The sequence below is a fragment of the Sorex fumeus genome, unplaced genomic scaffold, assembly GCF_029834395.1.
Source record: "Sorex fumeus unplaced genomic scaffold, SorFum_2.1 ptg000169l, whole genome shotgun sequence".
Lineage (NCBI taxonomy): Eukaryota > Metazoa > Chordata > Mammalia > Eulipotyphla > Soricidae > Sorex > Sorex fumeus.
In genome coordinates, this window is record NW_026606226.1 from 6,224,040 (window position 1) to 6,368,218 (window position 144,179).

The 144,179-nt window shown below is 42.0% G+C and overlaps 4 protein-coding genes, 1 non-coding gene and 1 pseudogene across 8 annotated transcripts; 1 reads left to right on the top strand and 5 right to left on the bottom strand.

Moving 5' to 3' along the window:
- Window positions 1-26,002: 26,002 nt before the first annotated feature.
- On the bottom strand, window positions 26,003-37,373 carry PTS (6-pyruvoyltetrahydropterin synthase). The gene is made up of 6 exons (XM_056107511.1): window positions 37,223-37,373; window positions 34,374-34,453; window positions 32,805-32,827; window positions 32,374-32,430; window positions 26,558-26,628; window positions 26,003-26,372 (listed from the first exon to the last, which is right to left on the bottom strand). Exons 1-6 carry the CDS (start codon window positions 37,303-37,305, stop codon window positions 26,249-26,251), a joined length of 438 nt encoding a protein of 145 aa, XP_055963486.1. The 5' UTR covers window positions 37,306-37,373; the 3' UTR covers window positions 26,003-26,248.
- A 2,708-nt stretch (window positions 37,374-40,081) lies between these two features.
- Window positions 40,082-66,676, bottom strand: BCO2 (beta-carotene oxygenase 2). 4 transcript variants are annotated; one of them, XM_056107502.1, is made up of 14 exons: window positions 66,524-66,676; window positions 63,167-63,371; window positions 60,059-60,130; window positions 59,737-59,948; window positions 59,431-59,546; window positions 55,755-55,857; window positions 50,455-50,583; window positions 49,847-50,007; window positions 48,492-48,659; window positions 45,416-45,553; window positions 44,650-44,832; window positions 44,056-44,166; window positions 43,068-43,204; window positions 40,082-40,314 (listed from the first exon to the last, which is right to left on the bottom strand). In XM_056107502.1, exons 1-13 carry the CDS (start codon window positions 66,609-66,611, stop codon window positions 43,091-43,093), a joined length of 1,800 nt encoding a protein of 599 aa, XP_055963477.1. In that variant the 5' UTR covers window positions 66,612-66,676; the 3' UTR covers window positions 40,082-40,314; window positions 43,068-43,090. The 4 variants fall into 4 exon arrangements, with proteins under 4 accessions (XP_055963477.1, XP_055963476.1, XP_055963478.1 ...); XM_056107501.1 differs by lacking the exon at window positions 40,082-40,314 and having other exon boundaries at window positions 42,942-43,204; XM_056107504.1 differs by lacking the exon at window positions 40,082-40,314 and having other exon boundaries at window positions 43,122-43,222.
- A 4,842-nt stretch (window positions 66,677-71,518) lies between these two features.
- Window positions 71,519-75,321, bottom strand: TEX12 (testis expressed 12). The gene is made up of 4 exons (XM_056107546.1): window positions 75,259-75,321; window positions 74,182-74,293; window positions 74,035-74,086; window positions 71,519-71,675 (listed from the first exon to the last, which is right to left on the bottom strand). Exons 1-4 carry the CDS (start codon window positions 75,319-75,321, stop codon window positions 71,519-71,521), a joined length of 384 nt encoding a protein of 127 aa, XP_055963521.1.
- Window positions 75,322-79,982: 4,661 nt separating this feature from the next.
- On the top strand, window positions 79,983-105,693 carry IL18 (interleukin 18). The gene is made up of 6 exons (XM_056107547.1): window positions 79,983-80,017; window positions 92,377-92,466; window positions 93,553-93,564; window positions 97,935-98,069; window positions 99,967-100,100; window positions 105,445-105,693. The coding sequence occupies exons 2-6, from the start codon at window positions 92,388-92,390 to the stop codon at window positions 105,691-105,693; spliced, it is 609 nt and encodes a 202-aa protein (XP_055963522.1). The 5' UTR covers window positions 79,983-80,017; window positions 92,377-92,387.
- On the bottom strand, window positions 84,201-84,408 carry LOC130016986 (small nucleolar RNA U3). Its single transcript, XR_008791303.1, has one exon. It is a non-coding gene; the product is annotated as a small nucleolar RNA U3 (small nucleolar RNA).
- A 1,764-nt stretch (window positions 105,694-107,457) lies between the features above and the next one.
- Window positions 107,458-107,872, bottom strand: LOC130016811 (mitochondrial import inner membrane translocase subunit TIM14-like; annotated as a pseudogene).
- Between the last annotated feature and the right edge of the window lie 36,307 nt (window positions 107,873-144,179).

The following is a 144,179-nucleotide window of genomic DNA, read 5'->3' on the forward strand; positions in this document are numbered from 1 at the left end:
TGACAACTGCTCTGTCTTCAAGGAGGTCCTCTCCTCGCCTGGTCCAGATTTCCGGGTCGATCACAATATCTACGAGAGCAACGAGACCTACAGAGGTAAGCAGAAGTCACCTCCACCTTTGCCTTCCATCACCCGAGGGAAAGCAACCAGAATTTCCGGCACATCCCTCCGTCCCTGCTCTCAATACCAGGATAGGTGTGTGTCAAGCAAGTGGGAAGGTGGGGGGGCAGAAAGAGGAAGAATAAGGATGTGGGGGTGTCGGGTAGAACTTTCTGCCTGTTCCCTGGGTAAGCCTGAGCCACACAAGTCGCCTTGTCCCAGCACCCAGGCAAACTGAGCTCCTGCCAGAGCTTGCCCACAACAGGTTCTGAACTCACGTAAAATGGGCAGGGTTTTTTTTTTTTTTACCTCAAGGGATCATCACGGTGCCGCCATTTGTTGTCTGTTTTGCATCCAACAAAATGCCACTGTGGGTGGTAGAATCCTGAGGCACCGTCTGCATTGAGTCTGTAGGACAAGATCTGGGGAGCCAGACAGCGGAAGGACCGCGACCCTACTGTGTGCTGTTGGGAGTCAGGGGAAGTTAAATGGCTCATTCCGGTCTCATGGGCATTACCTGGGAGATGGAAGCTTGGGTCTTGGTCTCTTTATACTTTATACAAAATGTTCCCTCAGAGGTGCCTTGTGATGTTTTCTAAAGCTCCCTCTGGGGATTTGCCAATCCAGCAAGTCAAGGCAAGGGCTCCTTAATTATTTTCCTAACAACACCTCAAGTGGTGATTCACGCAGATGAATGCTTTCAGCCCTCCTAGCTTCTAGCAGGTAGGTACCACTGTCATTCCGTTTTGTAGAGAACAGCCAGAGTGATGGGAGGGTCACAGGGTTGACTTGCTCATGTCCCAGAGTCACCTAAGGGGTGACTTCAGACCTTCAAGCCACTAAGACTCCGCCCTTCACCACTCTTACTATAAGAATCGAGAGACGGACAGATGGATGGATGGATATGAGCTGCACATATTGCTGACTCCTGTGCTGAGGGTGAATGCATTCAGTGTTTCCGTTTTACTGTCGAGAAAAGAAGCATGGGGAAATTCAAGTTTAACCCAAGACTACTGGTGAAATGATATGGCTGTAGCTGAACAGAATAACAGCCCACATTGATATAGTTTTGTCCTGCCAGGCTGGCAGCTTAGAGCCGTGTTATCCTGCTCGGTCAGAAGTCCAGTCACACTTTGCAGAGACTCTAGGACAATGCCATGGTAGGACAGGACAGCAGGATGGCCTGCCCTCACACAGTCCTTCTTGGCTTATCTTACTTGACCCTCTCCTCCCCTGTTGGCCATGGTGGAAACAGTCCGTAAATCAATGCCTCCCATGTGACAGGGTTTCGGGTGGTGAGGAGAGCATATGTGTGACCTTGTATATGGAGAAGGCTGGTGGGGGTGGAGGGGGAAGGGAAAGGGGGATATGCTGGAGCGATCACAGACCTCTGACTTCAGGTAACGACTCTCAGGAGGGGCAGGATTTGGCCGTTGCAATGCAAGAGAGGTGCAGATGTTGTATTGGGATGCTGGGGTACGAGTTGGGAATCTTCTAAAAACAAAATGACAGGGACCATCTGAAGTCGGTCCCTAAGACGACTAGATGGGGAGCATGCTGCTTGGCAGGAGATCATGGCAGTGGCCAAGGGCTCAGGAGGAGTGGACAGAGAAAAGGAAGAAGGGCTGCAGGTGCCCACACAGCTCCTGATTGCCTCTCAGGACAGAAATGTGCAGAGGCTCTATGATGAGCTGGCAGGAATGAGGCTGCTGATAGTGAAGATCTTTCGCCCACTGGCGGGTGTCAGGTGCTGAATGTGGATTGCACAAGACAGGGCTCCCGAGCCGGTGTCACCCAAGGACTCTTAGAACTAACTTGGGACTTTGGGACAGACAGTAAATGGTCACACAAGCCAGTAGCTTCTCATTTTACCTTTGACTTTTTTTTTTTTAAGTTTGAGGGCTTGTGTGAACATCAGGCAGTTTTATGTACATGGCTTGACAGATTCCAAGACACAACTGTTGCTCAGGCAATAACTCCGCAGATTCTCTGTGTCTGTCTTGGTCTCAGTGAGAAGAACCCATAACACAGTCACCTGATATCCAAGCTATGCTGAATGAGCTTCTGCCCTCATTATTTTGGGGAGGGAGAGAAGGGGTGGTGGGGGTGCTGTGGGGCTATTCGTCACTCTGTGCACACTAGTGAGCCGTGACCAGTGCTTGGAGGACCATATGTGGTGCAGGGGATTTGCACCAGGATCCCTGTACCATCTCTCTGCTCCTCTGCTTCCATTTTTTAACTTCGGTGGGCAAGAAGGATGTAGCCAGTCTGCTTTATTTCCTGAAATAGTGGCACATTACAACATTGGATACACCATTTTTTAATCAGTGACTTCATGCCTGTCAGCGGTCCAGCAGTAAGCTGGTCAAAAACTGACAGAGATAAAACCACACAGTAGAGTACAAGCTGGAAAATAACTGAATACACACACGCGCGCGCGCGCGCACACACACACACACACACACACACACACACACACACACAGGTGAGGCTCCAGAACCCAGGGGAAACGCAACTCCCCTTGAAAGGAAAGGCAAGGGGCTGGAGCGATAGTACAGTGGGGAGGGCGTTTGCCTTGCACACTGCCGACTTGGGTTCAATTCTCAGCATCCCAGATGTTCCCCTAGCACTGCCAGGAGTAATTCCTGAGTGCAAAGCCAGGAGTAGCCCTTGTGCATCGCCGAGTGTGACCCTAAAAAAGCAAAAAAAAAAAAAAAAAAGGAAGGAAGGAAAGGCAAGTAGCAGAGGGAGGCCAGATTCTCAGGTCACCCAATCCGTGCTCCGGGTGCATTCAGTGATGGAACACAGGCTGAGATACACAGGCAGAAATGCCTCAGGGCTCTAGAAAGGCCACTCTGGAGGTTGGACAGTGGCATGTGTCAGCGGCAGTATTGCGTGTGGAATTCTGACCTGGGACAGCCTGGAGGGAGGGGAAGATGGGGAAAGCAGAAGAAAGGACAGAGGCAGGAGCATGCGCACGGGGAAGCAGATGGTCCTGATGACACCATCTCTCATCGCCCACCACTATCCGCAGAATCAACACGCCTGTAACTAGGACAAACGCCAGGTTCTTGCTGAACAGGTCAGGGTATGCGGGCTCTGGCTGAGTCCACCGAAATTATCAGAAATAAACAAGACAGAAATGTTTTGTATTAGGAATAATAACAACCAGTCATCTGCTCAACACCCCCATGTCTAAATGTTTACATTCTTCTCCCCATAGCACAGTGGTAGGGCGTTTGCCTTGCATGCAGGCCAGCCCGGCTGAGTCGGGTTCAATTCCTCCGCCCCTCTCGGAGAGCCCGATAAGTTACCGAGATGCTTCAAAGCCTGGCAAGCTACTCGCGACGTATTCAATATGCCAAACACAATAACAACAAGTCTCAAAAAAAAAAAAGTAGACGTTACTGGGCCCGATCGAGCAAATCGATGAACAACGGGAGGACAGTGTTTGGTTGTTTGTCCCTTGTCCTCCCAAAGATCTCCCAAAGTACCCTGATCTCCATACACTAGAACCAGTGCCTGATAGAAAGTGGGAGTTCCATCAGTATTTGCAGAGTGAACGGTGAACTATAAGGAAGCTTAGTTTCAGAGGAAACGTGACTAGAATTTAGATTCTATAATTTGATCTGATTTTGATACTGTCTTATATTACTGAGCTAAGGTTGATTTTTATTTTTTTTAAACTTTGTGGAAGAAACACCTGTGAAGGAATTTTGGGTGGCTGATGACATCTTAGCACTGAGTAAGAAAGAAATCATTCAGAAGGCACTTTTGAGGAGAGAAAATGGATAAACTGAAATATTTTCCTGAAGCTCTCCCCAATATACTCAGAAGGCTGAAACTCACATGTATTGGAGCAAGGGAGAAGTGTACTGAGGCTGAGTCAGGGGAGAAGTATTTTTCATCCAGAAAAAAAAAACCCAGAAAACTTTAAGGGGTGATTTAAACAGTACCTGGATTAAGGTTCATGAACTTGGAGACTCCCTTACCTCACAGTCAGTGGCAGAGACCAAAGGCATCAGTTTTTCCAGGACGACGGAAAGCACTTGCTTTGCTTTGGTTTGACAATAAAATTCCCTTACTTAAGAAAACACTTCCCAGGGGTTCGCTTGACCCTCTCATGTGTGTCAGACCCTTTCCCCACACATTCCTCAACCCTGAGATTAGCCTCTCCCCCTCATCTGGAAGATGGGAACCAGGCTCTAGAAGTTAAGAGCCAGCAGCCTCTCACCTTTGATAGGGTCTAGTTTTTACTGTAGGTCGTTGGAAACACATGCATACCTCTTTCTGACCAGCTTGACTGAGTATAATGCACTCCAGTTCCATCTACCTAGCAGAAAATTGCAAGATTGTTGTGTTTTCTTATAGTTAAGTAGTATTCCATTGTGTGTATGTACCACAGTTTCTTTCTCCAGTCATCTGTTCTTGGATGCTTGATTTGTTTCCAGCCTTTGACTATTGTGAACAGTGCTGCAATGAACATAAGGGTACAAATATCTTTTCACAAAGAAAAGTTTTGGAACTCTTCAAAATATTAAATCCTATGGTTTAACCTAAAAAAAAGAACATTTGAAACAAAAAATAAATCAAGAAAACAAAAGTCAAAGAAATAACAGTGAATTCTTCATTCATGGGGTCACGGATGACTTTTACTTCAACAGAGAGACACTCACCAAGAGTCCCCAGGCACTGCACAGTCTTCCTGAGCCCAGTACAGTTCCTGAGCTACCTGTGGCCCAAAACTTAAAATTCAAAGAGAAAATTTAAAAAAATAACCATAGCTTATATTTTGATGCTTTTTGCTCCAGACGTATCTCAACTTCTCTTATAAAAACAGATCCAAAATGATATGCATATACTATTTGTATCCTTTTATTTATTTATTTATTTTTGCACACTTAATCTTTATTTAATGACCCTCGTCCCTTGGTATTATTGTATAGATGGCTAATTATTTCCTTATTCCTTCCTTCTAGTAACTCTTCCTGTGAATAAAAATATCAGCTTTGTAGTCCTAAAAGCACTGGACAAGAATAACCACCCAGTGGGCAGCTGGCAGAATGCAGACAAGCTTTGCAGAGACAGCGCCCTGTATGAAGTAAACACCACAAACGACGTGCTCTTCTGGGCTTACTGGCTTTCACCTATGTACAGGAATGTAACTACAGTCAAGCTACAGTAAGAACCTATCTATGATTTGTTTTGGGCTTTTACAGTTTCGTATTCAGTTTTCATTGTTCTTTATTTTGGAGGCCTCACAATATAATCCAGATATGATGCACAGAATTCTGTTGCCGCATTAAGGAATACAGATTTATGTCTCACCAATCTTCATCCTTCCTTTTAGAGATAGAATTGCTTACACACATACACACACACACACACACGTATGCGCAACATAAGAAACTGGTTTCAAGAAAACCAGAGTGAGGCAAGAGAGATAGTAAAGGGGTTAAGGCATTTGCCTAACATGTGGCTTAGACTATTTTGATCCCAGACACACCCTGGTCCCCAGAGCATCGCCAGATGCAACCTTGGAGACCTCAGAGCACCACCAGGTTAGGCCAGGTAATCCCAGGCCTATATACAACACAGGCAAGTGGGAACTTACAGCCAAAGAGTGGGATGGAGGGTATCAATGTGTCAGTGGATAGAAAATAACGAAACAAAAATATCAAGATGGGGAGGTGATTGTAGAGGATGGTGGGGAATGAGGAACTCAGAATAAGGGCAATCAGATAGCAAGGGTGGACATTTCTCGCTAAACTTACTAAGCAGGATTCTTGCTAAAACTGGATTTTACAAGGAAGTGTAAAGGTCTGGTCACTAGGACACACACGACCAAGTCTCTAGGGACAAGGTGGCATGAGGCTGGCCAGCATCCTGTCCTCTCCTGCATGCCCAGGGCCGAAGCAGATCTAGCTGGCACTGGAAGTATCAGAGCAGAATCCAAAGAAAGAACCTACGGTCCAGCCTCGCAATGACATTGGACTCTCAGGAGCCAGCCAGAGCAAATCAGGGCAACAACAGTGCCGCATCTTACCTCATTAAAGCTTCACCACCCCCGTCACAATAAACGAGAACAGTAACAATCTGCCAGAGAAAATGCTCTTCCCAGCTGACAGTGTACTGTGTTATCTTAGACCTCCACCTAATTTACACCCCTTTGTGGTGCTCTGGCTGTTGTGCTCACTTGCACACATACCCAAAGACAAGCCATGGAATGGGGAGGAGGCAGGGTGACACACCACATAGAGAACAGAGAAAGCAGCAACTAAGAGATCCCTTCCACGGGACTCTGCACGAGGTTGGGAGGCAATGCCTTCCCAGAAGTCACTCAGCTTCAGCATTGCTGACTTCTGAAAGCGCCCCCGAATGGGCAAACCGAGTCAGAAGGAAAAAGGACCTAGAACTACAGAACTGACCTTAGACAGGGTGGAGAGGTCCACATTGTGGAAAGTGTTGGAGCACTGTATGCATTAAACCTGATCATCAATAGTATTGTAAATCACAGTGCATAAAATGTTTTGGGATTTTGTTTGTTTTTTTGTTTTGGCTTTTTAGCCAAAAGAAAGAAAATAACAGCAATGCTCAGGGCATACTCCTGGCTCTGCACTCAGGAATTACTCCTGGCAGTGCTCAGGGAACCACATGGGATGCCGGGAATCATACCTGGGTCTGCCGCTTGTAAAACAAATACCCTCCCCACTGTACTATCACTCTGGCCCCAACGTGTCTAAATTTTAAAGTCAAAATGAAAACAAAAGCACCCCCTAAACTCCCAAACGCAGTTAGAGCCCCGGTATCTACCCTCAGGATCTCTACTTCATCAAAGCTGGTCTCACACCTGTGCTCAGCTGCTGGTCAGTCACTTCTTCCTTTAACACCTGTCCCGCCTTCACCAGAAGCACAACCTTAATGACACTGCACAATATCTGACCAAAGGTAAATAAAACCATAGCTGCCTCTCTGAGGAGAGTGTGAATGCAACAAGGATCAGGACTGCACTGTTGCTCACCAGGGTCCTCCCGCCCCATGCCAAAGAGTGACCAGCAAGTCATGCCCCCTCATTAACTGCCAAATATCTGAATGAGAGTGTGATACGAGTGAACCCAGGGACAGAAGAATATATCGAGCTATAAAGGTCATTTAATGCTAGCTTTCAGGTGTGTTGACATCAACTCCTGACATCAGCTTAAGGAGCCAACTGGGTAGGAGGGAAAGAGGCTCCTGCAAGGCAATGCAATAGAGCGGAAGGTTCTCTGCCTGAGTTCACGACAAAAGGGAGAAACAAGTTCATCAAGATTACTGCTGAATCTTTGGGTCGCTGTGACCCACACAGGACTTGGAAAAGGCTGGAAGCACAGGCCAGTCCTCAAGGAGTTTGTGACAGCAGCTGGTTGGGGGTGGGGACGGGCATGATCTAGTCTGTGGCAAAACTGTGGAATATTTCAGTCGAGAGAGATAGTACAGGGATTCAGATGTTTGCCTTGCACGCAGCTATCTACAGTTCAGTCCCCAGCACCTGATCTGGTCTGTGAGCACAACCAGGAGGGATCCTTGTGTATCTGATCATGGAGCCAGGAGAAAGCCCTGAACATTGCTGGTGTGGCCCAAAAATGGGGGGGGGGGGGAGGGGTTAGAATAGACCAGCATTGAATGATGTGCCAATTCTAAGAGAGGGCAGGAAGGAATGAAGTTGGAAGCTTTGGGAAGGCAGAAACATGTGCTGAGCTGACGTCCTCACCATTCACTATTCTTTCTTTCTTTTTTTTTTCTTTGTGGGTCATACCCAGTGATGCTCAGAGTTTACTCCTGGCTCTGCACTCAGGAATTACTCCTGGCAGTGCTTGGGGGACCACATGGGATGCCGGGGATTGAACACAGGTCAGCTGTGTGCAAGGCAAATGCCCTACCCAATGTACTATCGTGCTGGCCCACCTTTTACTAATCTTGCCTTGATTTGTCCTTCACAGAGTCTTTGCCGTCAACTTAAACAGAAAAGCTACCATTTCTTCTCTGGAACTAAAAGAAGGTAAGTTCCTCTGCTAACTGTGTACATATCTGCCAGTGAACTCAGTCAGCCTGGGAAATTTTACTGTGGGCACCCTAGAAAATGCGTAGTCTTCAAAGCCTGTCTGATTATATCACGTGTCTCCGGAGACACCGGGCAATTTTTAGGACCTCATTCTCATGTCACCTGCAGCTCAAGGCACCTGCTTCCAAAGGAGCAGTATCTACTCAACACCATGTACATACCCGAGAGAGGGAAGCGACTCCTTCATTTGCACAAAGAATTCCCATTCACACAAGGCCTTGGAGGGTGGAACAGAGTTTAGACCAAAGGTTTGGGGGCAGGAAAAGATTTACACAAAGGGTCGAGAACACAGACATGTGGACACTTGCCTCTTCCTCGGTGTGGCCTTTGTCCACTATCATGACCAGCTGCAGTATCTAGTGACCCCTCACGAGGTCTCCATCACCCATCCCACCCTGGGATTCCTATTTCGCCCCCTCTCTTTTCTGTTGCTTCCCTTCTTGGGTGCTAAAACAAATTCAAAAAGCTGAGGTTCAGAAGGAACAGGTAACTGGCCTAAGCCCTTGGCGACATCTCTATAGCCACCTTCTTTCCACTTTTCTTGAGCAGCTATAAGGATAGAATTTTTAATGACTTTTAAAAAATACAATTAATTGAGAATAAGAAATATTAATCTTTCTCAGTGCCCAGAAAAGCAGTCTACTTGGGGAGCCCCAAACACTGGATGGTATGTGCTTCACACTGCAGATGTGACCTGACCCGAGGGGGAAGGTCATTCTGCCTAAGCAGTCTGCGCAAGGCTTGTGTCACAGCTCCCCCGCCAGGAAAACACGAGGCTATTTACTTCCTTGAGACACTTCTGTGTAAACAATCGTGGAAATTCTAAGAAAGAAAATAAAATGTTCAAAGTCAGGGCTCCTTAGCTTCATGCTAATAAAATTCGGTTAAAAATAGAAAAAGAAAGTGGGGCTGGAGAGACAGGACAGCGAGAAGGGTGCTTGTCTTGCAAGCGACTGATCCAGGTTCAATCCCCAGGTGTGGGGTCCTCCCCATAAAAAAAATGGAAGGAAGGAAGGAGGGAAGAAGGAAGGAAGGAAGGAAGGAAGGAAGGAAGGAAGGAAGGAAGGAAGGAAGGAAGGAAGGAAGAAAGGAAGGAAAGAGTGGGCCAGAGGTATGGTTCAATAAGCAGAGTATTTAGCATGCACGGGTGAGGCTCTGGGTTCAATCTCCATTCCTCAAAACAAACAAAAAAGATAAAGTGGTTGTGTTCCAACTTTCTGATGAATGAGATGCAGGGCAAGTTACCCTGGAGAAGTGCTAAACAGCTAAGACAGTATCATGGAACTGGAAGGCACCCAAGGCAGGCTGAAGAAGGCAGGGACCCAAATCACTGGGCATTTCCCTACGAATTTTTCCTTATTACCTCCTTTGTGATCCATGCAGACCCATAAAGGTTTCACTGCCAAGGTCTAGTTTTACCAGAAGAATAGAAAGAGGAGGGGAAGGGAGATGGGAAAGAGAGGAAAGGAGCATGGAACGGGACAAAAGAGACACGCAACCACAAAAACAAAATACGGCCCATCTGGACCATCTTTACCCTGCTTGATTTAATACAATATTAATAACATGAGGGCAGCTACCCAACTAATAACAAACTCTATTTGTGTAGAAAAAAAAATTAGTACAAATTCCTTCCCCCATAGGACAATGTAGACCTTAAGAGCAGAGGGTAGGGGAGGAAGTGATAGGACAGCAGGGAGGGCATTTGCCTGGCAAGCAGCCGACCCAGGTTCAATCCCTGGCACCCTATCTGGTCCTCTGAGCGCTGCCAGGAGTGATTCCTGAGTGCAGAACCAGGAGTAGACCCTGAGCATCGCTAGGTGTGACCCAAAAAGAAAAAAAAAAGAGTAGAGGGTATTTCTTCATTTTTGTTCCTTTACATTGTGTTACCTTCCAACCATCCCCTACACCCCAGGTTTCCTCATTATAACACTCAGCCCTTGGGAAATACCAATTGAGTTACCTCAGCTCCCTATCAGATGAGGCCCCCATCTTGATTGCCCACCCACCACCCACCAGAGCTTTTGATGTCATTGTTTTTTTTCCCCAGCAACAACTTCAACAGTCTCGCCCTCCACGACCAGGCCACCCAACACCCCAGCCCCAACCAGGTCACCCAACACACCGGCCCCGACGTCGGCCACAGTCCGAGTCCTATCCACAACCCTGTCCACCCCCACCACCAGCTCGGCCAGCAGAACCTTCCTCGGTCCCATCACTGATGCCATGCAGATCCTCCTCCTCTTTCTGACCAGCAAACTCCTCTTCTAGAAGGAAGCTCGGGGAACGACAGCTCCTGGCCCCCGGTGTCCTCCTATGTTCAGTTTCAAGCCAGCGCTCTGCACTGTGTGAAAATGACTTTGTATTCCAATGTACAATCCTTCAGCCACTGCTTCCAAATGCATGGACACCCCAGGGTCACTCTAAAGAGGACAGCCAATCACTAGTGGACTTGGGGCACATGTTGGTTCAACTGGATCTATAAGGACACAAATTAGGCCTTTTGTAATTATTAAACCTGGTCTGGGCGTAACCTGGAGCTCTGACTCGGTTTAACAGGTTGATGGCTGATTCCCAGCCAAGCTAAACTTTCGTTGATTGCCAAATGATTCCTTTGGCGCCCCTGAGTCTCTCTGTGGGATGAAGCTTTCCTCACCACCCCCTCCCCCAGATGATCTCAGACCTCTGACCAAACCCACTCAGGCACAGAGCTTCTCTGAATAATGTGACTCAAAAAGGAAGGAGAAAGGAGTCACTGCTCTGAGCCTGCCGGCCACACCAGTAGCAAGAAACCAGGCCTGCACCAAACCTGAGCGGCAATCAAGGAACAGATTATGGTATAAAGGCACCATTCTCTATTCCACCAAAGAAACCACACTTCAAACATGAAAAATGAATTGCTATATTCCAATACAAATCTTTGAGTGATTGCTTTAACTTAAAATGCTTACAATGTTATCTATTTTATTCACTTAAAAAACATAATTTTATTCACATTAAAAATTAATAGAATGGTAAGTGCGTTTCAGTTTTCAAGGGCAGATCTAAGGGGAACATTTCCTCCCAATTTAATTTTCCTCAAGTGAAGGCTGGGCTGGAGCAATAGCACAGCGGGTAGGGCATTTGCCTTGCATGCAGCAAACACGGCCCACTGGAGTTCAATTCCTCTGCCCCTCTCAGAGAGCCCAGCAAGCTACCGGGAGTATCTCACCTGCATGGCAGAGCCTCGCAAGCTACCCATAACGTATTCGATATGCCAAATACAGTTACAAGTCTCACAATGTTACTGGGCCCGCTCGAGCAAATTGACGAACAACGGGAGGACAGTGACAAGTGCAGGCTGGTTTTGCTTCCACTGGTGTTACCTTCCAGTATGAGAAATAGGCAAAGCCCGGGGCTGAGGAAACACCACAGAGGTCAGGGGGCTGAGGACATAACACAGGGGTCAAGGACCTGAGATCTGCATGCATGGGAGCCTGATGTAAGGCTGGGACTTCAGAGTTCCCCAGTCCTTCTGGGGGTAGTCGGAGACCCCCCCTCCCAAGCTGGCCCCAGGATTGGGGAGTTGCAGCAAACTTGCATCCTTGGGTTCAAGCATTACCTTATCTGCACCCTTGGCAGAGTGGCCCCTACTCACTCAAAGTACAGCTTAGGACGTTCCTCACTGCTGCCACAACACGACGTCAAAGCAGAAAAAAGTGGTGTTTCCAGCAATAAGGTTATATAAGCAGCCTATTTGACCTTCCTCCGGGATGATTTTCTGTCAATTTCTTCTTTTTTTCCTCAAGACTAGGGCTCCCTTCCCTCTATTTTGTGATCCTTTCATTTTGTGTTGAAACTAATCCTGAATGTTAAAATGTGGATCATTCTGGAAACCAGATCTCCATTCTCCCAGTGTCTGCTGCTGTTGCTTGCTGAAAGCTGTAGTTATCCATTTTTGTAGTGACTTTTCCAAACTATGTTCACAAAACATCACTGTTGTGAGTGGGCTCTAGTCACCTGTCTCCAAGCACAGTTGTCAGTAACCTGACAGATTTTTTTGTTTTTTGGGGGGGAGTTCCATCCGGTGATGCTCAGGGGTTACTGCCCTCAGGAATCACTCCTGGCTGTGCCCAGGGGACCATATGGGATACTAGGGATGGAATCCAGGTCAGCTGTGTGCAAAGCAAGTACCCTACCCACTGAACTATCTCTCTAGCCCTCGAATTACTTTTGTTCATTCAGCAGCCTTTTCCCCAAATTAAGTATTCCCCTAATAATCTAAGGTCTTTATTAGATTCTAGACTTCTAGCAAAGTAGACTCTTGGCCAGTCTATTCAGCTATGTGTTTTCCTCATTGGAGGAGCCCATTCTTGGGCCTTTATACATCTGCCAAATGATGTCACCCCACTGCCGCAGTTAGTATCTCCCAGGAGATGTGTTGAGCCCTCTACCAGCTTCTCATTTAATCCTCACAGGAGGACATTCAGGCAAAGAATTTTCTCAGTCACTCAGAATTAAGAGACATCGAGTTCTGAAGCAAGATTTGTAACACCTCAGCACCTGCCTCTGAGAGTTCCATTAAATGGTCACTGCATACACGTGGGGCTCATCTAACCCAGGGAGGATCCGCGAGTCCCCTGTTGCTGTGGCAAGTGACTGTGGCTCCAAGAGCCTTCCCTAGTCCCTGCCTTTATGCAGTGGGCCCAGAGCAACAGTCCAGGAATGAGTTTTGCATTTATTTTTCACAGCCTAACCTGGTCCCCGTTTCAGGTTCCGTGTGGATGATGGTGTGAGCAGTATCAGAGTCCTGGCAAAGATAGGCTCTGAAACTGGAAAAAACATATAAACTCAAATCTGGGCATCTGAACTCTGACCAGAAATCCACTCTGAAGGAGAAATGAACACATTGTTTTCCTTTACCTTCTTCCGCCTCCATATTTTGGAGGGTTGGGGGTTAGTCCAGGCTCTTGGTCCACTTCCAGGTCTCAGGTTTGAGTTCTCTGCCACACCCAAGCCAACTTTCAGGGGTGTTCAGGCAGGGTTCCTTATGCCATATCTGACAGCTGCTGCCAAGAATCTGAGCTAATACTGCTGAGCAGTACGAAGCAAAACCCAGGTGCAGAAATCGTCACATGCTCAACCTGGGGCAGTGTCCGTGGGCTCCGGAAGAAGGAATGGAAACAGCACTGGCGCCAGGTACCTGCCTTCTCGGGTCACTCCCTTTGTGACTCCAGTAGGTGGCAAGCAGGGTGGGGAGAAGAAGTAAAAGTCAAGGGCCAATGAAGCAAGTTCGTTCATTGTCTCCACACTAGCTAATGTGGCTGGGGATAGAGCTCAGTGGTACCGCACCTGCTAAGTTTGAGGTTCTGAGTTTGAGTCCCAACATCTCCCCCCACCCCCCAAAAAATACATACACACATCATACATAGATAAGTAAGGATCACTAATCCTGGGCTGTACAGTTGATCCCACTGAGAATGTGATATGCCAGAAGTTAAAAACAGACACAGGCAAATGTGAGATGTGAGGAAGCCTGGGGGTGCACCTTAGGCCGGAGAGGCATAAGGAAGAGGTGGGCTGATGGTCCACTGATACACTCAATCCCTCAACCTTGGTTTTCCACTTTTTGTGTTTTCTAGTTGGCAGCTGTGCATATTGTGAACTTGTGCTTTCTGACTCTGTGTTGAAATAACTGGCTGTTAACCATCATATGACTTTTTAAAGCAAATATAAAAATACTAAGAAAATTACTGCTCATTACATTATTCAGAGGTATTTTGGTTACTCGCTTCAAGTATCAATTCGTGCTCTGCATGTAGGAGGCCCTGGGTTCAGGACCCGGCACCGTATGGTTCCCTGAGCACCACCAGGATCAACACCCTTCTCCCCTGGCACAGAGTCAGGAATTGCCCCTGAAAATCACCAGGATGGCCAAAAAACAAGCAAACAAAACATTCATGTATATTGGGGCTGAAGCAATAGCATAATGCTTTTAGGGCATTTGCCTTGCATGCGGCCGACCCAAGTTCGAAGCCCAGCATCCCATATGGTCCCCTGAGCACCGCCAGGAGTAATTCCTGAGTGCATGAGCCAGGAGTAACCCCTGTGCATCAGCAGGTGTGACCCAAAAAAGAAAAAAAAATCATGTATATCAATTCTGAAGTCAAGGTGCTTGGGTTCAAACCCCTTATTAGCTGTGGGACCTATTTGCTGATTTCTATGTGCATATTGTGAACTTGGTGCTTAGTTTCTTCATCTATAAAACAGGAAGAAAAATAACACCTACCTGACAAGCAACCTAATTTTCAGTTGTCTCTCTTGAAGATGGCTGACAGAGAACCAGTCTACAACCACGAGTGGTACCTGGAAAATCCCTCAGTCTCTCCTATCAGTACCTTCTGTCTATCTCAGCCACCACACTACTCAACCCTAAATGTTACTGCGTCTTTCCCTCACCCTCTTTCCCAATGCAACTCTTCACTGTGCAAATAACTTAAACCCTTTGCCCATTATAATGGGCAGGACTTCTTTAATGTGACTCAGCCATGAAACTAGGACATATAGAAATATACCTCCTGGCTATTATGTACATTAATTCCATGTAAATAGGATATAGCGAAATACAGATACCAGATATGAGAAAGTAATTTTACATATGCAAAAAACCTACTTATTTATACATGCATACACATATCATCTATACATAAACTTAGATGCAGAGGCTTAAGTCCAACAAACTCAAAACTTTTTTGGTTAAAATAGTAAAAGACATCAGTGAGGCCACTTAAAGAGCTTGAAAATTTTTTTGCAATAGTTACTTGGTATTTTAGTTGTCATTGTTTTGAAATCGCGTGGCTGACCCGACCGACCCAGGTTCGATTCCTCTGCCCCTCTCGGAGAGTCTGGCAAGCTACTGAGAGTTTCGCACAGCAAAGCCTGGCAAGCTCCCCGTGATGTATTCAATATGCCAAACACAGTAACAACAAAGTCTCACAATGGAGACGTTACTGGTCCCGCTCAAGCAAATCGAAGAACAACGGGAGGACAGCGACAGTTTTGAAATCAAACAGAACTAGGTTCAATCCCAGTTCTTCCACTTAGGAGTGACTTTAAACAAAATCTGACTCTCCTTAAACTCCAGTCTTCTTAATGTATGGAGCTAATTCCTATCTGTAAAAGTGCCAGTGGCTGACTAGAATTATGGGATAAATTGTGGCTGGCATTATGCTAATTCATAAGCAAAAGGAAGCCGAAAATATGAAGTTTGCTAATTAAAGACACTGATACAATTTCAGACAATGATGAATACATTATACCCTATCTTATCTCCTTTGTTACTATATACACTGTTTTCTCCTCCAGAAATGGAGCCCTGACTTTTCCCCAAATACCTTAATGATTACTGAAGGTTATTATGACAACAAATCAGGTACTTGTTTGCTGAAAAACACAGACTGTCTCAGTGTTGCCATGGGTCTATCCAGTCCCAGTCCACAAGAAACCCTGTTCTCAGGGGCCAAACAGATGATATGATAAAAAGCATTTTCTGCACTGTTAGGAGTAGCCCTCACTTCTAGGAGCAAACCTTTCCTCCAGGTACTGGTGTAATAACTACCCACTAATTTTTTTTTTTGATAGGAGTACTGCTATTCATTCAGGCAAGGGCAGGGACCTGCTGATTAAATTGGGCATGAACTCCACTTTATTTTTTTTATTTATTTGTTTTTCTTTTTATATTTATTGAATCACTGTGGGAAAAGTTACTAAGCCCTCAGGTTTAAGTCTCGGTCGTACAATGATCCAACACCTTTCCCTTCAACAGTACTCATTTTTCACCACCAAGAACCCCAGTATACCTCCCCCACCCCTCCAAATGCCTGTGAGGCAGATGATTTCTACTTAACTCTTCTCTACATTGATTACATTTATTATTTCGACAAAAGATGCACCATTATTGTTTAGAATTTCTCCCCAATCAGAATTGCTGAAAAGGCATTGTGAAATATTTTGTTTTCTATAGCTGGTTATGAGAATCATATAATGTCACACGGCCACAATTTGGGATTTCTGCAAAGAGCCAGATAATTACGAGATTGGTTTCTGTGTGTCCGGTGTTATGGCCATGCCAGAGAGCCGCTCGTGGGGGGAAACTCATGACCTCAGTAGGGCATGAAGGGCGTGAAGGACGTGCCAGTACTGCCCCTCTTCCCATAAGATTGCAGTTGCCACGTTACCATCAGCTCGTACCTGGGTTCCCTATAAGCTCTGAGGCAGCGGCCACCTTGCTGCCAGGGGGGAAAAAGGCAGAAGGGAGCAACACCCTTTCCCTCCTGGGGAGGCATGGCGCTGTAGTTTAACGCATGGTCCATTCACTTTTCTTCTGCAAGCTGCCGGGTTCTGGATTAAGTCCTTTTGCCTCTGGAGCCATGGCCATGCCAGAGAGCCGCTTGTGGGGAGCAACTTGTGACTTCAGTAGAGCATGAAAGACGAGCTAGTACTGCCCGCCCTCCTTCCCCTGAGACTGCAGTTGCCCTGTCACCGCCAGCTCATACCTGGCTTTCCAATACACTCTGAGGTGGCGGCCACCTTGTTGCCAGGGGGGAAAAAGGCAGAAGGGAGCAACACCCTCTCCCTCCTGGGGAGGCATGGCGCTGTAGTTTAACGCATGGTTCATTCACTTTTCTGCCGCAAGCTTCCAGGCTCTGGATTAAGTACTTTTGCCTCTGGAGCCATGGCCGTGCCAGAGAGCCGCTTGTGGGGGGCAACTCGTGACCTCGGTAGGGCATGAAGGACGAGCCGGTACCGCCCCCCTTCCCATGAGACTGCAGTTGCCCCATCACCGCTGGCTCATACCTAGCTTTCCAATAAGCTCTGAGTCGGCAGCCACCTTGTATGCAGTCCAGATGCATTTCTGCCAAAAGCCGCTGGGTTTCAAGATTTGTTTCTGAGTCTCCAGTATCATGGCTATTAATCAGCTTGATCAGAAGCCTGAGAGGCCGTTTGTAGGGGGCGACTCGGGGTCTCGTTGGGATGGGGAGAGTCAGCTCCACCCCCATGTGGTGAGGCCCCTTGTGTCTTGTCACTTCAGGCCCAAACCTGACTGTCCAGTGGCCTCTGGAGGATGGTGTTCACCAGGCCGCCAGGGGGAACAGGCCAAGGCACGAAACCTATTCCCACCTGAAGTGGCCCAACGCCAGTAACCTACTGCAGGAACAGGATGCATTTCTGCCAAAAGCCTTTGGGTTCCGAGATTCGTTTCTGAGACTCTGGGATCGTGGCCATTAAACAGTTCGATCAGGAACCAGAGAGGCCATGCCTCCAATTACATAGCTGAGCTGAAGGTGGTTTGTGGGTGTGTCTCCCATATACCTAAATTTTGGCCGTTTACTTTCTTGGTAAACTTTGCCCCAAGTTTTTGGGGTCTGGACAAAGGCACAGCAGCAATTTTGGGGTATCTGAAAGTCTGATATTGCCATCAGGCTGCTGGTGCAGTCGCCTCACAGGTACAGATTGACCTGCTGGCAGCACCATACCCCCAACTACCCACTAATTTTAACAATGTATCCTGGGTCTCAGAGAGTCCAGCTACATTAGTCTTAGTAAGTAACTAAAAATGGTACTGTGATCCTAAGGTCAGCAATCTACTGAGACCTCTGATCTAGCTTATCTTAAAGTAATAAGGGCAAATAAAAACAATTTCACCCCTGAATGGACATGGAAAGTTAAAGGAAGGTAAAGTCAAACAGATAAATGAGGTAGGGGAATACTTTGGGGATTTACTGCATATCAGTGGTGGGGGGATGGGGGTGAAATAGGCCAAGCTGCAGTCTTCATGCAACTGACATGCATGTGGTTGGGGAAGACAATTCCCTGGAAAAAAGGGAATAAATCAACAAAAACAAACAGCAAAGAGAAAACAAAGGGTAAAGGTAAAAGGTAAAGGCCCTCCCGTTGTTCATCAATTTGCTCGAGCGGGCCCAGTGACGTCTCCATTGGAGACTTTGTTGTTACTGTGTCTGGCATATCGAATACGTCACGGGGAGCTTACCAGGCTCTGCCGTGCGGGCGAGATACTCTCGGTAGCTTGCTGGGCTCTCCGAGAGGGGCGGAGGAATCGAACTCGGGTCGGCCATGTTGGCCGCGTGTAAGGCAAATGCCCTACCGCTGTGCTATCGCTCTAGCCCTGGAAAACAAAGGGTGGCCAAGGAAAACAACAGGAAGAGTAGTTAGGTTAGATCTAAAGAATGGCAAGATTTTATAAAAGGGACCAGGGCAGGGCGGCAGGGCAGCATTGCAAGCAGATTGGGAGAAAATGCTAAAAGACAGGAATGTAACTGGCACGCTCTGGAACTGGAGAAAAGGCCAGTGCGAAGAGAGCAGAGCGAAAAGACTGGACAGGTAAGCAGGAAGTGGGCAGATCTTACAAGGTTGATAGGCCAGCATTGTTTCTGAAGCCAGAGGCAGCATTCAAGAATAACATGGGGGAGGGGGCGGCAAACCGAAGGAAGAAGAGCGACAGGAGTATATAAGAAAATCAGAGAGGACAAGGAAACCAGTTAAGAGGCTGCATCAGTTCCCTACTGGTGACACTTTGGACTAGGCAGCAGCATGAGAAATGTAGATACCAAAACTCAGTATATATTTTAAAGGTAGAACCAACAAAACTTTGAGAGACTAAAAGAGGTAGAAAAAAAGAGGCTAGGAATCAAGGACAACTCCCAGATACCTGGCTTGGGAAAAAAAGTAGGTTTTATAAAGGGGGCAAGGGCAGGGAGCAGGGTGGTGGCATTTTCAGGGAAGACTGGTGAAAGTATACATGATGAAGGAGAAATCAGAAACTCTGTCTTGGATATGTTAAGTTTGAGATACTTCTGATATACCCGCTCACCCACCCATATGGGTCTATGGGCAAACAAAACTTTTACAAGTGTCAAACTAACCCTTCTACTTCTTTAGGCTGTCTCCAGACACACTGCTCATATTTAAGATATTTGGGGAAAAGCAAAAAAAAAAAAAAAAAAAACTTTTAGAAGCTTAGTTTACTAATTCTTATCATATTAAAATGAGTATTTGTGAGGGGGCCAGAGAAATAGTACGGGAGGTAAGGCATGCACCCTGCATGCAGTTTCACTGGCCACGAACCTGGTTCGGTTCTCAGGCACCACCTCTGGTCCCCTGAGCACCACCAGGGGCAACTTCCAGTGCACATAGCCAGCTGCTGAGTATCACTGGGCATGGCCATGATCCCCTCCAACAAAATAAAATAGGATGAGTATTTGTGATAAGCAACAACAGGTTGGGTAAGGGTGATTTAGGGCTAAGTGCCATGGACTTGTTTCATGGGCGTCTCTAAGAACACAAGCCCTTATCCAATGCCAGGGAAAATGGGCCAGGAGGACTGGTCAATGGGGGGTCAGTGGTGTGGGAGATGGATGTTAGTTAAGATGGAGGAGAGTCCATTGTGACAATACTAGTTGGAAACAATCACTCTGGACAAGAACCAAGTGTTGAAAGCAGGTAAGGGGGTATAGACAATAACCTTTCAGCATCTATATTGCAAACCATAATGCCTTTTAAAATGAGAGAGACTTGGGGCTGGAGCAATAGCAGAGTGGGTAGGGCGTTTGCCTTGCATGCAGCCAAAACCCGGGTTCGATTCCCAGCATCCCATATGGTCCCCCCCAAGCACCGCCAGGAGTGATTCCTGAGTGTAGAGCCAGGAGTAACCCCTGAGCATCAGCTGGGTGTGACCCAAAAAGCAAAAAAAAAAAAAAAAAAAAAGTTAAGTAAAAAATGAGACAGAAACAGAGAGAGAGAGACAGAGAGAGAAAGAGAGAGACAGAGAGACAAAGAGAGAGAAAGAGAGAGAGAGAGAGAGAGAGAGAGAGAGAGAGAGAGAGAGAGAGAGGTGCCTGCCATAGTGGCGGACTGGAGAGGAGGGTGGTTTGAAGGGGTGGGAGGGAACCTGGGGACACTGGTGCTGGAAAATTACACTGGTGGAAAGATGGGTGTTGGAACAATGTATGACTGAAATGCAATCATGAACAATTTTGTAATGCTCTATATCACAGTGATTTAAAAAATTTTTAAAGTTAAAAAAACTTAAAAATAAAAAACACAAGCTTTGGGTCAGAGAGATATACATGGGTTTTAGGAACTTGCCTTGCATGCAGCAGACTCTGATTCAATTCCCAGCACCCAATAAGGCCCCCAGAAGAATGCCAGGAGTGATTCCTGAGCAAAGAGTCAGGAGCAGTCCCTGAACACCACCAGTTGTTTCTCTGCAACAAAAGAAGTGTTCTAGTGATTAATGTTTCTCTCTTTTATTGGGGGGGAGGGGGGTAAAGAGTCACACCTGCAATGCTCAGGGGTTACTCCTGGCTCTGCACTCAGGAATCACTCCTGGCAGTGCTCGGGGACCATATGGGATGCCAGAGATTGAACCTGGGTTGGCCACGTGCAAGGCAAATGCCCTTCCCACTGGACTATCGCTCCAGTTCCTGATTTGTATTTCTCTTGAGGGTGACAGATACCAGTGGGAGACGATGGGTAGGTTCTGAAGAACCGAGTCAACCCAGCAGTTCCAGGGAAGCAGAACGGCTGCTTCGGAAAACCTCCAGCAGAAAAACCACCTCCGGCTCCTTTTCTTTGGTGGGGCTAGCAGATTCTCTCTGCAGCTATGTGGAGACACTGCTTACCTGGGACACTTTCCAAAATGTCTTGCCATTGAATCTTGCTATAATGTTCAACTGTGTGAAACGTACAAGGATTTTTCTATGTGAAGGAGACCTGGGATATCGCAAATATAATAGAAGCAAAATGAGCACAATTTATAAGACAACTCCATGGGTGGGAAGGGCACAGAAAAGATGGTTACAAAAACAAAACAGACACTTAGTCACAGATGTAGTCTATTGGTGGCCATATGTACACAGTGAGTCATATAATTCTGGCCATCTTTATGTTCAGTTGGCATAAAATTTGAGGCATCAATTTCATGCCCACAATGATTGAGGCCAACACAAATGATAGCTGAGGCTCTGCACACAGGTCACGGAGATATGTTCAATATAATTTTCCTGAAGTTCTCACCTTACAGTTGGTTTAAATTTCAAGGATCATGCTTCAAGGACCTTTATATTTACCCCAAAATACTACTGTGTCCACTGGAAACCACCATTACTGCTCTTGACATTTCACGCTTGCAAAATTAAATGCACTTTACTCCCACGGGGTCAAAAGGGGCAGCACAGATATTCCCAGTCTCCCTTTCTGGCTTCATCCCCTGCTATTCCCTCTCCACGACATGCTAACACAACACAACATATGTGTAAGGTCTCCCCCCTCAAAGGGTGGGATGGATCTAGTGACTTGCTTTTAAGGAAGAAAATACAGCTAAGGTGACAGGTTGCAGGGCTGTGGCTTCTGCCTGCTGGTCCATGGGCCCCCTCCCCATATCTCCTACTCTGCTTTTTTTTCTCGCTCTCTCCTTTGTCCTCTTACTTGCTTATTCTGATCAAACGGGCTGTCATGTTGTGAGATGCCCTGTAAAGAGAACCACAGGGCATGGAAGGAGGGTGGAACTGAAGGACTGATACCTGCCACAGCCTGTGTGAGCAGGAAGCTGAGCCCACGTCCTCTAGCCCAGAGGTGACCACTAAGGCCACACAGGTAACTGCATCAGAGCTCTCAGCTCCCCCTCACCTGACTTCCAGCACATATAAATTATGTGATAATAAATGTCCCTGGTTTTGTGCCACTATGGTTTGGGGTAATTTGTCCTATGGCAGTAGAACTAATACCACATTCACCCTTCATGGTGGTGAAAGGGATGAAAGAAGGCCATGTAAAACTCCTTACCAAAATGCCTGGTACCACGGCATGTTGACTCCATCACCTCACTTTCTATGATCCATTACTGAGCTGCAAGGATTCAACAGCCCATGTCTAGAACTCTACCAGAGTTTTGCAAACCAATTTCCTGGCTTCCCTATGCCCACAAGCCACCTGCCTTAAAGGGGGCTGGAGAGATACTACAGTAGATAAAGCACTTGCCTCACATATGGCTGACCTAGGTTCAATCTCAGCACCCCATACAGTCTTCTGATTACCACAAGAAGCAATCCCTGAGCACAAAGCCATGAGTAAGCCCTGAGCACTGGACAAGTGTGGCCCAAACCCACTCAACGTCCAAGAACAGATAGACAAATGAAACACCAATGATGTCCTACAGCATCCTAAATGGTAAAACTCAATTGATATTCAAGGTCCTCCACTCTGACCTCATTCGGCATTTCCAAGCCACCTTCCCATTGCATTATAACACCTCATCATCACTTGATTAAGCTCAGTCTATTTATTCACCCCAAGTAGACTCTGTTCATTCTCACCCCAGCACCGTCATAAATGAAATGTTTCCTTTTTAGTAGTTATTCCCTCTTTTCTCCTAAATTCCAAACCAGTAACCTTCCCCTCCCCATCACTATGAATGCCAGTCAGGCAGGATCGACCTCTTCCATGAAGGTTTTCTAAACCCCACGCTTCCTCCCCGCCATATTAATCTTTTTCTTCATCTTTTTCCTTCTCTAAATTATTGTTTATTAAAACTTGGTATTTAAAATAATTGAGATTTCAAGCAGAAGCAACTTCAAAGAGCAGGAGTCCCAGTACTAAGGGTAAAGGCACAGGTGTCTGAGAAGAAAGAGACACAACTGAAGAGTAACCTCAGTGTGAGTAGAATTCAAATGCCAAAACTTACACATTATTTAACTCTAGAAAGTCTTCCCAAATACCCATTCTGTACTGTAGCAATGTCTTCCCATTGTTCATCGATTTGCTCGAGCGGGCCCAGTAACATCTCCATTGTGCGACTTGTTACTGTGTTTGGCATATCCAATACATCACGACGGGAATTGCCAGGCTTTGTTTTGTGGGCAAGATACTCTTGATAGCTTGCCGTGCTCTTCGAGAGGGTCGGAGGAATCGAACCCAGGTCAGCCAGGTCAGCCGCACACAAGGCAAACGCCTTACCAGCTGTGCTATCACTCCAGCCCACCCATTATGTACAAAGCACTATAAATATTGAATTTTCTATCAAAATGCTAGTCATTGAATTATTAAAGAAATTAATGCGGGCCATAAAGATAGCTCAAGGAGCTGAGCTCGTGCCTTGCATGCAGGTGGTTCAGCTCCAGCCTGCAGCACCATGTGGTCTACTGAGCACTGAGAGAAGCGACCCCCCAACAGAGAAGTCCTGAGCACTACCAGGTAAAACAAGAAAGAACAAAAATGATTTAGTACTGTTTTCCAGATACTCTGGGGTGGGAGAAAGAGTACAGGCAGGGGTTCAGACATTTGCTGTATGTGTGGCCAGCTCAGGATCATTCCTGAATACCATGTGGTTCCCTAAGCACCACCAGGAATGACAACCCACTCCCCCCCCCCACACACACACACACATACCACACGCGCATGCGCGCACAGACACTCCCAGCACCACTGGATGGGTCTAAAAACAAAAAAAAATAGAATAAAGACTGCCCATAAGAAATTAAAGAAAATGAAAAATAAACTAACAGGTAAAGTTACACTTAAAGTATAGCTTAATATGGTGTTAAACTGCAGTTTCTATAAGACTCAAGAGAAAAACCACCTATTCACCATCTTGGCTCTTTGCCACCATTCATTCATCTACTCATTCATCCACTGTGATAGACTAAAAGAAGAAATTTCCACTTTCCTAAGGAAATCATATACTAATTTTTTTTCTTGAGGTAACATAAACAAATACCTGGAGTGTCCTGGAATATACATGTTACCATTCATTCATTCATCATCCTGTTATTCGTCGATTGCCTCGAGCAGGCCCCAGTAACGTCTCTTTCATCCTAGCCCTGAGATTATATTCAAGGCTCTTTAGGAGAATGAGACCCATCATTGTTACTGGTATTTGGCATATTTGGTACGCCATGGGGAGTTTGCCAGACTCTGCCCTGTGGGCAGGCTACATTCGATAGCCTGCAAGTTTGTCCAAAGTAGGAATGAGATCCTGGAGGTCTTCTGCCCATATGGTGGTGGCTGGTCCTGGAGGTCTTCGGCTGCCGGAGCCCTGGTCGGGGTGGGGAGGAAAGCTCAACCCGCTCCCCTCCAAGGGACCCCGGCGTTACCATTAAGAAGAGAAAAAATGCTTTTCTAATATGTTTTTCTAATAACAAATCTGAAAATTTGTCACTTAGAAAAAAAATTTGAAATAGACATATGTTACCCAATTTAAGATTGAGCTCAGGAGTCAGGCAGACCGTGACACTCAAGCTATTTGTTGAATTACCTGAATGATCTTGCATTAGTTTAAACTGACTCCACTTAAATTTTCTCATCTGCTACAAAGGAATAGTGCCCACTTTTTTTTGTGAACTAAAATATGAAGTAACCAATAACAAATTATAGCCATCTTGCCTTATAATCAACACTGAATATGCCTAAATAAGCACCATAAAATTAGTCATGTTTTCTATTAAATTTTATTTTTAAAAAATAATGTAGTTACCAACTCTCTAAGATAAAAGTGCACCCCTTCCTTTGAAAGTATAGCAATTACTGTGCAATTTATTTTAATATACTGCACAATTTATTTTAATATTTTGAAGTAATAACATCTGAGCATCTACTGTATCCTAATTACTACGTAGAGAAAAAAACCCCTATTATTTTAAGAAATTTAAGAAATTTAGAGTGGAAATGAGAATACAAGAGAGAGCAATTATTTGTACAAAGACATTTCTTGTGCATTTAGTCACGAGGAAATGCCAAGATGAATGCCAAGAATAGTTGGCTTAGGCAGGTAAATTTAATGATCAGAACAAAATGGCACCACTAGGAAATATACATGAGACAGTTCAGAGTAATAGAGCCTTCCATGTTGACAGTTTTAACAGGGTTTAACATCTATGGTTATTCTTCAGTCTTCTGAGTCAAAATTGTTCAGGTAGCTCTAAGATCTTAAAACACAGGCAAACATACATGAGTTCACTGATATTCCATGACTGTTCAATATATTGTTCCTCAAGAGTAATTCTCATGGCTCAACTGCAACTTGAAAAATTGCAATCAACAATGCTTATTCAAGAAACATCTTTTTTGGGGGGTGGTGGGTGTTTGAAGCCACACCCAGTGATGCTCAGGGGTTACTACTGGCAGTTTTTAGGGTACCATACAGGGTGCTGGGGATCAAACCCAGGTAGGCTGTGTACAAGTCAAGCACCTTAACTTGCTCTACTATCTCTCCAGTCCCTAATGTCCCTTCTATTTGTCTTTGTATATCAGTTTATAATGCATTACCTCAGATTATTTGGTTGTCTAATTTTCAGTAATTTTCATAAGTTTGTACCTTTAGCATTCCTGAGAATTAAGGGAGCTCAATAATTAAACGATAAATGTGTATTTTTCCAGATTTTGTAGCCACGTATATTTTATTTTTCATAAGATTCACCTACTGTAAAGACTTAGAGACATTTTTGCCATTTTTGTTTTGCTTTGCTTTTGCTTTTTGGGTCAAACCCGGCAATGCACAGGGGTTACTCCTGGCTCTGCACTCAGAAATTACTCCTGGTGGTGCTGGGGGACCATATGGGATGCTGGGAATCGAACCTGAGTCAGCCACGTGCAAGGCAAATGCCCTCCCTGCTGTGCTACTGCTGCAGCCCCCCATTTTTGCTATTTATATCACTCCAAGGGGGAAAAAAATGAAGACTGAAAATAGTAATGAGAAAACCAACAAAAAAACAGACTTCTTTTACTTCCAAATAATTCCATACCAAATCATTTCGATGAAAATAAAGTGATTTTAATCAATAGACAAAAGGTTCTCTAAATGTTACTCAGGATACATTGCAAATGTGGTTTTAAAAAGACTCGTCTTACATTGATTTCAATAAATTGGGCTCTCCAGAACTCAGTGTGGAGGTGCAGCAATTAAGGAATTACTTCTTAGTAGTTCAAGGGAATAAAGATCTCTTTTAAATTTTGAAAAGAAATTAAGTCTTTTTTATGATTATCAACTCCAAGGAGCTATTCTCCTTTATAGACTACAATATTATTGTCAGTTTCATAGACTTTTACTTTATAAAGAACTCCCACAGGAAGAAATTTCTGGAGGCTTTCCCAGATATATACAGCTACATTTTCTGTCGTGCTGCAGAAGGAAAGAAGATAAAAAGGCAAATAAGAAACAAAATTTCATGTATAATAGTTACAGATACAGAAATTCAAATTAGAAAAGATCTCAAACTGAAACTTTAGAAACCATATGAGTAATCAGATAAAATGTTCAAATCAATCTTCCTTCTTACTATCTATATAAGCAAAATAACACCTCACCTTACAATATTTGCAAAGTATGGCACATCCAGATCCAGATTCTTATGATCCAGGGGCTTCATAATTGCCTCCTATAAAAAAAAATCACGAAACAAAACAGCAATTCCAGTGTCAATTCATATTCTAAAGTGCTCTACCTTTATCTCTAAGCATGATTTTACCATCTCCTTTTTCTTTAGCAACTAACCCAGCATTTGGTGTTTTACATTTTTGTCTAACAAAGCAATCTCAAAGTTTAAAGTTTTAAATATAAGGCCCCAATCTCTACAATAATTGGTTATCCACATCACTGAATGCAAAGCATGAAGAACTCACACTGGAGCTTTCTTACAATAAGCCGCAGACTTCAGTTTAAAGCTTAATTCTGCCTCCGAAGTTACTAGAAATCTTTCTTCCTAACAATTTTGCCTTCAGCAAATGCCACAGTATCATTAGGACAAAGATTCAGTGAGTACTACATTTTAGAAAGCAGATAAAACTAAAATTGTGAAGCAGTTATAAATTTCCATTGGGGGGGCGGAATTTGCGCATAAATATATAAAAATTGTTTCTTCTTTTTTGTGGGGAGAAGGGCTCCCCAGCCTTGCTAAGGAGCATGGGAACCATTCCCAGTAACACATAGCCCAGCTGAGAGGTTCTGGTACTCTGGCCCCACAGTGACACTAGGGCCACACCTGAAGGTGTTGGGTGGGGGACATTTGATGACAGAGAGTGAATGCAGGGTTGTGGACAAGCAGAGCATGTACTCCAGCCCTCTGAGCTACCTCTCAAGCCATTATGACTTCCTCATGCTTTTCACATTAATTTAATGCATTTCCTTGTCATTGATAAAACTGTACTTTCCTTATTTTATTTTTATCTCTTAAGCATTTGTGAAGAGATCTAATTTTTCATAGAGTATGGTTCGAGCTGGCAAAACAGTGCAGAGAAGCGATCAAGGATGACCTCAAAGACAGAAGAGCAGCAGTGCTGGTAGATGCGGCAGAAGCCAGGAAAAGCATCCGTAATGCCCGCCTGTCCTTCACGAACTACAAGACCAGGATGACTGCCCTCCGAAATCCTGATGGATCTATCACATCTTCCAGAAGGGCAATGGAGAAGATTATTCATGACTTCTACTCAGATCTCTTTAATAGCCACGTCCACTTGCCCACATACCAAATTCCGCAGGATGGATATGTTGTTCCCAATGTTCTCCCTTCCGAAATCCAACACGCCATCTCATCAGTAAAGAAACAAAGAGCACCTGGCCCAGACAAGGTCAGACATGAACACCTAAAGAACTTACCATCAGTACTCATCAATACACTGGCTCGGCTCTTCACACGCTACCTGTCTTAAAGCAAGTTTCCATCCCAATGGAAAACCAGCAGGACTGTACTACTATACAAGAAGGGAGGCATCCTCACACCTCAGAGACTGGCCCACATTCAAAAGAACAAAAGCAACCGATGCTGGCGTGGATGTGGCGAGAAAGGGACACTCCTTCACTGTTGGTGGGAATGTCCACTGGTTCAGCCCTTCTGGAAAACAGTATGGACGATTCTCAAAAAATTAGAAATTGAGCTCCCATTTGACCCAGCAATACCACTCCTGGGAATATATCCCAGAGAGGCAAAAATGTATAGTCGAAGTGACATCTGCACTTGTTTGTTCATTGCAGCACTCTTTACAATAGCCAGAAACTGGAAGAAACCTGAATGCCCAAGAACAGATGACTGGTTAAAGAAACTTTGGTACATCTACACAATGGAGTACTATGTAGCTCTTAGAAAAGATGAAGTCATGAAATTTACATACAAGTGGTACAATATGGAAAGTATCATGCTAAGCGAAATGAGTCAGAAAGAGAGGGATAGACATAGAAAGATTGCATTCATCTGGGGGATATAAAGTAACAAAGTATGAGATTAATACCCAAGAATAGCTGAGATCAGCACCAGGAGGATTACTCCATAACTTAGAGGCCAGCCGGGTATCCTAGAGGAAAGGGCAGTTCAGATAGAGAAGGGAGCACCAAATAAAGGATGTTTGAAGGATCCTCCCAGGAGGGGAGATGCATGTCGAAAGTAGACTATGGACTGAACATGTTTGCCACTCAATGCCTCTTTTGCAGACCACAACACCCAAAAGGAGAGAGAGAACACAGGGGATTGCCCTGCCACAGAGACAGGGGGGATGGGGGGATGGGGGTGGGAAATGGGCACTGGTGGAGGGATGGGTATCTGATCATTGTATAATTGAAACCAAAGCACAAAAAATTGTAAATCTACAACTTAAAAAAAAAAAATAAAATAAAGGGAAAAAAAAAAAAAAAAAAAAAGAAGGGAGGCATCCACGACATTGGCAACAACCACCCAATCTGCCTATTGTCTGTCATCTACAAGCTGTTCACTCGAGTCATCCTGAATAGGATTGGCAGAACACTAGATGAAGGACAACCATTCGACCAAGCCAGGTTCCGAAAAGGATTCAGCACCATCGACCATATCCACATGATAACCAAGCTCATTGAGGTTTCTCAGGAGTTCAAGATGCCGCTCTGTCTAACGTTCATTGATTTAAAGAAGGCCTTTGATTCTGTTGAGATGGAAGCGGTAATTGAAGCCCTAGCCAATCAGGGCGTACAAACTCAATACATCAGGATCCTCCGTAAGTTCTATTATGGATTCACTACCAAGATCTCATCATTCTACAAAGAAGTAATCATCCATGTCAAGAGAGGGGTTCGGCAGGGTGATACCATTTCACCAAAACTCTTCAGTACCACCCTCAAGAACATCACGCGACAGCTGGAATGGGAAGGAATGGAGTGAAGATAGATGGACGGCAACTACCCCACCTCTGCTTTGCTGATGACATCGTTCTAATAACACCAAACATCAGCCAAGCAGCACAAATGTTAACCGACTTCGACCTTGAGTGTGGAAAGGTCGGATTCAGATTACAACTGAATCTCAAAAAGACAATGTTCATGAGAAACAGTCTTGTTCCTGATGTTCGATTCACTCTCAACAGAACGACCATCTCCATATACAACAGTTATACATACCTAGGTCAAGAAGTCAACATGACGAATGACCTGGACTTGAGTTACGCAGGAGGAAGAGAGTGGCTTGGAATGCTTTCAAGAGCATTTAAGAAATAACTAAGAGGACAAAGAACCTCCAGCTCCGAGCACATCTCTTTGATTCCACTGTTCTTCCTGCATTAACATATGCCTCAGAGACCTGGACCCTACGAAAACAGGATGAGAACGCTATTCGGGTCTCTCCAAGAGGAATCGAAAGAGCTATCCTTGGAGTATCACGCTTCACTCAAATGAGACATAGAATCTGGAGTTCCAATCTCTATCAACGCTCAAGAATCAGGGACACTGTCTCATTTGCCAAGGCATCAAAAATCAGATGGGCTGGACACGTAATGAGGTTTAGAGATGACCGCTGGACTAGAGCCATTACTGACTGGATTCCACAGGACGTCAAAAGATCATGTGGACGCCCACCTACGAGATGGTCAGACTTCTTCGTCAAAACCCTGAATGATCGGTTTGAGGCTCTTCCTGTTCCTAGAACGAGCAGATGCCATTGGGCTATGCTAGCGCGCAATAGGGATAAATGGAGACATTACTGGCGCTCGCTCAAGCAAATCGATGAGTAACAGGGTATCAAGTGATCAAGTGATGGTCCAAGAAGAGCATACTCACAACAACAACCACAAAAATACAGCAAAACCCTTAAGAAAACTGGAATCTAGAAATGTCCTAAAATAAATTTCCTTTAAAACAGATCACATGGGAACCAGAGAGAGAGCACAGCATGCAGGGTGCTAGCCTTGCACACAGCCGACTGGGGTTCAATCCCTGGAACCCCATATGGTCCTCCAAGCCCACAAGAGGGATCCTTGAGCACAGAGCTAGGAAGAAGCCCTGATCACTGCTAGGTATGGCAAAAAAAAAAAAAGAACTAATTAAAAGTTAAATATAAAATGAAATAGATCATATGTGGGCTTGTTTCACATGAAATTTTAAAAAAAAGATATAAAAACAAATATATATATTTTTTTTAAAAAAAAAACCTTGTTTTATATTCAATCTACTTTAGGTCCTAACATTTCCAGTGAGGATTCTTTGATGAAAATCCTTCTGCCCTGCCACATTTATCTTAACGAGCCATCTTTATTGATACGAGTGTGTGGCATCCTTCTGGTAGAGCATGTTCGGGAAAGATGCAGAGAATGCCTGCTTCAGACATCTCAGAATTTTTTCAAATAATTTTGGATTTTACATCTGTGCGTGTGTGTGTGTATGTGTGTGTGTGTACAAAAACTAATCACAAAAAATGTCTCTGAGCTTTTCCTTTATACTTTGAAACACAATATTACTTGCTCACTTATTCATTCTCTATTTGCTCTGCCAACATTTACGGGGCACTTCTTCCTAGAAAAAAAGTAAGATGTCTATGTTTTACTCATCTCTATATTCCTGGTCCTTAGCTCAAAGACTGACCCAGGGGAAAACAACTTCTTGGATATATATAGATAAGCAACTGAAGACGTGATTATCATCAATAACAGCATTTTCATAAAACAAATTCAGATTTTAGATTAAAAAAATGGAGTGAAGCTAAAATAAAGAACTAAATGTAAAATAATGGCATAACAAAAACTAAACTGGGTGGAAGGAATCTACTAACTACTACTACTAACTACTGTTGTAAAGGACTAATGAGATAACCTTGGCACTCAGGTTTAACTGTTCCTATCTCTCAATCCATGGAATAAAAAAGTTGGTATAATCACGTACTAATTTTTTTTACATTGTAAGAATTATATAATGATACAATCAGTAAATTAAATACATTATTTTGTTATTCCTAGAATTAACTGCCCCTGTAAGTTTATAGTAAGGCTGAAGTGAGATAAGTCTTCTTACAAAGGTGAAGAAAGCCTTCAAGAAGAAAGCTGTCTTTTATCATTTGGGGGCAGGAGTGGGGGGGGGGTGGCAGGGAGCAGGGATCAAACTCAGGGTCTTATACATGCAAGGTAAGCTCTCTTCCACTGATATACCTCTCTAGGCCCTGAATCCTGTGTTTTAAAAGGAGAGTAGAAGGGCCAGAGAGATTTTGCTTTTAGGGTCACACCCCGAGATGCTCAGGGGTTACTCTTGGCTCTGCACTCAGGAGTTACTCCTGGTGGTGCTGGGGGGACCATGTGGAATGTTGGGGATCTGTCGGTCGCATGCAAGGCGAACGCCCTACCCACTGTACTATTGCTGCGGTCCCAAAAGCACATGCTCTAACCTGAGTTCCACCCCCAGCACAGCATGATCAAAGACTGCCAGAGAGGCCCATGTAATCTGCAGTGATCCCTGGCACCACAGGACCCAAGCAGCACCACTGAGATGTACCCTGGGCCTCTAATGTACTTCTTGGAAGTAACCGTCCCCATCCACCAAAACTTCCACCCACCCTGCCACCCCTCTCCCCCCCAAAAAGAAAGAGGAGAATGTGTTAAATAGAAGAAATCAGGATATGCCAGATCCAAGATGTAAATGCTACATTTATACATTTACTACTGTATAATGTAATCACTGTAATACAACTGTAACTAATTGTCCCTGTAGGGTTTTGTAAGTCATCCAAACCTTTAAAAAAAAAAACTGATAGTACCTACAACTATTCCCAAACTCCCACACTCAATTCCACTCAGGAGGTCACAGAACCTCAGGAGGCTTGGTTGTGGAAATAAAAATTGGGCCATCAATTATTACACATAGAGGATAGCACAGCACATAATAAGCACCCACATGCCATTACCTCCATATACTCTTTGAGAGAAGTCAAATTTATAACCATTCCTGTAACAGGATCAATCTAAAGAATGAAAAAAAAAGATGAAAATTACTATCATATGCTCTTTATACTTAGCCTCAGGCAAATTATTACAGGCTACACAGCGTGCATAAATCCTGCTAATATTTGTCTTCATCCCCGAGACCATCATGAGTCTCTGATGGAAGCACCAAGTGAACCAGGCATTCCTTTCAGCACGCCGCTCTCCCACCTGGCCACACACAGGAGATTAAAGATGACACTCTGGATGAGAAAAGGACTCGATTGGCAGCAGCTCACCAGACACAAATGCCAACAGTGAAGCAATACAGATTTGGATGGGATTTTTCAACACAGAATTTATCACATTGGCTAAAGCAATCGGCACAAACCACACAGATATTTTCTGGACGTACCTCTCCGTATACTGTTACCATAACTACAGAAAAGAAAACAAAAACACCAAAAAATAGCATGACTTTCAACAAATTAACATTCACATACAAGTTAGCAACACAGATCATTAAATATCTGCTCTACAAAGCTAAGCTGGTATTTCCCCCCCAATATCAGTTCTTTTAGACGAGCTCTTATTTATCCACCAAAGCAAGACTCAACCGGGACAGAGGAGGTTAGTAGGAAGAGCTTAGCCAAGACCAAAAAAAAAGGCATAAATTCTGATTATGATGCTGATGTACTGCATAGGAATCTGCACTGGGTAGCTCTGAGGTGCTGCTTTATTTCTGCTTGTAAAAGTAGAAAATATAAAGGAGGGATGCAACCAGACACAATTTGCTGTTTCTGAACACTACCTTTTTTTGTTTTGGTGGGGTTTCTTGGTTGGTTGGTTGGTTGGTTGGTTGGTTGGATGGTTGATTGGTTGGTTTTTAGGCATACCCAGTAGTGCTCAGGGCTCATTCCTGGCTCTATAATCAGAGATCACACCTGATAGGCGTGGAGGGCTATCTGAGGTGCCAAGGATTGAACTCAGGTCAGCCGCGTGCAATGCAAATGCCCTATTCACTGCATATCACCCCGACATCAAGAATAGAACTTTCCTGAGCATGCAAGACTGCTAAAAGGACTTAGAACTCTTCTCCTTTTACTTACATATGTAATCAGTAATGCCTTTGAAGTTATTAACTGCTTATATAAAACATTTGAAAAATCTTAACATAGTACTTTATAAATTAATAATCTTTTTCAGCTCTATATATCATTAGATATAACATGGTAAATGAATAAACTGAGTAAAGATATCATACATGAAGCAAGAGGCAGTAACTAAACTAGAAATCCTGATATTCTGATACTTTATCTGGTCTTTTTACTGAACCACACCAAATGCTACATTACTCTATGGCTTCTGTAGCTTTTTCTTGAGGCATCGGTTATAGCTCTTATCCTTGCATAATTACTAACTTGGAACACCACTAGTAAAATTTTAGATTCAACCTATTTTCCTGCCATAAAACATATTCCAAGTCAATATTTCCCTTATGTGAGCAATTATTCAAAGAATGTAATCTAATTTTAACATTGACACCAGTAATATCTAATCAAAAAGAAATATTGTATAAGAATAATGATTAGCTGTGTTAAGGGCAAGAAAAAATCATTTACTTCATTGTTTTGGACTACCTGTAACACAGCAACAAAGGCAATAGATCTTTTCATTTTAGATTTATATTAACTTCTTATCCAAGACTCAATGCATACACATCACTCCCCAAGTTTTCTTTTTTTGGGGGGGGGAGGTCACACCCAGCGATGCACAGAGGTTACTCCTGGCTCATGCACTCAGGAATTATTCCTGGCGGTGCTCGGGGAACCATATGGGATGCTGGGAATCGAACCTGGGTCGGCCGCGTGCAAGTCAAACGCCCTACCCTCTGTGCTCTCACTCCAGCCCTCCCTAAGTTTTCTTACTAAAACTATTCATTTTCGTCTTTATTGAAGAAGCTACATTTCAACTTTTCTCTCACCTTTATAATTGTGACCATGGCCATTTGGATTGTTGCATTTCCCAAACAGTTTCAAATTTTCTTCATTACTCAGATACTTGCTAACAGGGGGAGAAAAAAAGGCAGCATGTTATTACATTGAGCATCTTCTCCACTCCATACATTTGTTATTTGTTTTTTGTTTTTTTTGGTTTTCAGTTTGTTTTTGTGTTTTTTGCTTTTTGGGTCACACCCAGCGATGCTCAGAGGTTACTCCTGGCTCTGCACTCGAATTACTTCTGGTGGTGCTTGGGGGACCATATAGAACGCCAGGGATTGAACCCAGGTCGGCCATGTGCAAGGTGCTGTACTATCGCTCTGGTCCCCTTGTTATTTGTTCTGATCTTTGAAAAAGCACCAAAATTCTTTACTTTAGTTAACCAAGTGGCAATCTATAAATTAATGGGATGTTATTACTTAGTTTTATGCAGAAAGAGTACGCTGCTTAACTATACTCAACTGTACCACACAAATAAACATTGTAAACATTAAGTTCAACACTCCCAGTGCACAGCAAGATTGCAACCCAATTCTGCTCCAAGTCCACTCCCAGACTCAACATTTTCTGAATACCTACTACATTATTAGGCCCAGGCTGAGTGAAGCAAGGAAATAGAGTAACAACAAAGAAACAAATGTTTTCTGGGGCCTGAGAGATAGTCCAGTGGTTAGGGCACTTGCCTTGCAGAAGGCCAATCCAGGTTCAATCCCCAGCACCCCATATGGTCCCCAAGGATTAACCCCTGAGCTTCCCTGGGTATGGCAAAAAAAAAAAAAGTTTTCCTCAAGTAGCCTAAATTCTGATTCCTCCTGAAAAATTACAAGTCCTCATTAAGTCTCCCCTTTAACAGTTTTGCTTTATTCTTTTGTTATTGTTTTACGTCCTTGCACATCTCAGACAGATTCATGGGACTCTGGGGCAGAAACCACGCCTTGGACATGCTGTATTCAACAATTCTGCTTTACTAGGCCTCTACTACTGCCTATGAGATGTCACCAATCTACTAATGAATATTCAAATTGAAAACTTTAAATTATAATACTAAGCTGTTGCTCCAGAGATAGAACAATTTTCTGAATGGATTTTTATACTGACACCTGATTGGCTTTGCTTTTTCAATGAGTCAAAACCAACCTTCATTTATTTGAGCTTCCAATTATACAATCTCCTCCTGAGTATTTTGTTTTCCCCATTTTTTTCTTGCTCACACACTTCTTACATTTGGAATACTACACTTCAAGATTTTTCAAAAAATTATCTGCACATTTTCTCCACAAAACTGAGAAAATCGGGGCTAGAGCAATAGTTTACAGCTGATAGGGAGTTTGCCTTGCATGCAGCTGACCCGAGTTAGATATCTATTATCCCTTATGGTTCCCAGAGACCTAGAGGTGTGATCCCTGAGCACCACCAGGTGTGGGGAAAAGAATTTGAGATTATGTAAACTCCAGATAGACAGTTGAGGCGGGAATATATTGATTACAGTCTTCCTGTTAACTAGCATTAACACTTGACAAGCACTCAACCAGTCCAACAGTGGAAGGATGGATGGATCTTGTTGGGTGGAAAGTATTATTCTCATTTTACAGTCGAGGAGGGAGATGATCAGTGGAAATACGGTGAATGAGTAGCAGAATTTTAAATATCAATGTTTCTGAGTGTTGGAACATGGTATGACTGAAACCTAGTCATGAACAACTGTGTAACTGTGTATCTCAAGGAGATTCAATTTTTGAAAAACAAATGAGTGTTTCAAGTTAACTAAGCAATCTAAGTGCGGGATTCAAATCCCAACTGTGTTACTTCCTCTCAGAGCTGCTTTGGTAGAGGGGGTGTCTGGGTTAATGCTACCTACAGTGCAGTAGGGAGAAATCTTGCCTTTGGGATAGCTGTACTAGTTTTGAGAAAGGGACACGACCGGTGTAAGTATACTGAACAAATAACCTAAGTCACAGGTTAGAAAGCTTTAGTGTAAGAACTGTCTCTTACACAGAAGCCACCACGCCTCTGTAATCACACCTATTCTGTGTATGAACAAAACCAAGATTATCTTTTTGTCAGAAACGCTAACGTTTATTTTACAAATGTTAAGCATCTCAAAGGGCAAGAACAACTAAGAGGGAAATTCAATGGACTCATCGGGAGCCAAAACAACCCAAGAGAGGGCACCAATGGGCGGCTCCCAGCTTCATCGTAAGCTCACTGAGCCACTTTACAACGGGAAGAAGCCACACCCACGCGCTGAGTTTACACCAGGTCAACTACTCCAGGCCCCAAGACCAAGGTCGGAATCTGGGCGGTACCGCCCCCAGGAACCCAGAAAAACCCGCCGCTCATCAGTTCTGCCACCCCCACACCTGCTCGGAGCGGCATCCCCGAGGAACTCTTTTCCGCTGTCTTTGATGGGCGCTGCGCGGGTCCAGCGAGCTGGTCACAGCGCCAATCCCGGGAGCCTCACAGGACCCTGCGGGTGGGGCTACACCTGGGGACCCCAGGGCCCAAAGCTATACAGATTCCAGGGCCGGCAGCAGAGCTGGGGACACCAGAGGATTGGCAGGGCCGGACACTCCGGTGGCGGGCATGGCGTGGGGACGCTCGCGTTGAAGAGGTGGGAGCCTGGACCCCTAAAACGTACAGTCCTGGCAACCCGCGTTCTTTCAGTAGGGGGTGGGAGTGGGGAGTAAGTGGCTTCAGGCCACGGAGCCCCCGGGGGGCGCCTCTTGGGCCACTCCCGGGCCTCCTCTGGTCACTTCCTCCGTGGCCGTGCCCTAGCGCCCTCCCCCACTCCGCGGCCACTCCTCCCGCTCCTCTGCCGCGGGGCCACCCCCACCTGTGGAGCCGGTGAGTCGCGCTGAAGGAGACGAGGCGGGACACTCGTGCCCAGCGGCGACCACCCGTGCCGACCACGCTCATGCTCGCGCCTTGCAGACCCCCGGCCTCGCTCCCTCCAGGGCCCGCTTTAGGGCGTCTGGGCGGGGCCTCCTCGCGGCTGCGCAGTCCGCGTCTCGGCGGCCGCGCGCCCCCTATCGGCCCGGAGGCGCCACGGCCGGCCCACGCTCCCCCGCGAATGGTCAGATAAGGTGGTGGCATCTTAGTGGCCTTTGTTCTGTGGGCTGGGCTGGGCAGGACAGGGCCGCCACAGGCCGTTAGGGACAGTATGGGCACATTCTGGGGGTCCGGGAGCGACCTCTAGGAGCCTCCCCTCCACTTCTTTGGAAAGTTCTGAATTAGTCATAATCACAACCTCCAGTGCCATGCTGGACTGAAATGAACCTCATAGTCACATTTTTTTCTTTTTAAAAAACATTATCCTTTTTTCATCGTTTAAAATTTACTATTTGCGCTGAAGCGATAGCACAGCGGGTACGCCGCCGACATGGCTGATCAGAGTTGGAGCCCAGCTAGCTACCAGAGTATCTTGCCCGCTCAGCAAAACGTGGCAAGCTACCCTTGATGCACTCATACACCAAACAGAGTAACAAGAAGTCTCACAATGTTACTGGGACCGCTCGAGCAAATCGATGGACAATGGGAGGACTGTGACTGTTTCACGAATGTCCCGTTTCCCTCCTGCCCACCACCCCCTTTATGGTAGACACTCCTCCTCCTCCCTCTCCAGGCACTAGGACAAATGAAGTCATAAATTTGCTTATAAATGAATAAATATGGAGAGTATCATGCTAAATGAAATGAGTCAGAAGGAGAGAAGTAGCCATGGTATGACTGCATTCATTTGTGGAATATTTAAAAAAAAAAAAGTATGAGACTAATTCCAAGTCCAGGGAAAACAGGGGCCAGGAGGACAGGTCAATGGTTAAAAGCTTGCCACAAGTGTGTGGGGGGCGAAGGGCAGTTAGGAAAGAGAAAGGACAAGTATGACAAAAATAACAGTTGGAAATTATCACTTTGAACAGGAACTGAGTGTGATAAACATAACCTTTCAGCGTCTGTATCGCAAATCATAATGCCCCAAAGGAAAGAGAAAGAAAAAAGAGAGGAAAAGTCACGTTTGCATTTCTACTTCGAGCATAAAAGCTGCAAGTTTTGGAGGTCCTGTGTGGTTTTCAGAGAGGTACTGCTTGGAAAGTTGATTCATACTATGGGAAATTCTCCAGCCATCCTTTACACCCACATACATGCTTAGTCCCACTGATCATTCTGCTGTGTGAACACGTGCATCCAAGAACACACACATGAGCAATTTGTGTTTGAAGGTACAATGCAGGCACCTCTGGGAGAAGAAGCTTTTACTCCCTCATATCTAGCCATAGGGAGTTCAAACTACTTACAGTTCCCAGTACCATGTCACCCCATGCCTCCGTTATTTTCTAAAATATTATTATTGAAGTAACATGGCTTAAAACTGTGCTAATATTTATGCTTTAAGCATACACTGTAACTGCACCAAATCCCCAATTCTATCACTGTCCCTAGGTTCCTGCCAGCCCACTGAACTGCCATTATAATCTCTAAAGTCTAAAGGTATTCACTGTATATTTCCTTGCTCTGTTTATTCATCCTTATCCTGATTTCTTTTACTTATCACAACACCCTCTAGTTCTATCCATTTTATAGCAAAATGCAAGACTGTATATTATACAACAATTTCCTATCCACTCATCTGCTGTTGTTTCCAAGTGTTGACTACTTATAAATATTGCTTTAATAAACATAGGTGTGCATGTATCTTCAAATTAGTGTTTTAGTGTTCTTGAGATTAGATACTAAGGAAAGGGAAAACCAGATCATATGGAAGCTTTATTTGTAATTTTTTGAGATGTCCCCATATTAATTTTTAGAGGCTAAACCAGTTTACAATCAACAGCAGAGAATGAGGTTCCTTTTTTCACCTAAATTTCCACCTGTGCTGGTGTATTCCAGACTTACTGATAAAGGCCATTCTCTGGTGTGAGATGCTATCTCATTGTCATTTTGATTATATACTTTCCTGGTAAACAGTTGATGGAGCACTTTTTCATATGCTCACTGGCCATCTGTATTTCTTCTCTGAGGAAAAAAGTACCTATTGAGTTCTCTCCATTTTTTGATGGAGCTGTTTCATTTTGGTGTGGAGGGTTGGGTGGGGTAGTCTTCCCACACACACATACCTTATATATACACTATGGTTTACAAAGCTGTTTACGATAATTTGTTACATTCAATATACCAACACAAATCCCACCACCACTACACCCTCCCAGTACCATTATCTCCAATTTTCCCACCCCTTAGGCCTGCCTCCATAGCAGGCCCTCAGTAATTTTATATTGCTTGTTATAATTTGCTAAAAGAATCATCAAAAAATGTCTCCTCAGAAGATAGTTAGTAAAGATTTTATATCTCACCATGGAGTCCTTGTATAAGAGATTACTAAAATGTTGTTACATGTTAAGCCTTCTATATTGATATTTTGTTGAGACTGGATGCCTTCTACATTAAATCCTATCCAATCTGGTGTGCTACTCCTAGTTTATCAGTGTTGCAGAGTATGAGATATTGACCCAAGAAGTCCAAAATTTTTAATGAGGTGATACATATGGAGTTAAATTTTTCACTGGGTGGCATTTTGAGGCATGAGTGTGACTGCCAGGAGTACAGGGAAATAGGGAGAGGTAGCCCATCCCCAACTCCGAAAGCCTGGAGATTTCACTCACGAAACCCGCATACCTGTGTTTTTCAACAGATTAATTTCTGGATGGACTGTCCCAAGCAGTGGAGTCTGTTTGGGAGCATTGCAGCAACGGTAGACTGTGGAGGTTTTCGGCTGCTGGGGCTCTGTTTGGATCAGTGCTGGATTCACCTGCTCCACTCCAGGGTACCGTGGACCACTCAGCCTTGCTCAGGGTCTGGAAGAATCTCTGCATCTTATTGATCTCTCTTGTGGTTTATTTATGAGTTTCTGGACCATGGCTGATGAAAAAACTTACATGCCAACAGAGGTGGGTTCATGGGTGTGACCCGTGTGGATTTTTGTGAGTGCTTTATATAGCTTGAATATTAACCCTTTATAAAGTCACTGTCACTGTCCTCCTGTTGTTTATCAATTTGCTCGAGCTGGCCCAGTAACACTGTGAGACTTGTTACTGTGTCTGTTACATCAACTATGTCACAGGTAGCTTGCCAGGCTTTGCCCTGCAGGTGAGATACACTCAGTAGCTTGCCAGGCTCTCTGAGAGGGGCGGAGGAATCCTATAGTGTGCAATATTTTCTCCCATTCAGTTGAGGGTCTTTTTATTTTTGCCATGTTTTATTTTGTAATGCAAATGTTATTAGTTGATAAAATCCATTCTTCTATTAAATATATGCTATATGGTTGGCACTTTCCAAAGCACTGGGAAGGACAGATAAATTCAGAGAGAAGGTACAGCAGGTAAAGCACTTGCCTTGTACACAGCTGACCTGGGTTCATTCCCCTGCATGCTATTCATATGGTTCGCCAAGCCCTGCCAGAAGTGATCCCTGAGCATAAAATGAGGGTAAGCCCTGAGCACAGCCAGATGTATCTGCGACAACCCCATAAAAGAAGCAATACAAACAAAATTAAAAGGCTTGAGAGCATACAGATGTGGCTCAGTGGTAGAACAACTAACTGCCTTTCAGTACGAGCCTCCAGTTAGATTCCCTGCATCTGTCAAGTGCAATCCTGGTGACACTGTCAGTGTGATCACCAATGTCACATCAAAAGATACCATCCTTATCACACTGCAGTCAAGTATGTGGCTCCCAAAAAGCACAGCAGACAAAGTGAGCACCCCCCAACCAAGTCTGCAAGCAGCTCAGCCTAACTTGTAACATCTGGTTACTGCAAGACAACATCAGAGGGAAGGGCAGGTAGGGAAAACGGTTATAAACTTTGTAATTATAAACATTAGAGACTTTGGAGTTAAGAAACTATCTCCTTGTTCCTCTTACTTGAATTATAAGGACACACCTGCTTAAAAAATAAAATCACTATCTCACACCATGCACAAAAGCGAACTAGTTAAAAACTTAAGCGGTTAGACCCAAATCATATAATACACTGAATAAAACAAATAGGCAAAACAACTTATGGAACTGTTCAGTAACATCAACTACTCTTAACCATTGAAATCTAGATAAGACTAGATTAAACTTGTATCTTTTCTGGAAAAGTACAATGCCTTCACAAGAACTTCTGTGAATAATCAGGGATTTGTGTTCTCATGGTTACCTGAGCCTGTATTCTCTCACATCTGCTTTATTAGTTCTATCTAGGTATTGTCAATTCTGTATACCTGCAACTGATGTCCTAAGCCTTTTACTGCCAGTGTACTTAACAATGTAAATCCATGCATACAGCACTGATATGAACACTTGTCTATAGAGGCTAGCAGTTGTGCTGTTCATAAAGTAAAGTAAAGTAAAGTAAAGGCCCTCCTGTTGTTCATCGATTTGCTTGAGCGGTCCCAGTAACGTCTCCATTGGAGATTTTGTTGTTACTGTGGTTTGGCATATCGAATACATCACGGGTGGCTTGCCAGGTGCTGTTCATAATAACTCTTAAAAGAAAACTGAGAAGAAATTGACTGTGAGTTGAGTATGTGCTGTGAGTCTAATCATAAGCAGTGTTGCCCCATACTACAAGTCTGGGGAGGGATTTCCACCACCATTCAGCATGCAGAGGGAACCTGAATGGTCTCGGAGCTTAGTTCAGTTCAGGTGTCTAAGGGTAAGAGAATAGGAGATTTTGAAGGTATTAGCAAAGCAGAGTTATTTGGGCTTCTGGTAAAATTGGTGGTTTAGGAATGTGATTATATGGGGCTAGAGCAATAGCATAGTGGGTAGGCGTTTGCCTTGCACATGGCTGACCTGGGTTTGATTCCCAGCATCCCATATGGTCCCCCCAGCACCGCCAGGAGTGATTCCTGAGTGCATGAACCAGAAGTAACCCCTGTGCATCACTGGGTGTAACCCAAAAAGAAAAAGAGGAAGGGAGGGAGGGAGGGAGGGAGGGAGGGAGGGAGGGAGGGAGGGAGGGAGGAAGGAAGATTATATGGTCTCTAGTGTCATCTGTTACCGAACTAAGTGAAGAACTACCAATTTTTCATCCATCCCTAGAGTGCTCTACCCCTAGAGATTTCTAATTTCTTCTAGAAAGGCCACGACAGTAAGATGAGGAATGGAAGACGGGTGGTTAGGGCATGAGGAGTGGACACTGAGACAACGGTGGAGAGAAACAGACACTGTGGTAAGGGTGGTGAGAAGGTGCTGGCTGGAATGCAGTAAGCATTAAACCAATCATGAACAGTACTAAATCACAGTGACTAAAGTGAAATCTAAATAAATAATGTAAAACTCTCCCCAAGGTTATTACCAGGGACTGAAACAATATGCATTGCATGCAGAAGCAAGACCTGGGTTCAATCCCTACCATTGCATGGTTTCCCAAGCTTTGCTAGAAGGAACCCCCAAGCACCACTGGGAACAATCCCTGAGCTCTGTGTCAGTAGCAGTCTTGAGCACCACTGTATGTGGCCCCAAGACAAAAAAAAAGTTGCAACAAGACTTGCTTGGGATGTCTTAAAGAGTTAGGAAGATACAGAACCATAATTAGCTCTTGCATTATATTTTTAGTAGGAATTCTAAGATCATATATCAGTAGTTTACAAGGTAAGATTCCTCTTTTTCATAGAGCATGTTCATCTTATACCTACTTCCCAGACTCTGTGGCTGACCATTAGCTGGTTACAAAGGTGCCGTGGAACCCATAGGGCATTTGCACTGGTACCTCTGCTCGGCCCAATTCTTCCAAGTTCTTTGCATCCAAGACTAGGAGAAAATTTCTTTCATTCTAGAATAAGAAAGAATACTGAAAAGCTTTTTTTTTTTTCATTGAAATCTGCAGTCTCTTCCTGGGCTGTGAAATTCCTAATGGTAAGACCATGTTTATCATATTAGTATTTCTTCCCAACACTTTGCAAAGCACCCTCATTCACTAAACACTGAGTTGCTGAATGACTGAAAAGGAAATCATGGCTGACAAAGCTGAAACCTAGAGCAAAGAAATTAAGTGGTTTATATCAATCATCTTTATAAACTCTCTGAGATTACAGATTGTTTTACTTGTCCCTTTTCAATCTTCTGAGATACATATATTCTTTATTCCAAATTAGAAATGCCTCCATCTCATGATACTTCTGGAGCTGTTCAAAAAGTAGCATTGCAAGTCAGATTGTTATTAGCCCTTACAGGACTGCCAATGAGGGCCAAGTTCAAGTAAGCCCATAACTAACTGATTAGGGCACTTTTGTCACAGAACCTTAAGAGGCCTCAGAATCCTACACCCCAGGCAGCCACCAGTAATTTATCAATGCAGGCAATCGAGGTAATCAGATATGTCACAAGATGGTCCTAAGTGAGAAATCAGACAGTAACATTCTTGAGATAATTAGTCCAGAGCAACTTCTTTAAACTCTAAGTTGTGTAAAATGGTAGGCCACAATAATAGCATGTATCATATATGTTTGTAAACTTGAGGTTGGAAAGACAATACAACAGATTGGACACTTGCCTTACACATCTAACCTGGCTCGGCTCGGCTGGCTGCATACAATGCAAATGCCCCACTGCTGTGCTATCGCTCTAGCCCACACTAAATATAACCCTATTATTCTTTTTGACTGATGATGATGATATACTTACGTAGTTGGGGGTGATCACCACAGAAAGAATAACACCATCATCTTCCTCACTGGCTCCAGGTATTGGAACAAAAACAGGTTCAGAGGGATAAAAGCCATCTTTTCTCCAAACCTGTTAAATCCAAAAGAGAATTTGATAAAATTTTAGTTATGGGCTCTAAGTTTTCCACAGCTTTTGTTACTCCAGTCATGAATTTCTCTGTCAATATAATAGTTCAGCAGTAAAATAACCAGGCGTGCCAGAGAACAGAGGAGAAGAGGGAGCGCTTGCCATTCCTGATTCCATCATCATCAAACACAATTTTTGGAATTCTAATTTCCTATTAACCAGAAACTCAAGCGCCTCCCTAACTCAATACTTCTCTCAATATAGCATCAAGCATAGAATTATTTGTCTGATTTGTGGTTCATTTTGGCTTCCCCAGAAGAAACAGATGTAATCTGGATGATTCCACCCACGTTCTGAAACTTAAAGTAGGTGACTGCTTGAATATTAAAGAATCTCAAAGCCATCTTAAACCAAAAAAAAAAAAACTAAATGCTAAAGCAGAAAAGGCCTAAGAGTTCAGGAAAAGATAATTTTTTTTCCCATCACCTTCAGTGTCTTGTGCACGATATCAACTTTTATCAGAGAATCTCCCACCAAATGCTGAAAGCCACAGCCATAGAAGAAATTGTACTTTTTGCCATTGAATTGACCATAATTGATCTGGGGGAATTCAATGCCTCCTTCTGCCTCTAGGTCCTCAGGATGTAGATTTTCATAAGAACACCATACCTAAAAGACATTCCAACAATTTTTATAATGGTTGCTCACTTCTCATTTATTTTCTTTAGTGTAGATTATAGCTGGAGGGTGAAGGAAAAGGTATTATTATGTAAGAATCTGGATATGGTTTAGAAAATGAAGTTCTCTGTCTTTTTTAATTAATCCTCTATTTGTATATTGATGCATTAAATACTCTTTAGGTTTTTCTAACTAAATTCTCAAACAGCATAGGAGGGTGGACTTTTCAATTCTTCTAAAGCTTAAAGATCACTCCAAATGATACATCTGTGATAAGGCAAATTAGCCAAATAATTGAGATGGTCAATATAATAACAAATGCTTAGAGATTCCACAAACATAAGAAAACTGAGTCTATCAGTTTCAAAATACACACACACACAACTAAATACAGTGCTTACACCCAGTAAGAATTCTGTGGTCCTGGTGCCAGCAGTTCTAAGACTTTACCCTTTTTGGCTTCTGGCTGAAGTTACAAAATTTACTGAGAGCCAAACACTGTGAAGAACAGTCAGTGAATAAAAAAACACCACTGAGGTTCAAACTCTTGGTTCAATGAATACTCTTCACTTACCTTTCCATCAGCGTGCTTCACAGCGCTGGCTGAGGAATAAGACAGAGAGCTGAGGTTCTCTCCCTGAGGGGCATTCGGACTGATGTTTAAGGGCAACACAAATCTTCGAGGGAAAGATCTAGCTAACGAATTATAGACCTGTGGCGGAGCAAGAAATAGATGAGGTCATTGTCACTGACAGGATACAGCATGTCATGATAATTTAGATCCAGCCAACATTATTAGCATTCCTAAGTTATTGTGTAAATGGTAATTTTCATTCATTGATTTATTCAACAAATCTCTTTCTAGTATTCTCTAAGCACTGCTTGAGAAACTGAGAATACAGCAGTGAACAAAAGGAAACTCTAGTTTTAAAGAATTTATATTCTAGTGGAGAAAGAGTGGTAACAAATAAGAAATGAAATGTTACTTAATTAGTACTGAAAGAACAGTTAATTATATAGCCAAAGATTGAGAGTGATAAGTGCCCTTAAAAATAATAGTGCAGGTGCTGGAGAGACAGTACAGTGGGCAGGGCACTTGCCTTGCATGTGGTTGACCCAGGTTCATCCCATATGGTCCCCTGAGCTTATCAGTAATAATTCCTGAGCACAAGGCCAGGAGTAAACCCTCAGCATCGCTGAGTGTGGCCCCAAAACCTAAAAGCTATATATTGCCATGCTAGAGATAGTATAGAAGGTAGAGAACTTGCCTTGCATGTCACTCACTGGGACTGATCCCTGGCACCACATGATTCCTTGGGCACTGCCAAGAGTGATCCCTTAGCACAGAGCCAGGAGTAGCCCCTGAGAACTGCTAAATGTGGCCCTAAGTACGTACATACATACATACATACATACATACATACATACATACATAATACTGTGAGGGTGAGAAGAGAGTATAAGGGTTAGGGCACACTGAGAACAGATTCGATTTCTAATCCACATGATCCCCCAAATATCACCAGGTGTAGACCTTGAAGGCCCTGAGCAACATCACATCCTCAAGCCCAAGCATTCTGCTGTCTATACGAGAATCCCTTGGAGTGGAACCCGACTTCCTGAGCACTGGTTGAGAGAATCAGCTCACTCCGCCCTCCAAAAAAAACCAGAAACATACTAAAGAGCAAAACCAAAAGGGGCTACCTTCTTCACTTTGGGTAGGGTAGCCCCCTGTTCAGGGAAGAATTAATTTAGCTGCCCCAGGTTGCTTATACCTGTGCATTCTGTTTTCATGACTGGTCCTTTGTCAGCACTTGAAATGTTTCATCTGATTAAGAGTAATCCTTCATACCTGAGGCTTTGGCTACATGTAAGAAGCTTGTCCATCGAGGCTTTATACTAATCCACGTGCATTCCCTTGGGAGACTGGAGTCTCAGTAATCAATACAATTAATGAAAGGGTTCTATGCCACCTGATCCCCAACAAAGCCTCAAGACAATCAGTTGGGTGACCTTTCCCAGAAGACATTCTATACACATTGTCACAGGAGTTGCTGGAAGAATTAGGCCTGTTCTGTTGTGCGACAACTTGCAGATCTCTGGGAAGCATAAATTTGGCTTCCTCCAGACTTCAGCTCATATTCTGCACACCCATTTCACAATGATTCACAATGATAATGTCTCATTACAGTACAATATCACAGCTGGGAAATTTACTTTGGTATAATTCACCAACTTTTTTTGGATGTCACTCTTTTAATATGAATTCTTAGTGTTTATGCTTTTAGTTCTCACTTGTAACTTCATGGGGCCACCACTACACTCACAATATTGGACAGTTTTATCACCACAGGGATTCTCCATGCTTCTCCTTCATAAGAACACAGTTGGACCAAGACTCCAACACCTTACCCTAATAAGAAGATATTCTGATAGCTTTGTGAGGCTAGAGGGACTGTCACTGTCACTGTCCTCCCATTGTTCATCGATTTGCTCGAGCGGGCCCAGTAACATTGTGAGACTTGTTACTGTGTTTGGCATATCGAATATGTCACGGGTAGCTTGCCAGGCTCTGCCGTGCGGGTGAGATACTCTCAGTAGCTTGCCGGGCTCTCTGAGAGGGGCAGAGGACTCGAACTTGGTTCGGCCATGTGACTGGCGTGCAAGGCAAACGCCCTACCCACTCTGCTATCGCTCCAGCCCAAGGCTAGAGGGACAAAAGGTGGAATTCAGAAACTGCTGAGGGTTAGAATTCAGAAACTGCAAGTTCTTTGAGTCAGGACCCTGTAGGTCTACACCCTTGAAACAGTTCAGCTATTGTAGGAACTATACCCTACTGATATAAAAAAAAAATTACCATAGCCTGATTAAGAATACCTGTAACTGATAATGGTAAAAACTGTTTATACTACAAAATTCAAAGAGGCAATTTACCTTTGATTTAGCACAAGGAAAAAAACCCATCAACCTGGTGAGCTGATATACTTCCTTTTATCAGAAAATTAAGATTACAGTCCCTTCCATTTTATCTTCCAATAAACGTAATTTATGTTTAGTGCTCTAGGGCAATAAGGAACAAATCACAAGTGCTTCAATACACATCATTTGCATTTCTTTACCATGTTTTTCTTTCTTTTTTTTATAAGGGTCACACCCTAACAGGCACTCCAGGAGCCTTTCCCAGGGATGCTCAGCTTGAGCACTATGGGTCTAGCGTGTTGGGATTCTGCACTTGGGGCTCAGGGACCAGCAGGGCTATTCTGGTATTAGGGGGAAAGCATGGAGAATATGGTGACAGTGACAAAACTCACGGCTTCACACATAATAATGTTTCCTTAGCACTTGATCTAACTTCCTGCCCCTATTATACTTTTAATTTACAGGTATTAAGTAAACACTTAAAGGAATATATTTGCTCGAGCGGGCCCAGTAACGTCTCCATTGGAGACTTTGTTGTTACTGTGTCTGGCATATCGAATACTCTCGGTAGCTTGCCGGGCTCTCCGAGAAAAGGAGTATATTTAATGCTTTTAAAAATCATTTTCCTTTATCTTCCAAAGGGGAGAGAGAAACAACAAATGCCAAGGCCATAAGTTGGTGGATTCAAATATTTTTTCATATCTCCTCCTGACAAATTGTGAGATATTTACCTGATCAAGCCCTTCCCCAGATTTCCTAAGATTCTGTAATTGATAAACATCTATGCTTTTTCCATCATCTTGACAGCACAAATCAAGTACAATACAGTCTTGGTCTTCAAAGGCATTGATTTGATGAAAAGTAACAAAAGGCTTGCCATAGTACATCCCTGGAAGAAGCTGCAGAGAAAAAATGCAATGGAAAAGAGATCTTTCCTTTTATTTTTGCTTTTTTTTCCCTTTATGAAATAAATTAAGATTTTTCCCCCTCTTAACTGACAGTCCTGGAAGATTTAAAAAGTATGACTTAAGACATAAATGCAAATATTCGATGACTTAAACATTATTTACTCAAGTCATGTCATCCCAATTAATCAACTAATTGGAGCTATTTGATATAGACTGTTACAACATAAAAACCTTATGAAATCTATTCCAGTGTTTTAAAAGATAAATAAATCTTGGCTTTTAACTACATGGTAAAATAGAAAATAATGCAATTAATCAGATTATTATAAGTTAAGTGACCAATTCATTGAAAAGTGTACTCATTATTAAAATGAAACTTAAATGAAATTAAGATATAATATACTGTCTCTTTAGAGAAGATAAAAATATATAAATATAGTGATATATATTAGGAGTATAAAAGATTTAAGCAACATGGACTTTAGTAAAATTATATTAATATATCAAGCAATCACAAAAACATATAATTAAAATATTGTGGGGCCAGAGTGATAGTACAGAGCAGCCAACTAGAGTTTGATCCCATATGGTCCCCTGAGCACTGCCAGGAATAATTCCTGAGTGCAGAACCAGGAATAACTCTTGGGTCACCATGTATGACCCTAAAAAGACAAAAAAAAATCACTGCAGGGGCTAGAGAGGTAGTACAGTAGGTAAGTCTTGCCTTGCAAGCAGACAAGGTTCTAGGTTCAATCCCTGACACCCTTAATGGTCCTCTGACTTCCAGAGGAGTGATCCCTGAGCAGAGAGCTAGAAACAAGCCCTGAGCACTGGTAGATGTGCCCCCCAACAAACAAAACAAATTATTGCAAAAGTTACTAAAGCCCTCTCCAATATCTTCTTCAGCAAATATTATCACATGGAAAAAGCCACAGTAAAAAACTTTCCTAGTATCATTTAAGCAAGATCATGCAAAGGATAGTTTCCCACAATTTTCTGATATGCATCTCCACTGTATTAATTCATTTGCAGCTACTTTTATTTCTAGAAAAAGGCAATATCCTTTACTACAAATGTTTTATGCAAGCAACATGTGCACAGTGGTGGTAAAAACCAAACACATGAAACTCTGTCTCGGCATCTGAACATTTCACAATAAAGCCCTAAAATTACTCCACCTGTCCAGTGTGTTTATCCACCACATGAAACCGTGTATTATATTGGGGTTCCCAACTTATTCCATCTGAAAAGGCTTTTCCCCGAATTTTAGAAGTGATGATTTTCCCCAGATGCATCTTCAGAGGTTGTTCAATGAAGATTATGTAGTTCCTTGTCATTCCTAAAGGTGTTCCACAGAAAATAAAAGTTACTTGAAAAACTAGCACTGTCTGAAAATTAAAGCTATCATAGGAATTTATGGTGACTTCCTAGAAGAATGAGAATTGACTTCTGACCTAAATAACTGCTAGCCAAAAATTATCTGTTTCTGCTTCTAAGAATGGAGCAGAGAGATAATATAACAGGTAAGGCTCTAGCCTGGAATATAGTTAGTTGTCCTGGGTTCAGCTGGCCCATATGATCCACCAGCCTACCAAGAGTAAGTGTGGATCCCTGCGCATTGCTGGGTGTGCTCCTCTCCCCGCCTCCACCCCCAAGAAAAAGCAATCTTGGTCTCATGACATTATTCAAATAAATATGATTAGCATAATATTCACTAAAAGTAGCCCATCTGCTACAGAGACCTTAAGATAAGTCCCACGACCGTTTGCCTTATCACAGGGCTCACCAAAACTATGGTAGTAGGAAGGTTTCATCCTCTCTGCAGAAGCAAAAGAACATATCACCTGGGCTCCACAGAGTTGCTCACTAAGGTCCGCCTTCTCTGGAGGAATCCGAATAACATTATAGCAAGAACCTGGAAAAAGGTTTGTATTTTTACATACATTCTCAAAATCATTTTTTGATACACAAGACACACATACTTCATGGGGTGAACTTCCAAAACTTGAATATAAAAAGAACATACTAACTTTATAACTGCATTAGCTAAACTTTGGAACAACAGAGAAATCAATCAATAGTTTGTTGTATTTCAGTGCTCTCAAGTGGTCCCTGAAGGCACACTGAATCCTTACTTTAGGAAAAACTAAAGTATCAATCAGGAATATCCTCAAATTCTATTTGTTCCTCTTCCACCATCCCAACAATTATCATCTCCATTTGAACCCAAGCTCAAGTCTTTCCCCCTGAATCCCTCGGCTCATGAGGTCATGTTGGGTCCCATCTCATTCTGTCTCATCAACACTCACTCATGTTTCATCATACAATCATTCATCTGACTGTTACTTATTATTTATTTTATTTTTCAACAAATAACTTAGTGTCCACTTCTCAAGTAGCCTTTCCTAACTCTTTTCTATCCCAGAGGTATTTGGTGCCCCTTATCTTTGCCCTGATTATACTCTATACCAAGATATAGTACTAATCATAATGTACTACAATTTCCTCTTGTTTATCTATTTCCTAAGGGATGGGTGAGCTCTTCAAAGGTAGGAATTATTTCTGATTCATCTTTGCATCTTCAGCAGAAAAATACTTAGCACTTAGCAAACTGCTAAATGCTATAAATTGCTAATGATGGATCAAGAAACACGTGTTTACTAATCATTCATTGACTGAAAAAATATTGAAGCCACACTGAATCATATTCCAGGTATTAGAATTAAAACATTCCTATGTTCTGAAGAATTTGCATAACTATAGGATTTTGCAAACACTAAGCTTTTTTTGAAACAAAATAACCACACAGTTTTCTGTGTTTGGGGGTGAGGGGGAGGGTGTTTTGTTATGTTTTATTTTAAATTAACATTTGTCAATGTTCAAGGGCTATTCCTGGCTCTGTGTTAGGAGAAATACCTGTTAATATTCAGGAGACCAAATGTGGTGACAAGATTCGAACCAGGGTTTGCTGCATGCAAGGTAAACATCTCACCTCCTGTATAATCTATCTTTTATACACCTTTCTAGTCACTTATTCAGCAACTTATTGTCTGTATACTATCTTCCAGACACATATAAGGGCTATATAAGTACTGTTATCCATCTAGATATTGTATATAGTCCTGTATAAAATAGACAAAGGCTCTACACTTTCATATAGCTTAAAAAAAATAAATAAAAAAAATAAAGGCCCTCCCGTTGATCGTCGATTTGCTCGAGCGGGCCCAGTAACGTCTCCATTGGAGACTTTGTTGTTACTGTGTCTGGCATATCCAATACTCTCGGTAGCTTGCCGGGCTCTCCAAGAGGGGCGGAGGAATCGAACTCGGGTCGGCCATGTTGGCCGCGTGTAAGGCGAACGCCCTACCCGGTGTGCTATCGCTCCAGCCCATATATATAGCTTAAATTAGAATAAATTTCATAATAAATGTATAAAGCATTGTATCATATATGTACTATAGTAGGGAGTAACAAGAGAATATAGATTGAAAGTGAGTATGTAAAGAAGAGGGCTATGCTTGAAACTATAAATACAGTGGCCTAGGAAAGCTATACCAGTAAAGTGACATCTGAAAAAATGATGGGTGTGAGAAAGAGAACAGTGACAGAGAGAAGAGCAGTGCAAGGATTCTGGGCGCACGGTAAGTCTCAAGTGTTCTGTAACAGTAAAGAGGCCAGAGTGATGCTGTCAATAGAAGTCTAGGAGATAAGGTTAGTGAAAAAGATAAACTGGCTGATATGCTGAGAATAAACTGACATGTAGAAAGAAAAAGGAGAAGCTATTGAAATTACTCAAATGAGAGAGGATGGAGGCTCAAATTATAATGGTAGCAGTAGATATGACACAAATATATTATTGATTATATATTTTTAAAATTAGTACTAAATAGATGGATATTTAGTTTTAAATTCATCTTTTTTTAAGTGAATTTTATTTTATTTTATTTTATTTGGAGAAAGGGGTTGGGACCACACCCAGCAATGCTCAGGGATTCTTCTGGTTCTGTACTCAGTAGGATTACTCCTGGAAGTGCTCAGGGGACCATATGGGATGTCAGGGATCTAACCCGGGTCAGCTGTGTGCAAGGCAAGTGCCTTACCTGCTGTACTATCTCTCCAGCCTTAGGTGCATCTTTTAAAAATCTTTTCTAAAACCTGAAGAAGTTTAAACAATGAAAAGGTTTTTACTCTTTAAAGCTAAATTCTTAGGAAGACCTTTGACCTATAAGAATCACTAAATTTCCCCAAGACTCATCCTTCATTATCAAGTCCCCTGCAGTTACACGTACCTTTGAGGTCTAGTCCAAAAGTCCTTACTGAACCACTTATTCAGATGGAGAAAAAATACACGGAAGCAGTTGTAGTTGAAATTAGAAGAAAACGATTTTTCTATCGGCAATTGGATCAAGTGAGAATTATTTATTTCACTAAATTTAAACACTTTTAGTTAATGAAGTATGATTCGAAGTGTAAGTCTTGAAGCTATGGATGGACGAGGAAGAGAGACAACTAGGAAACACCCAACAAAAGAATGCCCAGGGAAATGACATGTTCAAACTGCGAGTCTAACTTCTGAAAGCTCTTCAGAAATATAAGCAGCAAACTGAGGCAAAGTAACAAACAAAACCTTTGATGCCTGCTGCCAAGGTTTTTCAAAGATAGATCCAGAAGCCATTTTCACCAATATCCATTTGGGACCCTATTTAAAAAACAAGAAACTTGTACCAAACAAGAAACAGGAGGCAGTCAAAATTCAGACTAACTGGTTCTTATTAGGTCTAAGCCAAAAACTGACATTTAAGAAATCTACAATGCTATAAACAGCATTTTATATGATTCCCAAACACAAGTAAAGGGTAAAAATCACTGAACTGGGGCTAAGAGAGAGAGTACAGTGAATAAGGCATTTGCTTGCCTTGCATGTGGTCAAGGGCTAGAGCATAGCACAGACAGCTGGAGCTACAGCACAGCAGGTAGGGTGTTTGCCTTGCACGCAGCCAACCCAGGTTCGATTCCTCCTCCCCTCTCAGAGAGCCCGGCAAGCTACCGAGAATATCCCGCCCACATGGCAGAGCCTGGCAAGCTCCTTGAGAAGTATTCAATATGCCAAAAGCAGTAACAACAAGTCTCACAATGGAGACATTACTGGTGCCCGCTCGAGCAAACTGATGAACAAAGGGAGGGCAGTGACAGTGCTTTCTTATTAGGAACTACTTAAAAATATATCTGCTTCATTAATAGTTTATTAACAAATTTTTCTGGATGGGGAGATGACTCTCAAAGGGCTTATGGGCAGGATCCCAGTTCAATCCTCAGCACCACAGGGTCCACCCAAGCACTTCTGTATATGGAAAAATAAAGAAATAAGACTTTTCTAAAGATTAAAAAGATGGCTGGGGAGTGGGAGATGTGATTAGGTGGCAGCCTCTCAGGGCCCTCCCCGGTCACAACCACTAAAAAAAAGATGGACATTAGATGAGTAAATGGCTGAATTTATCCACTTGATGAAACATTTTCAAGTAAGAAGATGTTTTGCTGTATCCTAGACAGCTATGAAAAAGAGATCTGTAACTGATATCAGGTATTAAAGAGAGATGCCTAGGTGTTGATGTTCCCAGGGCATGTTCTTTTTACTTGAGTCAGTAAAAAACTAACAGTAATAATACTACGTATTATTTTTCCTATTCACTCACAAGTACAAATATGAAAATATATAAATAAAAGTTCAAAATGCCAATTACTTTCTACAGGGGTACATAAACCATATAAAAGTTTCTTTGGTTATTAATGACATTGATGATTGACAGCTAATATACTCATAAATGTCACAAACATATTTTTTTCAAACAAAAAGACATGTATATTCCGGTACAGGAACATGAATTTGCAAGCCCCAAGGGAGTCTTTTCTTACCAGTGATGAAAAACCATAAGATAGTCTAATGGAATGACTAATAAGCCTTTGGGTGTGATTCAGGCTTGAGATAAAGTTTAATCTTAATCTTAATCTTAGCTTGGACAAGCAAACATTTTAAAACTTTTCAAGATTTACTTCTCAGTAAAACTGGAGCAATAGTTAGGTTTTTCTGATTTGTTGTAAGGATTAAATGAGAAAATACTTAAGAAAATGCATCCGTGGCACAAAGTAGGAATTCAATAAATTTTAGCTATTATTATTAGCTATTAGAACTTTCTGGAGCAGATCAGTAAGCAGTTAGGAAAATACGTAGAAGGATGACCAGGAAATACAAGTTATGTAATAAGAGATTGTAAATGCAACCACATCACAACCTTAGCTTACTTTATAGTGTATTAGTCCCATGATAAGAAATAACTTCACATGATATTCCATATAACAAACAATGTACTTTCCCTATTTCCCTTTGCTGTAGCATCCTAAATTTCTTGTACATTTACAATAAGGTACTTGAAAAGCACAATGAAAAACATAAAAATGTAAGTCAAGCTGAAAAGATCAGGGCCAGAGTAATAGTACAGCCAGTTGGGCACTTGCCTGGCATGTAACTGAGCCAGGTTCAATCCCAATATTCCATATGGTCCCCAAGCTCCATCAGGAGTGATCCCTGAGCACAGACCCAGGAATAATCCCTGAGCACTGCCAGATGTGACCCCAAAACAAGCAAAACAACAACAACAAAAAGCTGAAAAGGTCAAATAGAAAATCAGCTGCCAAGAGGCCTGGATAGTACAGTGGGTAGAGTACTTGCCTTACACACAGCTGACCCAGTTTGATCCCTGGCATCTCATGTGGTCCCCAGAGCCCACCAGGGGGGGATCCCGAAACACAGAGCCAGGAGTAAGTCCTGAGCAACTCCGGGAAAACCAAAAGCCAAAAACATGGGGGGGGGGGGAGGTAAATCAGTTGCCAAGTATAAAAGCAAAAAAGACCACTGAATGCATCCTTAATACACTAAACAGTTTTAAGTTCAGTAATCTCCACTTTAGAGATTTCTTTTTGAGCATTTCAGATTAAGTTTCATATGTTTACATCATGGCAATCATGAAAACCTGGGAAGAGAGTTAACTACCAATGACTTTTTTTTTTAACTCTCCATCCCAACTTTACCATGTGGGCCATAGGAGTTCCCCATGTTGTATGCTGTACCATCTGGGTCATAATGAGGATGTGCAGTTGCTCCATTCACGGCAATAAGTTTACTCCAGTCCACCTGATAATTTAAGACCATCAAAAATTTTTAAACGTTACCCGGGTAGATCTCTATTTGGATACATAAGCAATGGGTCTATGTCAAATATTTTCGTAAGAGAATGAAAACTGGGGCTGGAACAATAGCACAGCAGGTAGGGCGTTTACCTTGTACGCGGCCAACCCAGGTTTGATTCCCAGCATCCCATATGGTCCCCCGAGCACCACCAGGAGTAATTCCTGAGTGCATGAGCCAGGAGTAACCCCTGTGCATAGTCGGGTTGTAAGATTAGAAATGTAAGGGCCGGCCGGGCTAATAGTCATGAAAGAGTTAAGTGGTAGGAAAGAGTTAACCAGAAAACTGTAAAAGCTGTGAAAGCTAGAGTTGCAAAAGCTGGCTCAAAAGAGTTATAATGTAGCTCCCACCTACACCCTGCTATGACCTTGTGGTTGGGCCAGATATGGGGACATGTGCTCAGATGTTCCCAAGAAGTTAATCTTGTGCAAGTGTCATGCTGTTCTTGGTAAAGCTGTAGATTGCTGTACTGTAAGATTCCTTTGTTTATTCTTGGTTATAAAAACCCACTGTACTTTGGCTTGGGGCTCTCTGCCTCTGTCCTGTTATCAGGACATGGAGTGAGCCCCAGCATGCTTGGACAATAAACCCTGTGCGTGTTGCATGAGAAAGTCTCTCTTGGAGTCTTCCTTCACGGGCGGTGAGCGTCTTGACCCTAACAGAGTGTGACCCAAAAAGCAAAAAAAAAAAAAAAGAGAGAGAGAGAGAGAGAGAGAATGAAAACTACTGTCCAAGCCCTAATATTTCACCTCCAAGAAAAAAAATCATTTTTCCTGCCAAAGGGGAAAAAATTAGGGGTAGGCTGGTGGCAAAGTGACTGCCCTGCAAGCATGAAACATTGCATTTGATCCCTGGTGCTGTCCACATATGCCCAGTGCATTCCTGCAATTCTGCTGCCTAGGTCCCCAAGCATCCAAGAATGTATCATCAGTAGAACACTGCAGCCAGGTGTGTGCATGCACTGCAAATAAAAGTGTAAGCGCCCCCTCCACCCAACAAGCACTGTAGCTGAAGACAGATAAGCGCCACAGCCAGGAGCACAAGTCCTGGCAAGCACTACAGCAGAATGTCCATGAGCACCACAACTAAAGAAACACGCCCCTGGTGAGCACATGTGTAAGCACAAACCAAGCAAGCACTGTAATGAGTGGGTAAGCACCATGACCCAAATATACGAACACCAAAATCACTTTTGTGAGTGATATGCTCCCGACCACCACCCCAATCAGTCACTGCCACAACGGCAGAACAAAGGGCAGGAAGGGGAAAAGGCTGAGACACAGACCAGGGATTAAGGCTCACATTCCTTACATGTGTGGCTGATCTTTATTCTATCTCCAGCAGTACATGGTCCCCCGAGCATCACTGGGTTCAGTCCTGGAAGTTCCTAAGCATCACTGAGAGTGGCCCCGTGAGCACTGCCAGGGTAATCCTTGGTACCACCGTGCCCAAATACCCCTTATAGACTCTGCTCCTTGAATGAAAACACCAACCAAGTTGGTCAAGAATGACCAGGAATGGTATCTGTTCTTTTGAACACCTCGAGAGATATTCCCTCCCATAAATAAAATTTAATAAAAAATCAGGGAGAGGGGGGGCAGAGAAATAGTATGGAGTTACAGTAAGGCACATGCTTCCACATGGCCTATCTGTGTTTGATCCCTGACACCCCATATGTTTCCCCAAGTACTTCTAAGAGTGATCCCTGAGTAGAATAAAAAGAGTAAGTCCTGAACACTGCCGAATGTGGCCCAAAAACAAAACAAAAAAGAAAGAATCAAATGACTAATGACTAAAACAAAAGCAACAAAGAAAGAAACAAAAACATTAATTGATTTGTTTAGGTCACAGAAAAGTTCAAAAAATTTAAGTGAATCATCACCATATTTGGACCTCCAAGAACCATCAGAAGTGACCCCTGAGCACATGGGTCCCCCTTTTTTTTTCCTTTCTGGGTCAAATCCAGCGATGCATAGAGGTTACTCCTGGCTCTGCACTCAGGAATTACTCCTTGCAGTGCTCGGGGATCATATGAGATGCTGAGAATCGAACCCGGATCGGCCTCGCACAAGGCAAACGCCCTCTCCGCTGTGCTATCGCTCCAACAGAAACAGCCCCTAATTCCTGCCAGGTGTGGCCCCAAAACTCAAAATAATAACAATCATATCACGGTCCTCCCATTATTCATCGATTTGCTCAAGCGGGCCCAGTAACGTCTCTATCGTGAGACTTGTTACTGTGTTTGGCATATCGAATACGTCACGGGTAGCTTGCCAGGCTCTGCCGCGTGGGCGAGATACTCTCTGTAGCTTGCCAGGCTCTCCGAGAGAGGCGGAGGAATCGAACTCGGGTTGGTCATATTGACTGTGTGCAAGGCAAATGTCCTACCGCTGTGTTATTGCTTCAGCCCAACAATAATAAATTAAAGATGAGAGTTGGTTCAAAGAAATGGAGCATATTATTTGTATGTGGGAATCCTGGGTTTGATCCTTGACACACGATTCCCCAAGTACCATCATGAATGGCCCCAAATATATGCAATAAATTACAAATATACAATAGACTCTGATCTGAAATTCTATTTATTTTTTGTTTTGTTTGGGGGGGCCACATCCTCTAATGCTCAGGGATTACTCCTGGTTCTGCACGCAGGGGTCACTCTTGACATCGTCAGGTCAGCCACATTCAAGGCAAGCACCTTACCCACTTTTCTATCACTCCAGCCTTTGAAATTTTACTTCTTTTAAAAACTAATGTGATAAATAAAAGGATCAAGGGCTGAACAATTTCCAGTTCATTTCTGCAGTTAGGAGAACATGAAGTGGTCAAAGCAAATTTTCTGTATCACAGCCTTCAGATATTAGGACTAAAGAAGAAATCTATAGTACCAAGAATTTTACTCCATGGCTTGGAGGCCAACCACACATGCTAGGGGAAAAGGGAGCTCAGATAGAGAAGGGAACACCAAATAAAGGATGTTGGGAGGCTCCTCCCAGGATGGGAGAAGCATGCTGAAAGTAGACTACAGACCAAACATGATTGTCACCCATTGCCTCTTTTGCAAACCACAACACCCAATAAGAGAAAGAGAATAAAAGGGAATTCCCTGCCACAGAGGCAGGGTGGGATGGGGGGATGGGGGTGGGAGGATACTGGGATCCGTGGTAGTGGGAAATGGGCACTGGTGGAGGGATGGGTATTTGATCATTGTATAATTGAAACCCAAGCACAAAAATTTGTAAGTCTACAACTGTACCTCATGATGTCTCACTAATAAAAATTTTAAAAATAATTAAAAATTTTTAAAAATTAAAAAATAAATAAAATAAAGAAGAAATCTAGAATTATATTTAAGAAAACCAACCACACTGGCCTTTCAAAGCATGATGGACATACAAGCTGACTTTGTTTTTGTTTAGTTTATCCTCCAACTTCTCCAGATATTATGTCCCTAAAAGGCATTTAAAATAGGACAGAATTTTAGGGTCTATTTTATTCATTTTTTAACCTATATTTTACCTTTTCTGTTTTTTCCAGGGTTTCGATGTCCACCTTATTCATAAAGTTGGTCTCAGTACTAACATAGTAATCGCCCTCATAACGCACGTAGTTAACGTTGGTGTTGTCAGTTATTGCTGAAAACAAAACCTAAAGTTATTAAAACATTAAAACAGTGTAGCAGGCCTGAAGCACTCAGAGGAAGAAATATATTTAAACATTCTCTCATACAATAAAAATAAAATAAAATAAAGCTCTATTTCAGGAGTTTTATGTAAATAATCATTACTGCCAACTACAAATTTGGGGCACATTAAAACTGCTTACCAAGCATCTCAAACTTTGACATGAAACGTTCAAAAATATTCTTGCATGGATCAGGGACAGCAAGTGTGCCAAATTCTGAGATCACAATTCGATTGTGTGTACTGTTGGCTTTAAAAGTATCGCTCTGGAGGAATTTGCTCCTGTATGTCACTGTGCCCTTCTCCAGCCTAAACTGGTGAAGCAAAGCCATTCCATCAAACCAGTGATTATACCTTTGAATGGAATCAAAAATAGAAAAGCAAACATTACTAAGAAAAACCATGGGGTCAAAATAAAAGACATCAGGGGCTGGAACAATAGCACAGCAGGTAGGGTGTTTTACCTTGCACATGGCCGACCCAGGTTCGATGCCCAACATCCCATATGGTCCCCTGAGCACTGCCACGGGTAACTCCTGAGTGGAGAGACAGGAGTAACCCCTGTGCATTGCTGGGTGTGACTCAAAAAGCAATAAATAAATAAATAGAGACATCAGATATAGAGTTACCTCATTTTTTGTTTACCTTTATAATACTTGGCAGATGTGGTAAACCTGCTTTTGAGCAAGTCTACTGGCACCATTTTTTCTAAAAGCTAACTTCAAGTTTCTGCATCAAATTTTTTTAATTCTTGAAATATTTAAATTTTTTCTACTGTTATATGTTATAATGATCTGCAATCAATGTCACTACTGTAATTGCTTTATGATACTGCACCCATATAAGATGTACTTATATGCACCCATATAAGATGTACTTATATGTACTGCACCCATAAAAGATGGTGAATTTAACTGATTAAAAGGTGTGTTCTGAATGTGCCATCATTTTTCTATCTTTCCTTGGGCCTCCCTAGTCCCTATAAAACCATAATATTGAAATTATGCCAATATATAACCTTATTATTGTTTTCAAGTGTTCATTGAAAGGAATAGTAGTATGTCTAACATTAAATATCTAGAAATAACTATATTTAGTGAGGAAGACAGGACAAAAGTTAAACCTCTTGGGCCTACAGTTAGTCAGGTTATGTCAGCAAAAGTAAAGTTCTTGAAAAGCAAAAGTTCCTCCTGAGAAATTAACAATAAGAAAGTGAAACAGCCTTACTGCTGGTACATAGAAAGTTTTAGTGACCTGGATAGAATATCAAACCAGACACAATATTGTATTCAACCAAACCTAATTCAGAGCAAGGCCCTACCTATCTGCAGTTCTATGAAGCCAAAGAGAAAGAAAAAAGTTTGACGCTAACATCAGTCTCAGGAAAGAAACCGTCTCCTTAATGTCAAAGAAAAGGCGAAGAAGAAAAAAAGAAAAAAAACCAAATAGGTAAAATAGCAAGTCTGATGGAGAAGCTGCAACAAGTTATCCTAAAGATCCAGTTGAGATTTGTGATGGAAGTATACACTAAACAAGAGGGTTTACTGAACATGGTAATTCCACTGTTGAGACTTACTACTTAGAAAAAAAAGACTTTACTGCTGATTGACCTGGTCATTGAAGAGTGTTAGTGGAGATGCGTAAGATATAAGATTGCCTCTGTACCTACTAATATAACAACCATTCTGCAGTCAACAGATCCAGAGTAATTTTGACCTTCAAGTCCTAATTTAAGAAATAAATTTCTGGCATCTTCTCCATTTTGGAGATTCACCAGCATCTCAATTTGAGATGTGCAATTCATTTCTTTTAATTTATGGTGTATTCTCTATCTTGGAGATTCTGCTACAAAACATAATGGTCATTAAGATTTCATAAAAATATGGGCTAAAGGGCTTTTGTTTTTGGTTTGGGGGTCATTTTTGGTAGCGCTCAGGGTTTACTTCTGACTCTGTGCTCAGGGATTACTCCTGGTGGGGAACAGGAGACTATACAATGTGCAGGGATTGAAATAGGGTCATTGCTTGCAAGACAAATGCCTTACCCATGGTATTATCTCACTAGCCCCTTAAAAAGGCCTTTGGTAGTGTGAACTTTTTTCAGTCTGGGGCAATGGGTCAGGGATGTAGCTCAAATTATACAGCACATGCCTTGCACTAACAAGATCCTGGTTTTGACCCCTGGCATGACCCTACCACAATGAAATAAAATAAAACCAGGAGGTAAACCATATACATATCAATGTAATTATTTAAGACAGATCTACAGAAGTGGTACAAGACTAGTAGTAAAGACTTCAAGGTGCCAAGAGAAGTCATTTAATGATGTAAATGAGTTTCCCTTTAACCTCTTCTGCATTTCAAAAAGCTTTTTGTTGTTTTGGTTCTGGTTTTTGAACCACACCTGTGAATACTTAGGAATTACTCCTGGCTCTGCACCCAGGAATCACTAGTGGCTCAGGGAACCATATGGGATGGCAGAGATCAAACCTGGGTCAGTCATGTGCAAGCAAGCACCCTATCTGCTGTATCATCATTCCAACCCCTCATAAAAAGCTTTATACAAGTTAAAAACTTTAAAATGAAAAAAATACAATATTCTAATATTTAAAATGTTTAAAACAAAGCAAAGCTCATCTGATCATAATGTTTCTTCATGTCTCTAGTAGACACACAAGAGAAACAATACACTGGTTAGTTTTTTTCGTTTACTTATATGTATTTATTGTGCAAGGCACTTTCTTAACTATTAAACATACGAAGTGAACAAAAGAGTCTCTGCCTTCCTAACCTGCCCTTCTAGAGGAGGAAAATAACTACTTACACAAATAACCGTACAAACAAAACTACTTGCTGATGGTCCTGTGCAGAGAACCGAAACAGGTGATATAACCGATAATAGCATTTTGTTTGTGAGATCAGGGAAAATTAAAAAGACATAAACTTTCAGCTGATGGTTGAATGATAAGGATCCAACTAAGAAAATGATGAGAGCTAAGGCAAAACTCCTGAGCAAAAATACACGTGCTGAATTGAGGAACTGAAAGAGTCCCTGTGTCTGGAGAGTACTGAGTAGGGAGTGGCATGAGGTGAAGACATTGCACCTTCCTTCAAGAACTTGTGAAACAGAATTCAGTAGACACAAATCTAGTTCTTAACACTTCTCTTTTGCCAAAAACCTTCAGAGAACTTCGAATTCTTAATAAAATGCAAAAGAGCGAAAGTTAAAAAAAATTCTTTTTCTTCTGAAAAAAAATTATGATACCACCTTTTTTCCACTTACAATTTCCATTGTAATCAGTGATTGAGTGGCAATGCTTGCCTCAGATAGCAAGTATTAATGCATATTCTGTAGATCAACCAATGTCAAGAAACTGAAGTTGTTCTACAAAATCAAGGTTGATGGGCCAGAAAGATAATTCAACAGACTGGAGTGCATGCTCTACAATAGGCCCAGGTTCAACGCCTGGCACCACATGATCCTCCAATCACAGAGCTGACTGAACCCTCCAAATACCACTGAGTATGACCAAACCCTCCCTCAAAAACAAAACAAAAAGAAGTAAGGCTTACTTATCCTTCCCAAACTCAAATTTTCCAGGTCCAACTCGAAGTAAAGAGCCATTGAGCCACTGAGGAAAATGTCCTTGTACTCGAGCTTTGATGAACTGTGGTGTCTCCTCCACTGTAGTGAACAGTGGTGTGATACATGGAAGGTTCCTCTGCTTACTGACGATGATTGCTTTCTGAGGGGTATTTTCCAGAAATTTCCACAAAACTGTGAAAATGAAATCAAAAGCATAGAGTCTAAATTAAATTATGTTGTGACAACAGGTCTGAAATTGAAGTTCAAAAGTCCCAAGAAGTAAAATTATGATGTAATAAGAAGCTAAAAACTGAACTTACCTCATATTTATTTTGGGTTCACGAGGCAGTACTTTTAACACAAATAAGAGGTGGTTAAATATATAATTAACTACTATATAAAATACAATTGTCTCATAAAACTTAACAGTAATATAGAAGTCTAAACAAGAAAATCTGGGGCTGGAGCGATAATACAGCGGGTAGGGCATTTGCCTTGCATGTGGCGACCCGGGTTCAATGCCCAGCATCCCCCGAGCACTGCCGAGTAATTCCCGAGTGCAGAGCCAGGAGTAACCCCTGAGCATCGCCATGTGTGACAAAAAAAAAAAAGTAAACAAGAAAATCTACCAAAGAGAAAAAAAAGAAAAAAACAAAAACAAGTTATTCTCTGAAGAAACATTTTATTCTTTCAACAAAATATTTTATACTATCCTATTTATTTCAAATCTTTCAACAAATAGTTTAGATAATTCAGAAGAAGAGCCAAATATCCTAGAATTCCAGTCTTGCAAGCACGCAGTCACAAGTTCAATCCCTGGTATCACCACATGTACAAGGTACAATACTGACATCTTTGCTGTTTGAGCCCAGTAGCTCGGCTATGATCCCTACTTCCTGCCTCAAATAATTCTAGCCATACTACAGCCATATTTGTGTGAGCACCACATTTGTGTGAGCACCACAACTAAAGGGACATAACCATGGCAACGACAACAAAAAAAATGCAAGCACCATGAACAGGAAGTATGGACCCTGATGAACACATGTGAGCACTACAGTAACTTCTCCCTCCCTGAAAGAAATACAACTGTAATGTGTATGAGCACAACTAAAGAGTGTGACCCCCAACATCCCATACGGTCCCCCAGTAGTGCCTGGAGTGCAGAACCAGGAGTAATCCCTGAGTATCACTGGCTGTGACCAAAAAAATGTAAAAAAAAGAAAAAAAGAGGATGATTTGAAAACTTAAGAAGTAAACTATCTTACTCTATACTTTTATTAATATTACACATATTAGACCAGAGAGATAGTACAGGAGCTAAAATGCTTGCTTGTAGATGGCCAACCCTACTCTGAATCCCAGTTCTGCATTTTGTCCCTTGAGCACACAGTCAGGAATATCCCGAGCACCATAAGTGTGGCCCAAAAACCAAAACCAAAAAACAACCCAAAATTGCACATATTTGACTCCTACATCCCACAGTCACCATCAAGTAAACTCATCCATTGGCCCAGCCTACTGATTCATAATTAAATCTCAGAAGATTTAGTCAAGGCGCTAAAATGTATAGGTACACAGGTCTCTCAATTGAAAACTCTGGGGGACCTTCAGGGGGAGGACAGGCTGAGTTCCCACACTGCTGAAGCCCCAGCAGCTGTGCCCACATCCTACAGCTGCCGCCATGCCAACGGCCCAGTTCCACTGCTTCTCAAGTAATCTCTGCAGACACTAAACTGACCAAAAATCCAAGCATACCAGTTTTCAGGCTAGCTGAAAAACTCTGGGGTCTTCTCAGTGTGGGGGCAGGCAACCTCCCCCCACCTCCCTCTACTTCCAGAAGCCCCAGCAATCACACGCACATCCCACAATCACTGTCATGTAAATTCATAGGCTCAGTTCTTATACATCCTAGAGCTTCTGGAAAACACAGCCACACATGCAGCCACACAGAACCTCCAAATTCCACAATAATGACATTACAGTAAGAGCACACCAAATTAGAGGGGAAAGTAATAAGGAAGTTGATTAAGCTCAATAAACAAAACAGAAGGCTCAACTAACAAAGAGCTTAGTGAATTACCAAGCAAGGACTTAATGACCCCATGGTGAGCTGTACCAATTTCCACAAATTTTCTTTTACTGTAGTATTTTTTATGTAGTCAGTCATTTAGTTGTAACAAGCAATATGAAATAAATTATTTTGTGCCCGCTAATATATCAGGTATGGAGGATGATTGGGAAATGGGGATGTGGTGGTACAAAGTTCACTCTGGTGATGGGACCAGCTGGAACATTGACTGCCCATACAACTTATTATGAACAACTCTGTAAACCAGTGTTTAAAGTAAAAATTAAAACAAAAATTAAAACTACCCTAAAGTTACACATATTTGTTTTATGGTATTAAATATATTTCTTACTCTCCTCATCTCCTCAAATTCCCTGGGAACAGAACCATGGCTCAGCTGTAAAGTACATACCTCGTCATGTGAAAGGTGTTGGGTTCATTCTTGGCATAAATAATAAATTGGAGGTTTGCCTGTACAGATTCATGAATTTAAAACCTTATGTTTTAGAAAATATTTAAATCTATTTAACTTATATTTCTAAAAAGCTGGCACCAATTTTAAATAAAATATACATGGACAGAAAATGTGGCTCAAAGTAAAGTGCGTGCCTTGCAAATAAGAGACCTAGATCCTACCACTAGCATCACAAAAATAGAGAGAAATGTGGTTCAGGGATGTAGGTCACCAGTAAAGCCCCTCCCTTGCATGCATGAAGCCCTGGGTTTGATCCCCAGCATAAAATAAACACTTGCACTGTAAAACCAAATAATGGATCAATAGCACAGCAGGTAGGGCATCTGCCTTGCACACGGCCGACACAGCCGACCCAAGTTTGATTCCTCCGCCCCTCTCAGAGAGCTCGGCAAGCTACTGAGAGTATCTCCCCTACGCAGCAAGGCCTGGCAAGCTACCCATGACATATTCAATATCCCAAACACAGTAACAACAAGTTTCACAATGGAGACATTACTGGGCCTGCTCAAGCAAATCAATGAACAACAGGAGGACAGTGACAGTGATAGTGATAGAAATGCTGTTTTCCTGACAAGTAAACAAATACTGTCTTCAACCCCAGCTCTGCAATGCTGTTTTCCTGACAAGTAAACAAATACTGTCTTCAACCCCAGCTCTGCAGTGTTGCTATCTGGTTTCGCTCAAGAGAGAACAGTTTAGAAGCCCTCAATAATTATTATCAGGGAAAGTGGCACAGAATTCTAAGTTATTAGTGATAAGAAGAGAAATATAAGGAAAACAAGTGGGCAAATCCCCTACCTGGGATCCGGTGTACTATCACAGAAAGGAAACCCAGTGCAATGGTAGGAATATTGCTGGCAAAATAAAGAAAGGCTTGAAAAAACATTTTTCATTTTAAATTCAAGAGGAGCAAAGTCTGTATTTCAAGTCCTCACACTTGCTGAGCGCTGTATTAACCACTATTCAGTAAACACTAACAGAACTTCCTGGGCTGTCGCAGGCTCAATGACAAAATAAACGGTGATTGGAGGTGAGAGATGAAAAGGGGAGGAACTTCAAAATACCTCCAATCTCTCAGTCTCCTTTTCATGACAAATATTCCAATAACCTACACGCAAAACAAAGCTGTTTGGAATACCAGAACTGCACAACCAGTAATTGTCTCCCTTCCTAAACGTTTCTCTGAATCTGTCCTCATGCTTTCCAGTTGATCCACTGCATCAATTTCATTAAGCGACTCCACTCCTCTGAAAGATTCAGCTCTTATAAAATCCAAATTTCATCTGCCAACAAGAAATTCTGCAATCTGACCACATCCCTTCATCCACTGCTCATGGTTTACACTCATTTAATTTACAAAGCACTTTCTTACAATCTGAGTAAGACTCTGAAAGCGTGATCTTAAAAGATTTGTAATCGGAGACATTTCATTTTGGAATTGCTTACATCTCCATTGAGAGTGTGATAATTCCAAACCATAATGTCCCAAAGTAGAGTATGGGGGAAACGGTCTTCCAGGGAGGCAGGGAGAAGGTGGAAAAAGGAAGGGGGTATACTGGGGAGAATGGTAGTGAGGAATGTGCACTGGTGGAGGGATAGGTGTTTGAACATTATATGATTGTAACTCAGACATCAAAGCTTGTAACTATCTCACAGTGATTCAATAAAAAAAATAAAAAGAGAGTGTGCTAATTCCTTTCTTTTACTTGGCTCTTTACTCTCCAGAAAAGCCCTCATTCTCTCTTGAATGTTAGTTTTTTCTTTCTTCCCTTTTAACTATTATTCTTCATTTCTAAAAAAGGTGTAACCATAATCTCATCAGTAAACATTTTATCAAACCATCAAATACTGTGCTACAAATTAAGGGTATCACAACAAGATTCAGTCATTGCTCTCCAGTTTTTTTTAAATTAAGGAATAATTGATATATACTAGTTTAAGTAAGTCTCTAGCAGTTTAGATGATATACTTCCATTCTTCATGAATTCTCAGACGAATAAAATGACAAATGTGTTTCTGTTCTTCTGTGCCTTTGAAAAAACTTCCCTGTCTGAAATATCCTTCCTCTTTCAAAAAAATACATTTCAAAATAGAAATGACTACTTCCCACTCCTGACTTCTAGTAACTTTAACTTGGAATTACCAGTATTGTCAAGAGATCTTTGAACTTTAAACAGAATGTCTTCTTACCAAAGACATGCAAGTTTATTTCAAGGAAAGAGTTGTTAAAATCATCAGAAGGGATAATAAAGTGTATGAGAAAGTCTGTATTTCCCACAGTGCCTACTCCACTCCAGTATGATATACAAAAATGTTCAATGTATTTTTTACTTTCAGTGAAAAAAAGATTACAAGCTTGTGAAATTTTATTAAAAGGAAATATATTAGATATGTAAATTAAAAGGCAGTTGAATTCTTCTAATAGTATAACTCCAATTGTGAAATAGTTATTCTTTATATAGATAGTACCAAAAGCCATAAAAAATGAATTTAAAAATGTCTTGATTAGGTTTTCAAGAACTTCCATATTAGGAGTTCTAGCTGTTCTGACCAGTAAATACGCTGTGACTCAATTCAGCTCTCTGGTTTATAAAATAAAATGATTACATCAATTCTCTGAACTGACTCAAAGAAGAACCATGTGCAAGAACATGGTGACACAAGACATAGTAAGTATATTATATAATCCAGCATAATCCAGCATGAAATAACCTGTTCATCTTATCTTTTACAGTTATTGGAAGAAATGCTTGTCTTTTTATAAAATTCAGAAATGCTTGTATTTTATTTAAAAAAAAGAAGCATTTTTGAATGGTTACAGAACCAATAGTTATATTTATAACAGCTCTGTATTAAATATAATTTTGTAGGTTAACAGAATGAATCAAAATCAATGTGGGATACCATATCAACTTAAATATAGTCTTCTAGTTTCACTTAGTGTTATAAATCTCATTTCTAATAGTTACTTCCTGGGCCCCTATCCTGGGTCTTAATTCCTCTATAAATAAAATTTTTTACACTTAATAACAGATTAAATATCTTATTGATTATGCTTTCATTTGTATGAGTGTTTGTTATGTGGTTTATATCCTTTAAACAATTAATTTGGAGAAAATAAAATAGTAATTTGGGATCAGAGAGATAGTACAGCAGGTAAGGTGCTACCTTGCACACAATTAACCCTAGTTCTACTCTCAATACAATATATGTCCTCTATACCACATTCATAGATTATGTATATTTCTTTAACAATTATATTTCATTGGATAGATACATTTATTTAAACATAACCCTCCCTAGCACATTGTTGAAGACCTGTATTGTTTAATCAGGGCGTTTTCTTTCCCATGGTTCTTCTGAGTAGCTATAAATGTAATCCTTCCATAAACTTTCTTTTGGGCTACACCCAGTATGTTCAGGGGGCACTCCTGGCACTGCTCAGATGACAATAATATGGTGTCAGAGATTGACCAAATGGGTCATATGCAAAGCAAGTAAGTACCTTACTCCCTGAGCTATCTTTCTGGCCCTCACAAACTTTTTTTTTTAATGCTTCTGTACTTTTTATTATTATTAAAAAATGTTTTAATAGTAAGTCATCATGAGGTACAGTTGCAGACTTACACATTTTTGTGCTTGGGTTTCAATTATACAATGATCAAATACCCATCCCTCCACCAGTGCCCATTTCCCACCACCACGGATCCCAGTATCCCACCCTGTCTCTGTGGCAGGGCATTCCCCTCTGTTCTCTCTCTCCTTTTGGGTGTTGTGGTTTGCAAAAGAGGAATTGAGTGTCAATCATGTTTGGTCTATAGTCTACTTTCAGCATGCTTCTCCCATCCTGGGAGGGTCCTCCCAACACCTTTATTTGGTGTTCCCCTCTTTATCTGAGCTCCCTTTTCCCTAGTATGTGTGGTTGGCCTCCAAGTCATGGAGTAAAATTCCTGGCACTAATCTCGGCCATTCTTGGGTGTTAGTTTCCTATTTTGTTACTTTATGTTCCCCAGATGAATGCAATCTTTCTATGTCTATCCCTTTCTTTCTGAGTCATTTCGCTTAACATAATACTTTCCATGTAGTACCACGTGTATGTAAATTTTGCTTCACAAACTTTTTAAAAGATATCTCGCCCACACGGCAGAGCCTGGCAAGCTACCCGTGACGTACTCAATATGCCAAACACAGTAACAACAAGTCTCATGATGGAGACATTACTAGGCCCGCTCGAGCAAATCGACGAACAACGGGAAAACCGTGACCGTGACCGTGACAATATGATCCGTGAGTGTAGAGCCAGGAGTAAGCCCTGAAGACAGCCAGGTGTAACCCCAAATGAAAAATAATAAAAAATTTAGAGGCTGGAGCAATAGTACAGCAGGTAAGGCATTTGTCTTGCACACACTCAATCCAGGTTCAATTCCTGGCACCTCATATGGTCCCCTAAACCCTTTGGCCCCCAGAACAAAAATAGATAAATAAAATTTTTTAAATAGCAATTTGATGAAATGAGATCTAAAATTTACAAGGCAATAAGGCAAACACGCTATTTGTCTATGAACACCCATGTGCTACTTACAAACATATCCAATACATGACTGCAAAAACATACATATAAAAATTTATATACTGTGATGTGATTTTAATCTAGTTATTTTTATATTAAACACTGAAAGTTTTTAATACAAATAATAGTAGTACTTACATTAAAAGAAGTTTTTCAGTTAGATGAACATTAGAAATCCTAAAGCCCAAGTTCAAATTCTGATTTATAATAGGATTGTAACCAACTCTGCCTACTGTTAACCCAATTTCTTTAAGTTTGAGCCACTAATCTTTCCTTATAGAAAACTACTGTTAAGGCTTCTGAATATAACTAATTGCACTATTTATGTGGAAGATGTGTGAAAAAGCCAGCTCCTGTAAGGTTGTGATTAATAATTTCTGGGTTTCATTTTATCACATTTACCACAAGAAATTGCAGGGTCAGAAGAGTGATTAGGGTGAACACTTGTCATGCACCTGCCCTAGGTTCAACCCCTGGAATATTGTCCAATGAACATCACCAGGTACAGTCCTGCAAGACCCCACACAACATCCAGGTAATCTCTGGCACTGCAGGCCTTGAGCAGTATCACATCCTTGAGCACCTGTACTGAACTACAGGCCTGGGAGGCCAGTGGTATCCCCCATATCTTCAGAGCACTGTGTGGGAGGCTAGCCCCCGCAAAAGTAATTGTATACCAAGATTTTTTTATTATCTATGTATAACAACTTATAATGAATAGGGTAGTAGTATTTTATAGTAATATCACATGGCAATGTTAAATATCATCATAGTACACAGTAATATTACATGAATGAGAAAAGAACAAGTTACCTTTAAGGTTTTGACTTTTTTATACAGTACAAAACCATAAAAAACATTTTAAAATAATCTCCAAAACTATCTGCAATTTAAACCATATTCTAAAAGAAAAAGTGTGACATTGTTCAATATTATCAAATTAACCCTTTAGGTCCCCTTTTAGTGATTTAAGACTAGCAGACTTAAGGAAAAGATTCCATAAATAATTTAAGCAATTCACACCTTTACAAAATATGCAAAGTATCTAAACCTCAAAAGAAAAGCTACATATTTCATATTAATGTACTACTTAAAGTCTTTTAAAATCTAGAAAATAAACTCAAGAGTTTCCCTTTCTGTACTTAAAGTATACATCTTAATAACAAGAGCTTTCAAACATAAATGACATACTTTAATTACAATAATAGGCTTAAATTCTCAGTTCAAGTACAGTTTGATCTTTGCAATGTATTTGCAATTACTGTAAACTTCTGTTTCAAGAATTCTCTTTTTTGTATTAGAAAGTTTTCAAGAACATTCGCTTCTTTGAAGAGTCCATCTATCTCGTCAATATAAGCTGCATCTACTGCTGCTCTCTCACTAATGGAGAAAAAAAAGTTTAACATTAAGATAGTTATAACTTCTAAAACATCTTAATAATGGTGCTCGCTCTTCTGGAGCACCTCGGATGGAGGTGGATTGAGTTTCCCTCCCCGTCCCAAGCAGAAACCCAGCAGCCGAAAACCTCCAGAACCCAACCACAGGCATATTCAAGGCCATTCTCTACAAGCTTGAATGAGCCACACACAAGAGGGAACCGGCAGAAAAACCCAGGAATGTGGGAAACCAGAACTGAGATCTCCAGTCCCGCTTGGATCAGTTCTGGGCCTCCTACCCCTAATTCCCCAGTTCTCCAGTAACTTGGTAGTCACACCCACAAACTGCCCCCAGCGCCATGCAATCTCATCCATGGCCAAGACCCAGAGACCTCCTATACTCTAGCCCACTTACATACCGAAAGTAACACATTTTCTTTGGTTTTAAAATACTTGCTTGTATTCTATTACATACAGGCTTAAATAGCTCAGAATGAAATACAACTTTCACACACTTTCCTCCTATTGTGCTCGGTGGTGGGATTGGTGTTTGAATATGATCTGTAATGAACTATTATTAACTATTTTTATGAAAATAAAAGATATAAAAATTGCAAAAAATAATAATGGTGCTCTTTGGGCTAGAGCGATAGCACAGCAGTAGGGCGTTTGCCTTGCACGCAGCCAATATGGCCGACCCGAGTTTGATTCCTCCGCCCCTCTCGGAGAGCCCGGCAAGCTACCAAGAGTATCTCGCCCGCACAGCAGAGCCTGGCAAGTTACCCGTGACGTATTCAATATGCCAAACACAGTAACAACAAGTCTCACGATGGAGACGTTACTGGGCCCGCTCAAGCAAATCGATGAACAAGGGGAGGACCGTGACATACAATAATGGTGCTCTTTATTATGCTTATGAGGTAAATATTTCATTTAAATGACTGTGCATAAGAAAGCTTTATTAATTTATACCATTCAGTACAAATTAAATTAGCTTCACAAATAATTTAAATATGCAGTCTCCTCACACAACGGAAAGTGTATCTTAATTTTTTTTTTTTTTTGCTTTTTGGGTCACACCTGGCGATGCTCAGGGGTTACTGGCTTTGCACTCAGGAATCACTCCTGGCGGTGCTCAGGGGAAGCTATGGGAATCGACCCTATGCTGGGAATCGAACCTGGGTCAGCCGCGCGCAATCAAACGCCCTACCGGCTGTGCTATTGCTCCAGCCCCAAGTGTATCTTAATTTTAACTTTTAAACTTTATACATGTTATATTTTATATATACATATATAGGTATAGATATATAAATTCCTATCAAAATCATTGTTCAGTAAATTTATTTTTGTTTTGGGGGCCACACCCAACAGTGCTCAGGGCTTACTCCTCACCCTGTGCTCAGAGATTACTCCTATCAGGGATCAGGGACCATATGGGGCACCAGAGCAATAGTACAGCAAGTAGGGTGCTTGCCTTGCACGTGGCTGATCCAAGTTCTATTCCCAGAATCCAGTATGTTCCTCAGAGCACCACCACAAGTGATTCCTGAGTGCAGTCAGGAGTAAACCCTGAACACCACTAAATGAGCCTGTCCCGCCTCCAAAAAAAAAAATGGTAATGACTATATGTGGTGCTGAGAGATCAAATCTGTGTCAACCTCATGCAAAGAAAGTACCCTACCTGCTATACTATCAATTCTGGTTCCTGTCCAGTAATTTTCAAACACCTTATAGATCAATGATCTCAGGTAAATAAAATATTAATTTCAGTATTCATATTTAAACATTTATATAAAAATAAAACCTGCTTGCTAAATTTACATTATCTAATTTCACTCTTTTTGTTTAGTTTTGTTTTGGTTTTCTTTTTGGGTCACACCTGGCGATGCACAGGGGCTACTCCTGGCTCTGCACTCAGGAATCACTCCTGTTGGTGCTCAGGGGACCATATGGGATGCTGGGAATCGAACCCAGGTTGGCCGAGTGCAAGGCAAATGCCCTACCCGCTGTGCTATTGCTCCAGCCCCTAATTTCACTCTTAAGTTCACCAAAACACATTTTCTCAAGTTTTTGCATAAAATTTTAAAAATTACGTCATCTAAACTAGAGGATTAGAAATATTCGATCTAATATTAGCTCTGTAACAGCAAAACAAGGGATATTTACTTGAAAAGTTGGGGTTATCTTTGAAAATAGCCAGTTAATCTATTAAAAGAAAAAAGGCAGAATTAAAATTCAGTTTTTAATTACTGGGAAGGACCCAGAGTTATGTGTTTTGCAGTCACTAACTTCTCGTTACAAAGTTTCAAGAAGAAAACTAGAATCTAAGAGAAAAACCCAAAAGAAACACTATAAATACTTGCCTTAGGAGGTTTGCATATGAAGACATCATTACATTAATTTCCTTGCTCATATCTGTTTAAAAAAATCATTCAGTAGGTTATAAACCATGACTGATCTTCTGTATTACAAAATCAATGTATAGAAAATGTAAGCATTTAAATCATCACCATTTAAATCTTTTTCCATGACTTCATCTTTAAAAAATAGTCCACTGATTTCAGAGAAAGAGGAATCTGATTTTCCAAAAGAGGACAGCTGTGGACTATCAGGCATTTGGGGCTAAAAAGTAAAGAAAATAGGTAGACAATCAACAAGATCCTTAAGATATATACTTTGTTTAAAAAAAAAACAGGGAAAGGCAAATATGCTAAAAAATACATATATTAAATCCTCACTAAACCTGACTTTAAGCAAAGTGATAAATTAAGGAAGTAGGTCCTCTAAATCATTTTGTTCCAGGAAAGCAAGTTTTGTCTCTTTTCAGCATTACAACAGGACAGTAAATGAAACTGTGTTAAGGACCAAATGAATTTCTGTCATTTTATAAGTCACTTGAAATGTTATTATCAAAATTTTAGGACCCTTCCTGCAATTTAGCATATTAAATTTTACTTTGGCTTTATTTTACATTTTGAATAATATATTAATCTCCTTGTAAAAGTTTCCTGCATCCTGAGCAGCAGATGTTTTCATAGCAATATTGCAAGACTTTCACTTGCACAAAGACTTGCAAAATTTTGCAAGTAATATAATCCTTAAAGGAACAAATAATGACCCAACTACAAACAGAACAATTGGTGCAGGTGGTAGTGGCAAATATCAGGATACAGTACTCTTTAAGATATCAGTAATTAGACCCAGAGGTATATAGTACAGTGGGTAGGATGCTTGCCATGCACGCGATCAACCCTGTTTCAATCCTGGAAGCCTATGTGGTCCCCCACCCCCACCCCCATCCCAGGCTGCCAGGAGTGATCCTTAAGCACAGAGACAGGAGTGACACCAGACTATCACTGGGTGTGACTCCAAAACAAACCACAAAAAGGGGTAGCACCCCAACAGTTCCCTAAAGACTTAAGAAATCAAAAGTAACATTACCTGCTGGAAAAAATCCCAACTGAGAGATATAAAAACATAAATTGCATATATTGATACTCGCTTAAATTGGAGAAATCTGGACCGTGCAATAAAACAGAACACTTTAAAAATTAATAACAATAATGGCTCCAGGCTAGACAGATTACCTCCAACTCTCTCATCCTCTTGCAGTTTCTAATATCAGGTTTTGTCAGCTGATTTGCCATCATATACTGGACGGAAGAGCTGCCAAGGTGAGAGTAATGCTGGACTTAGGTACGAACTCAAGCTCCATAGCTTTTGCACCTCCCCCCCTCCGACACTCCTACTGACCCTGCTTAAGCTTATATTTTGTGCCATTCCTCTGGTCCCACACTACAAATTTCCTCCATTCACACAGCACCAACCCTACTTTTCAGGGGGGGGGAAGGGCGTTAAAATAACGGGTAGGGCACTTGCCTTGCACACGGCTGACCTAGGTTCCATCCCCGGAGCCCCAGATGGTCCCCCACCGGGCTCCACCCCAAGCCCGACCAGGAGTGATCTAAGTCCTGAGAACCGCCAACCCATAAGATAGGTAAATAATTTATTTACCTCATAAATAAATAATTTATTTACCTATCTTATGGGTAAAAGTCACCATATTAAATTATTTGGTGAAGCTAAAAGTATGTGAAGCATGAGTGTTAACGCCTCGCAATTTTCTTTTGCAAGATGCTAATCAAGCTGACTAAACCTGACATGACAAGAAAAATGTACCACGAAACATTCTTTGAAGGCTATCAAAGTTTTTTTTATTTAAGTTATTTAAGTTTTTTTTTTTATTTAAAAGCGCTACTTTTCCGTTCCTTTCCCTCATTTTCTGATTCCCCCTTTTCCCCTGGCGCCGAGAAGTTGAACCTTCTGTGCTGAAACCTAACATGGGAGAGTCACAGTAGCTAAAGAAAACGCAGAACCGGATCTGCACCCAAGTTCTCCAGTCAGTCCCCCCGTGGTCAGGAGCCTGGGTGGGATGAACTACCTAGAACCCTTTGGCTACAGAAGGACAGTCAACACAGTAGCCACGAGGTCCCCCAAGTGCCAGCTGAGAAGCGCAGAGAAGCGCCTGGAACATTCCAGCACGCCGCTCACCACACCCGCCCCGCCGCGGGCGAAAACGTTTCCGGAGAAGCTCCTCCGAGGATGGCTCTCCTTCCCCCTTCCCTTTTCCTTCCACACCTTCCCCTCCGTTCTCATAGTCAACAAAACGCACACGTCGATTTGAAACTTTCACAATTAGGTTATTCCGTTTCTGTCAGGGGGGGAAATCGTCTGTCCTCGCGCCGGACGTCAGTTAAATCCAGGCATGGCCACGAGGCTGATTTGTTTGTTTGTTTATTGATTGATTGATTTTTGTCAACAAGCCCAGTAAGGCCACCGGACCCGGCATCTAAGTCACAACCGGGCACTCCCCCTCGGCCTTTGGCAACAACGTTCTAAAGTCCTCTTCCACCGCGTCGCCTCGGCCATTTTGGCCATTTCGGCTCCCTCCGGTCACGCCTCTCGCCCCCACGAGGCCTCCTGAGAGGCCCGAGCCATCCTTTCACCGCCTCGCTTCCCACCCGACCACACTCTCACGGGCGCTCATCTCGCCAAGCCCACGCAAACACCTGCTGCCACTCCGCGTCGCAACCTCCCTCGCCGCAAGCTTCCCCGTTGTCGTCGTCGTCTTCGTCGGCGTCGGGACTGAGGAGCCGCGCCTCTCTGCGCAAACTCCGCGGGCGGTTGCGCAGGCGCCGTGGGTTCCCACCTTCCCGGCAGCCACCGCGCCACACGCGACGCCCTACGCCCCGAAGCTGCTGGCGCTGCTGGGAGAGATTTTTTTTTTTTCATTCCGCCTGTTGCCAGACCAGATGGTCTGTTGATCAGATCGGTAGATTGCATGTCTTCCAGTAATAAAAAGTCCTTTCTAAAAAAATAAATTTTTTTTAAAAATGTTTTTAAAAATGCTTCCCAGGGAGTGCTTGGGGGAAGAGCAGCAAAATCTGACACCAGACTTTCAAAAAAGGGGAGAGGTGAATGACCAGAGCAAGCCCCGGTTGTGGAGTAACTCTTGGCATCTCTCATATGAATATAATATGGATATATGTAAGCTGCCCACTCACAGTTTTCAAGTCAGAACCCATTCCTCACTTCCATGGACCCTCCTCCACAGACCCTTCCCCTCTTTTTGACGCCTTTGCTGCACCCAAACTCACAGAATTGCATCTTTCTAGAATATTCTTTTTTTTGTTTTGTTTTTCTCAGGTTTTTTTTTTTTTATTGAATCACTGTGGGAAAGGTTACAAAGCTTTCAGGTTTAGGTCTCAATCATGCAAATATCAAACACATTTCCCTTTACCAATACTTATTTTTTACCATGAAGAACCCCAATAAAACCCCACCCCCCACCCCTCCCCGTCCCTGTGAGGCAGATGAATTTCTAGAATATTCTTGACGTCAGAGTAAGTTTAATGAACTTAATGAGTAGCCTTCACAGAATGTTTCGTGGTACATTTTTCTTGTCATGCCAGGTTAGTCAGCTTGATCAGCGTCTTGCAAAAGAAAATTGCAAGGCATTAACACTCATGCTTCACATACTTTTAGCTTCACCAAATAATTTAATATGGTGACTTTGACCTGCAATTTCAAAGATAGAGAGTCTGAACTTATGCCCAATTGATGGGCCAGAGGTAAAAAAAATATAACACCTCATAAAACAAAGGTCAGCGACATCTCCTTCATAAATTGCAGGTACTCTTACCCCTCAGCAAATTGTATTTAACACATACATGCATAATTATGTATGTATACGTGTGTTTTCCCTTTGACTTATTCAAATGTCAGAAAAGTTGTATTTTTTTGTACAGGTTTATTGGTTATGGAAACGCCAATTATAATTAAGTTCCTAGAAAGTGGGTAGATGGTCAAACTTGATTTGCTAATATTGTGAAATATCTCATTTAATAAACCAGACTAGATGATTATGGGAAGTTACCCGTAGTCTATTTAAAAATCCTATTAACTTAAGAAATTATAGCAAAAATTTTCCCATTTATGGTAAAATGAGGGGAAAGTTATGTTTTCATAAATCAGTGTATTAGTGCTAAAGGATTATCTTTTATTCTGATACTGTTGTCCTTCCTAATTTATTTGGTGTTAACTTATCCCTTGATGAAATAAAAAGTTAGACGTTCTAAATTTTTTTGTCCTACTTGGTACAATACAGTGTTTATCTCTAATTATTATCCTGAAATTATTCTTCATGGTAGATTAAATTCAGTGGTCTGGGAAACTCTGATCCAATTCTTCTCCCACATTTCTTGAGATCTAGAGAGGTAGTTATATAATTCTTAAGTATTTTCAGAAAAGCAAAATGTTCCTCTAATACATGAAATGTTTACATCAGATTAAGAGACGACAATGAACATTTTATTTTATTTTTTAAAATTTCACCTTCATTGTAAACTAAATTAGAATAAGTAGGAGGCTATGGAGAATTAGAGTTGTGTCAGTCTTCAAAATAGTCAGAGGGCAGGGACAGGAGAGTTAGCACAGTGAGCAGGGCACTTGCCTTGCAGACACTTTTAAGCCCAGCACCACATATGGACCCCTGAACCCCGCCAGTTGTGAACCCCGAGTAAGCCCTGAGCATGGTGGAATTGTGGCTCCAAAACAAATAATAGTAATAATGATCAATATATTCAAAGGGAAGCTATCTAGTCTTCATAAACAGCCCTATTAAATAGAATGGACATAAAATTAATGTATCCCTAAACTAGGAAATGGGTAAATTATATGTACTACACCTTTGAGTAGTGATGGAGAAAAGTAAGTAACAATGTAGCAACTAAATTTAACTTATCTAATAGAAATTAAATCAAATTAAGTTCCTTGGTTATTTGATTACATGTCTTCCTAATCACCTTTTGATTCCAAGTTTTCATGTTAATTAGCCTGCTTATGACTACAGTTAGATTAAAAATTGGCTGTTTCAATTTCCATAATGGGTATATTCCTATTACATACCTCTGAAGTGGGCTATTTATTTTCTTCTTATATTTCCACAGTAAGTAGCTCTAAACTGTCCAGCCACAGACTTCCCTTGTAATCACGGCTGTGGACATGATGTTATAAGTAGGAAATGAAAACCTTCTCTTAGCGCACACACACACACACACACACACACATACAGAGAGAGAGAGAGAGAGAGAGAGAGAGAGAGACCTAGCAATAAACACTTCTCTCTCCTCACCCACCCCCATCTCTAGAATCCCCGTTCTCATAGTCCCAGTACTAGCAAAATCGCATGAACAGTCATCTTGCTTAATTCCCATGCTAGCAATGACACAGTTCCCAAAAAGTTATCAAAGAAATTTTGTTCCTGCTAATTGTTTTTAAGACTCTGATATTTATCCTCTGCTTTTTAAAAATTGTGTCTTAGATACTATGGTTATATTACAAGAATAACACTAGCAGAACTTCAGTCCTGTTAGGGTAAGTTTTATCCTTAAGTGTGAATAGAAAGCCTCAGAAAGAGGTAGGTGTGAAAAAAAAAGACACTTCTCACTGACTGAGTTGGAGCTTATATGCTTGGGATGGACCAGAATTCCAACTTTTACAAAAGAATTGACCATTTTATTTGAAACAATTAATTCCTATCTTCCAACACTGGTTCTCAAACTGTATGCCCTAAAAACAGCCAACGCTGGAAGGCGGGTCCAAGGCGTGCCTGCAGCTGTCTCCTCCCCATCTCCTTGCTCAGCAACTAGTTCTGTTTTCCCATGCGTTTCTGCTTCTGCTGCCAACAGGGCTGCACCTTCAAAAGATCGACTACCGCCCCAGGAAGAAGAAGGAGACTTCATATCTCTTCTATCACTTCCTCCCGCAGGAAACCAGCTGGCAGAGGTAAGAAATATCATTCTTCTCTATGTGGAAATCCAGGCATGGTGATTAGACAGAAAAAAAACTGAGAAACAGATAGGAAAAATTTCAATCTTGACATTCCTGTGATGGACAATTAGTAACATCAGGAACAAAAGCAGATGTACTCAAGCTTTTTGTGCCCGTGATCTCTTTAATCCAGATCTCTTTAAAAGTACTGAGGCCCCTTGAGGCTGGAGTGATAGTACAGTGGGTAGGGCATTTGCCTTGCATGGCACCGACCAGGATTTGATTCCCAGCATCCCATATGGTTCCCAAAGCACCGCCAGGAGTAATTCCTGAATGCAGAGCCAGGAGTAACCCCCGAGCATTGTGGGATGTGACCCAAAAAAGCCAAAAAAAAAATAGTGTGAGGACCCCAAAGAATTGTGTCTGTAAGATATTTTACCGAGTTTCTGTCTTTACTGCCATAATGTCACTTGCAGTATTAGAAATTTAAACATAGGAAAAAGAGAGTTCCTTTTTTGTTTTGGTGCCACACCCCTAAAGTACTCTGAGGTTTCTTCCTGCTCTTTGAAACTTGAAGGTGCTCCAGGGACCATGAGGTACAGGACATCAAACCCAGGGTTTCACACATGCAAGGCAAGTACTGTGAAAACTGAGCTGCGTCTCTGACCCCAAACAGAAAATTTTTAGTCACCCATTTGTTTTAAAATAACAATAAGCAAATCACACGTTAATGCAAGTAGCATTTTAAATTAAAAATAACTACATGTTTTTTAAAAATCTACGATGAAGAGTGATACTAGTTTTCATTCTTACAAATTTTCCTACAATTTGGCTTAAAAACATAGCATTCTCACAACTGCAGCATCCAGTCTGTGCAGTACCACACAGAATGGAGCCTGAAGTAAATTATTCTATGATTAGGAGAGTTGGGGAAGGGAGGAAATGGGGTAAATCACATCTTAGAATTATTGTAAGAAAAAACTTTGCCCTCATGAATCCCTTGAGAATTGCAGTTCTAGGGTGACAGAATAAATGAGCAACTGTTTTAAGGAAGTTTCTATTTTTGAATCAGTTATTTAAAAGAAAAATGCCAAAGACTGATCTGATTTATTTTAGGCCACATCTCATGGTCCTCAGGGATTACTCCTGGCCATGTGCTCAGAGGTCATCCTGGCAGGACTTAGGGAACCATGTGAGGTGCCTGGGATCAAACCTGAGCTGGGCACTTGAAAGGGAAGCACCCTACCTGCTGTGCTATCGTTCTGGCCTCAAGACTGATTATAGAGTTCTGCATCCATTCCTTCAGGTTGAGCTCTAATTGCACAATACATCAATCCCCTGAGTAACTTTATTGTACAATAAGGAAAGAATTTAATATGATCTGTTGTGGAAAATGAGCAGCAAAAATAGACACCCTTGAACTCATTTATTTTTATGTCTGTATCCAGATACTTCAAGCTCTATTAGATCTTCCCACAAAATATCTTTATTTAAATTTTATTTTTTCATAATATACCTTCCTACATGGAGTCCAGCATGAATCCTTATAGTTAATTCATAGCTATCTCTAATCCTCTTTATGCACTTGACAGTTCAGTGACCTGCGATATTCTCCTCTTATTTGTGAGATTTAATCCAAACTCTTCCACATGATTTCCAAAGCACTCCAGAGTCTAACCCCACTTTATCTTATGTCCACTGGAAAATATTAATAAAAAAATTAGTTCATCCAAGCAGCTCGCTGCAGAGATGCCTCCAGACTTTAAGTCAGGCTGACATCACCGGGGTACTTCAGACAGGGGCAAGGTGTCATACTCATCTGCCCCCTAAGAATCCCTGCAGCCGCCAACTTCCAGAACCCAGTGAGAAGTGCAGGTATGCAGGTTCAGTGATGGCAAACTCCAGGCCTCAAGGGGTAGGGGATGAGCTGGTCCTTCTCATCCCCTCGTCCCTATGGGACCCCGGAGGTCACGCCCATGAAAATGCCTGACTGCTATTTAAGCTCCTCAACAGCCAAGATCTAGAGACACACAAAAGAACCTCCGAACCAAGCAGCTAGCTTCAGAGGTTTCTCCAAACCATAATTATCTAAAATTTTAGAATTCCAAGAGTGAAAGGCCGCTCTCTCAGCCATGTGACATCTTGCGCTATTCATAATAAGCAATACAAAATAAATTATCTAGCATCTGCCTTTACGGCAGGTTTGAGTGGTGGGGGGAAAATTAAAAATAATGGGGGTGGGAAGGTGTAATGGTGGTGAAACTGGTGTTGAAATATTGAATGTACTCCATTATTGTGAACAACTTTATGAAAATTAATTTTAAAAAATTAGTTCAGTTTACCCCCACAACATATTTTTAATCACCACATAAATTCTATAACTTCATATATTCAAATTTTAAATATTCTAAACAGCAGCTAGCAAATTAGCACCAGACCAGTAATATTAAATTCAACTCTCATTTTCACACAAGGCTATTCAAATTATACCAGTTGTTTAATGTTTTGCTAGTCAGTAATTCACAATTGATATGTATACCTTTTGTCATTACCTAGATATCTAAGTCTTTCCACCCCACCTCTGCCGCCTCCACCTACTTACGTACATACTACATACATACAAGCATGTATACATAGATGGCATAATTTTCAAGGAAAAAAGTTGTAGAACTAAAAAGCTATATTTTGGGACCAGCACAATAGTACAGTGGGTAGGGCATTTACCTTGCATGCAGCCCATCCAGGTTGAATCCCAGGCATCCCATATTGTCCTCTGAGCACTGCCAGGAGTGATCCCTGAGCGCAGGGCCAGGAGTAACCCCTGAGCATTACAAGGTGTGGCCCAAAATCCAAAAACAAATAAAAAAAAAACCCTTGCTTTTAAACAAAAGCTAGATTGGGGTCAGAGGGTGGGAGGGAGTCTGAAAGCTAGATTTTGTCTTATTTCTCTCAAGCTGACTAATCCTAGGGAATTAGTAATATGTTTCCTCATTTCATCCCCTGTATATTTCACAGAATTGAAGTTTCACAGAAAATATAAACAGTCACAGCTGCTTTTCAACTTCACAGCATTTTTAGCTTTAACCTAACATTACTAGTTTCTAAACTAGTGGCTTAATGCTATCAATACTAAGTAAATATGTGTTATTTTAATTAACCAAATTTAAATATTAAATTTGATACTTAATTTAATGTTTAACTTACAATTAATTAAAATTTAATTTTAAAGTATACTTAATTAAGCTTAATTTAATATTAAGTTTAAGTGATTTGTTTCAAACAATATGTGTTGTTTTAGAATTATGAGGTGGTCACTAGGATATTTGCCAAACATAGAAATGGTTCTCCCCTTGCAGACTTGAACAAAACCTAGAATTACAGAATATTGCAGCTGGAAAAAGACCTTCATAGGGTTGATTGTTCAACTTTCTCATTGTTCAAATGAGAAAACTGAGATCTCCGTTTCATAATTAAGTGACTTGCCCCAGACAAAATTTCTGTGTCCTTATTGCCAGGTTGGTTTGTTATTCACAGTCTCTGAGTAAAGGCTTATTAAACTAAAAATTGTTATTAAAAAATTAAAAAGTTGTCCCTGGATATTCCTGGGAGGTTCTTTCTTGGGTATAATTTCTTAATTTCTTCTTCAATAACCTGATGTTCTTAGATAAAATATTCAAACCATATATCTAATGGAAACCAAATCTAATTTTCATACGTTAGATTTTAGAAGCTGGAGCGATAGCACAGCGGGTAGGGCGTTCGCCTTACAAGCGGCCAACATGGCCGACCCGAGTTCGATTCCTCCGCCCCTCTCGGAGAGCCCGGCAAGCTACCGAGAGTATTCGATATGCCAGACACAGTAACAACAAAGTCTCCAATGGAGACGTTACTGGGCCCGCTCGAGCAAATCGACGATCAACGGGAGAGCCTTTACCTTTACCTTAGATTTTAGAAAGCAAAGGAGTATAGAAGAGAAAGGAGGAAAATTAGGAACAGAAGGGAAAGAGAGACTCAGTGGTTGTAATCATAAATGTATTGAGATCTAACAAAACGAGGGCAAGAAAATAGAACTATTTTTAAAAACTCATTAAATAAAAAAAGAAACTACTAAGGAAAAGGGAAACTAATAGAAATTTTCTACTGGTAAGAATGTTTTCAGGGCCTGAGTAGAGCAGCTATGCTTTTTTTCTCTACTGAAACCACTTAGCCTGCATCCTCTCCCTCTCCCTCTTTCAAGGGAAGAGAAGAACCATCGTCAATGGTAAAAGGCAGAAGCAACTCCTAGAACTGGCTCCACGCTCAGGAGAGGATGCTGTGGCTCCTCTTCATGGTTTTGGGTGCTCTACATGGTCAGAGAAACTTCTCTAGTAACGAACTATAGAAACGATCACTGAAAGAATAGTCTTCACAGCATGATTCTTGCCTTACACATGGCCCAACCAGGTTCGGTTCCCCAGCACCCCCAGAAGTGAGCCCTGAGGGGCTGGAGTGATTGTTCAGCTGGGAGGGCATTTACCTGGCGCACGGTAGACCCAGAGTCCATCCCCAGCATCCCATACGGTTCCCCACACACTGCCAGGAGTAATTCCTGAGTGCAGAGCCAGGAGGAACCCCTGAGCATTGCTGGGTGTGACCCAAAAAGAAAAGAAAATAATAAGTGAGCACTGAGCACTGAGTCAGATGCTGAGCACCACTGGGTGTAGCCCAAAAACTAAAAATAAAAACAGAAATGTTTTTCAGACATCCTTCCTTTGGGGCAGTGCATGTGAATCAGCAGCAAAGTACATGCCTTGCAGGCACAAAAACTAGGTTTTGGGACCTGGATCTGAGTTTCCTCTGGTCTCTTGCCAGAGGAGGGCTGAATCATGTTCCGCGAGTGTAACACCTCTTGTTAAGAAAACTAGGTTCAATTCCTAGCAACATAAAACAAATAAAAACAAACATGCTCATTTTCTTTCTTTCTGGCTCTCAGATGGGATGAAAGTTTTAATATGGAAAAAAATCTCCTGCTCTCTTTATAAAGCCCATAAATCAGATACAGTCTCATTAATCTTGCTCATTAAATTTGGCACTTATGGGTCCTGGAGAGATAGTACAAGTGGGTAGGGTTTTTGCCTTCCATGTGGCTGACCCGGGATTCAATTCCTGGCAAACCATATGGCCCCCTGAACCTCACCAGGAGTGATTCCTGTGTCAGGTATAAGCCCTGAAAACAAAACAAGTAGTGAAAACAATTATTACATTATTAGCAAGAGTGGTGTTATAAATAAAGGATCTTGTTAGCTAAGAAAAAGAGAATAAACGACAAACATGAGTGAAAACAATTAGTTCCATTTTGTATTTCTCAAAGAGTCACCTCATGCAAGTCATGGGACAAAGAAGTTTCTGGGAGGAGGAGCAATTGTTCTGCTAATTTTTTCACTCATGTTTGTCTTTTATTCTCTTTTTCTTAACTAATAAGTTCCTTTATTCATAACACCACTCTTGTTAGTAATGTAATAAATCGCAAAAAGTATTCACTTAACCCTTGTTCCTTAACACGAGTTCCTATTGCATATAAGCTATATTGGTGCTGAAGCTGAGCCAATCTATTTTTAATCAACTTGATTGTTAGAGTTATTTTGGTAACTTGAACAGTAGAGAGATATGGGGAGAGAATAATTAACCAATGGAGGAATGGTGCTAGTTTTCCTAAGAGATGTTTGGACAAGGATTTAAAGGATGAGGAAGAGTTTGGTAAACCACACACATACACACATGCGCACACACACACACACACACACACAAGTGGTAATATCTGCCAACATAAGTGTCAGGGAGTGTCTGGAAGCAAGAAAACTAAGTAGAGGGGTATTAAACAAAAACTAAGTAGAGCAGTATTAGACTAGACAATAGGAGTATTTAATAAGAATATTAAAATACCCTGGGCTGGGGCGATAGCACAGCGGGTAGGGCATTTGCCTTGCACGCAACCAACATGACCGACCTGAGTTCTATTCCTCCGCTCCTCTTGGAGAACCCAGCAAGCTACCGAGAGTATCTCACCCGCACGGCAAAGCCTGGCAAGCTCCTCGTGACATATTCGATATGCCAAACACAGTAACAAGTCTCACGATGTTACTCGGCCCGCTCGAGCAAATCGATGAACAACGGGAGGACAGTGACAGTGATTAAAATACCCTACTAATAAGGACATGATTTAAAACAGTGCTGGTGGAGATTAAGAGAAAATACCAAAATGCTAGAGATGATTCTAATTTACATTACTTATCAGACAGGGAAATGTTTGACAAAGAACTTATGACGGACCCCAGGTTTCAATTGGGACAGTTTATTTGGAAATGTTTTGAAAAGTAATCAAGTAGTATATTTTACAATTAGAATATGTATCTGAAACCATATATCAAAATTTGCAAATTATATAGATGCAATAAGTACCACCCTTTCTCACCTCTTCAGTGCCATGCTTCTAAGAGTGGGCTGCATGCACTTTTTCTGTTTTCTCTTCACATCTACCCTCAATCTTTGTCAACCAGCCTTCTGCTACTTCCACTAACCTTCAAGCTGTTGACCTATCAAAACTTCATAATAGCCAACTTTTGTTTTATTTTGTATTTTTGTTATTTTGTTATTTTGTGCCATACCTGGTGGTGCTCAGGACTCACACCTGACTCAGGGATCACTCCTGGTAGGGTTCAGGGGGTCATATAGGGTGCTAGGAATTGAACCCATGTCAGCCACGTGGAAGGCAAGTGCCCTACCCACTGTACTATCTTTCCAGGACCCTTTAGTGTCAAGTTTAATGAGCAAGATTAATGATCCTTCATCTGGTTTATGGGCTCTGAAACTTTGATTTCAAGCAAATCCTCCCAGAAACTTCTTTGTCCCATGGCTTCCATGAGGCGACTTTTAGAGATCTGCAAAATGGAACTAATTGTTTTCACCCATGTTTGTCTTTTATTCTCTTTTTCTTAGCTAATAAGGTCCTTTATAGCCTCATCAGTTCTTACCTTAACTGTTAAAATTACTTCAGATGTTTTCTGACCTCTGTCTACTCTTCTCCTATAAAATCCATTCTCAGCACTGTTGCCAGATTGAGCTTTTTAAAACATAAATTTGATTGTGTCCTTCCCCGACTTAAAATGTCAGTGGTTCTTTTCATTCAGAAAATAATTTCAAACTCTTTCAGTTTACTTAAGCAAGGCACTTACAAGCTTTCATAGAGCTGAATACATTGCCAATTGCATTTTATATGAATGTAAATAGAATAAAACTAATGTAATATAAAGTACAAAATGGGAATATATGAACTCCAAATTTAGTAGTTTATCTAGAATGTCATAGTTTTAAAGTTAGAGGGTCAAATGAGTTGTGAACTGTTAGTACTATAGCCACAAGTATCTCAGACCTGGCAGAAAATATATGTTTCCATATTAAAATTATATAAATGAGGGGCCAGAGCGATAGCACAGCGGGTAGGGCGTTTGCCTTCCATGTGGCCAACCCAGGTTCGATCCCCGGCATCCCAGATGGTTCCCCAAGCATCATTTCATTTTTTCATTTCATCATCCTGTTAATCGTCGATTGCCTCGAGCAGGCCCCAGTAACGTCTCTTTCATCCTAGCCCTGAGATTATATTCACGGCTCTTTAAGAGAATGAGACCCATCATTGTTACTGGTATTTGGCATATTTGGTACGCCACGGGGAGTTTGCCAGACTCTGCCCTGTGGGCAGGCTACATTCGATAGCCTGCAAGTTTGTCCAAACAATGTTTGTCCCCAAACATCGCCAGGAGTAATTCCTGAGTGCAAAGCCAGGAGGAACCCCTGAGCATTGCTCGGTGTGACCCAAAAAGCAAAAAAAAAATTATATAAATGAGGTTTTCTTTAAATATCTCTGAAGTGCTTTGAGACATTCAGGTGGTTGTTGTGTTACTATTTTTTTAACATTCACTAGCATTAAAATTTTATACCTAATATTATGTTTTAAAATTATTATTATAAGTACAGCTTGTGTTTTAAAATGCTTCCAAATAAATAAATTGGAAAACTTTTTGATTAAAAAAATGACAATAATAAGACCAAAATATCACCATTTAGAGAAACATTCTGAACAAAAGTAGTAATAATGTTGAGAAAGCTGGGAAAAAGCAAGCAAGTGTGGATTTTGATTATTATAAATTTCCAGGCTCCAAGGATATCTTCTCACATAAAGTTATATTTATTCCCACAGCGTTTGCCTTAATGACAGTAAAAATGATGGAATTCCAGGCAATCATGTTGTTTCAGCTTCCTTGCTTCTTGCTTTTGTTCACAAACTTCTCATTGTGAATGCTTTTCCCCTGGCCTTGGAAACACCTACCAAAGCATCCTAATCATCACTTCCTTTAAGAAAGCTCTTTGCAAAGCCTGAGAGAAAGTATAATAGGTAAGGAATTTGTCTTGCACTCAGACAACCAGCCAGGGAATAAGTCTTGAGCACCACCAGATGTACGCCCCACCACCAAAAAAAAAAAAAAACAAAAACAAAAAACAAAATAAAAAACAGAAATCTTTTTGCCACCTCAGAGGGAGAAGTTCTCTTGTAAATCCTACTCTTACAGTTACAAAAATTACAGTTTTGTAATTGCTTATAGATTTGTCGTGCCTGTTGAATCATCAGTAATTGGAAGATAAGGAACTAAGGCACATTCATTTGTGTTTTGTCAGTTTTCTAGCTTCATGCCTAATACTTGGTGAATGCTCAACAACTAAGAGAGTACTAAATTCAAATATTGTCTAGTATGATTCTTTTTCCTCCTTCCCTTTGCTTTATTGTCATTGCAATGACCTGGGTCCCACACACTTGGTTGTTGGTGCCAGAGATCCCAAACATTATGTTGAGGGATTGAACTCAATTCTTCATGCCTGCAAGGCAGGTACTCTAATGCTGAGCTATATGCAGGCCCCCTAGTATAATTATTTGCTAAGGTAACTGTGTCCTTGAAATGTAGTTATTCACTGATTGAATACTCACTGCAGTGATAAAAACTAATAATTTCACCCAGTTCCTACCCATACTACTTGTTAATGTTCAGGTGGCTTACTTTCTTTTTTTTTCCTTCTTTTTGGGTCACACCTCGCCATCCTCAGGGGTTACTCCTGGCTCATGCACTCAGGAATTACTCCTGGCGGTGCTCGGGCGACCATATGGGATGCTGGGAATCGAACCTAGGTTGGCTGCATGCAAGGCAAACGCCCTACCTGCTATGCTATCACTCCAGCCCCCAGGTGGCCTACTTTCACAGCTTTGTGTCCAATACATGATATTAACATTTGTAAAGAAAATCACATTAGTCTTCGCTTTAGCAACTAATATATACCTGCATAAATATAGTAACTAACCATTCGATATGTGCAAGGGATTGAACCTAGGAAAACAATTTATTAAGTAAATAAATCTTCTGGCCAGGAAAATAACTTCCATATATTTCATAGCAGTAATGAGTTTAAACCATATTTCAAGATCTCTGCAACAATTATAACATATTAATAAACATGTATTTCTATTAGTGGCATTCATAGATACTGACAATAATACTGTGGTTTGTCTACATCATCTGCTCAACTTCAGTTAGAAATTGGTACAAATAAATATGTCATTTTCCCCCTTCTAAATTTCCATATTTCCTAGATGTAGAACTCTCACTTCATATATCAAAATCTGGAACAGCTCTTCTATTTTAGAGTACATCTGGGCAAAGGAGAAGATCAAAAGGAAGAATTTTTAACATTTTCAGCATTGTTTGTTAAAAAAAAAAACAGAAAATTTATACTCCTGTGTTATTTGCATATAAATCACAGTCTGGTCCAGATTTCAGATCAAAATTTGTTGCTGCTTAAGGTGAAATTCAGGCTATCAGATACTACTTCCCCAATTGCCTCCACTCCCAGATGGAAACACCCTTTAATCATTGCTTCACCTTTAGTACTCTGACAATGAAGTTACCAACCTTGAACCTCTGACGTGCAGAAAGAAACCTGTTTGTTGGAAAATAAAGATACAATCAGTCCCCATTAAAGGACAGGATTCCATGTGTTTCTGACATCCTATATTTACACTGATACACATTTATAGTTTTCCCAAGAAACTGGAACAATAATTCAGTTCAATAACTTAGCCACACTTTCTGGATTCTAAACATCTATCTCTGAAAAAGGGGGCCTGAGCGATAGTATAGCAGATAAGCCTTTTGCTTCGTATGCAGCTGACCCAGTTTTGATTGCTGGCATTCTAGTCTATCTGCCCAGCACCACCAGAAATAATTCCTGAGTGCTGAGCCAGGAGTAACCCAGAGCGTTGCTGGGTGTGACCTAAAAAGCAAAAAAATAAAAATAGATTTTAAACATCTGCTTGCTTTGTTTTGTTTTTTGCTTTTGTTTTTTGGGTCACACCCAGTGATGCACAGGGGTTACTCCTGGATCTGCATTCAGGAATTACCCCTGACGGTGCTCAGGGGACCATATGGGATGCTGGGAATTGAACCCGGGTCAGCCGCGTGCAAGGCAAACACCCTACCAGCTGTGCTATTGCTCCAGCCCCTCTGCTTGCATTTTTTTTGGTTTTGTTTTGTTTTGTTTTATTGTTGTTGTTGTTTTTAATTTTTTATTAGTGAATCACCATGAGGTACAGTTATGGACTTATAAACTTTCGTGCTTGCGTTTCAGTCATACAATGATCGAGTACCCATCCCTCCACCAGTGCCCATTTTCCACAACCAATGGTCCCAGCATCCCTCCCACCACCCAACCCATCCCCTCCACCCTACCCCACCTCTGTGGCAGGGCATTCCCTTTTGCTTTCTCTGTTTTTGTGTGTTGTGGTTTGCAATAGAGATATTAAGTGGCCATTTAGTTTGGTCTATAATCTACTTTCTGCACGCATCTCCCATCCCAAACAGGTCCTCCTAGCACCCTTTATTTGGTGGTTCCTTCTCTACCTGAACTGCTTTTTCCCCAGCACGCGAGGCCAGCTTCTAAGCTGTGGAGTAATCCTTCCGGTACTTATCTCTACTATTCTTAGGTGTTAGTCTCCTATTCTGTTACTTTATATTCCACAAATGCATGCAATCTTTCTATGTCTCTCCCTCTCTTTCTGACTCATTTCACTTAACATGATACTCTCCATGTTGATTCACCTATATGAAAATTTCATGACTTCACTTTTCTAACTGCTGCATAGTATTCCATTGTGTAGATGTACCAAAGTTTCTTTAACCAGTCATCTGTTCTCAAACACTTGGGTTTTTTTCCAGATTTTGGCTATTGTAAGAAGTGCTGCAATGAACGTGTAAGTGCAGGTTTCATTTCTACTATACTTTTTTGCATCTCTGGGATATATTCCCAGAAGTAGCATTGTTGAGTCAAATGGGAGCTCAATTTGTAATTTTTTGAGAAGTGTCCATATTTTTTTCCAAAAGCACTGAACCAGTCAGCATTCCCACCAGCAATGAAGAAGAGTTCCTTTATCCCCACATCCACACCAACACCAGTTGCTTTTGTTCTTTTGGATGTGAGCCAGTCTCTGTGGTGTGAGATGATATCTCATAGTTGTTTTTATCTGCATCTCCCTGATGATTAGTGATGAAGAGCATTTTTCCATGTACCTTTTGGCCATTCGAATTTCTTCTTTGAGAAAGTTTCTGTTTATTTCATCACTCCATTTTCTGATGGGGTTAGATATTTTCTTCTTGTGGAATTCAACCAGTGCCTTGTAAATCCTTGATATCAACCCCTTATCAGGTGGGTATTGGGTGAATATCCTTTCCCATTCTGTATCCCATTTTGTCTTTGTATTCTGGTCACTGCATCTTTTGAGGTGTGGAAGCTTCTCAGTTTAAGGTAGTTCCATTTGTTTATCTCTGATTCCACTTGCTTGGCCAGTGGTATGTCACCTTTAAAGATATCTTTTAGCTTCAGTGTCATGTAGGGTTTTGCCGATCTTGTCAAGACTTTTGCGGATGGTGTTAGGTAGAAGTCTGAGACCATTTTCTTGCATGTAGCTGTCCAGTTTTGCCATCATCAGTTGTTAAAGAGGCTTTCCTTGTTCCACTTCACATTTCTTTCTCCCTTATCAAAGATTAGATGATCATATATTTGAGGGTGTGTGTCAGAATATTCAACGCTGCTATTGCTTCAGCCCCTCTGCTTGCTTTTTAAGAGCAAGTTTGTAAATGGATGTTCGGAAGGTAAAGACTCCAGCATTTATGAAATGTCCATAATGTTTATCAACATATTGGATGATACAGTGATCTCAGGATTGAAGAGGTTATATAAGATTGTTCCTCAAAGGAACAAGCATCACCTCTTAACAAATGACTCTTTTCTTTTATTAGAAACAGATAAGATGATGGCTGATGTTCCAGAAGACAACTGCATCAATCTTATCAACATGAAATTTATTGACGGTACACTTTACTTTGAAGGTAAGCCTAAAGTAATAGGCCAGATACAGGATGTAGTAGTGTATTCAAATGTGTCCAACTGGAGAAAAAAATGTCAAGAATTATTGACTCCTTTTTGTCACTAAATTCCATTGTAATACTAATGATTCTCTTCTCTGGGGAGAAAATATTTATTGGACATTTAGAAATTAATATGTTCGGGGCTGGGGCAATAGCATAGCGGGTAGGGTGTTTGCCTTGCACGCAGCTGACCCATGTTCAATTTTCAGCATTCCATATGGTCCCCCGAGCACACTATCAGGAGTAATTCCTGAGTGCATGAGCCAGGAGTAACCCCTGTGCATCGCCAGGTGTGACCCCAAAAAGCAGAAAAAGAAAAAAAAGAAATGAGTATGTTCAAGATCTCAGCATCTTGTCCCACCACATGTCCTAGTATGATAATCAGCAGTAGTCCACTTATATAGGGTTCACTGCACATCACCCCACAAGACTGACCAAGAGAATATAATATCCTAAAGCAACCTCACAAATTATATAAGAAATACCTAAAGCCTGCAGTTCTGTGAGTATTTATTTTAAGCAAATATATTTCAGAAATAGAAATAAGTTCTTACAATTAATCTTCTATGGGCAGTTTGATTTCACTTGAAAGTTTCATAGAAAGTACTTAGGTGACTTTTAATCAACAGATTTAAAAGTAAATTTGTTAATTTATGAAACTCCCTGTTTCAGTTACGATATTAAATTTATAAACCTTGGATTTCATATCTAACTTATCTGAGAACATCTAAAGAATTGCATTTTATGGGCTCTTTTAGGTGATTATGTACTATTTCTTAATGGAGGCATAACTGGTAAAATAGTTACATTTAGGGCAATGACCAGGAATGTGTTTCAAGTATAAAGCACATGCTTTGAATATGTGAAGCCTTAGGTTTGATCCCTAGCATCAGATAAACTGAAACATGATCAAATGTGGCTGAACAACAACAAAAAATTTTAAAGACTTGGGAGAGACAGTACAAAAGTAAAGAATGTTAAGGTAAGAGGATATTCTAAATTTAAATATAGAATTTAACATATTTTCTTTTTGTTCTCCCCCTTTAGCTGAAGATTATGGTAAAGTATAAATTTATTTTTCTTTCTTTGCAAAACAATTAGTGAATTTAATAATCTTCCTAAGACACATTCTTACCAACATTCTTAGCTGAGAGAAACTGGTACCAATCTATTGAAGAAGCTGATCCTCCCTCACAAGCATGTGGACTCAGTAGCATACTTTGGAGTAAAGATGATCATATAGGATACTAAGAATTGCCTCTTAAAAAATGTGTTTCTCTAATTCTTAGGAAATTCTTCAGGTCTTAGAATCTATAAAATAGATCTTGCCTAGTACATAGACTCTAAGATTAACAGGAAGTTATGGATTCTCTAGCACTTATAGGAAAAGGAGGTTGAAATAAGAGAATTTTTCAAAATCAAGAACACCTTCTTTCTCCAATCCCTTTTCTTTTTTTTTTTAATTTTTATTAGTGAAACACCATGAGGTACAGTTGTAGACTTACAAATTCCAATCCCCTTTTTCAAAAATGCTTCAGGAAGAAGACCGGGAGAGCCTCAAGGGTGAGATAACTCTAGAAATAGAGAGAGGAATAAACAGAACTGAGACTGAGTCAGTAAGTCTTCTCAATTCCTTGTCCTTCTGACACTCAAGAAAACTTATTCCTATGTTTGGCCTATGCTTCTCTAACAGACTCACAAATTATTAAAGACCATTATTTCTCATATTTTTCTTCAAAAATGGCATTCTTCCCATTATAAGGTAATCCCCACTAGAATAGAAATAGCTACGTTAAAAAGAACGCTTGGGCTAGAGAGATGACACAGGGGAAAGGCCTTGCATGTGGCTGACCCTGGGTCAACCCTGAGCCCCTTTCTCCACAAAACCTTCTTCCACTTCCCCAGCTTGCTAACCTAATTCTGTTGTCAGAACCTATGAGTTTTTTCCATCGGCCATTGTTTACTGCTTTGCTTTGTTTCTTTATGTACCATACAAGTGAGATCGTCTAGTATTTTTATTTATCCTTCTGATATATTTTGCTTAACTTGACATCTTCTAGTCTATTCACATAGCAAAATGCAAGATTTTGATAGAAGAGTTTACAATCTCAAAACGAAAAATATCTTATTTTTCTTATTACTAAAATAATGTGTTTATTATGAATAATTCAGGCTATGAAGATGATATAAAAATTAAAACAGGTCGTAGGGCCAGAACAAGAGTACAGTGGATAAGGCACTTGCCTTGCACACAACTGACCCGGGTTCAATTCCTGATACCCCTTTTGGTACCCTGAGCCCCACCAGAAGTGATTACTGAGTGCAAAATCAGGAGTAGTACCCAAGAATTGCCAGGTGTAAACAAAAAAAAAAGGAAAAAATTTTTAAAAATCTATGCACAAAAGTCAAATCAAAATGGATTAAATATCTGGATATCAGACCTGAATCCATAAGTTGCATAGAAGAAAATATATGCAGAACTTTACATTGAAGCTAAAGCCATCTTTAAGGATGAAATGTCACTGATCAAGCAAGTAGAAGCAGATAAACAGATAGGACTGCGTTAAACTGAGAAACTTCTGCACCTCAAAGGAAATGATGAACAGAATACAAAGACAGCCTACAGACTGGGGGAAATTATTTGCCCACCAGTCATCCAACAGAGGATTAATGTCCAAGATATATAAAGCTGGTAGAACTCTACAAGGTAAAAACATCAAGTCATCCAAAAATTAGAAAAGATGAACAGGAACTTCTTCAAAGAAGAAATACAAATGGCCAAAAAGCATATGAAAAAATACTCTATGTCACTAACCATCAGAGAAATGCGAATCAAAATGAGATATCTCTTCACATCAGAGATATTGACACACATCAGAACAAACAACAACCAGTGTTGGCAAGGATATGGGGAGAAAAGGCCTCTCATTCACTGTTATTTAAAATGTCAACTGTTCCAGTGTTTTTGTTTTTCATTCTTAGGCCACATTCGCCCAATTCTCAGGGGTTACTCCTGATTCTGCACAGAGGAATTAGTTCTGGTGGTGCACAGGGATCATATGGGATGCAGGGTATTGAACATGGTAGGCCACATGCAAGACAAATGCCCTACCTGCTGTACTATCTCTCCAGACCCTAGTCGAGCCTTTTTAGGAGACAAAAACTATCAAGTAAGCTTCCGTATGAACCAGCAATTCCACTCCTTGGAGACCACCCCCCCCCCCCCCGGTCTCAAAAGCACAATGCAGAAAAGACATCTTCAGTATATTATTTGCTAAACGTAAAAGGAAAGGTGAAAATGTAGAGATCTGGAGAGTGAAGAAGGCTTGAAATTGCAAATTTTGACTATGGAAGAGAATGCTGAACTGGAAAAGAAAAATACAGAAAATTTGTGTGTTACTTTGTAGTGGCAGCAACCTGTACATTTTCATAATTGTTTATAGGCAGCCAAGTTATTAATAGCACAGCGGGTAGGGCGTTCGCCTTACAAGCGGCCAACATGGCCGACCCGAGTTCGATTCCTCCGCCCCTCTCGGAGAGCCCGGCAAGCTACCGAGAGTATTCGATATGCCAGACACAGTAACAACAAAGTCTCCAATGGAGACGTTACTGGGCCCGCTCGAGCAAATCGACGATCAACGGGAGGGCCTTTACCTTACCTTTATTAAACAGACATATAAATGAGGCATTTAAGATATTGGCAGAGGATTGGGAAAATTATAAACCATAAGATCCAGGCTGTGTAGAATAGAAAGGAAAAACAGGAAAAGATTAAATGGGAAGGAAGTGAAAAAATCAGAAGGACTAGTGTTGGCAGAGTAAAACCGTGAGAAAAACTGAAAGAGGGGCTGGAGCTATAGCACAGCGGATAAAGTGTTTGCCTTGCAAGCAGCCGACCCAGGTTCAATTCCCAGCATCACATATGGTCCCCTGAGCACCACCAGGAGTAATTCCTGAGTGCAGAAGCCAGGAATAACCCCTGTGCATCGCCGGGTGTGACACCAAAAGGAAAAAAAAAGAAAAACTGAAAGGATGGGAGTTTATGGTCAAATAGGAAATTTCAATTTAAGACTTCAGCAGTAATTTCTTGGAGGTAACATTTGAATTTCAGATTTCATAATTCTAGTTTAGTAAGAAATAGGATGTGCTCTTGGGAGTGAAGTAAAAACAATTACTCTGGGGGGCATGTGACTCAGTGGTAAAGACCTGGGCTCAATCCCTGTAAGAAATAAATAAAACACCACGCAACTTTATCACAACTGCTTCTATAACAAAATATTATGATTGATAGTTATTGAACATTGAAACATATAGTATTTCTACATTTACTTAAATTTTTTAAATTTATTTATTTATTGGGCTGGAGCGATAGCACAGCAGTAGGGCGTTTGCCTTACAAGCAGCCAACATGGCCGACCCGAGTTCGATTCCTCCGCCCCTCTCGGAGAGCCCGGCAAGCTACCAAGAGTATCTCGCTCGCACAGCAGAGCCTGGCAAGCTACCCGTGACATATTCGATATGCCAAACACAGTAACAACAAGTCTCATGATGGAGACGTTACTGGGCCCGCTCGAGCAAATCAATGAACAACAGGAGTGACCGTGATTTATTTATTGAATCACCGTGAGAAGTTACAAAGCTTTCAGGCTTAAGTCTCAGTCATACATTGATCAAACACCCATCCCTTCACCAGTGCATATTTTCCACCACCAGAAACCCCAATATACCCCCATGCCACCCTTCCCCGTGTCTGTGAGGCAGATGATTTCCACTTAACTCTCTCTCTACTTTGATTACATTCATTATTTTGACAAAAGATGCAGCATTATTTCAAATTTTCCCCCAACAATCAAACCTGCTGAAAAGACATCATGAAATAATTTGTTTTCTGTTTCTGATTATGAAGACCATATGATGTTGAAGGTTATGACAGATTTCTGATATTTTACTAATTAAGTCTGGAGGGATTTCTTCCAAAAGCCAAATAATTCCGAGATTGGCTTGTGTGCCTCTGGGTCCATGGCCGTGCCAGAGAGCTGCTTGTTGGGGGCAACTTGTGGTCTTGGCAGGGCTAGAAGGATGTGCCAGTTCCGCCCCCCATCCCATGAGGCTACAGTTGCCCCATCACCGCGGGCTCATACCTGGCTGTCTAATAAGCTCTGAGGCTGCAGCCACCATGCCACAGAGGGGGGTGGGGGTGGGCGGAAATGGCAGAAGACACAGACACCCTTTCCCTCCCGGGGCGTCAGAGCGCCCTAGCTTAATGTATAGTCCATTCACATTTCTGCCAGAAGCTGCTGGGTTCCGAATTATGTCCATGTGCCTCTGGGGCCATGGCAGTGCTGTAGAGCTGCTTGTGGGGGGCATCTCGTGGTCTCAGCAGGGCCTACTTAAATTTGTTTTTAAATGAGATTTTCTATGTATTGTAGAAAACCTGGAACCTGATCACTTCGGCAGGCTTGAAGCTAAAACCTCTATCTTACGAAACGTGAATAACCAAATTCTTATCATGAGTCAGGGAGATGAAGCTGTGTTTGAAGACATGCCTGATCTTGACTGTCAAGGTACTATCTGTATGTATATTTATATACATAAACATGTAGATATATTTGCAAGCACAGAAATGACAAGCTACAGTTTCTACATTTTTCTGATTGTCCTAATCCTTAGGCATGCGGGTCCCGGGGCTGAGATCTCCAAGCCTACTCGGATCAGAACTGAGCATCCTCCACCCAGATCCTCCAAATTCCAGTAGGCGGGGGTCACACCCACCAACTGGCCCCCTGGCGCCGTGTAATCCCATCAACGGCCAAGACTCAGAGACTATAAAACCCAGCTCCCGGAAGCACGCGGCCACATTCATGGCTGTGCAACATCTTATTATCTCATTCCTACTTTGGACAAACTGGCAGGCTACCGAATGCAACCTCCCCACACGGCAGAGTCTGGCAAACTCCCCGTGGCGTACCCAATATGCCAAATACCAGTAACAATGTTGGGTCTCATTCTCCTAACTCTGAAAGAGCCTTGAATATGGCACTTTTTTAAAAATCTCAGGGCTAGGACAAAGGAGACGTTACTGGGGCCTGCTCGAGGCAACCAACGAATAACAGGATGGTTGTGATCGTGATCGTGACCTAATCCTTAGATAAAGTCAGCACTGTAGCGCTGTCCTCCTGTTGCTCATCAATTTGCTTGAGTGGGCCCAGTAGTGTCTCCATTGTGAGACTTGTTGTTACTGTGTTTGGCATATCGTATACGTCATGGGTAGCTTGCCAGGCTTTGCCAGGTGGGCGAGATAATCTTACTTTATAAGGAACTTTATAGGATGCCCTTATTTTTTAGTTGTGGAAAAGTGATACAGTAGGAGGTAAGAAAACAGCTCAAAGAATGAGCCCAGGGTTCAGTCCCTGGCACTGCATGACCACCCAAGAATCTCCCTTGTAAGACACTTCCCCCCCAAAAAAGTGATGCAAAAAGATATCGCCGGGTTCCTGCCACTCTGAGCCTACACAAGGGTCACCTACTCCTAAACTGCCTCTGTATCTTTATAAAATTGGATCCCTGGTCCCTACAGCTATAACCAAAAATGTTGATAACAGTTTCAAAATTAAAAATAAATCTACAAGCATACCAATTGATCTCTTCCGCCAGAAATTTTGAGTACCTTAGAAATGAATAAGCTTACTGTGATTTCCAAGATATGAATCTCAAATATCATAAATCCAATAAAAGTTAAAACAATATGCCTTACGTGAAAAATACTGAATTTTTACCTTAAGAGATTCCCCCCCCCCCCCCGATATTATCCATGGTGGTGGAAAATGGGCACTGGTGGAGGGATGGGTATCTGATCATTGTATAATCGAAACCCAAGCACAAAAAATTGTAAATCTACAACTGTACCTCATGGTGTTTCACTAATAAAAAAAAAATTTTTTTTTAAAAAAAGAGATTTCCCCCCCCTAAGGGGGGGAGGGGGAGACAGAGAGGGGAATGGTCTTTGGGCCACAAGCAACATCTTATCCATTGCAGTTTTCTCTGTGCCTTCTTAACCGTGTTTTTAATACTTTGTTTAATATTTAAGAGTTAAAAGCAGTCTCTTAGAATTCAGAATATCTCTAAAATACCTAAAAGTTGCTGAGTTTATGTTGTAATACACATTTAAATGTGTTTGTTTCTTATTTTATTTTTTTGTTTTTGAGCCACACTTAGTGACCAGGGCTTACTCCTGGATCTAAGCTCAGAGTCATGCCTAGCAGGGTTCAGGGGATCATATGGGGTGCCTGGGATCAAACCCAGGTCAGCTGTATGCAGGGCCAGTGCCCTGCCCACTATACTATCGCTAACAGAATCTCAGTGTGGGGTAGAAGTCTATTAAAAGCTATCCTTTGATAATTTCTATAAATAATGATTTTTAATAATTCTAATGGTATTCTCGTTTACAAATATTTATTACAGAAAATGAATCGCAGATCACATTTATCATATTTAACTATAAAGATAGCATCAGCAGACGTCACGCAGTAACCATCTCCGTGAGGCATAAGAGACTATGTACTCTCTCCTGCAAAGACAAAATTATTTCCTTTAAGGTAAGACTGAATCTTAGCTTTTTTGTTATATTTATATGAAAATCAGAAAACTCGATTATCCTGCATCCAAGCTTTTGCCAGAACAGAGTAACAAGAAGAAGAGAACATTTAAAGTGGATAATACTAAAATTTATCAAACTTCTTTTATTGTAGTAACACTGAGTTCTTCATGAACTTCCATAGAGAGGAAGGAACACACTTTTTCACAAAACTGGATTTTTTGAATAATAAATCTGTAGGTAAATAGCAAAACATAATATATATATGGGGTCAGAGTGATAGCACATTGGGTAGAGCGTTTGCCTTGCACACAGCCAACCTGGGCTCGATTCCTATGTACCTCTTGGAGGACCCAGCAAGCTACCGAGAGTATCCCGCCTGCACAGCAGATCCTGGCAAGCTACCTGTGACATATTCGATATGCCAAAAACAGTAAAAAGTCTCACAATAGAGACGTTCCTGATTGCCTGCTCAAGCAAATCAATGAACAATGGGAGGACAGTGGACAGTGACCGTGATATATATATATATATATATATATATCACAGCAGGTAGGTCTTTTGCCTTGCACGAGGCTGACCTGGCCAACCCAGTTTCAATTCCTCCGCCCTTCTCGGAGAGCCCGGCAAGCTACCGAGAGTATCTCGCCCGCATGGCAAAGCCTGGCAAGCTATCCATGACATATTCAATATGCCAAACACAGTAACAAGTGTCACAATAGAGATGTTAGTGAACCTGCTCAAGCAAATCTATGGACAATGGGGAGGACAGTGACAGTGACAGTGACAGTGAGATATATATATATATATATGCAAATGGTCATATTTAAGAATTACATGTAGGGCCCTCGATGGTGGTTAAGTGGCATAAAGTGCCCAGGATTAGGGGCCTGGGGATGAGACTAAGAAGTGGGATACTTGTCTTATATGTGTAAGACCTTGGGTTTGACAGCTGGCACCACCAAAAATATGAAATAATGATGAATTAAATAAAATAAAGTGCCTAGGATACGTATAAGGCCTAGAACTTAATCCCCATGCTAGAGCATGTGCCAAGGCAACCCTTGACAGCCCACTGACAGCAAGAAGGGAAAACAGATGCATGTGACTTTGCACCATAAGTTCTGCTAAACAAAAAGAAGCTAATTCGGATTATTCATAACAAGCAATGGGCTGGAGCGATAGTACAGAGGTAGGGCGTTTGCCTTGCACGCGGACGACATGGCCGAGCCGAGTTCGATTCCTCCACCTCTCTCGGAGAGCCCGGCAAGCTATCGAGAGTATCTCGCCTGCACGGCAAAGCCTGGCAAGCTACCTGTGATGTATTCGATATGCCAAACACAGTAACAACAAGTCTCCCAATGGAGACGTTACTGGGCCCGCTCGAGCAAATCGATGAGCAACGGGAGGACAGTAACAGTGACAGTGACTATAACAAGCAATACAAAATAAATTATTAAGGTCAGGCTTTGGGGGCAGGCTTTGGGGGTCAGGGTGGAAACATTCAAAATATGGTGATGGGAAGGTGTAATGATGGTGGGATTGGTGTTGGAATATTAAATGTAATCAATTATTGTGAACAACTTTATAAAAATTAATACAATTTTTAGAAAAGAAGTTAACTGACCCTTGATAAGCCCTCTACTTTGTAAATTATAACATTTTAATTCCTAATTGTTTTCTTCCTGCTTCTTTGCCCAAGAATAGCCTTCAGCTTTCAGATGATGAATGCTAATGCTATTTCTTTTCTTTTTTTTTTCTTTCTTTCTGTCTTTTTTTGTTTGTTTTTGTGGTGGTGTCAGAGCCTCACACATTCAAGGCATGCTCTCTACTGCTGAGTCACATTCACAGTTTCAAATGATGTATGTCATTTCTTTTTCTTTCTTTTTGCTTTCCCCAGTGGTGCTTGGGATTTACTCTAAGCTCTGGGCTCAGTGATGCTGGGATCAAAATGGAAAGATGCATGCAAGGAAAGTGCCTTAACCCCTGTACTATTTGTCTGACTTCTGTATGTCATTTTTTTTCTGTTTTCCTGGGAATTTTTTGAGAGGGGCTACATTCAGAGGTGTTCAGGACTTACCCCTGCCTCTGTGCTCACGGGTCACCCTTGTGGTATTCAGAAAACCATAATGTGGTGCCAGAGATTGAGCCAGGGTCAGCTGTGTGCAAGTCATTACCTGCTGAGTTATCTCTTAAGCCCCATCATTTAATTATTTTTTTGGCTTTTTGGGTCACACCTGGTGATGCACAGGGGTTATTCCTGGCTCTGCACTCAGGAATTACACCTGGCGGTACTCAGGGGACCATATGGGATGCTGGGAATCAAACCCTGGTTGGGCGCGTGCAAGGCAAACGCCCTACCCGCTGTGCTATTGCTCCAGCCCCAAGCCCCATCATTTCTAATGCTAACCTAAGTGAACAAAATTAACAACGTGAGCTATAAAGTCAGTGGTCTACTACATCCGAAAGGCAGACATAAATCCTTTTTTGTCTCAAAAAATTAATTTGGGTCTCACTAGTTTTTTTTTCTCTCTTCTCCACAATTTTCTCCATTTCCCCCCAATATTCTTGCTGATTATTACTAGGTAGATAGCCACTAATATAGTTACAGATTAGCCTAGAAAATTTTCCTCCAAACAAGAGAAGTCAGTGGGGATGCTCACAAAAATGCCTCAAGAAATTCCATTTTGTGAAGACTTTGGGGATTTGCCAATAAAGAACTGTCGACTGTCCCCACTGAAAGTTAGGGTATAACCTCCGTGGATGTGCCAGGGAGCAGCTAGGGAAGAAGAAAAAGCAACTCACAAATATAATCCAAATAAAATCAGTGTCTGTACCTTCAGACAAATCCCTTCACCAGCCCCTTCCAAGCAGAAGACTACCCCTGGCCATCTGGAGACCTCACTCTGACCTGAAAGACAGGAATATAAATTATTCTGAGGGCTTGTAAAGGTTTGGGGGGGTGAAAAGGAGGAAGAAAATTAAGCATACTGTTATTTAGCAACAAAATCGAAAGGGAAGGAGGCAGATGATTAAACTCAAACCGTGTCAGGCAGAGAAGAGCTAATTCAGCTGCAGAGTCAGATTCAGAAATCACATGTTGATTTTTTGTGGGAGAGCCCCAGGAAAGTGCAGAGAAGATAGTAACTATGTTTAGCATAAAGTAGAAATTGGGGAAACACCTGAAGCTTTTACAATTGGCAAACTCTTTTAAAAAGAGAATATAAGGGGCTGAAGCAATAGAACAGCAGGTAGGGCGTTTGCCTTGCACGCGGCAGACCTGGGTTCGATTCCCAGTATCCCATATGGTCCCCTGAGCACCGCCAGGAGCAATTCCTGCGTGCAGAGCCAGGAGTAACCCTTGCGCATCGCCGGGTGTGACCTAAAAAGCAAAAAATATATATATATAATAGTAACGACTGCATATAGTTATCATTTATTTACTCACATAACTTGTCAATCTGTAGCACTGTAGCACTGTCTTTCCATTGTTCATTGATTTGCTCCAGCAGGCACCAGTAAAGTCTCCATTGTGAGACTTGTTACTGTTTTTGGCATATCGAATATGCCACAGAGAGCTTGCCAGGCTCTGCCGTGTGGGCGGGATACTCTCAATCGCTTCCTGGGCTCTCAAGAGGGACGGAGGAATCAAACCCAGGTCAGCCACATGCAAGGTAAATGAACTACCTGCTGTGCTATCGCGCCAGTCAAACTAGTATACCTTAAATTTATAATATATATTTATAAATTATAATTTATAAGTTTAAACTTATAATTTATCAAAATCATAAATTTGGTTATTTATGGCCCTCACATATTATATAGTCCATCTGGAAAAAGTAGGCCTAATGCAGTAGTGGTAAAGACAAACAACCCTGACAGATGACCACCTGGAATACAGTTTTAAGTGATTTAACGTTTCCTCAGAAAACCCTATTCTGTGACTGAAAGGTCCAGGAAACATTTGGTCTGCTAAGGCAGTGATCTATAATCATCAGTCCACAGACTGCTGGTGTGCAGGTATAGGAAGGTTGAAAACCAATAGTTTCCCACAGTGGTTAGAACTGCCAATCCATGGATAGAATGCAGGTACATGTCAGCCTATGGGAGTGAAAATGTTGAAGGAAGGGGCCAGAGTGATAGTACAATGGGTAGGGCGTTTGCCTTGCATGCAGCGGATCCAGGTTCAATCCCTGGCATCCCACATGGTCCCTCAAGCCCCAACAGGAGTAATTCCTGAGTGCAGAGTCAGGAGTAACCCCTGAGCATTGCTGGCTGTCACCACCCCCCCCAAAAAAAAATAAGCAAAACAAAACAAAAATGTTGAAGGGCAAGTTCAGTCAACAGAATACTGTCAGTACAGAATGTTAAAACAGCTAGCTGGAATACTTGGTAGGGAGACAGAATCAAGAGTTACTGACTAAATGGGCCTATGCAAGAACCTAGGACCCAGCCTGAAAACAAACTTACAAAAAGCAAGTTTGGTTCCAGACTCAATGGAAGAAGGAGTTGAGATTCTTGTCATTCCCCGTCTCTCCAAGAGCTGGCTCATGAACTAGAACTGCCTGGCCCTATGGGTGGAGGTGATCAGTGTCTTTTGAAATGTTGGAGAAGACGGGAAATAAAATTAACCCCAAAAGGCTAGGTCTTCGCTGGAACTCTACTTCATCTGTAGTAGATAGGCTGTGTGTTTTTGTTGGGGAAGGACCTCGCGGATTGATCAAATAGAAACGCCACCCAACTGAGGAAAAGGAAGTAATCTGAGGAGAAAGTCCAGATGTCTACTCCTGAATGTGAATTCCGTGGTAGGAAAAGCCAGAATGAAAAGGGAGGATGATAGATTAAGAATTAACAAGGAGGAGGGGGCTGGAGCAATAGCACAGCGGGTAGGGTGTTTGCCTTGTACGCGGCCGACCTAGGTTCGATTCCCAGCATCCCATATGGTCCCCGACCACCACCAGGAGTAATTCCTGAGTGCATGAACCAGGAGTGACTCCTGTGCATCGCCGGATGTGGCCCAAAAAGCAAAAAAAGAGAATTAACAGGAGGGCTGAAGAGATAGAACAGTGGATAAGTGCTTGCTTAGCATGCAGCCGACCCACGTTTGATCCCTGGCACCCCATGTGTTCCCACACCCACCAGGAGTCCAGGAGTGATCCCTGAGCATCCAAGACTCAGCCCTGATCATTTCTGGGGATGGCCAAAAAAAAAAAAAGAATTAAGAGGGAAAGGTAATTGGTATAATATTTGGAGATCTTTTTTCTTAACTCTTGTGAATATTTAGGATTGTATAATATACTTCAAATAAAGTTAATATATTCAGATAATGTCCTTTTTCTATATAGGAAATTGATCCTCCTGCTGCTATAAATGATGAAAAAAGTGACATCATATTCTTTGTGAATAGAATTACAGGATATATTAATAAAATAGAATTTGAGTCTTCATTGTACAAAGGACACTTTCTTGCTTGTGAGAGAGAAGATGGCCTTTTCAAACTCATCTTGAAAGAAAAGAATAAAGGTTCAAATGTCGCTGTGCGTGAAATAAAGGATAGATCTGTAATTTTCACTATTGAAGACAATATAAAATAAAACATGTGACAAGAAGCTTGGATGTAGTTTTGTGGTGGAGTACTTACCTGGCATGTGTGAGGTCCTGGGTTCAATTCCCATCAGTTCAAAATGAAATAAATAAGATAGGTGACAAGATTTATGGGCCTTTGCTTTTTTAGAAAGATTGTAAGACTGCACTTCTTTTGCATTATGGTCCCCAAAGTGACAACTAAGAAACAAATAAAGAACTTTCACAAAATTGACTTGATGCCCTCTAATCTGAGTGAATATTTTTATAATGTGAAAAAGAGAATGCATGTTTTGGAAACATTCTAAATTGTTAATCAGAACATTTGTTATATTCAATAAAAGTACTTTTCGTCTGTGGGTCCTATTGATAACAGATACTAGTACATAAATGTGTGGGGTTTTGTTTTGTTGGTTTTGAGGTTTCTTTGGGGGTTTTTTGAGAGTTTTTTTGTTTTGTTTGCTTGTTTGTTTTTGGTGTTTGAGCCTCACATGATGGTGCTCAAGCTGTACTTCTGCTCTGTACTCAGGGATCACTACTTGCAGTGTTTGGAGGATCATATGCAGTGCCAGGGATCTGAACTGAGATGAGCTGCATAGAAGACAAGATCAGCCCTTCCCTCTGTACTACCTTACAGGCCCCTACTTAATCACTTGATCACTTAACTTCCCGTTAGTCGTCGATTTGCTCGAGCGGGCACCAGTAACGTCTCCATTTGTCCCTGTCGCGTGCTAGTGTAGCCCAATGGCATCTGTTCGCTCCGGGAACATGAAGGGCCTCAAACCGATCGTTCATGATCTTGACGAAGAAGTCTGACCATCTGGTAGGTAGGTGGGCGGCCACGCGGTCTTTTGACATCCCGTGGAATCCAGTCGGTAACAGCTCTAGTCCAACGGTTGTCTTTAAATCTCATTACATGACCAGCCCATCTGATTTTCGACACCTTGGCAAATGAGACAGCGTCCCTGATTCTTGATCGTCGACGGATGTCAGAACTCCGAATTCTTTCTCTCATTTGAGTGAAACGTGATATTCCAAGCATAGCTCTTTCTATTCTTCTTTGGGAGACCTGAATGGCGTTCTCATCTTGTTTGCGTAGGGCCCAGGTCTCTGAGGCATATGTTAATGCAGGAAGAACACTGGAATCAAAGAGATGTGCCTGGAGCCGGAGGTTCTTCGTCCTCTTAGCTATTTCTTTGACGTTCTTGAAGGCGTTCCAAGCCGCTCTCTTCCTCCTGCGCAGCTCGGGTGCCAGGTCATTTGTCATGTTGACCTCTCGACCTAGGTACACATAGCTGTTGCATTCGGAGATGGTCGTTCCGTTGAGAGCGAATGGGGCGTCAGGAATGAGGCTGTTTCTCATAAACATTGTCTTCGTAAGATTCAGCTGTAGTCCTACCTTTCCACACTCACGGTCAAAGTCGGCCAGCATTTGTGCCGCTTGGCTGATGTTTGGTGTTATTAAAACAATGTCATCAGCAAAGCGGAGGTGGGGTAGTTGCCAACCATCTATCTTCACTACCATTCCTTCCCATTCCAGTCGTCACATGATGTTCTCGAGGGTGGCACTGAAGAGTTTCGGTGAAATGGTATCACCCTGCCGCACCCCTCTCTTGACATCAACAATCACTTCTTTGTAGAATGGTGAGATCCTGGTAGTGAATCCACAATACGGCTCATGGAGGATCCTGATGTATTGGGCTTGAATGCCCAATGCCCAGGCCCCTACATGATTTAATTTTTTTTGTTTTTTTGTTTTTGTTTTTTTTTGTAGCTTAGAGGCATTTTATTATAAAAATTTGAGCATACATAAACTAGTAAAGAAGTTCAAGTTCACTTCATTTTTTAGCTTGACCTTCTAGTAAATCTTTAGCTTTATTGATTTTGGCTGCTATATAGGGAGATCCGCATTTGTCTGGGTGATTTAAAAGCATAATTCGTCGATGGGCATCTCTTATTTTTCCTTTGTTGGCAGTAGGACTGACGCCTAGTATTAATGCAGCTTCCCGTTTTGTCATTTTGGCTTCAAATCCACCTCTATAATAGCCCCCACTGAAGGCAGATTTCGGCAGACTCTGGAAAACTTGCTTCACTTGGGGCTCCACGTGTTTCATGGCTTGCAGAACATAGTGGCCTGCGAATCCTGCCGCCGCAATGGTCAGTCCCACGGACGACCACGGTGCTGGCCATGACCCCCGCTCGGCTCCGGCTCCCTCGCTCTGCCGGCCGCGCGGCTCATGCCACCGGCCCCGCCGCCGCCGCCCGCCCGCCCGAACCCCTGATTTAATTTTTAAGGTTATAGTTAAAATAATAAAAGTTTATAGTTATGTGAGGAGAGAGAGCTTGGGCTATTCAAGGTGGTGCACAGGGTTTATACCTAGCTCTGTGCTCTGGAGTGACCATTGGTTGTGCTCAGGGGACCATGTGCTGTGCTGAGGGTTGAACCAGGGTTTACAATATGCAAAGAAAGTACCTTAACTCCTTTACTGTTTCTCTGGCTCAAAATCATAATTTTTTTTTGCTTTTGGAGGGTCACAGCCAGTGATGCTTAGGAGTTGCTCCTGGCTCTGCACTCAAGAATCACTCCTGGCAGTGCTTGGGCGGACCATATGGGATGCTGGGGATTGAACCTAGGTCAGCTACATGCAAGGCAAACATCCTACCCACTGGATTATCGCTCTGGCCCTTCAAAGTTATAAAGATTGGGCGGGGGAGGGTGGAGAAATAGTACAGCAGGAAGGGCACTTGCCTTGCATGTTGCTGACTGGGTTGGATTCTTGGCACCCCCTTATCAATTCCCCAAGCTCTACCAGGAGTGATCCCTGAGCACAGAGGAGTAAGCTCTGAGTAAGGCTGGGTGTGACCCAAAAACAAAAACAAACCATAAAGATTTTTAAAGAGAATTATTTACTTGACTAATATCTGTACTTCTTTCAAAGTCAGAATATCTCCCAAAATTTAGTCTTTTTGAAAAGTTAATTTAGTCAGAACCCAGCAATATATAAAAAGAATTATGTAGCCCATCCATGTCATATTCAATTAAAAAAAGCAAAGATGGCTTAAAATATCCTAAAATCAATGTCATATATTAATAGATTAAGGGATTAAAAAAAACACAGTTGACGGCAACCGCCTCGGAGCTTTATGGAAAGCCAGGTATGAGCCGCTCGTGACAGGGCAACTGAAACCTCATGGGAGGGGGGGCATTCCCAGCTCATCCTTCACACCCTACCAAGGTCATGAGTTGCCCCCCACGAGCGGCTCTCCGGCACGGCCATGACTCCAGAGCCATAGAAACCAATCTCATAATTATCTGACTCTCAGCAGAAATACTTCCAGGCTTAATAAGTAAAATACCAGAAATCCAAAATCACGTGGCCGCTATTGCGGCCACACGACATCATATGATTCTTGTAACCAGCTGTAGAAAACAAATTATTTCACAATGCCTTTTCAGCATGTCTGATTTAGGAGTGTAAACTCTAAATAATGGTGCATCTTTTGTCAAAACAATGAATCTAATCAAAATAGATAGAGTGTTAACTAGAATTCATCCACCTCACAGGCATTGGGAGGGTTGGGAGGGGGGTTATTGGGGTTCTTGGTGGTGAAAAATAAGTATTGGTGAAGGGAAATGTGTTGATGATTGCATGACCGAGACTTAAACCTGAAAGCTTTGTAACTTTTCCCACAGTGATTCAATAAATAAAAATTTAAAAAATTAAAAAATAAAAATAAAAAAACACAATCATCCCAATAAGATATTGAAAAATCATTTGATAAAATCAAGTATGTAGTAAAAAAATTGCAGCAGACTTGAAAAACAGTTTACCAAGGATATCCATGAAACAACCAACTGCCAGTGTGCCAAGGAGTGAATTGAAAGGGCAGAATGGACACTTTGTGTATTGGAGCCCCAAGTTCAATCACCAGCACCACTCAGTTCCCCAAACACAAAGTGGGGAATAATTTCTGAGCAACAGCAGATCTGGTCCAACCACCACCAAAAAAAGAAAAAGGAAAAAAAAAATAAAACTTCAAACTTAGTGGTGAAAAAATAATGAAAGAATAACAGCTCTTTTTTTTTTTGGCTTTTTGCTTTTTTGGGTCACACCTGGCGATGCACAGGGGTTACTCCTGGCTCTGTACTCAGCAATTACCCCTGGCGATGCTCAGGGGACCACATGGGATGCTGGAAAACAAACCCAGGTCGGTCACCTGCAAAGCAAACGCCCTATCCGCTGTTCTATTGTTCCAGCCCCAAGAATAGCAGCTTTGGCAATTTCCATTCAACATTACACTACGGGTGCTAACCAGTCAATAAGAGAAGAAATAAAAGGCATCCATATGTGATGTAAGAGGTAAAATTGTTTTTTATTTCAATTTTTAATTGAATCACTGTGATAAATACAGTTACAAAGTTGTTTATAATTGAGATTCAATCACACAATGTTCCAGCACCCATTCCCTTTACCAGTGCGCCTTTCCTACCACCAATGTCCCCAGTTTTCCTCCCACCTGCCTCTCCCTGTAAAGTTATTGTTTTTACAGACAATGTGATTTTATATATATACTACAGATACGGGCTGGAGCGATAGCACAGCGGGTAGGGCGTCTGCCTTGCACGCAGCCAACACGGCCGACCCGAGTTCGATTCCTCCGCCCCTCTCGGAGAGCCCGGCAAGCTACCGAGAGTATTCGATATGCCAGACACAGTAACAACAAAGTCTCCAATGGAGACGTTACTACAGATACTGGAGCGATAGCACAGCAGGTAGAGCGTTTGCCTTGCACGCAGCCAACCCGGCCGACCCGGGTTCGATTCCTCCCCCTCCTCTCGGAGAGCCCGGCAAACTACCAAGAGTATCTCACCCACATGGCTAAGCCTGGCAAGCTACCTGTGATGTGTGCAATATGTCAAACACTGTAACAACAAGTCTCACAATGGAGACGTTACTGGGCCCACTCGAGCAAATCGATGAACAACAGGAGAACAGTGCTACAGTGCAGTGTTACTACAGATACACATGTATGTACACAGACATGTACACAAACCCCTAATAAAACTAATAAAAATTTCAGCAGTGGAGGCCAGAGGGATAGTATGACTGGGAGGAATTTAACTTGCATGCTTGCGCGCTTCCGGGAGCTGGGTTTTATAGTCTCTGCGTCTTGGCCGTTGATGGGACCAACCTGGCGCTGGCGGCAGCTGGTGGGTGTGACACCAACCTACTGGAAGATGGGTGTCTGGGTGGAGAAAGCCCAGTTCCAATGCAAGTAGGCTTGGAGACCTCAGCCCCCGGACCCACATGCCTGGGTTCCTCTGCCAGTTCTTTCATGCATGAGGCCCTTCCAGACGTGTGGAGAGTGGTCCCAGCATGGCCGTGGCTGGCTCCAGAGGTCCTCAGCTGCTGGGGCTCTGCTCGGGGCGGGGGAGGGAAGGGGGGAGAGAAACTCAACCCTCCCCCCTCCAAGGGGCCCTGGTGAGGACAGCCAGGCGCGGGGGCAGGAGACTGTATCCAGAATATACAAATTACAATTACAAATATACAAATTACAATTCAATACATAAGAAACAATTCAAAGCTTTTGATAATCCAGTTTTGAAATGGAAACAAAAAAGATGTAAACCAATGTGTATACAAAAAATATATACAAATGGTTCATAAGCATATGAAAAAATGCTTGTCGTTAGTCACTAGGGAAACACAAATTTAAAAAACAATGACACATACTGTATATGCATCAGAAAGACTATGATTTAAAAAAAAAAACAGGAATTCTAGATGATTGCTAGTAGACACTTTGGAAAAGTTTTGCACTTTCCTTGTTTTGTTTGTTCATTTGTTTGTTTTTTGCTTTTTGGGTCACAAAAAGCGATGCCCAGGGGTTCCTCTTGACTCTGCACTCAGGAATTACTCCTGGAGGTGCTCAGGGGACCATATTGGATGCCAAGGATCAAACCTGGGTCGGCCGCATGCAAGGCAAACCACCCTACCCACTGTCCTATCACTCCAGCGCCAAAGTTTTGGACTTTCTTAAAAGATTGGATAGTTTTTTTTAATAACAGTAATGTTATTCCTATATATCAACACAAGAAATAATATACATATCCACAAATGTTCGCGTTATTCTTTGAAGCAGCATTAATCATTAGCTGGAAAGTGGAAAGAGCCCAAATGTCCATCATCTTGTAAAGGAACAAGCAAATGTGGTACGTCCAAAATGGAATGCTAATATTAAAGCTTTTATTTAAAACGCAGATACACTCTATAACATGAATTATTAAAACATAGATAAAATGAAAGAAGCCAAACACAAAAGATGGTGAATCACATGATTCTGGTTTTTTGTTTTTCTTTTTCTTTTTCTTTTTGGGTCACACCCAGCGATGCACAGGGCTTACTCCTGGCTCTGCACTCGGTAGTTACTCCTGGCGGTGCTCAGGGGACCATATGGGATGCTGGGAATCGAACCCGGGTCGGCCACGTGCAAGGCAAACACCCTACCCGCTATGCTATCTCTCCAGCCCCATGATTCTGTTTTTATAAACTTTCTCTAAAGGCAAAACTATAGTGACAGAAAGGTAGATTCATGTTTGTCTATGATGAAGGGTGGGAATAGAGATTAATGTAAGTGGAGAAGAGAATGTACCAAAGAAGGATATGGTGATGGTTGCACACTTGGGTTAAATTTATTAAAAATCATTAAATTATGGTTTTTAAAGTTGATAAACTAATGATGTGTGAATAATAGCTCGATAAAGTTTGGGGGTTATTTTTCAGATTTTTTTTTTCGATTTGGGAGCCAAACCTAGCAGTGCTCAGGGTTTACTCTTTGCAGGGATCAAGGGTCACAAAGGGACCTGCCTGGCAGGACTCAGAGGACCATGCATGATGCTGACGGATCAAATCTGTGTCTGTTGCATGCAAGGCAAGTGCCTTTCCTGCTGTACTATATTTTCTGCCCATTAAAGTTATTTTTAAAAGAAAAAAGTCCTTTGAAAAAAATTCTTATGCTAGCTTTTTGTTTGTGTTTTTTTTTGTTTGGGGTCTGCACCTGGCAGTACTCTGGTCTTACTCCTGGTTCTGTGCTCAGAGATCATTCCTGGTGTGCTGGGCTGGGGGTAGAGGGGGGTTTGGGGGTGGGGGGCAACAAATGGAGTGCTGGAGATAGAACCTGAGTCAGTTGCGTGCAAGGCAAGTGCCCTGCCCTATGTACACTCTCCAGTCCCTAAATGTCATTTTCTCTAAATGCATAAAGCTAGGAGTGTGAGAAAAGGAAGATGAAAAAACTAAAGTAATATGACGTTAAAGTTTTAACTATGGGCTTATTTGTCCAGAATTATTTTATTTTATTTTATTTATTTATTTATTTGCAGAATCACTGTCATCACTGTCCTCCCATTGTTCATCGATTTGCACGAGCGGGCCCAGTAACATCTCCAGTGTGAGACTTTGTTGTTACTGTGTTTGGCATATCGAATACATGACAGGTAGCTTGCCGGGCTTTGCCATGCGGGCTAGATACTCTAGGTAGCTTGCCAGGCTCTTCAAGAGGGGCGAAAGAATAAAATATATATCTTTAAAATCACTTAATCACTTAATCACTTAACTTCCCGTTAGTCGTCGATTTGCTCGAGCGGGCACCAGTAACGTCTCCATTTGTCCCTGTCGCGTGCTAGTGTAGCCCAATGGCATCTGTTCGCTCCGGGAACATGAAGGGCCTCAAACCGATCGTTCATGATCTTGACGAAGAAGTCTGACCATCTGGTAGGTAGGTGGGCGGCCACGCGGTCTTTTGACATCCCGTGGAATCCAATCAGTAACAGCTCTAGTTCAACGGTCGTCTTTAAATCTCATTACGTGACCAGCCCATCTGATTTTCGACACCTTGGCAATTGAGACAGCGTCCCTGATCCTTGATCGTCGATGGATGTCAGAACTCCGGATTCGTTCTCTCATTTGAGTGAAACGTGATATTCCAAGCATAGCTCTTTCTATTCTTCTTTGGGAGACCTGAATAGCGTTCTCATCTTGTTTGCGTAGGGCCCAGGTCTCTGAGGCATATGTTAATGCAGGAAGAACAGTGGAATGAAAGAGATGTGCCCGGAGCCGGAGGTTCTTCGTCCTCTTAGCTATTTCTTCGACGTTCTTGAAGGCGTTCCAAGCCACTCTCTTCCTCCTGTGCAGCTCGGGTGCCAGGTCATTTGTCATGTTGACCTCTCGACCTAGGTAGACATAGCTGTTGCATTCGGAGATGGTCGTTCCATTGAGAGCGAATGGGGCGTCAGGAACAAGGCTGTTTCTCATAAACATTGTCTTCGTAAGATTCAGCTGTAGTCCTACCTTTCCACACTCACGGTCAAAGTTGGCCAGCATTTGTGCCGCTTGGCTGATGTTTGGTGTTATTAAAACAATGTCATCAGCAAAGCGGAGGTGGTGTAATTGCCGACCATCTATCTTCACTCCCATTCCTTCCCATTCCAGTCGTCGCATGATGTTCTCGAGGGTGGCACTGAAGAGTTTCGGTGAAATGGTATCACCCTGCCGCACCCCTCTCTTGACATCAACGATCACTTCTTTGTAGAATGGTGAGATCCTGGTAGTGAATCCGCAATAGAGCTCACGGAGGATCCTGATGTATTGGGCTTGAATGCCCTGATTGGCTAGGCAACTACAACTGGTCTCATTCACCTGACCCTGAAGGCTTCACCGACATGGCAGCATTGAGAAGGATGAGAAAGGAGAGGCCGACAAAATCTCAAGGCCGACCTAGGCTGCCACAACGAAGGAAGACAAAAATGATCGTCTGTACTTTCAATGCACGTACGCTAGCATCAGATGCATCCATCGAGGACCTGATGGTACAAGCGCGAATGATCAAGTACGACATCATTGGTCTGACCGAGACAAGAAGGCACGAATCTCACCATGCCGTTTTTGACACTGGAGAAGAATTGTTCCTCGGAACATGCGATAAAAGAGGTGTTGGAGGCGTCGGTGTCCTTGTCAACACAAACTTGGCCAAGAGCATTGATTCATTCGAATGCCTAACAACCCGAATCGGACGTTTACATTTGAATAGATGTGGCTCACTGCCTGCAGTTTCTATCTTCGTTGTCTACGCACCAACATCTCATTATGATGAAAGAGAAATCGAGAAGTTCTACATGGAGCTAGAGAAGTTCTATAAAGAAGACCACACCTTCTACAAGATCATTGTGGGTGATTTTAATGCCAAGATAGGACCGAGAAGATCAGCTGAAGAACTTCACATTGGGACACATGGCCTAGAATGGAATGAACAGGGTGAGAGACTGTCAGAGTTCATCATGTCGACCAAGACCATCCATGGTAACTCACAGTTCCAGAAGGCAGAATCTAAACGATGGACATGGGAGTCTCCCGGTGGACGATTCCACAACGAAATAGACCACATCATATTCAATCGACGGTTTTGCCTGACTGATGTCGCTGTTGTCCCAAAATTTCGAACGGGATCGGACCACCGTCTCCTTCGTGCAAAATTCTACTTCACAGAGCGGGGAGAAAGGGCTGCAAAGTTCAAAAAGAGAACTCCCAGAATGACCACCAACTGGGAACTCTTTGGTACTATTGCGGCAACATGGGAAAATGCCATTGTTGACAACATTGACGAGGAATACGATCTTTAAAATAATTTTTAAAAAATAGCTTTCCCTTGGACATGAGTCTCCACACTTCTGAGTATTTCCGAGTGTGCTGGTTTGAAAGATTTATCTACAACATAAAGTAAAAAGAACAACCGTCGCCCAAGGTGATCATGTTACAATGAGCCTTCCAAAATCAGAGGATGGGGCGGGGGCCAGGGCGAGGGGAAAGTGGGGAGGAGTACAGAAATGCACCACAGGGCACCAGATTTGATCCAGCACTAAGATGAGAAAATGGAGCTGAAGTAGTAAAATTATTAGGGCAATTTTTAAGAACAGAGAAGCAGAATTCCCTCCTCATCATAGTTAAATGCATCATTATTTTCTGTACCTCTAAGAAAAGACACCACCAACTAAACTATAATATGCCTTATTCTAATTTCAGAGATGTTAAAAGAAATAAACTGTCTATCTTGGGTAGGGGTTAGCTCAGAAGTAGAGCTTTCATCTTGCATGGGTAAAGTCCTGGGTTCAATTCCTATTCTAGAATTAATGAAGTACAATACACAGTTGTAAACTATTTACATTACCCTACTGTAGATAGCTCCACTTTAATAAACCTTTAATGAAGTCTGCTAAACACTTGATAACACTCTGTGTGTCTTTGAGACTGTGTGTTTATGTATTAAGGGATCAATGAATTTCAATATGAATCAGTCTGAAAAAAAAAAGGATGTTTTGATATCAAGATGATCAGTATTGGAGCCCCATCCTGTTCATTCCCAATGCCGTGCCTGGTTTTCTCCCGCTCCTAGTCTCCATACCACCACAATATGAAGAAACAATGCAAATTACCACTACGAGGAGATGATGATGAAAAGAATCCAGAAGCCTCAATAGGTGTTATTCACATAGGGAGCTCTCTGATTTGATTTCAGATATGAATTAATGAAGATGTTTAATGAACCCAAAGAAACTGTGAGACAGATATCCAGTAAATTAAAGGAGGACATAAAAGAAACAATCGAGAAAATACAGAAGAAACGAGAGCAGAAATTGGAAAGCTACGCACAGAAATGTCACAAATAAAAGATTTGGTAGATGAAATGAAAAACTCAGTCTGTGCCCTCAACAGTAGAATGGCCATAGCTGAAGACAGAATCAGTGAGCTGGAAGATCAGCTGCACGAAGCTCACAGGCAACAACAAACAATAGCAAAAGACCTCAAAATAGCTCTAGAGTGAATCAGAGTCCTAGGGGATGATACCAAGAGGAACAACATTAGAATCATTGCAGTACCAGAAGGTCAGGGAAACAATCCCAATGAAAAAGTCATGACTAAAGAAATCATTGCTGAAAAGTTCCCAGAGCTGGATAATGAAAGCATCTAGATTCAAGGAGCACGAAGGGTGCCAGTTAAAAGAGACCCTAGCAAAAACAATCCAAGACCTATCATAGTTAGAATGATGGATGTCACAGATAGAGACACAATACTGTAAGCAGCAAGGTCAAAGAAGGAAATCACATACAAAGGAGCACCCCTTAGATTCACAGCAGGCCTATCAGAAGAAACCCCCCAAGCCCCAAGGCAATGGTAGGATGTAGTGAAAAAAACTCGCTGAAATGAACGCTTCACCAAGAATACTTTATCTGGTTAAACTCTCACCCAAACTCAAAGGAACGGTACACTATTTTATGGAAAAACAACAGCTCAGTAACTTCATAGACTCAAAACCAAACCTAAAAGAAGGGCTAAAGGGGCTATTGTAAGACAAGACAAACCCCTACAAGCACAACAAACCCTTACAGAAAGATGACACAAAAACCCCATAACAATAATCTCTCTCAACATCAATAGTCTAAATTCACCAATTAAGAGACACAGAGTGGCAAAATGGTTTCAGAGACAGAACTCAACATTCTGCCTACAAGAAACACATCTGAACAATCAGAACAGACACAGACTCAAAGTCAAAGGATGGAAAACAACCCTGAAAGCAAACAACCCCCTCAAAAAAGCTGGAATGGCCTTACTAGTATTGGACAACATAGATTTCAGGTTGAAAAAAATTAGAAGGGACAGTGAAAGCCATTTTTTATTAATCAAAGGATATGTACAGCAGGAAGAAATCACACTCCTAAATGTATACATACCCAACGAGGCACCAGCCAAATACCTACAACAACTGCTAACAGACCTTAAGAAGAACATTGCAAGCAACACAATAGTAGTTGGCGACTTCAACACCACCTTATCACCCCTGGATAGATCAAGAAGATTAAAACTCAGCAAGGCTCTGAAGGAAGAAAAAGAAGAGAGAGGGCTAATAGATCTATACAGGACTTTATATCCCCCCAAAATAATACACATTCTTTTCCAGTGCACATGAAACGTTTTCCAGAATAGACCATGTGCTGGGCCACAAAGCATACCTCAACAGAATCAGGAAGATAGACATTATATCAACTATCTTCTCAGATCACGATGTACTGAAGATAGAAGTTAATCATGTACAGACGCAGAAAACCAAATCAAACACCTGGAAATTAAACAAATCAATGTTGAACAACGAGTGGGTCAGGAAAGAAATCAAGGAAGAAATCAAAAGATATCTGGAAACAAATGAGAATGAAGACACGAACTACCAGAACCTGTGGGACACAGCTAAAGGGGAAAATTTATAGCTCTGCAAACATTTCTCAGGAAGGAAGAAAGGACCCATATAAACAACTTTACTTCACAGTTCAAGTTCTTGGAAAAGGACCAACAGTGGGAGCCCAAACCAGGCAGAAGGAAAGATATCATAAAACTTAGAGCAGAAATCAATGACATGGAAACCCAAAAAGCAATCCGAAAGATCAATGAAACCAAGAGCTGGTTCTTCGAGAAAATAAACAAGATAGATAAACCACTTACAAGACTCACAAAGAAAGAGAGAGAGAGAGAGAGAACCCTAATAAACCAAATCAGAAATGAGAAGGGGGATATCACAACAGAAACCAAAGAAATTCAGAAGATCATCAGAGACTACTTTGAAAGTCTGCATGCCATGAAACAAGAGAACCTAGAAGAAATGGATAAATTCCTGGATTCTTATAATCTCCCAAAGCTGAATCAAGAAGATCTAGAATACCTTAATAGTCCGATTAATGTCAAGGAAATTGAAACTATAATCAAAAGTCTTCCCAAAAACAAAAGCCCAGGTCCAGATGGATTCACTAGCGAATTTTTCCAAACATTTAAAGATGACCTATTCCCAGTCTTTCTCAAGCTTTTCAAGGAAATTGAAGAAACAGAAACTCTCCCAAACAGTTTCTATGAAGCTCATATCTCCTAATACCAAAAGGAAACAAAGACACCACAAGAAAAGAAGACTACAGGCCGATATCCCTGATGAACACAGATGCGAAGATTCTCAACAAAATACTGTCACTGTCACTGTCCTCCCGTTGTTCATCGATTAGCTTGAGCAGGCCCAGTAACGTCTCCATGTTGAGACTTGTTGTTACTGTATTCGGCATATTGAATACATCATGGGTAGCTTGCCAGGCTTTGCCGTGCAGGCGAGATTTTCTCGGTAGCTTGCCGGGCTCTCCAAGAGGGGCAGAGGAATCGAACCCGGTTTGGCCGGGCTGTCTGCATGCAAGGCAAATGCCCTACCATTGTGCTATCACTCCAGACCAACAAAATACTAGCAAACAGAATTCAACAACTCATCAAAAAGATCATACACCATGACCAAGTGGGATTCATCCCAGAAATGCAAGGACGGTTTAACATTCGGAAATCAATCAACATAATCCATCATATCACAGTCATGGTCATGGTCCTCCCGTTATTCATCAATTTGCTCGAGCGGGCCCAGTAATGTCTCCATCGTGAGACTTGTTGTTACTGTGTTTGGCATACTGAATACGTCACGGATAGCTTGCCAGGCTTTGCCATGCAGGCGAGATACTCTCGGTAGCTTGCCGCACTCTCTGAGATGGAGGAATCGAACCCGGCTCAGCCGGGCTGGCTGGGCGCAAGGCAAACACCCTACCACTATGCTATCACTCCAGCCCATCAACAAAAGAAAAGATAAAAACCATATGATCATATCAATAGATGCAGAGAAAGCATTTGACAAGATCCAGCACTCGTTTATGATGAAAACCCTCTCCAAAATGGGTACAGAAGGGACTTTTCTCAATATAGTTAAAGCCATCTACCACAAGCCTATGGCAAGTGTCATCCTCAATGGGGAAAAAACTAAGAGCCTTCCCTCTAAGATCAGGGACCAGACAAGGATGTCCACTCTCTCCACTGCTGTTCAATATAGTAATGGAAGTACTCGCAATAGCAGTTAGGCAAGAAAAAGATAGTAAGGGCATTTAGATAGGAAAGGAAGAAATCAAGCTCTCCCTATTCACAGATGATATGATACTATACTTAGAGAACTGTAAAACCTCTACCAAGAAACTCCTAGAAACAATAGACTTGTATAGTAAAGTTGCAGGCTATAAAATTAATACCCAAAAGTCCATAGCTTTCCTATATGCAAATAATGAGAGAGAAGAAAGTGACATGAAAAAAAAATTCCGTTCACAATTGTGCCCCAGAAAAATCAAGTACCTAGGAATCAGCTTAACTAAGGATGTAAAAGACCTGTACAAAAAAAAAAAAAAACTACAAAATGCTACTTCAGGAAACAAAAGAGGACATGAGGAAATGGAAAGATATCCCCTGCTCATGAATCAGAGAATTAACATTGTCAAAATGGCAATACTCCCCAAAGCATTGTACAAATTCAATGTGATCCCTGTAAGGATACCCATGACATTCTTCAAAGAAATGGAGCAAACACTCCTGAAATTCATATGGAAAAATAAGCCCTCACGAATAGCTAAAGCAATTATTAGCAAAAAGAAAATGGGAGGAATCAACCTCCCCAAACTCAAACTCTACTACAAAGCAGTAATAATTAAAACAGCATGGTACTGGAACAATGGCAGAGCTGCAGACCAATGGAACAGGGTTGAATAGACTGACACGTCCCCCCAAATATATGATCATCTAATCTTTGATAAGGGAGGAAGAAATGTGTAGTGGAGCAAGAAAAGCCTCTTTAACAAATTGTGCTGGCAAAACTGGACAGCTACATGAAAAAAGTGGACTCAGATCTCTACCTAACACCATATACAAAAGTAAGATCAAAATGGATTAAAGACCTCAACATCAGACCAGAATCCATAAGGTACATTGAAGACAAGGTTGGCAAAACCCTCCACGACATTGAAGCTAATGTTATCTTCAAAGATGACACGCCACTGGCCAAGCAAGTGAAAATGGAGATAGACAAATGGGACTATCTTAAACTAAGAAGCTTCCGCACCTCAAAAGAAACAAAGACCAAATACTAAGACAGTCTACAGAACGGGAAAGGATATTCGCCCAATAACCATCTGACAAGGGGTTGATATCAAGGATATACAAAGCACTGGTTGAATTCCACAAGAAGAAAACATCCAACCCCAACGAAAAATGGGACATTGAAATGAACAGAAACTTTTTCAAAGAAGAAATCCGAATGGCAAAAAGGCACATGAGAAAATGCTCTACATCACTAATCATCAGGTAGATGCAGATTAGAAAAACAATGAGATGTCATCTCACACCACAGAGACTGGCCCACATCCAAAAGAACAAAAGCAACCAAATTGGCGCGGATGTAGCAAGAAAGGGACCCTCCTTCACGGCTGGTGGGAATGCCAAGTGGTTCAGCCCTTTTGGAAAACAGTATGGACTATTCTCAAAAATCAGAAATTGAGCTCCCATTTGACCCAGCAATACCACTCTTGGGAATATATCTAAGAGAGGCAAAAATGTACAGTCAAAATGACATTTGTATCTTTATGTTCATTGCTGCACTGTTCACAATAGCCAAAATTTGGGGGGGAAAACCCGAGTGCCCAAGAACAGATGACTGGTTAAAGAAACTTTGGTACATCTACACAATAGAATACTATGCAGCTGTTAGAAAAGATGAAGTCATGAAATTTACATACAAGTGGTTTGACATGGAAAGTATCATGCTAAGTGAAATGAGCCAGAAAGAGAAGGACAGGCATAGAAAGACTGCATTCATCTGGGGAATATAAAGTAATAGAATGGGAGTCAAACTCCCAAGAATAGTTGAGATAAGTACCAGGAGGTCTGCTCCACAGCTTGGAACCAGCAGCACATGCTGGGGGGAAAGGCAGCTCAGATAGAGAAGGGAACACCAAGTAAAGGATGTTTGGAGGACTCACTCGGGATGCGAGATGGGTGCTGAAAGTAGAATATAGACGAACATGATGGCTACTCAATACCTCTATTGCAAACCACAACACCCTAAAGGAAAAAGAGAGAGCAAAAGTGAATGCCCTTCCACAGAGGCACTGTGGGGTGGGGGGATGTGGTGGGGTGGAGGAGGGAGGGCTACTGGGATCATTGGTGGTGGAGAATGGGCACTGGTGGAGGGATGGGTACTCGATTATTGTATAACTGAAACCCAAGCACAAAAGTTTGTAAGTCTACAACTGTACTTCATGGTGTTTCACTAATAATAATATAAAAAAAGATAATCAGTATTGGAGGAAGCAGGAACTTAAGACCAAAAGTAGCCATAAGTCTCCAGAATCTGAAAGAACCTTTGAAAACAACAAAACTCTCGACTTCCTTTGGTTCATACAGCAGGAATTTGAGCCCATCTTGATACAATCTTCAATGACAGGGAAAGCACTTAAAACAAGCCCAAAATGAATTAAATTGGACTCAAAATTGATCCCAGCAAACTCCTCAGAAGATGAGCTGTTGAGAATATGAAGAATGTTTAATTTTCCCTTATATTGTCCTTCCCCACTGCCCCCCCCCCAAAAAAAAAAAACTACCCAACAAAGAAATCTTAATCAGAAATCTTTGTTGGGACTAGAGCCATAATAGAGCAGGTAAGGATCTTGCCTTGTACATGGCCAATCTGAATTCCATCTCAGGCATCCTTTATAGTCCCCTGAGCCCTGTCAGGTGTGATCCCTGAGCACAGAGCCAGGAGTAAGTCCTGAGCCAAAACTACAACCACAGAGAGACTCAGGAATGAATCCCAGAAGACAGCAGCTCACAGGAGATTTCCCCAGACCCCGTGTTGAGTCGATTTCACCAGGGGACCTCAGATGGAGCAGGTGTTCGTTCTCTCTCTGTCTATTCCAAATGAACACCCGGCGGCCACAAACTTGCAGAAGAAAAGCCCAGGTACACAGGACCAGGGACTGAAGACTCCAGGCTACATGGCGGCATGGAAGGACCATCCCACTGCATCTCCCCACATGTTGGGGTCCTGGCGGTCACGCCCACGAATTGCCTCTGGGTGCCATTTAAGCACATTAACAGCCTGATCCAGAGACTCACAAATGAATCACAGATGGTCTCCGGACCCCAATTACTTACAATTTTAGAATTCCAGGAGCGTGAGGCTGCTTTCACGACTGCACAACACCTTATGATATTCATAACAAGCAAAAGGAAATAAATTATTTAGCCTCTGCCAATGGCAGGCTGACTTGAGTGGTGGTGGGAAGATTCGAAATGGTGTTGGTAGGAAGGTTTAATGGTGATGGGATCAGTGTTGAAATATTTAATGTAATCAATGTGAAAAGCCTCGTGAAAATAAGATTTAAAACTTAAAAAGAAAACAATCATAAACAAATTATTATAGTATCATCAGCACAGAAACAGAAGAATAGACCCCAATAAAATGTATCTTTCCCCTAACTGTCTGCTCACCATTAAGGCATACAAACCACTGTTTTTCCTACTATTCTTTTCTGGCTCTCAGAAATAAGCGGTTTTTCCCCTAGCTTCTCTCAACACATGGATTTCATAATGGAAAAAGAAAATGTCAGGTCATGAAGGCCTGTTTTGCTTCTCTTGCTTGTTTTCTAACCCTTGGTTTTGTTGCACAAGATAGATCAATATTTCTTAGTCCATGAATAGCAACTCAATTTTCAATTTTGCGAACCCTATTTAAGATTGTTCCTGGAACCACAAAAGCCAACACAGAACAGGATTTGCTATATACATCTGAAAGCATGCTCAAAATGCAGTCTTTGATATTGCCTTGGATGACAACAGGCAAAGTCAAATACAGCTGAATCTTACGAAGACAATGTTTATGAGAAACAGCCTCGTTCCTGACGCCCCATTCGCTCTCAATGGAACGACCATCTCCGAATGCAACAGCTATGTGTACCTAGGTCTAGAGGTCAACATGAGAAATGACCTGGCACCCGAGCTGCGCAGGAGGAAGAGAGCGGCTTGGAACGCCTTCAAGAACGTCGAAGAAATAGCTAAGAGGACGAAGAACCTCCGGCTCCGGGCACATCTCTTTGATTCCACTGTTCTTCCTGCATTAACATATGCCTCAGAGACCTGGGCCCTACGCAAACAAGATGAGAACGCCATTCAGGTCTCCCAAAGAAGAATAGAAAGAGCTATGCTTGGAATATCACGTTTCACTCAAATGAGAGAAAGAATCCGGAGTTCTGACATCTGTCGACGATCAAGAATCAGGGACGCTGTCTCATTTGCCAAGGTGTCGAAAATCAGATGGGCTGGTCATGTAATGAGATTTAAAGATGACCGTTGGACTAGAGCTGTTACCGACTGGATTCCACGGGATGTCAAAAGACCGCGTGGCCGCCCACCTACCAGATGGTCAGACTTCTTCGTCAAGATCATGAACGATTGGTTTGAGGCCCTTCATGTTCCCGGAGCGAACAGATGCCATTGGGCTACACTAGCACGCGACAGGGACAAATGAAGACGTTACTGGCGCCCGCTCGAGCAAATCGACGACTAACGGGAAGTTAAGTGATTAAGTGATTAAGTGACAACAGGCAATTTTGTTTTGTTCCTTGCTGGACCCCACCTCCTACCCCACCACCACCCCAGCCCCCGCATGACTGAACTGTGTGTTTTAGTTTGTTTGCTTAGGATATTATCTATGTATACCTCAAAGAGTTGGTTCAGAAATTAGTAACTGAAAACAATCAATGGTAGGAGCCAGAGAGACAGGACAGAGGTCAACTTATTAGTTTGCACACAGACAATCTGGGTTTGATTCCGTCACTGCTTATGGCCCTTTAGAATCATCAGAAATGATCCCTGAGCACAGAGCCAGGAGAAAAACCTGAGCACCACTAGGTATGGCCCTGAAACAAACAAACAAAAAGACATAGTCAATGACATAGACCCTGGAAATGATACATTCGTAAGAACTATGAGACCTGCCACAAAAGATCTCCCAAAAGAAAAAGAAAAAATAAAGCACTTTTTCTTTCTAGTTCTTACTCTACAAGATGATCTGTGAGGTATTTTTAATCATCAGTACACTTGCTTAGACTTTTGACAAGCAATACGAAGTCGAGTAAACAAAGCAACAGATGAAAATGATTCCAGAAATCTCTCAGGTGTGCTGTTCTAAACATGATACAGAGGAAATATCAGTCAAGAACTGAAGCCTTGCAAAGGTGTCTCTCAGGAAGTTAGAAACAAAGCGTTAAAGATTTCTGGTTGGCTGAGGGGACACACATTTAAGTAAAAGTATCATTTAATTAAGGCCTGAGATCAGTGGTCTTTAACCACTAGTCCACAAACTGCTGCCAGTCAGCATATGGAGACAGGTTGAAAACCACTAGTCTAATGCCTTGGTTAAACCTTGGTTCTAACTGCTGGTCTGTGTCCTGGGATGCAGACGGGTCTGCAGGGGTGAAATGGTTGAAGGACACTGCCATGGTGGACAAGAAGAATTCCAATAGACATTTTAACACTGGGTTAGAGGGAAGATCATGGTGCTACACCCAGTGGAATATTATGCAACTCTAAGTAAGTAAGTAAAGGCCCTCCCGTTGATCATCGATTTGCTCGAGCGGGCCCAGTAACGTCTCCATCATGAGACTTTATTGTTACTGTGTTTGGCATATCGAATACGTCACGGGGAGCTTGCCAGGCTCTGCCGTGCAGGCGAGATACTCTCTAGCTTGCCGGGCTCTCTGAGAGGGGCGGAGGAATCGAACTCGGGTCGGCCATGTTGGCTGCGTGCAAGGCAAACGCCCTGCCGCTGTGCTAGCTCAGCCCTATGCAACTCTAAGAAAGAAAAACATCATATAGTTCGCCGTGACATGAATGGGACTAGAGGATCTCATGCAAGTGAAGTCAGTCAGAGGGAAAGGAAGGGACAAAGATATATCTCTTGTATATAGGGCTTAAAGAGACACAGCAAGGGGGAAGAAGGCAGTTGGGATAGAGAAGGGAGCACTAAGTCAATGATGGTTAAAGAGATTGCTTGGGATGGGAGATGTGTGCTGAAAGTAGACAAAGGACTAACCATGATGACCTCTCAGTATCTGCATTGCAAACCATAATGCCCAAAAGTATAGAGAGAGAGTAAGAAGGAAACTCCCTGCTACAGAGGCGCGGGGGCAGCAGGGGGAGGAAGAGGGGCTGTGGGGGGAGGGATATTGGGGACATTGGTGGTGAGAATTGTACACTGGTGAGGCATGTGTGTTTTAACATTGCATGACTGAAACTCAATTATGAAAGTTTTGTACATGTACCTCACAGTGATTCAATTTAAAAAAAAAACTTAAAAAATAAAAATACACAGCAAGGTAGCAACAAAGAACCAAGGTAACACAATAGTAGAACAGACCTACACAACTGAGTTGGGTGGAGGTGTTGATAAGGAGGGGCATTGGAATTCTTGGAGGAAGGAGGTGGGAGGTGATGGGTGTGGTGTTGTAATTATGTATATAAGAAACCATTATTAACAGTATTAGAAGTCACAGGATCTCAGTCAATACAAAGGGTTAAAAAGATTTACCTTCAAAAATCACTTGCAGTTATCTTAAAAGTTAATCTTCATGTTAATTAAAGACAAAAAGAAATGAAACTTTGGAGTTTGGGGTGTGGCTCAGTGGTAAAATCCCTGCTTTGCATATGTGATGCCCTGGGTTTGATCCCCAGCACCACAAATAACCACAAACACTGTAGTACTGTCCTCCCAATGCTCTCCATTGTGAGACTTGTTGTTACTGTGTTTAGCATATCGAATACACAACTGGGAGCTTGTCAGGCTCTGCTGTGCGGATGGGATACTCTCGGTAGCTTGCCAGGAGGGGGACGGAGAAATCGAACTCAGGTTGGCCGTGTGCAAAGCAAACACCCTACCTGCTGTTCTATTGCTCCAGCCCAAATTTTCAATTTTTTTTTCTTTTTGGGTCATGCCTGGCAATGCATAGGGGTTACTCCTGACTCTGCACTCAGGAATTACTCCTGGCGGTGCTCAGGAGACCTTATGGGGGGTCGAACCCGGTTCGGCCATGTGCAAGGCAAACGCCCTACCCGTTGTGCTATTGCTCCAACCACAAAGAAGAAAAAATAGGGACCAGAGCAATAGCACAGTGGGTAGGTGCTTGTCTTGCACCTGGACAATCCAGGTTGGGTCCCCAGCATCCCATACGGTCTTCCAAGCCTATCGAGGAGTGAATCCTGAGAGCAGAGTGAGGAGTATTCCCTGAGAACCACCAGATGTGACCCCCAAACAAACAAAACAATTAACATAAAAATAAAATAAAATTTGTAGACCAGAGTGGAGGGCAAGTCCTTATCGTGTCTTCCATGATCCTAGACTTTCGAGTCCCTACTTACTTCTGTAATTTTTTCTTCTCCCTCTCTCTCATTCATTCTGCTCCACCATGCTATTCTGTTCCTCAGACATGCTATCCTGGGGTCAACTGTGTGCCTGGAATCCTTTCTCCTCAGATGTCCACTGATTTCCTGCCCCGCTCAAGACTTTGATGTGCCCTCTCCTTTTCAACAATATTTATACACTCCAGACCATTGGGCACTATAACCCATACCATCCCAACTCCAGGTGCTACTGAGCCCCCTTTTTCCAACGTGACTTTCCATCTATAATTGTCTTCTAAAATAATTAACATGTATACTATGCTATTTTTATTGTGATATTCCCCACAAATAGAACATAGGCTCACTGCATTACTCACTGATGTGTCATGAGCTCCTCATATGGAACCTGGAATGTGGTGCTGTTCAACAAAAACCTATCTGAGTAAATGAAGCAGGAAAACACAAAATTCTGGGATGGAATACTTTCTTCTATTTGGATGTGGTTTTGCCTTTGTTTTAAGGGTCCTCTTCTGCAGTGTTGGGAATCACCAGGATTATACCCGGCAGAACTTGGAAGGCCACGTGGTACCAATGTCTGAACTGGGTCCCTGAAGCATGACCCAAGTAGTAGTTGGAAATGATCGTGTTGGATAAGAACAGAGTGTTAGAAGTAGGTAAAGGGATATACATGTCAAATCTTCAGTGTCTGTATTGCAAACCACAATGTCGAAGGGGGGGGGGGGGAAGAGAGAGAGAGAGAGAGAGAGAGAGGGAGAAGTGCCTACCATAGGCAGGAGGTGGTGGTGGGGGGTTGTGGGAGGGAACCTTGGGACACTGGTGGAGTGATGGGTGTTGGAACACTGTATGACTGAAACCTGGTCATGAACAGCTTTGTAAGGGACTATCTCACAGTGACAAAAAAATTTTAATAATTTTAAAACAAATAAATGAATAAATAAGCTTGGGTCCCTGAGCATGCCAGGCATGTGCACCAGCCCTCTGAGCTCACTCCCCAGCCCTTGGGGCTTAATACTTTGCTACAGACTGTATTTCCTTACAAACAAGTCAATAAAATGCACAATCGGCAAGTTCTCTGGCGTCATTAAGGAACCCAGTCAACAGCTCAGCTCTCTAGGCAGAGAAGCTTGGGCAATACCTGCGACACTGTACTTAGCAATGGCCTAAGTCCCAGCATCTTCCATGGTTGAAAGCTTACTGGACCCAGGGCCACTGCAGAGCTTTGCAGAGGTACAAGAGGCACACATTCTTAGGTCCCTGGCTAGTCAGCATTCCTTCCCCACCTGGGTGAAACTCACACCCTCCACCTTCCCTATTCCCGAAAGGCTCCACCCTCCCACTGGCATTCTTATAGATATGGTTACACCCATGCAAGGGGTAATGAAACACCCCTGAACTGATTATTATGTGCCAAACAGATATGCACGAATCAAGTTTCTAAAGCACAGATTCCAAAGGTGAGCATAGTCGAAAGCAGGCCCTGGCGAAGAGCTTATGGAAGCAATAAGAGTCTGAAGTATTAGGGGTAGGGCAGAGTTCTCCATTCCTTTAAGTCATGACTGAGCCTTGTTGTCAGCCAAAACCAGCACTTATCAGTGGTCTCCAAAAGATAACAGCCTATTGCATCTTTCTAGTCTATCAGTCTTGATCTGGCACCTTCCCTCTTCACCCACTTATTTCCATCCAACCCATCAAGGTCAAAGGTCATGTGTTGCATCACTGAAACTCACCTGTGAGTTTCACCCATACTAGAGAAAGACAAAACAAGAATTATTTAAGTGACTTTCATGAACCTAATAAATCTTCACCAAGCACCCACGTTCTTTTGTTTATTTACTTATTTCTTTAGTTTTGGTTGATGCTCAGAGTTTACTCCTGGAGTTGTTCCTGTTCCCTGGATCATATCATACCAGGAATCAAACCTGGGCCTCCTGCATACGAAGCATGTGCTCTAGCTTTTTGAGCCAACTCAAATGGTCCCGAGCCACAGTCTTTTGTAGGCATTAATAATTCGACAATGGAGACAGAGCTCCATTTCCAATAAACTTACATTTTGGTAAAGGGTAAGTGAGGCCAAGCAATTTGAGGGAAAGGAAAAATTGGGAGTCATCCTCAGCAATATTCTTGGGTCATTCTTGATGGTGCTCAAGGGACCATATGTGATGCCAGGGATCCAACTAAGATCAACCCAATGCAACACAAGCACCTTAACCCCTGTATTCTTTCTGTCCTCTAAAGAATTTGTTGGGTTTTTTTTTTTTTTGAGGGGGAACTGTGCTCAGGGGATACTCCTGGCTTATTTCTCAGGAGGTCACTCCTTACAGTGCTCAGGAACCATATGCAATGACGGGACCGAACCCAGGCCTCCCTCATGCAGGCATGAGTTCTGACTCCTTGAGCTTACTGCCCTGACTAAACTATTTTCTAGTGATGAAGATAGTGGGAGGGCCAGAGAGATAGCTCAATAGGCTGAGCACACGCTTTGCATGCAGGAGACCCAGGTTCAATCTCTGGTACCACCTGGTCCTCCAACCACCCACTGGAATATTGAGTACCACCTCCGAGCACAGAGCCAAAGTAGCCCCTGAGCAGTGTGTCCCCAAGACCAAACATAGAGAGTGACAAACACCATATAGAGAAGAAAAAAATCTATGAAGAGGCAACAACTAAACTAAGTTCTAAATGCCAAGAGAGTATCTCATGACAAGATTTCAGCGAGGAACATTTTAGGCAAAGAAAAACAGTACCAACACGGTGTGTGAGGCAGAGAAAGCAATCGTGGCTGAAGGAGAGGTGGTGAGAGAGTGGCATGGACGGGGTGATCAGAGACTAGTGGGCCTGATCAGGTAAGGAGTGTTGATTATATCTAAGTACTAATTGGAGAGAGAAGGCATTAAGTAATGGGATAATGTGATCCTATTTATAGCTCTGAAAGATCAATCTGTCTCCTGAGAGGAAAAAGGAGATAGGAGGCAAGGTAGGAGGCCAGGTGAGGAAATGAAAAATAGTATTGAGGCTATAGCAGTGGGGATGGAGAGGATGCTGGGATTCACATGTCTTTGGTGGGGAGGGGGGGGAATTGTCGGTTTGTTTGGCTTTTTTTTTTTTTTTGCTTTTTGGGTCACGCCTCACAATGCTCAGGGGTTACTCCTGGCTCATGCACTCAGGAATTGCTCCTGGTGGTGCTCAGGGGACCACATGGGGTGCTGGGAATCGAACCTGTGTCGGTCATGTTGGCTGCGTGCAAGGCAAATGCCCTACCCGCTATGCTATCGCTCCAGCCCCAGGTTTGTTTGGTTTTGGTTGGGGGCTAGACCTGGTAGTGCTCAGGGCTTACTCCTGACTTTGCTCAGAGATCATACCTGGCAGTGTTCAGGGGACCATATGTGGTGCCAGGAACCAAATTCTGGTCAGCCATGTGCAAAGCAAACAGCCTACTTGCTGTACTATCGCTCTGGCCTCCTCACACGTATTTTGGAGAGGTACCAGTAGGAATTGCTGATGAGTTGTACATGGAAGTTTTTAGAGAAAAGATGCTAACCATAGGATGACCTCCAGGCTTGGGTATGAAACCACTGTACCCAGACATCTGACCACACTTCAAGATAAGCTAGTTCATTCACTCTCTGCTCTCTCAACGAACACTTGGCCCACTCCATTACCGCAGAGCTGTCTGTGTGCAAAATCACATAGTCAGAGTTTCAAGGCTTCCAGATAGTTTGAATGAACTGATTAAATTACCATATGCCAAATACCAGTAACAATGAAGGGTCTCATCCTCCTAACTCTGAAAGAGCCTTGTATATGGCACTTTTTAAAAAAATCTCAGGGCTAGGACGAAGGAGACGTTGCTGGGGCCTGCTCGAAGCAATCAACGAATAACAGGATGGTTGTCATTGATTATGATTGTGATGTTTGAAACAATGACCACAAAGGAAGTGTTTCTTCAATCTCTAGAGCAACCGAAAGATAAGCCTACTGTAGTTCACAATACATACATGAACCGACCAACATACATGCTTGTAACTTAAAAGGAGAAAGAGACCAGAAAAAAAAAAAAGCAGAAAACCAACTGAGATCAAAACTTAAACTGAAGCCCCTATATTTCCAGATGATTTAGCGCCCCCAATTTAAATGGGGTGCAGAGGAGGGAGAGAAAGAGGAAGAGGAGGAGCAGAAGACTATTATCTCCTTTTCATACAAGAGTCAACCGAGATTCAGAGCAAATGAAAACTGGAAGCTTAGCAAGTAAAATACATTCCCCCGTGATGCTGTAAGTTATTTCCTATTTATTATTCCTCCCTGAGACCCCAGAGAAGAAAAATGGAGTTTAAAAGGGAAAGGTCACAGAGAGATTAGGAGAAGCAGACAGGCAACATTCAATGAGCACGAAAGGGAGACGGGAGAGAAGCCCCTCTCAAGTCCAGGAACTACGGCGTCAGTTGCGGTAGATCTCATTAAATCCCGACTATGTGGTCAGAAGTGTACTAGGTGATCAGCGCAAAAAGAGAAGTCGGACACTTACTGCTTCTAAGAAATGTATCTATAAGAAAAACAAATAATGTTATCATCAAAATGTTGAAAGCAAACAAGAAAGACAATGAAATTAGTCTATTCCACACAAAACTGGACATCTCACAATTGAAAAAAATACATTGTTCATTCTCACTTTAACCCAGGATCCTAACTATTTTTCACTATTGCAGTTTTTCACAGCCTTGCACTGATAAGTGTCAGACTCAGCAATCACACATGAAACACAAACACACATGATGTTTATTAACAATGATGGGAACAGGGGGCTGGAGTGATAGCACAGCGGGTAGGGCGTTTGCTTTGCACGCGGCCCGACCTGGGTTTGATTCCCAGCATCCCATATGGCCATCCAAGCACGGTCAGGAGTAATTCCTGAGTGCATGAACCAGGAGTAATCCCTGTGCATCACTGGATGTGACCCAAAAAGCAAGAAAAAAAAATGATGGGAACAAGCAGAAAGTCGAGCCAGCTGAGGGTCACCAGATGCATTTTCCCAGTGTGAGGGCTAGAGCGATAGCACAGCAGTAGGGCATTTGCCTTGTGCGCAGCCAGCCCGGCCGAGCCGGGTTTGATTCCTCCCCCTCTCGGAGAGCCCGCTACCAAGAGTATCTCGCCCATGCGGCAAAGCCTGGCAAGATACCCGTGACGTATTCAATATGCCAAACACAGTAACAACAAGTCTCAAAATGGAGACGTTACTGGGCCCGCTCGAGCAAATCGATGAACAACGGGAGGACAGGTGAGTATGAATCAGACTTTAGGTAATAGACTTGTTTTGCTAAAGAAAAAGAGGAAACGATGACTGCACACTGACAACTTCTCAAAAGTGCCATCATGCATGTTTTTGATATTGGGTTTTGTTTGTTTTTTACAGTAATATAAATCAGATTGGAAGGGGAAAAAATTGTGTTCAGAGAAGGTGTATTGTCTTAAGGAGACTTCTAGTTACCTAATTCCAAGTCTACGGACATTTGCCTTTCTGTAAGTTGTACTAAAGCAGATAGCAACTCACAACCTTTCTAGTCCAGGACAACTAAGGCCTGTCCTGCCCAGTGGAAGATTGATGGATATACCACTTCCCTCTTGGAAAACCAGTACCACACATTTATGTCTATAGTCTTGAACTATAAATGCTTCAATTTATTTGCTTTTTGGGTCACACCCCTAATGCTCAGGGGTTATTCCTGCCTCTGCACTCAGGAACTACTACTGGCAGTGCTCAAGGGACCATATGGAATTGAACCTGGGTTGGCCTTGTGTAAGGCAAGTGCCCTACCCATTGTACTATCCCTTTGACCCAAAACGACTCATTCTTCGGCTTCTCCTTCGAATCAATGATTACCAATTCCTGATGCCATCATTGATTATTGAGTAGAATAAATCCTTTTTGTGTATTTATTTTTATATGTGTATAAGTTATGACTTGACCTTTTTTTAATTACCACTTAATGAGATAATATCCAATCAAATCAAATCAATCAAAGAGAAGAAAATTAAGAAAGAGAGGAACTGAAGGGAAGAGGAAAAGACAATGGGAAGAAAATAAGGCAGATCACTTGTAACATCTGAGGGGAATAAATCAGAAAACAGCCATACTAAGGGTGTCCATTAGATATATATAAAACTAGTTTTATATAAAAACTAGTTTATCAGTATGGACTATTCTCAAAAAATTAGAAATTGAGCTCCCATTTGACTCAGCAATACCACTCCTGGGAATATATCCCAGAGAGGCAAAAATGTGTAGTCGAAGTGACATCTGCACTTGTTTGTTCATTGCAGCACTGTTTACAATAGCCAGAAACTGGAAGAAACCTGAGTGCCCAAGAACAGATGACTGGTTAAAGAAACTTTGGTACATCTACACAATGGAGTACTATGTAGCTGTTAGAAAAGATGAAGTCATGAAATTTACAAACAAGTGGTACGACATGGAAAGCATCATGCTAAGCGAAATGAGTCAGAAAGAGAGGGATAGACATAGAAAGATTGCATTCATCTGGGGGATATAAAGTAACAAAATATGAGATTAATACCCAAGAATAGCTGAGATCAGCACCAGGAGGATTACTCCATAGCTTAGAGGCCAGCCGGGCATTCTAGGGGAAAGGGCAGCTCAGATAGAGAAGGGAGCACCAAATAAAGGGTGTTTGGAGGATCCTCCCAGGAGGAGAGATGCATGTTGAAAGTAGACTATGGACTGAACATGTTTGCCACTCAATGCCTCTTTTGCAGACCACAACACCCAAAAGGAGAGAGAGAACAAAAGGGAATGCTCTGCCACAGAGGCAGAGTGGGATGGGGGGGATGGGGGTGGGAGGGATATTATCCATGGTGGTGGAAAATGGGCACTGGTGGAGGGATGGGTATTTGATCATTGTATAGTCAAAACCCAAGCACAAAAAAATTGTAAATCTACAACTGTACCTCATGGTGTTTCACTAATAAAAATTTTTTAAAAAATGAAAAAAAACTATATAAAACTAGAATGGTTTTATATAAAACTATCTATAAAACTGTATATGTTTATATAAAACTAGATATAAAAACTAGTTTATATAAAACTAGATATGAATACATATATATGTATGTTTAGATAGTTTAATGTTTTCATGTCCATTGTTCTTTTTAGTTCTGGCAGTAGTGTGTAGAGGAAATAGGATTATAAAAAAATCTTCTCCCAACCCAAATAGCCTCTCCACATAAAGGGAAAGACAGGGGAAAGTTTATTATTGAATAATCATTAAACTAGAAAATGATTCATGCCTCAGCCAACCCAGTAAGAGATTATAAAGATAAAAAGAGATCTCACCCCTGATTCAGCCACGCAGATAAAGCTCAGTGCTTACTTGTTCTCAAGAGCAGCAAGGGAAGTGGCAAATACCATCCCTGATAACAGAGTTCATCCTACACGTACCTGCTAAGCAGAGAAACCAGTTGGGCTTGTTACTGATATGTGAAGTAAAAATAAGTGTCTATCTTTATCACAGCTGGGTTTCATAGCTATTTTATCTCACAGCACAGTCTCATAGCGCAGAGCCTGGTGCCCTCCAAAGTTAGGTTTCTTTGCCCCCCAAAAACTAGAAGTGAGGACATTATCATCATTGGAACTTAACAAAGTGCGACATTCTTGAGAAAGACATTCCCAGGCATAATACAACGGATAAAGACTCATTAACCTTTTTATTTTTTTAGGAGGCATCAGTTGACATCTGTGTTTCCTAAGTGTATGATGCCACACCAGTGGGGATGCTGGAATAATCCAGAGGGGGTGGTAGCAGTCTCAGATGCAATTAGGATGTCTTTGCTGTTTGTTCACTTAAAGTCGATTTGAAGGGGAAGATGCTGAGTAATTTCGTTTCTACAAAGGGATAGTTGGCCAGATATTTTGGGGAACTTTTGGTTTGCGACATTCTAAATATTAATTACTTTTTACACACTATTTAGATGTAAGTTCTCACACCGGATCCAACACCACAGTATCAATCAATCTCCCCCGCCCCCCGCAAAGAGATGGTTAGGAACACGGGCTTTGCATGTGGGAGGCCTGGGTTCAACTCCCAGCACCAAATAAGCCCCCAAGCACTGTGAGGTGCAACTCCAAAAAATGAGTCAGGAGTAACACCTGGGCACTGCTGGATGTGGCCCAACCCCTCTTACCTCACACACACTGTTGACATTCCTCCAAAATAGTCCATGTGACCCCCTAAACCTTCTATTTCTCCTCCACCATCTCCCTCGGGTAATCACAATTCTGCTGGCCCAATCCCAGTTTTATACTTATTTTCTCTGTCCCTTTCCTTTCCTTTGTTTCTTTAGATCCCACCTATCTCGGGCTTAATATCAATTAGCACAATATCTTCCAACACCCTCCACGTTGCTGCAAATGATTTGATTTCCTCTTTTCTAATAATGAATGTACACCACATCTTTTTCTTTTTTTCCGTTCTTCTTTTTGGTTTTTCCAGCAGTGCTCAGGGAGACTCCTGGCTCTATGCTTGGAGATCATTCCTGGTGGGGCCCAGGCACCATGTGCTGCTGGAGAATGAACCCAGGTCTCCTGCATGCAAAGCACCACACCTGCCTTATTCATTCAACTCTTTTTGTCCTCTGGGTTGTTTCCCTATCTTGGCTATTTTGATACACAGTTAACAATAATTCAAATTAGTATATCTATATTCTTCTGATACGTTGGAGTGGCACTGCTGGATCATAGATGAGCCTATTGTTAGAGACAGTCCCACACTATTTTCCACAGAGACTGCACCAGTGCACATTCCCACCAACCAAGGGCAAGGGTTCATTTTTCTCCACATCTTCACCCACTCTTATTTCTGGTCTTTGTGATAGAGATCATTCTCATGGGTGCAAGGAGTTTCATTGTGGCCTTGATTGGCATTTCCTAAGCCATCTTTTTAAATGTTTATTTTCCTTAATATGCATAAATATCAGTAACTAAGTCTGGTTATCTAGCTGGTATGTGAACAATGCTCTCCTCATGCAATGCAATACTCAGTCCTCCAAATGCAAATCTGCTTAGTATCCTGAGTGGTAGGGAGGCTGACTCTTCCTAAGTGGGTGGAAACACCTTGTGATATAAAATCACTTGATCATTAGACATCCCGTTATTCATCCGTTATTCATCGATTTGCTTGAGTGGTCTCCAGTAACATTTCCATTCATCCCTGTCGCATGCTAGTGTAGCCCAATGGCATCTGCTCACTCCAGGAACACAAAGAACCTCAAACCATTCATTTAGGGTCTTGACGAAGAAGTCTGACCATCTCGTAGGTGGGCTGTCACACAATCTTTTGACGTCTTGTGGAATCCAGTCGGTAATGGCTCTAGTCCAGCAGGCATCTCCAAATCGCATTACGTGTCCAGCCCATCTGATTTTTGATGCCTTGGCAAACAAAAAAGTGTCCCTGATTCTTGATCGTCAACAGAGGTCAGAACTCCGGATTCCTTCTGTCACCTGGCATGATGAGGCATGATACTCCAAGCATAGGTCTTTCATTTCCTATTTGGGAGACCCAAATAGCATTCTCATCCTGTTTTCGTAGGGCCCAGGTCTTTGAGGCATATGTTAATGCAGGGAGAACGGTGGAGTCGAAGAGATGTGCCTGGAGCCAGAGGTTCTTTGTCCTCTTAGCTATTTCTTCGACACTCTTGAAGGCATTCCATGCTGCTCTCTTCCTCCTGCGCAACTCAGGTGCCAGGTCATTTGTCATGTTGAGTTCTCGACCTAGGTACACGTAACTGCTGCATTTGGAGATGTTCATTCCTTTGAGAGTGAATGGAATGTCAGGAATGAGTCCATTTCTCATGAACATTGTCTTCATGAGATTCAGCTGCAGTCCAACCTTTCCACACTCACAGTCGAAGTCAGCCAGCATTTGTGCCGCTTGGCTAATGTTTGGTGTTATTAGAACAATGTCATCAGCAACGCAGAGGTGGTGTAGTTGCCAACCTTCTATCTTCACTCCCATTCCTTCCCATTTCATCGAAGCCCTAGCCAAACAGGGTATTCAAACTCAACACATCAGAATCCTCCGTGAGCTGTATTACAGATTCACTACCAGGATCTCACCATTCTACAAGGAAGTGATCATCGACGTAAAGAGAGGGGTTCGGCAGGGTGATACCATTTCACTGAAACTCTTCAGTGACACCCTCGAGAATGTCATGCGACTGTGATATAAAGTATCCAAAAAATATTATGCTGTAAGAAGAAATGAAATCATGAAATGTGTTGCTCCATGAATGGACCTAGAGAGTCTCGTGCTGAGTGAAGTTAGAGGGAGAGGAACACAGAATCGTCTCTCGCATATGCGGGATAGAAGAAGGGAATAACAAATGCCCAAAGGCAACTGAAACAAAAAGCTTGAGAACTGGTCTTCAGAGAAACGCTATGGTGAAGGGAAGTGTCTCTCTGGAGGAAGGGCGGGTGCTGGAAGTGGCAAAGTGTTAAGCATGGAACCATATCAGTAACCATACTGTAAACCACAGTGCAGAAAAATTGGGAAGGGAAGGGAAAGGGAGGGAAGTGGGGGGAGGGGAGGGAAGGAAGGTGTGTGCCTTAGAGGAAGCATGTGGGGTGGGAGGGAAACTGGGGTTTTTGGTGGAGGGAAGTGGACACTGATGAAGGGACTGTTTTGGAACATTCTATGCCTGAAACTCAATTGTGAATAATTTTGCAAATCATGGTGGGTCGATAAATCACTTAATCACTTAATCCCCGTTATTCATCGATTTACTCGAGCGGGTGCCAGTAACGTCTCCATTCATCCCGGTTGCGTGCTAGTGTAGCCCAATGGTTCGTTCTAGGAACATGCAGAGCCTCAAACCGATCATTCAGGGTCTTGACGAAGAAGTCTGACCATCTTGTAGGTGGGCGTCCACGTGATCTTTTGATGTCCCGTGGAATCCAATCAGTAATGGCTCTAGTCCAGCGGTTATCTGTAAACCTCATTAGGTGTCCAGCCCATTTGATTTTTGATGTCTTGGCAAATGAGACAGCGTCCCTGATTCTTGAGCGATGATGAAGATCAGAACTCCGGATTCTATCTCTCATTTGAGTGAATCGTGATATTCCAAGCATAGCTCTTTCGATTCCTCTTTGAGAGACCCGAATAGTGTTCTCATCCTGTTTTCGTAGGGTCCAGTTCTCTGAGGCATATGTTAATGCAGGAAGAACAGTGGAATCAAAGAGATGTGCTCGTAGCAAAAATGAAAAATGAAAATAATGTATCCAAAAAGAGAGACTCAAATCCATTTGACAATTATCACTGAAGGATGCCTAAATCACTATAAGATTGGCTATTTCATCTAGGGCAACCCAAAGAGGGGCAGGTGAGGCCCCTCCCCACCCCAACAGAGCCAGTCCCAGCATCTGAAAACCTCCAGAACTCAATCATCACCATGTTCATGGCCAATCTCCACATGCTTGGACAAGCCTCAACCATGAGTGAATCTATTCCTGTACGCTCAGCCATGAATCTCATACTTTCCACCACTGATATACCAAAAGTAGCATACCACATTTGATGGGTTTTAAAGTAGAAGGCAACCAATCTTAGAGGCAAATACATACATACATACATACACACACACACACACACACACACACACACACACACACACAACTCAACCTTTAACAATATGTTACTAATCTCTTATAAGAAGGGCTTAATAGTTCCTGGGTGAAATATAATAATCTTCACACACTTTCCTCTAAGAAAACTTTTTTGGATCATTTTAGCAGATTATTCATAACAAGCAATACAAAATAAATTACCTCAGTTCTGCTTTGGAGGCAGGGTTTGGGGTTTGAGATGGAAACATTCAAAATATGGTGGTGGGAAGATGCAATGGTAATGGTATTCAAATATTAAATGTAACCAATTACTGTAAACAACATTATAATTTTTAAAAAAAAATTGGCTGTTCCTGAAAGAGTAACTCTGAGAACTATATCACTTTCTAGGGGACCTTTCCACTTACTGCAGTGGTCTAAAGAGTTTCTTGAGAAAGGACAAGTTCACGGCTCACAGTGACATTCAGTCATGGGGGTCTCACAACTGCTGCTCTTCAGACACAGCGATTTCCCCAGGAGGCTAGTCTGTTCCAAGAAAACCATGTGAGATCAAGTTCAGAAAGGGTCACTTCAGAGACCAAGGCCGTGTCCCCTCCTCCTAACACCATCAGGGCAGAGGCAGTCTCCCTGAGCCTAGTGCTAGCCCACTGGTTGTTTCACAGCAGGGAACTGGTATGCCGGTCTTACCTGCCACCAAGCCCTGAACTGCAACAGGGAGCTTCTCTCCAACCAGTTCCCTAACCTTGAGTGCTGGGCCAGGAGATTGGATTCTCCGAGCCTATCCTCGAGTTCCTTGAATAAATGTTCTCCATCCTCCTCAGAACCGTGCTCACTGAAATCATTGGAAGTGGGGTAGAGTGGGGTGATGGGACAGCTCTAATCTTTCCTTGGGTAATGGAGAAAAAAAAAAGTCACAATGCTGTCATCAAGTGGGAAAGGCCAATCAAGTGATTTCCTTGGGGAATCTTTGCTGTAAGTGATTTTTTGCTTCCAACTTAAAAGTCAAGAATAACATAATCTTAAAGTTCTGCCTTAAAGGCATTCGGCTATATGTGTGATTAATTAGCTTAGAACTTAAGATATAACCTTTACTGTTTTCAAGGCAAAAATTCAACTTTGGAATTAAAAGTTTTATTTGCCTCTGCAATGGGAAAGTGAAGTGACCTTTAGAAACGGGCTTAGAAATGGTGACATAGAGAATCAGATGACCAGCCAATCCTCTGCTGTGTAGGATGGTTACACAGCCTCCAAAACACACCCGAAAGAAAATTACAACAGGAAGTAGGACGATGATCCTCAGTCCTTTACCTTCTTTCTTTTTCAAAAACAACTTCCCTTTGGCAGGAAAGAGAGCATGATAGGCTGGGGCACAGGCTTTGCATGCAGGGAACGTGAGAACTTCCAAAATATTGTAAGTCTCAAATGGTGCTGTTACCAACCTCTGCTTTCCTCCCAATGTCATATGCAATGAGTTTTTTTTAAAAAAAAAAAAAAAAAGGATAAAAAGAAGTGGAGGCAAAATGTCAGACATGTAGAACCCCTAGTTCAGATCTGTGTGTTAATTATTGTGAGCTATAGTGTGGTCACACTGTGTATTTTCAGGGGCTGCTGTAACATTAGTTATCAAGCACAAAGCACTCAAGAGTAAAATGGGTCACATTTAAAATGCTAACAGGCAAATGTTACTATGGACATGGTTCTGGGGAATACTGGATGCTGGCCAAAGAAGGAATAAGAGTGGAAGGAGCTTCACCACATGGTCCCCCAAACACCACCAACAGTGCTCTCAAATCAAAGAGCTGGGAGTAATCCCTGAACACATCCAGGTGTGGCCCCAGAAAAACGCTGATTGCTTGAAATACTTTTGGTATATTTTATTTTGTTTAATGGGGCACCTCCCAAGCAGTGCCCATAGCCAGTGGCCATGAGAACTGGACAGATCAATGTCCAGTTGGCATGATGCAGCACTCCCAGAGGGGCTAGGAGACACCAAGATCACATGAATCATACTGGGGGGGACCATACAGTGTTGAAAGTTAAACTTGGTGCCTTCATACACAAGGCCTGTGCTCCAGTCACTTGAGTCATATTTCTGGCCCCCTGAGTCTTTTTGCTAATAGTGTTTCCATTAAATAGCATATTATAAATATCCTTAGTAAGTCACATTATAAAAAACGTCATGTCTCATAAAGACTGAAAACATCCAGTGTTTGTGGGGATGTGACAAGAAAAGAACCCTCATTCTCTGTGGTTGGAATGTTTCTGGTCCATGGAAAGCAGTACAGAGATCTCCCAAAAAAAGAAAGAATAGGGCTGGAGTGATAGTACAGAAAGAAGGGCACTTACCTTGCACACGGCTGACCTTGGTTCAATTCCCGGCACCACATATGGCCCCCTAGCACTGCCAGGAGTGACTCCTGAGTACAGACCAGGAGTGAACCCTGAGTACAGCCAGATGTGGTGCCCCCCACCAAAAAAAAAAAGAGAGAGAGAGAGAGAGAAACAACAGAACTCCATATGACCCAATGATTTCACTTTTTAGCATCTATCCCCTCCTCAAAAAAAAAAAAAGGATCATTTTGAAAAGAAAATATGCACATTGGGGCCGGAGCGATAGCACAACGGGTAGGGCGTTTGCCTTGCATGCAGCCGACCTGGGTTCGATCCCCGGCATCCCATATGGTTCCCCCAAGCACCACCAGGAGTAAGTCCTGAGTGTGGAGCCAGGAATAACCCCTGAGTATCGCTGGATGTGACCGAAAAAATAAAAAAAAAGATAATATGCACACAAAGCAAATTTGATTGCAGCACTTAATATAACAATCAGTACATGGAAACAATCCAAATATCTAACACAAGTAAATGGATATAGAATCATACACAGCTCTAAAAAAAAAAAAATATGAAATCATGCCATTAGCTGCCAGTGGGGATGGAACTAGAGGACATCGTATTAGCAAACTGGTCAGTGGCAGAGGAACAAATACCAGATGATCTCACTCATTGATGGAATACAAAGAGATGAAACAAGAAAACAGTATCAAACAATGGCAAACTCTTACCACTGGAATATAAAACCAAATATTAAGCTGTGAGTGCCAAGGAGGGTCGGGGGAGACCAGACCAGAGGTTATATCAGGACAGTGGTAGAGAGTCCTGCTCACTTTATGGTAGTGGTGGTGGCGGGGGGGGGGGGGTTAGTAATTTTGCCTATCAATACCATCAACTTTAACACTACTGTAACTACCTAGAATATAATAAATTTTTAAGAGGGAAAAATCACATTTTAATGCATATAAAGGAAAAATTCACATTAAAATGGATTAGTTACTGTGATCATTCAAATAGTCACAGCACTCAGTAGAGTACTGCTGGAATATTGACTCAGTATTTACTCAGAGTATATTGTTGCCTTAGTTTATTCTTGCAGCTGCTAAACTGAGTAAGAAGTGTGGGGATTTCTAATCTCAATATAAGCCAATCTAAGGAGAAAATCACATTCCTATTGAGAAGTTCTACTTCATGTGTGACTAATCGTAGGTCACGAATTTCACAGGCTCTGTTGACTCACTCCTCCATCTAAAATGTTGCCCAGAGAAATAACACATATGCCATCGAAATCCATTTCCACTTTGAAAGATATCTACATTAGAGTGGCATGGGGAAAACGGAAAAAGGTTTGACTCCTTATATATGAACTATATGTACATGCCAGCAAAAGAGGAAAAAACGTTTTACTTCTCAGAGCAATCCTTCACTTCCCCGACTTAACTGAGGGTGGCGAAGAACACTTAACTAGACCTGGATCTCCTGTTTGCATGAATCTTGCCTTGGTGGAGACAGATCTGGTGGAGTCATGGATATAGGTTTCTGGTCCTGCCATTTGGGACTAATTTTTGTTTGTTTGGGGGCCACACCTGGTGGTGCTCGAGGGCTATTCCTGGTCCTGTGCTGAGGAGTGACCTCTGGTGGTGCTCCAGGGACCATTTTTGTGGCAAAGATTCAAACCAGTAGGGTTGGATCACATGCAAGGGAAACACCTTACTTCCTGTACTGTCTCTCAAAAAATAAAGTCATTTTCTTTAGAGGGAGGGAGGGAAGGGGGCAAAGGGAAAGAGAGAGAGAGAGACAGAGAGACAGAGAGAGAGAGAGAGAGAGAATGTGAGAGAGAATGTGTGAGAGAGAGAAGAGGGGAAGGAGGGAGAAAGAGAAACAAATAAATGAAAGGAATTATATATCCCAAATTGTAACATGGGTAATTCCAAACTGCAATACTCCAAGACCTACTTCAAAAATAAAAAAAAAAAATGGGGGCTGGAGCAATAGCTCAGTGGGTAGGGCATTTGCCTTGCACGCGGCCAACTCGGTTCAATTCCCAGCATCCCATATGGTCCCCCGAGCACCGCCAGGAGTAATTCCTGAGTGCATGAGCCAGGAGTAACCCCTGAGCACCGCTGGGTGTGACCCAAAAAGCAAAAAAAAAAAATGAAAAATAAACAATAAGTGGAGTTCATGCCCAATTCAATCAGCCTAATCAATGGCTGAATAAACAGCAATACTCCTACATTAAAATAAATAAATAAATAAATAAATAATTTAAAACGTCCATTTAGGAATTAGGAAGGTAACTCAGAGCACTGGAGCCCACATTTTGAATATGGGAACCCTAGATTTGATCCCCAGAACCATGTGGTCCTCTGAGCACTGCTGAGAGTAACCCATGAGTAAACCGCCCCCAAGTACTACTAGATGTGGCCCCAAAACTAATCTTTATAAAGCCTATACAGGGTTGGAGCAATAGTATTATAGTGGGCAGGGTATTTGTCTTGCATGCCGCTGACCCAGGTTTAAAATCCAGCACCCCATATGGTCTCCTGAGCCAGCCAGGTGTGATTCATGAGTGAAAAGTCAGGAGTCAGCCCTGAGCATTGCTGGATGTGGCCAAAAATTTAAAAAGCCCGTCCATTCAGGTTTTACACACACACAAAGAAAAGCCGAAATGGGCAAAACAGCTGTGTTAATATTTTCTGTCTAACCTTGTAGTTGTCACTACCACATAATATTGCATGGTTTTTGGATTATAATTGGATTGTAATCTTTGGATTATAACCTTTCATTGCAAAACTGCCACATGATAAAATTCCATTGGTCACGCCGTGCAAAGGTTAAACAGAGTCACGGTATTTTCACCAGCAACAAATATCTCACAAGCCTAGAATTCAGACACCTGCACTGTTAGTGCACTTTCAAAAATGAACCTGCCTGGTTTATTCAGAGGGCTGCAGTTCTACTGGTGTAGTTACTTGGCCCGGTGAAGAACAGTAGAACTTTGCCTGTCGTGAGACAATCTGAGATGTTAAGACCTGCCTCTTTTCACACATGCTAACTTGTGTACAATTCAACTGCCAGCAACACAACAATATGCAAAGCAAATGTCCTTCTAGTTATGGGTAAGCATAAAACTATTCTGCATGTTTTTTTTTTTAATTTTTATTAGTGAAACACCATG

Coding starts and splice junctions, on each gene's coding strand:
- PTS (XM_056107511.1), bottom strand. CDS start 37,305: ATGAGCGTGGTCGGCACGGGTGGTCGCCGCTGGGCACGAGTGTCCCGC. Junction 32,828..34,373: donor CCATGGTCACAATTATAAAG/GTGAGAGAAAAG, acceptor TCTTTTCTGTAG/TTATGGTAACAGTATACGGA. Junction 26,629..32,373: donor CTCTCAAAGAGTATATGGAG/GTAATGGCATGT, acceptor TTTTTTTTATAG/GAGGCAATTATGAAGCCCCT.
- BCO2 (XM_056107502.1), bottom strand. CDS start 66,611: ATGTTTTTTCAAGCCTTTCTTTATTTTGCCAGCAATATTCCTACCATT. Junction 50,008..50,454: donor TTCCTACTACCATAGTTTTG/GTGAGCCCTGTG, acceptor GAACACCTTTAG/GAATGACAAGGAACTACATA. Junction 43,205..44,055: donor TGGTGATCACCCCCAACTAC/GTAAGTATATCA, acceptor TTCTTATTCTAG/AATGAAAGAAATTTTCTCCT.
- TEX12 (XM_056107546.1), bottom strand. CDS start 75,321: ATGATGGCAAATCAGCTGACAAAACCTGATATTAGAAACTGCAAGAGG. Junction 74,294..75,258: donor AGAGGATGAGAGAGTTGGAG/GTAATCTGTCTA, acceptor TTTACTTTTTAG/CCCCAAATGCCTGATAGTCC. Junction 71,676..74,034: donor TCATATGCAAACCTCCTAAG/GCAAGTATTTAT, acceptor TTTCTCCATTAG/TGAGAGAGCAGCAGTAGATG.
- IL18 (XM_056107547.1), top strand. CDS start 92,388: ATGATGGCTGATGTTCCAGAAGACAACTGCATCAATCTTATCAACATG. Junction 98,070..99,966: donor GCCTGATCTTGACTGTCAAG/GTACTATCTGTA, acceptor TATTTATTACAG/AAAATGAATCGCAGATCACA. Junction 100,101..105,444: donor ACAAAATTATTTCCTTTAAG/GTAAGACTGAAT, acceptor TTTTCTATATAG/GAAATTGATCCTCCTGCTGC.